At 46.1% G+C, this 144,179-nt stretch overlaps 2 protein-coding genes and 1 pseudogene across 2 annotated transcripts; 1 reads left to right on the top strand and 2 right to left on the bottom strand.

Annotated features, from left to right (window-relative positions):
• Window positions 1–2,515: 2,515 nt before the first annotated feature.
• LOC129326323 (autocrine proliferation repressor protein A-like) lies at window positions 2,516–28,561 on the top strand (annotated as a pseudogene).
• Window positions 28,562–43,585: 15,024 nt separating this feature from the next.
• LOC129326322 (autocrine proliferation repressor protein A-like) lies at window positions 43,586–60,407 on the bottom strand. The gene is made up of 11 exons (XM_054974477.1): window positions 60,393–60,407; window positions 57,845–57,964; window positions 55,515–55,607; window positions 55,236–55,325; window positions 53,551–53,680; window positions 53,197–53,317; window positions 51,098–51,218; window positions 48,041–48,129; window positions 47,852–47,936; window positions 45,140–45,205; window positions 43,586–44,798 (listed from the first exon to the last, which is right to left on the bottom strand). The coding sequence occupies exons 1-11, from the start codon at window positions 60,405–60,407 to the stop codon at window positions 44,676–44,678; spliced, it is 1,053 nt and encodes a 350-aa protein (XP_054830452.1). The 3' UTR covers window positions 43,586–44,675.
• Window positions 60,408–73,422: 13,015 nt separating this feature from the next.
• On the bottom strand, window positions 73,423–126,603 carry LOC129326099 (autocrine proliferation repressor protein A-like). Its single transcript, XM_054974226.1, has 13 exons — window positions 126,336–126,603; window positions 124,589–124,763; window positions 120,198–120,246; window positions 119,797–119,916; window positions 105,008–105,100; window positions 104,737–104,826; window positions 99,369–99,498; window positions 99,014–99,134; window positions 91,352–91,472; window positions 83,660–83,748; window positions 83,471–83,555; window positions 75,516–75,581; window positions 73,423–75,179 (listed from the first exon to the last, which is right to left on the bottom strand). Exons 1-13 carry the CDS (start codon window positions 126,532–126,534, stop codon window positions 75,057–75,059), a joined length of 1,461 nt encoding a protein of 486 aa, XP_054830201.1. The 5' UTR covers window positions 126,535–126,603; the 3' UTR covers window positions 73,423–75,056.
• Between the last annotated feature and the right edge of the window lie 17,576 nt (window positions 126,604–144,179).

The raw sequence follows: 144,179 nt of genomic DNA, 5'->3' as shown, positions 1-144,179 counted from the left end.
CTTAGCTTCTGAGATATAGTGAGATCAGGCTATATCACACTGCCTTCTCTTCAGGAACAGACATAGGTGCCTGTATATTTTGCTAAGAGGGGTATTCTGCAGAGCAAAAACCACTTAAGTTGGAGGAACTTTCCTTAGGCTGCAGGAAAGTTTCAGCCTTTGCCCAGTGATGGAATGATTTTGCTTGCCAACTTCAAGTTGGGGCCTGAAGATCTCCCAGAATTACAATAAGTGTCCAGACTACAGAGATCAGTTCCCCTGGAGGAAATGGCTTCCTTGGATAGTGGACTCCATATTGCATTACAGCCTACTGAGGTCTCTGCAGTTCCCAGACCCTGGCTTCTCCAGGCTCTATCCCCAAACCTCCAGGAATTTCTCAATGCAGATTTGGGAATCCTAGGAGTGGTACAGTGCTGTCCAGCTATGTGAAATTCTGGAGGATTTCTGAAATTATCTTACAATGACTAGGATTCACGGGCTCAGCAGAAAGAAAAGCCACATACATAACCACAAACTGTACAAGAACTTTCTGCAGGACTGCTCCCTCCTAGTGTTGAGGGATGGCAGGTCTTTGCTGCTTTAAGAGAAACAAAACTGCATAAGGCCCGTCTTGTGCTTTTCTGAAGCTGCACTGGCATTCTCAGCTTCGGCTGCTCCATTTCCTCCCCTCTGCACAGGCCAGCCAGAGTTAGGGTTAAAGTGCTCTCCTGCCTTCTCCACTCCAGATTTTGATCTTTGAGAAATCCTTCTTTGTGGTCCTCTTGCTTGATACAAAAGGATCTCTGGGGCAGGAAGATGTAGTTAGAGGGAATACTGAGGAGCCATGTCCTGAATACAGAATTCTGTGTTTCCCTTCCTAGAATCTGAAATAGATCAACCAGTTTGGTTTCATAGACTGACCATTATTGCGCCTCGAAGGGTGAACATTAAGGATTCATGCCTCCTCGTAATCACCCCAGGACAAAACGATGCATCCTCATCAAGTATTCGTTTGTTAGAAATGGAACTGATGTTTTTAGCAACTGCATCTAAATCGTGAGTAAAATGGGTTGCTTAGTGACATAAGCTACACCTTTCTATCTTAGGGCTGGTACACTTTTCCAAGGATGGAGCTAGACTCCAGCTGTGTGTGCATTAAGAACCATGAGAGGCATGTGGCTAAGAAGGATATATCTATCTATTGATTTATTGCATTTTCATCCCTCCCTTCCTCCTCCTTTCGGGATGGCCTACATGACTGTCTCCTCTTATCCATTTTAACCTCTCAGCAACCCATCATCAGTGGTGGATTGGGTCTCCTGTCTCACAGGGCAATGCTAAATCAAGTTATACCCTCAATGGCTTTAAGGGTGTGACTGCTTAGGATTTCAATGGGATGCTCTGGGCAATGAGGCAACACTGTTACATAATCCAGAATCAAGAGTAACGAAGGGTTGTAAAGGGCGGGGCAGTAGAAGAGCCTCTGCTTGACATGTAGAAGGTCCCAGGGGCAACCCCTGCCCTCTGTTTCTTTTTAAGGACCAGGCAGTAGGTGGTGTGAAAGACCTCGGCCTGAGACCCTGGAGAGCCACTGCCAATGCTGACCCTGATGGGCCAACAGTTTGAATGGGTATAAGACAGTGAATTCCTGAGTGTGTTGTGACCCAAAGCAAAGGCTTTGTTAACAGCTTCTCAATATGACTGGGAAATGTATTTAAAGGAAATTAGATATTAGGGAGTCGGTAAGGGTTATTAGCAATCGCCACTGGATGTATTATGATTTGAAAACTCTGTAGTCTCTGAAGCCCATCATTTTAAAAAACAGAAAACAGCGTACAAAATATATGTTGTCTTGACAATCATATTCACACAGAGAGACAGACAGTCAGACAGAGACACACCTGCACTCATAACAACTGGGGGATACATAGACAGAGACAGACAGACAGACAACTATGCTCATAACAACTGGGGGATATTTTCATTTTAAAAATAAATTTCAATACGCTGTTCCTAATTGTATGATTTAAGGGCAGACCCCTTTGAAATGAAAGAAACTAAAAAAACCCTAAGGATTTGGCCAGGTATTCCATTGTACCATCCAAAGTTAGGGTGAACTTTATGATTTTTGTTTTGTCACCTATGTGCTATGTCAGACTGTGTTGAGGCTAATAATCACACCAGACATTTGCTTGGGTTAGAAATGACCACAGCTTTATTGATTACAGCTGGATGGAGCATTGGCCTGGCATCTGGGTACGGATCCCCATTGGCATCATAGGCCTGGCTGCCGACCAATGCATCACCCACCAGTCTCCCACCGGCACCTTGGTGTTCCATCGCCAGCCCTGCCTGGCAACCCTTGCTTCCAGGTCCATAGGGGTGAGCAGTCCCAACGGCCCACTCACCCTGTTGGGATCCAGCCCAATGCCTCAAAAACCGCCAACCCATAAAGTTGTGACAGTTCCCCCCATCAGTCCATAATCAGCGGAGGGTGGGAGGGTGACTTGCTGCTCCTGTGGATGCTTGGATGTAAATGGCGCTGACCATGAGGCTGGCCCAGTGCAGGAAGGATGCTCCTCCTCCTTCAACTCATTCTGCCTCCAATCCGTCTTGCACCACGTGCCAACCCAGCTTGCCAGTAAGTTGTCCGCTTCCTTTAAAAAAAGTTCTATGAATATTTAGGGGCTTTCCCTCTTTGGTCAGGAGCCTTGTGGCGCAGAGTGGTAAGCTGCAGTACTGCAGCCCAAGCTCTGCTCACAACCTGAGTTTGATCCCAGCGGAAGCTGGGTTCAGGTAGCCGGCTCAAGGTTGACTCAGCCTTCCATCCTTCTGAGATCTGTAAAGTGAGTACCCAGGTTCCTGGGGGTAAAGTATAGATGACTGGGGAAGGCAATGGCAAACCACCCCGTAAAAAGTCTGCCAAGAAAACGTCATGATGCAACGTCCCCCCCCCGCCCCCATGGATCAGCAATGACTTGGTGCTTGCACAGGGGACTACCTTGACCTTGACCTTTTCCCTCTTTGGTGTTGGAGTGCACAATCTGTCTTTTTTAAAAAAGGCTTCTAAAGACAACAGGCTAAGAGCTCATTTGTACTCACAAGAGAAGTGACTACTGTCTCTCTGTAGGATTGTAGCAGTGCTGAGGCCAGTTCCTGTTGAGCCACTCACCTTCTATGTAAGTACTGAAGGGCTTTTCTTTGTGGAACTTCTCTTTGACAACCAAACCAGTCACTAGGATTTTCCAGTATGCTGTGCCATGCTACTGCACCAGAATCCACCTTTCAACAGCATTTCAGAGTCTCTCTACACAAGACGCGTTACACGAGGACGCTCAAGGGAAGGGAGATGCAATGGTTGCTTCCACATGCTCCTTTTTTTTTTTTTAGGCTTTCTCTGTTCCAAAGCCAATTCTTCCCAACCTGCTTTCATAACTCACCTTCCATAGGCAGTGTCCTCATGCATTTCTTGTATGTGTTTGTAGTGGAAGGGGAGGAAAAAGGTCCCAAAACAGAAAGAGCGTTCTTTCTGCATCTCATCACAAATGACATTGGTGCATTCCCACCCAACTCACCTTTCTGTTTTGTTTTGAGCACATGCGGGATTGCACTATATTGTAGCAGGGTTCAAAGAAATTGCTTTATACTATATTGATTATTAACTAATAAGTGCTATAATGTTCTGATTAATGACTGATTGCTAACATTTAAGAATGATTAAATAAAATCCATGCTTGAGTAAAATCTAGCTATGTCAAGTTAGCTAAGACACTGTTGAAACAGGAAATCTATTGCCTGAGAAAAGAGGAAGTATACTACATTGTGTATCTCACAATCTCAGAATAGACTGCTTCAAGGTTAATGAAACTGCTGATTTAAAAGAAATGTCTGCAGTTATGCTGTGTTAAGAAAGGTCGTGTCTGGAGCAAATGATCTTGATGATGAAGCTGAAATGCTGTAAAATTGTAATCAAGTTGTACCACATGCTATGTGATGTAATCAAGCTTAACTATTTTAGCATCTGAGCTGTTTTGAACGGGGCTCAGAATTTTAGTGATTTCTTATATCACAGCTGAGCCAGCCGGCTTAATAAAATCTTTCCTTCTTAAGATTCTGTTTGGTTTCAAGCCCTTGGGAAATCCCTAGTCCTGCTACAATTTCATTGTCCTGTCTTTCAGTTTCTGTAGAAACTGGGCATGCGTATTACTCTACTGCTGATTTCCCAAAGATTTAAATGCAAAAGTGTTTAATAAATATGCGAACAGTAGCGCAATTGCATGATTTCATATCCTATATATAAAAGGTAAACCATGTTCCCTAGCACTCACTTCTTATCCCCGTGGAGGGGCAATATGCAGGGATAAGAAGTGAGTGAGGGGCAAAACGATGTGCCTTTCTGCTGCCTCCTTGGGGTTTCCAGAGGCCTGGAAGAGCTCAGTACAGGCTGGGGGAAGGCTCAGTGTGGCGATAAGGCCCTCCCAATGTCCCACAGTAGCAGGGGTGGTGTTCCCTGCCGCCTCCATGGGACTTGGGAAGGCTGTGCACAAGCCAAGCGGCAGCTGAGGGATCAGAGGAGGAGGGAGCTCCTGATCTCTTCCCCATTCCCCTCTTGACTGATGCTATGGGGAGAGGTGCAAGGCAGGGTTGAAGCTCTGCTAGAGGCTGTTGTATTTTCCAAAACAACAGGCTTTAATGCTAGTTTGAAATAAAATCAGAAACAGCATTCTGTTCCCAATGTTGTTCCTAAACTGATCGATTGCTGAGTGATCCAGTGTAGCAAGCACTGCATCATAATAGCGTAAGGACTATTTTAAAAAGTAAAAACAAAAAGGGGGAGGAATTATACGATCACGCATGCGAGCCAGACACTTGTGTGGGAGGGGTAATGGCAAGAGGAGGGGTTGGAGATTTGTGGGAGGGCACTACAAAAGGGCAAAAAAGCCCCCAGATGCATTGATATGGTAGATAATCATGCGAAAAAAGAGACATAAAAACGAAAATGGAACATAACAAGTTTCACAAAAAACGCTCAAAACCCGGGTTCGTCATGACCTGCTTGCACATGGGAAACGGTGATATATGTATTGAATGAGATAACCCACCAAAATCCTGTTAGCAGGCCATGTCATTAAGGACATGTGGAAGTGACCAGGGCTTTTTTTCAGCTGGAACGCGGTGGAATGGCATTCTGGAACCTCTTGAAAATGGTCACATGGCTGGTGGCCCCGCCCCCTGATCTCCAGACAGAGGGGAGCTTAGATCTAAACTCCCTTCTGTCTGGAGATCAGGGGGCGGGGAGTTTAGATCTAAACTCTCCTCTGTCTGGAGATCAGGGGGCGGGGCCACCAGCCATGTGACCATTTTCTCCAAGGGCAACCCACTGAGTTCCACCACCTCTTTTCCCAGAAAAAAAGCCCTGGAAGTGTTGTCCAATGTTAACCTGGAAGTCGAGTTTTAAAAGACAGATGGAAAGGCTTTGTCAATTTCCCCTCTCTTCAGAGCCTGCAAAGTTAACTTCTGAGAGGATTTATTTCCTGTTTGCCTCTCCGAAGTCTCTGTTGGTTTCCCCTCCAAACCACGAAGTGATGCAAGGGGACAGAAAACAGCCCCTAGGGAAAGTCCCTGTGTGTCAACCTCATATGGGGAGGATTCACTCTGCCCAGGAATTGTGGTTTTAGAGCACCTTTTATCCCCCAGCCCTTTCAGCACTCCTGGTAGTATTATTCACTAGCATCATCCAATCCAGCGAAATGTTCATTCAAAGCGGGGGGGGGGGGCGCTTTTATGTGACTGAAAGACAGTCTGTTTTGGCTAGGCTCATCACTAGCCGGTTAAGTAAGCATGCACTTTACTGAAGTTTATTTTGTTCAAAGATAAGGAGACAAGAGAGTCAGAAATGGGGTGTGTGTGTGTGTGTGTGTTGTTTTTGAATTGGCAGCAGCAGGTGCTGGCTTGTGCAAATTTTTATGCAGGAAATTGCTTCCATGTCCAGTTACAGAAAAGATGGGAAGAAGCAACCTTTGTGGCACCCAGAGTGTTCTTTCTGTTACCGGAATGGATCTCCTTGTGAGTAGGGGAATTAGCGGCAAGGAGAAGGCTATGCAAGAGGGGTAACAAGTGAGATATTCCACCAATACTTACAGCTCCCCCCCCCCCCCCCCCGGGAAACTGAGGAGACAGGTGTTTTCCAAAACAAGGAGTACCTTTATTTAAAGGAGAAAACTCACACATACAAGAAGTAACCCTCAAGCACTCAAGATTCCTAGGAAAGCAGTGGTGAAAATTGGAATAGATTTCAGGGATTTTTGAGTGACAATTACCTAGAGTAGTCCACAGAGGACGAGGGTTTCAAACAGCTGGCATTCTCAACCAGGAGAAGCTCAGAGAGGGGGACTCCGAAGGTACAGCACTTGGATTCAAAAAAGCACACAAAATTTGAGTGGTGCAAAACCCATATTTTTATAGGAAAAATGAACCCTGAGGCTGGAGAGTGACTTCTGCTGTAAGGACAAAGGACCTTAAAGGTCATCTCCTGGGAATGACAAAGGTTTGAGTACCTTTGATTGGTGCTACTGGAGTGTAGCAAAGGAATTAGATCGGTTCCACTTGGTATCTTACAAAGAAACGGGAATTCATTAAGCAGTCTTGGGATTTAGCTAATGAGTTTAGAGATTTGATTAAACGTCCCCAGGATGAATTTTAAATTTATCAGAGCCTGATTGCAGGATAGGATTTAATCAATGGGAAGAGGGGAGATTGGAATGTACCAGGGGATGACTTACAAGCACCTTTATTGTCAAGGATAGCACATTCCACAGCGTGGCGAGGCAGGGGCCAATCACACCCAGTCACGTGGCTTTTACTAACATTCCATTCATGACTCATTCTACCGGGCGGGATCCAACAACGTTTTGCTCAGCTGGCTGGCATCCTAATGCAAATTAAGGCGCATCAGGTTCAATGGCTTACGAGTTTGATCATAAGCAGTTATTAAAAATGGCGGAGGCTGGACAGACTGCTCACATTTCTTGCCTGCAAAGACTGCTCCTCAGAGGGTTTGTTTATTTCCTCTTTGCCTCCCAGAAGGTGGCTCTGTAGAGTGGTGAAACTGACAGTGCCTTCCGATCTGTCTTTTGTATGTTTGTGTGTGATATAGAAAATTTATTTTAAAAGAAAAGAGATAATAGCAGGAAGTGCACAAAAAAACTTAGACAAGAACTACATTTGAAATTCGATTAAACTGATAAAAAAAATACAAGCAGAATATATAATAACACAACTTAATTATACAATAACTCTCCTTCCTTCTCCTTGGTTACTTATACCCAAACTTTGATTTCAACTATTTTAATTAATCATTTCCCTATGTTTTATCTTCTTATCTTTGCTTCGAGTTACCTTAATTAATCTTAATTTTAGCCTAAGTAGTCAAGGAAATCCTTCCATTTCCCCCAAAATTCAGCTATTGGTCTACCGATCTGTCTTTTAAAACTCAGCTTCATGGCTCACATTGTGTCTCCTTTCACTTGAGTATCCTTGTGTCAGAGGTCTCGTATAGAGAGATTTTCAGTGGGGCAGGCTTTGAATAAGAAGGTGGGGTTTGCTGGCAAGTGCATTTCTGATAAATTCCACTAGACGGACCAATATCATTTTACATATTCAGATAGGAAAAGCCCATTTCTTTTGAGAAAAGTGATGTAACCTCTATGTTCATCTCATTTCTTTTGTTCCAGAAACACCCTTTAGGACATGACAATATTACAGAATATGATATATTGGCATATTCCTGGTGGAGATTTATGAATGACTCTGCTACGCCCCCACATTGGCTTGTGCAATTTCCAATGGTCAAGGTAACCTTCACAGTTGTGTCCTCCAAGGATGGCTACAGATCCCAGAGAATCCACTCTGTCTCTTTCCCAAATACTTTTTCTGTCTCCCTAAGTTGGCTGTGTGTTCAGGGTTGGACTAAAAAGTTCAGGGGTGGATTAGGTTGTTAAAAATTACTTTGATCCCATGTAACATGGGTAGACAACATGTCCAGATGTATCACACGATCAGCTCATGCCACATGATGCACTGGGAGGCTCTGAGGAACCCTTGGGCGGCTACCACTACCTTCTTATCTGCCACTGTATCCTCCGGAGAGAGAAGTGAGGAGGCAAAGGCTACTGTGCTTGCATTTGAACTGTCCTCATAATGAAGAAGAGGGGGAAGCAACTGCTCCCACTCACCAACAGGGTCTGAGTGCAAGTGCTGCCTCCTGCTCTCCTCTCTGCAGATGTGGCAGCATTGATTTAGATTAACCTGTTACCTCTTCTTCTACCACTGGCAACTTAGGGTCAAGCCAAGTATAAGAAGCCCTGAAGACCATGGCCATGCCCTTTAGTGGCTGCAGTGGCCAGTGGCCCATCTGAGTAGTGGCCCACCAAGATGTTTCCTAGTTAGTTAAATGGCCAATCTGCCCCACTGTACCCCATGGTGCGAGGAACAATTGAACCATTTGTAATCCTTAATTCTTAATATGTTGTATTACTGGCAGGAATGGATAAGCATAAGATAAAAAGTGAAAATGTCCAGGTATTTCAGGAGGATCATGTACTGGAGTCATGTTATTAGCAGACCTTCCCAAGACTCGTGTTCAATCATTGACACCTGCAAAGAATTAAACCCCCCGCATTTCAACAGAAATAGTTTTGTCCATCTGAAATTCTGTGTCACAATTATTAGCTTTGCAGATTCTATGGGAGGTTATATAACACAGAGCCCTAACATGCAAACAGTTTTGGGATGGTGTTTTTCTTACATCTAGGCAAGCTCTTCATTTGAAATGTGGTGCTGGAGGAGAGTTTTCAGATACCAGGGACAGCCAAAAAGTCAAATAAGTGGGTACTAGATCAAATCAAGCCTGAATTCTCCCTAGAAACTAAAATGAGAAAACTAAGGCTATCGTACTTTGGTCACATAATGAGAAGATAAGATTCTCTAGAAAAGTCAGAAAAGAGGAAGACCTTAATCAAGAGGGCTTGACTCAATAAAAAAAACCACATCCTCCAGCTTGCAGGATCTGAGCAAGTCTGTTAATGATAGGACGTTTTGGAGGTCTTTCCTTCATAGGTTCAGCATAGGTTGGAGGCGACTTGACGGCACATAACACACAGGTGATCTCTGTGTAAGCATCTCCTGATCCTCATGAGGAGGCCCATCTCTTGTTTTGTCTCTGCAGGCCACTGTGAGAGCCATGGACACCATCACAGATTACCTGATGAAAACATATAATGGAAGCATCACACAGTTCACATTGATAGGTAGATCAATGGTACGTATGAGTGGCCTGACTAAGCACATTGTTCATTGTCTCTTGGCGGCATTGCTGCTTATATATGCATCATCCGACCTGAGTGCTGTTCTGTGACACTCCAATAGTTGTTGAGTTGACTGTGTGTCTTTCCTCCCACAACCTTTAAGCTTTTAGTCAGTCTGCTTTCTTCTTCCTGCAGAATGCATGGACCGCTTGGCTGACTGCAGCAGTTGACAGGAGGGTTGCTGCAATTATTCCCATTGGCATGGATTATCTCAACTTTACTGAGGTGAGACTCAAATTGCACAAGTAACCCAAGGAAGATGTCCATATAAATTGCAGGTTGGTTACAAACTGTAAGCAGCAAGCCTGAATATTTCATAAAATTATTTGTGTTCTTTTGAAAACTGTATAGCAAATATTTGGTTGCAAGCATACTCTCAAACTGTTTTCCCATGGCTGTCCCATGGTCTCTCTCCCCAGAATTTGATTTAAAAAATGTTTTCCTTCTTCATTTCCATGGCAATGCAGAACTGAGGAACATTATAAATCCATTGAAGTCAACTGCCTTAGAAGGGACTAAATCTGCTTAATATGCATAGTCAATTGTCTTGGGTTGGCTGGGGTGGGTTGAGAGGAAGCTGAATGGCTGGTCACACTAGTATTTCCCCCTTGCACATTCTATATGCCAAAGCTGAGAATGTTGGTGTTAACTGAGTTTTTTAAATGTGATCACTGTTGTTTTTCTCATACTGTTTTTTTTTCTCAAGAGTAGTACTCTTGAGAGGGTAACAGGAAAAGGAGGGTCAGGTACCTCAGGATTTGGAGGAGGAGGAAAAAGTATCTCCGGATTTGGAGGAGCACCCAATACAGGAGGTGGGGCATGGAAGGAAGTAACCCACAGGAGCAGGAAAATCAGGAGACATTCTGAGCCTCTGATGCTAAGCAATCTGCTCCAAGATCTCCCAATAGATATTCATTCTGGACCACTGGATCAAGGACTACTTTCCCGGCCTCCTCAGATTCCTTAGGCCCCCATGGATGAGAAGACTCATGCTTCTTCTCCCCAATATAGGAGAAGGCACAAGCTGGTAATTGGGGATTCTCTACTGTGAAAGGTAGAGTGTAAAGTGTGCTGCTGACTAGACTTGTTGTCTCGAGAGGTATGCTGTCTACCAGGTGCACTCATCCAGGATGTAACAGAAAGAGTAGGAAGACTCATCAAGCCCACAGATTACTATCCTTTTTTGCTCATTCATATGAGAACAAATGATACTGCCCAGCATAGCCCAGAATGCATTAAAAGAGACTATGTGGCTCTGGGTAAAAAAGTTAAAGACCTGGGAGCACAGGTTGTGTTTTTGACAGTTCTTCCTGTCAAAGGCCATGGTTTAGGAAGGGAAAGAAGAATACTGCAAATAAATGACTGGCTACATAGAGGGTGCATCAGGAAAGGTTTGGTTTTTTGGACCATGGCTTAGGGTTTTGAGATGAAGCTCTTCAATCAAGAGAAGGTTTGCACCTCATAAGGGTAAAAAGGGGTTTTGATCAGTGCCTTGCAAACCTGATAAGGAGGATTTTGAACTAAGTCCTATGGGGGAGAATGACAAAAATTCAAAGCCTGTAACCAGAGATGAGAACACTAAAGATTTGCATGAAGTGGCACATATGCTGGGAAACATTCACTCGCAGGTAGGTACAGAAACAAAAAACTCAGGGCATATAACACACGGCTTCCGATGCTGCCAGGCCCTGGGGCCAAGCTCAGTGGTCACCTCGGCTGAGGGCTCACACTGATTATTACTAACATTGTCTGATCTGGTCAGGTATCTGGGAGTGCTGGGCTAGGGTTCTAGCGCCTCCCTCTGGTTCCAGGGCTGCTGCCAGGCCCTGGGGTCAAGCCCAGTTGACACCTTGGCTGAGGGCTCACAGTGTTCTCTCCTTTTCTCTCTTCCTTAATTTTTGTTTGCTGGCACAATGAGGCTTTGGCCGGGGGCTAAGGGTGGTCGTGGGAGGAGTGCAAAGATTGTCCTGGTTGCCCCATGGGAAGCAGTGTGGGGCAGAGCTCTGGGGCAGCAGAGACTCCTGCTCCCCCCAAATTATCTGTGGGGGCTGCGGAGGAGGCTGAAGAGCTCTTGCCGCAGGGGGAAGAAGAACTCTTTAAACTGTTTGAGGAGGGGGGGGTGAGGGATCCATGGAGGAATAGTTGGGGTTTGACCAAACGTCCATCCCATCCCCATCCCAAACTCCTGGTGCTGTCCCTGCCTGCAGTCCATCCCTCACTCGGTATTTCATTGTCAGCTCCACGGTGCAGGCAGTAACCCTTTGTAATTCCTCTCCTGGAACAGTTAGTGGGCCATTATTCAAACTCTCTGTATGGAGGCACTTTCGGGCCCTTCCAAACAACCCCCGTGTGGTGGGGTGCCATGTCTGTAATGGCCTGGTGTGCAGGGGCAATGACCCGAAGTACCTGTCATCGACAGTCCTGACCAGGCACCTGAAGACGCACCACCCAAGACTGTGGTCTCCGTCCTCGGACAGTGAAACATTTGGCGGCGGGGGGGGGGGGGAGACAGAGGGCCACCAGTTCCTCTGAGCTGGGATCAGTGGGAGGGTCACCAGAATCTACCCCAAGCAAGAAGCCTTGCCCCGAGGGTGCTACTGGTGGGAGCGGAATGGTCAGGCAGGCCACCCTTGGGGAGGTTGTTCCATCGGGGTCAGGGATAGTGCTGTTGAAAAGGGTGAGGTCAAGGGCTCAGGAAGTAGGCATTCGTGTTGTGGCAGAGATGATTGCTCTGAAAGGATTCCCCCTATCTGTCGTGGAGGGTGTGGGCTTCCAAAGGCTTCTCCAGCACTTTGCCCCATGGTTCTCCATGCCGTCATGGTGCACCGTGGGATGTCAAATCCTGCTTGCCCTCTACCAGTCAGTGCAAGACATGGTCGCAGGGAGCTGTCGGTTGCCAAAGGCTGTGCAGTACTCTTCACGGCAGACCTCTGGAGCAGCTGCCATCACAGCCCCCACGAACTACGAACACCAAACATGTTTGTCAATGGGACATGTTCATTACTGTTTGTCTGTTCATGTTCGTGGGTGGCAACAAACCAAGAACAGTGTGTTCGGGTTTTTTCCCCATTCGTGCCCATGTGTAATCTTGACAGGCTGGAAAACTGGGCTAAACCAAAATGAATTTCAGCAGAGATAAGTGTAAATTTCTGTATTTAGGTAGGAAAAATCAAATGCATAATCATAGGATGGGGAGACTTGTCTTGGCAGTAGTATGTGAGAGAAGGATCTAGGGGGTCTCAGAAGACCACACACTGAATATGAGTCAGCAGCTTGATGTAGTAGCTAAATAGGCAAGTGCATTGGATGTCTCTCCATTATTTTGTGCTGTATCAATAGTGGCATAGTGTCCAGATCATACAACGTGATGGTATCACTCTACTCTGCTCTGGTTAGACATCTCCTACAGTATTGTGTTCAGTTTTGGACACCACATTTAAGAAGGATATAGACAAGTGATGAAGATGGTGGGGGGTCTGGAGACCAAGTCCTATGAGGAAATGTTGAACAAGCTCAGTATATTTAGTCTGGATAGGTGATGACTGAGAGATGATATGATAACCATCTTCAAGTACTCGAAGGGCTATCATATAGATGGGACAGAGTTGTTTTGCATTGCCACAGAAGGTTGAACCAGAACCAATGGGTTGAAATTATATCCAAAAAGTTTTTGGCAAAACATTGGGAAGTACTTCCTGACAGTTAGAGTGGTCCTTCAGTGGAACAGGCTTCCTTGGGAGGTGAAGGTTTTTAAGAAGAGACTGGATGGCCTTCTATCTGACAGCACTGCTGATTCCATGATCCTAGACAGATCATGAAAGGGAGGACAGGAAGAGTTACACCAGTGCTTAATTCTCGTGGCCCCTTCTTACATGTCTAGGGGTAGTGCTGATGGCCACTTTGGGCCAGGAAGCACTTTTCTCCAAGCCAGTTTGGCTAGGTGTCCTGGCAGTGTTCTGTCATCTTCTGGGGTCACAGGGCATGTGTTTGTGGGGGAGGTTGTTGTGATTTTACTGCATTGTGCAAGTGGTTGGACTAGATGACCCTTGAGATCCCTTCCAACCCTATGATTCTGTTTGGAGCTTGTGCAATCTTAATGAGTGGCCCCTTGTTAGTTAATGCCACTGTGGGTTCTTGTGAAATTGCAGCACATGAAATATAGGTGAATTCAATTTTTTTTTCCCTTCGCAGTCGTGACTCTGAAATGCTGTAATTTTGTAGAAGCTGTCATTTTGTGACTGGTATTGACATCTCAGCCACTATTTTGTGACCATCTCCACCATTCAGGCTGCCATTTTGTGACTGGTAGCTCCTCATAGGTGTTAAAAAAGATTATGTAGCTCCCAAAAATTCTGAGTCTGTTTTCCTCTTCAACACTCACTCAAGTCTCATGATTTTAATTTTGTGCAGAGTTTCCGCCACCAATTCCGAGCATATTGTGGCTGGTCTTATATGTTGAAACCATTGTACGAGATGAATATAACTCAAGAGTTGGACAACCCCCGTTTCAGTGATCTGGCTTCGCATGTGGACCCACTGGGTGAGCAAATGCTATCCTTGTCGATACAGACTGAACTTCTAGAGATAAAAAACCAGGAGTGGGAGGGAGAGTATCAGAAGGGCTGATTGACATTTGTCCATGATTGAAACAGCTGCTCTTCTCCTATATTCTGTGGTGGCTTTTCTTCCATTGTGGAGTCAGGATAGAAGTGGGACTTGCATGCACTTGCCATGTCAGTAAGCTTTGGATTTTCCCTTTCCAGCATACAAAGAGTGATACAGAAATGTATCCAAGTTCATCATCATTGAACCGGGGGATGAAGTCTCCATGCCTGACAACACACATTATTACTTTTCCAGCCTTGAAGGAGAGAAGATTCTCCGGTGAGTTTATACTCCAAAAGTATACTCCTTTCTGAAGGCCAACTTTTTTTTCTTATTCCTAATGGAGAAAGTGGCGGTAATGGCAAATTTCTCAAGAAAGCAGAAACATTGTCACTAGTTTAATTTTTAAAGAAGCAAGATATTTTAAGATGGTGCATGGCAATTAAATTAATTATGTCAATGTTTCCACCCATGTTCAAAGAGCACCTCTGGTGTGCTTAAGTTGTATATTGACAGTTTTCAGCACAAGAGTCACTCAGTTTTTATAACCAGCAGTCTGATTAAAACCTTTCCGTTTCTGTGTAGAATGTGTGCTGGGAGTTCTGTGCTTGGAAACAAATCCTTGGGCACGTGGAGGCCCAATTTAGATTAGAAATGGAAGGAGAGCTTTTTAATTTCTGCTGCATATAATTTTCCATAGAAATATGCCTAGGGAATTCTTATTTGTCCCCCATTTGTGTACTCCTCTATTCTGAAAAGACCACGAACACTGGTAAAAGTGTGTGGGTTTATTTTTAATTCTAGTATATACACACTTCCATTCTGTCCTCAGTTCTTTACATGTCGAAAAGCACTTCCCTTTTTCAAAGCTGCCTTGGGAGGGGTTTCTAACTTTATGTTGTTATGCAATTGTGTTGCTAAGTATTCCATTCTTGATAGAAAATATGGTTTTTGGCATACAAATTGTAAATTTGTGATTTTAAAAGTATTTCTTTCTGTTGTGACATATAGTGTACTTTTGCAAGGATTCATGCTTATCAACATTATGAGAATTTCAGCTCCCCATATCCTTGTTTTCTAAGGGGGGGGCGCTTTTTATCTGAATCTCAGCAATTGGGGTGTTTTCTTCTGGTTCCTTTTCAGCGTCATCCAAAACCCTAATTACAGACCCGATAATCTGTGGATACTGTTAGATGCCGTACTCCTTTTCCACACTAAAATCACAAATAATGAGTGACGTCTCTTAGTCACTTGGCAGATAACAATGGTAAGAAAAGTACATATACTCTGAAAGTCATCCCCTGAAAGGCATAGACAGGGAACTGCTACTTGTTTCCTAGTTTACTTTCTATGCCCCTGTTGTAGTGCTGCTGGGAACTGATGTTTGAGGTTCTGTTAAGGGTGACAGCTGAGCTTCCAAAGTAAATGCTTCATTTTGTAACCAAAATAGCAGATTTGTTGTGCAGCCACAGGGTCCTGGCATTGTACTGGTCACCCTTCTAACTTATCCATTCCCTGAAAAGAACCCAACCTCTCAGAGTGGAACTACAAGTGACGAAAGGCACAGGTTGGACACTTGTCAGCTTCCCTCAAGTTGTGATGGGAAATGTAGGCAGCTTGGCGGAATGTTGGACAAGTGACAGTTGAAAAGTCCATTGGACAACAGTCGGAGAGCCAAGCTGCAAGACCAGGATGCCTACATTTCCCATCAAAACTTGAGGGAAGCTGACAAGTGTCCAACCTGTGCCTTTTGTCACTTGTAGTTCTGCTCTGAGTCTCTGTATAGATACTTCTTATGTGAGGACACTCAAGTGAAGGGAAATGCAATGGAGCCAGAAGTAGTAGTTTAAAAGTCAAAGGCTCTGTCAATTTCCCCTCTCCACAGGTGAGTAGTTTGAAAAAACAGGGTCCCATCTTTCCTCAAAGGGTTTGTTAATTGCATCTAATTAACAAACTCTCTGAGGAGCATCTCTGCTAGCTGTCTTTTTAAAGTACCCTCTTGTAGAGAGAAGAAATTGGCAGCGCCTTCCCTTCGGTCTTTTTAAACAACAAGTCCCAGCTAACATTGCTCTCCTTACACGTGAGTGTCCTCGTGTAATAAAGTATTGTGTAGAGACAGTCGCAGGGTAAAATTACAAGTTACCATTATCTGACACACTCTTGAGTTGTGAACATGTCAGCAAAGCATACAGGGCTAACAGCTGTTTGTTTACACTCTACTGAGTATTAAAATAGGTCTCAGCACAAAAAATTCAATGATACTGGATTGTACAGATATGACCAACATGGCAACAGACACTGGTAGAGAGAAGATAAAGAGACCCAGTGTCTACTCCTAATGGAGAAGAAGGAATTAGAGGTTTCTCACTGCAATTCGGAGCTAGATTTCATCGCCCCTTCCTTTAGATTGTGATGAACCTGTTCATGCTAGCTATTAAGGAAAGAACAAAAGCTCTTTCAGGGTGCCATATGTATCCATCACTGGCCTAGCAGTAGGTAAGAATCAGTCTTTAATTACCCTTGGCTGTAATTGTGCAGTTCATTTATATAGTATTTCTTAATTCTGGAAATCTTTATGCTGCCTCTCCAGAATCCTGCTCGAGGTGATTAACAAATAAAAATAATACTACAGAATCATTATAAAAGATCATTATAAAAGCAAAATAAGCCATTAAAACAGCATAAAATATCCATAAAAGTTACCTAAAACCTGAAGCAGACCACAAATCATCATAAAAATTAGATAAAAGTCAAGTAAAAAGATAAAACCTTTTCTTAAAAGCCTGGGTAAAAATAAACCTATAAGGTGATCTGCTAAGCACTAGAAGAGTCTTAAGGGAACAAAGAAGAGGTGTCACCACTAAAAAGTCTGTCTGTGGTCACCAGCTGCTAGTCCTACTGTAGGTGGGGGCATGAAGAGAAGGGCTTGGGAGGCAGACATTTACAAGTAGATTGCATTATGGGAAGAGGTGGTCCTTCAATTCCCTTGGCCCAAGACATTTATAACCTTAAAGCTAAGAATATTCACTTTGAACTGTGCCTGGAAAGAGATGGAAAGCCGGGGTTGATGATTCAATGAGAGGAAAGAAATTAAATACTGAAATCACATAAATGTATTTCTTACTGGCACTTATAGTGAATTGTTCTAATAAATAACATTATATATGAAATTATCACAATTTTGTGAAACAGTATTTTCTAATAATCCATACATACATAAATAAGCATTCCAAACAATGACGGTGTGAAAACTTACGACCATATACCCCCAGTCCAGTTGCTCAGTCCTGTGGTGCAAAAAGTCCTTAGTAAGCGTTCCACACACTGAAGACGCCGCTGGAAACGGAACTAGACGAGGTGGTAATAATCCTGGTATGGTAAATTTCAAGGTGGAAAATGGAGGAAACTGGGGGACCCAGTTGCCCCCACCCCCCCGCCCTACAAGCGTCCGGTAATTCAACTTGTTTCAAGCACTCTTCCTCAGGGGACAGCTCACAATCCACCTCTACAATAATCTCATCTACAACAAATAAAAAGTACATTCTTATATCAATACTCCCACCACAATTGTGGCTTTAAATTCCTGCAAGCAATCATGCTTACCCAACTCTCAATGAAGAAAAATTCTCATGCATAGATTCAGCGCATATACAGGAGCGGTCATGGTAAATTCACCCCCACATTCAAGAGGATTATATAGTCACATACTGCTTACAATGTAAAAGTAACTCTCTCAATCGCAACTCCCTGAGTCATTGTTAAAGAGACCATGCCAATTGCAATTCCCTGAGTCATTGTTAAAGAGACCATGCCAAAATCACACCCTGGTGGATTAATTGATTTACAGTTATTTTTTGAATTACTCCTTCTGGCTTGTTGATTTTTTGCCGTGACTTTTAGTGGATCTTATAATTTGGTTTTTTCAAAGAAAAAAAGTACACACCAAAGATGGCCTAAGAGGATCTCCTTACTGAAAACTGATTAGCTGCTGCCACCTGCTGAAAAGTTGAAGAATTTTCTCTCTCTCTCTTTCCCCCCCTCCCTCCCCCTCTGGTTCACACATGATGTCATCACACGTGATGTCATCACACAGATTGGTGAGCACGTGTGCCTGGTTGGCTGCAGGCACCGGAAACCCTGGTGCCGCTCCTGACAGGGGCAAAGGTGGGGGAGGGTCTGTAGTGACAAAGGGCAGAAATAATCTTTATCTTTCCCTGGCAAAATATGACCATAGGATTCTGTCCTGTTTTTTTTGTGCTATCTAGTGCATTTTTATCCTGCCCTTCCTCCAAGGAGCTGAGAATAATGTAAATGGTTCCCAATCAGCTTTAGCAATACCAGATGAAGCAATAGCAAGAACAATCATCTTTTTTTATGAAATGAAGCGAAAATTAAATGTATAACGAACATTTCCCTGCCTTTCTCCCCAGTGGTAACCCAAAACAGCTTACATCATTCCCCTCTCTTCCATTTTATCTTCACAACTACTCTGTAAAATAGAATTACTCAGTAAGATAGGTTAGACTAAGAATGTGTGGGTGGCCCAAGTTCACTTGGCAAGCTTCCACTGCAGAGGTGGAATTAAAATCTGGGTCTCCTACATCCTAGTCCAGTATTCTACCCACTACAGTACATTGGCTCTAATAGCTCTGGGAAGTTCTTAAATCCCTTTTGCTTTGTAAAAGAGGGGATATTTTTGATCCTCCCTCTCTGTGCTTCTGTTGTTCCCAATAGGAACTCGTAGCAGCTGACATCATTCTCCTGTCCACCATTTTATTCTCATCATAATAATCCTTGATGGAAGAGATTGGAATATTCTGGCTGGCATTGTCTCAAGTAATTCTACACTCCCAAGATATTTGCAACAGAAACTAAATTTTTTTGCGGCAAGTATTAGACATCACAAAATAAAAAAAAGGCGTTTGAAAATTGGCCATCAACTTCAGGATGATAGTGATTTTCACATTTAAAAAAGAAAAAAAGAATTTCCCCTCCCCACATTAATGCTATTTGCCCACCAGCAACAAAATGAACTTCATAACTGAATAAGGTTTTGAATCTGGGCCTCTGTAAGTTGAGTACTGAAAGCATCACATTACATAGGCATAAGTCTCAGCTTCTGAGAAGCAGAAGCATCTTAATTTCATTTTTCCTCACAAACATCTTTTGCTCTTTCTAGACAAATACCTCTGCAATCATATATTTGAAGACACCCTTAGAACCCAATCTCGTTTACTCTTACCATGCTGACACTGTTGGTGGTACCAGGTAGGGTTCTTCTCACCAGATTGCAGTAAAGACTTGGTCTCAGACAGAGTTTTTTATTGGCAGATAACAAACATCCCATTCTGCCTTTAACATTCCCAGGCGAGACTTCAGGACAAAGATAGCAGCTGGCAATTCATCTCAAAACAACCCTGTAAAATGGATTAAGAGTGATGTTGAGCATGTGGTGAGTATTTGTTTCTTAACATAGTTTAATGATTGAGGAATATATAATTGCAATATAAAATATAATGTGATGATGAAGGCTGACGCTCCCAGAAAGGGACTGTGTCCACTTAATTCTTCCCAACCTTTTCTTCTAGTTGTTCCCACACTTGAGTTTATTAGATTGACCACTTCTCAGTTGTTTTATTTTTAAAGCCATGCCTGTTCTCTTCTGGAACACTTCCTTATGGAGTTGCCAGGCAGTGCTTGCTAACCAGCGGTAGGTGCATGGACGGAGCCACAGAATTGACTATGATACTACGTCACTTCTCATAATATCCTGGATGAGACAGAGTTGCTCTAGGAATCACTGGAAACTCTATGGTATAATCATAGTGTTGTTACTAGAGCTACTCGATGTCACTTCTTGGTATTTACTGTAAGTGATGTAGCACTATACATAGTTTGCATTGTTTTTTTTTAAAAAAAAATTCTCCCACTCCTGTTCAGAGCTGCAACAGGAAACAGCACCTGGCACAGGGGATAACCAGCCTCCAGTGGGGGCTTGGCAGCATGCCTCTATGAGGAGGTCTGGAGGACACCCACTTTGGCTTCATTTTAGAGGGACTGCAAAATAGAATGGTTTAAGATGGCCATAAGTGGATATAGATAGTGTTTCCTGCTGCTGTCTTTTATGGAATAGGGATTTTTTCTTTTCTTTTCTTTCAGTTTATACATCCTAGATGCTGATTATGGCACATTGCTCAATTGTGGACCTAGCCTTACAAAGCTGTCCACTGTTGATTGGTTTAGATCAGTAAGTAATGTTTCAAACAGCATTATTTATTTATTTAACATTTTTAACCCTGCTTTTCTGCCCTCATGAGGCCACCAAGAAGCTAACAAATAAAAAACATACCAATTAAAATATTATCTTAAACGTAATTTAAAGCCACACATAAATACATAATTAAAATATTTTAAAACCAGAATTAAAATAAATACAAAAGATGAAAACAGCAATTAAAACATCATGGAGAGAGTAGGAATCACTAGGGAAATTCCAAGTGAAACAAAACAGACTTCACCTGCTTGTGGACGACAGCAATGGAGACAAGCAAATTCCCCTGGAGAAAGAGTTCCACTACTGACAAGACCCTCTTCCAAGTTGCCACCCACCCAAGCTCAGGAGGTGGGGGCATCTGGAACAGAACCTTTCAAGAGGACTGCAGGGATCAGGTAGGATCATGAGGGAACAGGGGTCCTTCAGGTATCTTGGTGCCAAACTATATAAGGCTTTGAATGTCAGCACCAGCACCTTGAATTGTACCTGAAGAAAATTGGGTACCGCTGCAGATGAGCCAAGAGCAGAATGATATGTTCCCTTCACCCACTCAGGTCAACATCTGGGCTGCATCATTCTGCACCAATTAAAATTTCTGAACATTTCCCAATTTCTAAACATTTCCCAAATAGATGTAACCACAGCATACCCCATAGTGGCTAGATCCTTTCTGCCTAGGAAAGGCTGCAGCTGGTTAGTCAGTCAAAGCTTGTAAAAGCCACCCCCCCTCCAACTGCAGCTGCCACCTACTTATCCAGCATTAGCTGGATCCAGCAAGAGCACCCCCAAACTATGGACCTGCGTCTTCAAGGGCAGCGCAGGTGACATCTTAAATCCTGGGTCAGACTTTCTGCTCACCAGTAGCACTTCCATCTTGTCAGGATTAAGTGTCAGTCTGTTAGTCATCCTCTGATCTCCGCAAACATATGTAAAGGCTCCACCTGAGCATCTTGCTTCTGCTGCTACGCAAACTACCTAGTGGGTGGGTGAGGAGTCCAGAGCAGAGAGAAAGAGGGGGGGAACAGGAGTTGATGGCCAGCAAGAAGACTTGCCCTGAGGGTGCTACATGTGGGAGTGAATCGCCCAGGCAGGCCACTCTGCTGGAGGTAGTCCACTCCGGGTCTGTGACACTGCCCAATATAAAAGTCAGGGGGAGAGCTCAGGCAGCAGGCACTAGAGCAGTGGCGGAGATGATTGCTCTGGATGGACTCCTGTTATCTATCATGGAGGGTGTGGGCTTTCGGAGGCTGCTGCATCATTTTGCAACCTGGTTCTCAATGCCAAAACAGAGGACCATTGGCTGGCAAGTCTTGCCAGCCCTCTACCAGGATGTGAAAGTGAGGGTCATGAATAGAGGTGGGCACGATCCCAAAAAAAATTACTGATCAAGCTGATTGGGGATCGGCGCTGGCAACGACCCCAAATCACTGATCCACACCTATCATCTCCCGTTTCTGATCCAGGGATCGGGGATCGGGGAGGCCAAAGTGGAGGGGTGCCCCACTGTTCCCAGCTATGTGGGAAGGTGGGGGGGTGGCTCATCACCGGGCCCAGCGGGCACGGGGAGGCGACGTTCACACACACTTAGACCAGAGGGGGGAAAAAGATTTTAACCTGGCGACGAGCCACCTCCCCTCAGGGAGCGGACATTCACACACACACACACACACACACACTTAGAGCAGGGGGGGAGTTTTTAACCCGGCAACGAGCCGCCTCCCCTCAGGGAGGGGACGTACACACACACACACACTTAGAGCAGAGGGGGGGGAGTTTTAACCCATCCCTGCCTTTCCAAATAGAGAGAGAGACCCCGTTAACATGTTTTAGCCAGCTTTTTTAAAAAAGCAGGGACAGAATCCTCCATTCCTCCCCACCCGATTTTAAAAGCAGCCAGTCTTCCAAAAGCATATTTTAAACACACACAGAGCCATAAATGAGGTTTTCCCACAAAATACAGTGTTTTAAAAGCAGGTAAAAAACAGAGAGTGACAGACAGAAAAACAGCCATTCCTCCTACAAAGCCCCTTTTTTTAAAAAAGCAAAAAATGTTTGGAGTGCCCATGGCTACAGAACACCCCCTTCCCCCTCCCTCCCCTGGGTCTCTTCTCCCAACTGGTGAGTGAGTTGCTGCTCCGTGGTTGGAAGGAAACCCTGCTAATCAAGGAAAACTGGGCTTCCATTCGGGTTTCCAGGACAACAGAAGGAGGGCAAACACAGCTCAGGCATTCCCCTGGTTCCGTTGCCCGGGAATAGATTACTGGTACCTGATTGTCTGGATCCCCAATCAGATACTGATCGCCCTGATCAAGTCCCGATGAAGGCCCCCCCCAAACGCTGGATCGGTCGCCATGGACAGCACCGATCCACCAGGTCTCGATCGCATGAACGCCATTATCGTGGGTATTTTTCTATCGTAATGCTGATTGTTCCCATCTCTAGTCATGAAGAAACTGAAGGGTGCCAAAGGATGGACCGTCTACTTCATGGCAGACCTCTGGAGTGGCCATCATCATGGCTACCACAGCTCAGTGGTGGCAAATCCCCATAATGCATTTAGATTATCCCCCACAACATACACCCTGTGAGGTGGGTGGGGCTGAGAGACCTCCAGAGAATGGTGACTAGGGAATTGGGGGAATTGTTTTGTGCACCTGTCCTGCCTGCTATCACTCCCTGACGGGGTGGGTGGGTTCCGTCAGTGCTACCATGGCCAGCCAGCAGGTTGGTCATGTGATCAGCCACGTCTTCTAGGGCAGGGGCAGAACCATTTCTGAGCATGTTCTGTTGCCCCTCCTTAGCGGTACTGAAAGAGGCATCAATTGAGGGCCCTTTTTGCCTGATGCCTATAAGCTGCACCTGATCATGCTGGGATGTGCACCATGAAGGGCGGTGGGACTTAGAACAGCCTCCCTCCAAGGAGAGGGAGGCATCCTTCTCATTTGCCACAACCGGCAGTTGGGTGATGTCTGTGGCCACCGCTCCTCAGCACAAGGGACAGTGTTACACATACGGCTGTGTGGGACCATGAGAGAGTCCCCTGTCATGGTACTTGGTGTATCCCTCACCCCCCGACCTAGAAGGAATGAGTTCCATTGTTGCCACCATGACTGGCAGGTGGGTGAGTGATGTCTGTGTCCACCACTCCTTGCCAAGAGGGATGGCTTTGCACATGAAATTGTACAAGATGGTGGGAGGGCCCCTGGTCTATGGGACCTGTGGTCTCCTCCACACCGGGGGGAAGGAGTTCCATCCTTGCTGCCACAGCCAGCAAGTGGGTGAAGTCTGCGGCTGCCACATCTTATCCTAGGGACTTAGAATGGCCTCCTCAAAAGATGTTGAAGGTATCCATGACTCCCAGCTCATCTCAGAGGTGTCTTAGAAAAAAATTCATGTACTCAGACAATGTTCTAATATGTCATAAGATGAGAATATGCAGCAATGAAATACTGTCATAATGTGCGAATATGCAACAATGATATGAAATACTACGATAATTGTGTGATGCAGAGATTTTGGGTGGGTTTGGTTTGATCGACAGGCATGTCTTCTGGGGAAGAGGGGCCTCGCACTGTTGAGATAATAAGCTGTGGGAGGATAATAGGACCCCCCGAACCCTGCTTGCAGGACTTAGAATAGCCTCATCCCAAGAAGGGGGGGGGGTGTCTGTCAGTGCCACTACGTCCAGGAGGTGAATTTTGTTGGCAGCCAGTCACTCACCACTTCTCGGCTCGAGGGATGGGTATCAGTCAGTCTGTTTCCCATCCAGAGGGGTACCCCGCATACCATCCATGGAACTTGCGCTCTATTTGAAGGAGTTACTCTTACCTTCCCAACCATGGGGAGGAGGGGGTGGCCACCGACATGACCCATACGCTGGACGTGACAGTGATCACCCTTTGAGGTGTGCGGGCAGGCATGGGGGGTGCCAGATGGCAGCCAAACCCACCACCCTTGAGTTGTGAGGTGGCCGATTGCCTCCCCCAGCCTGCGAGGAGGGGGCGGTCACCTACATGACCCATACACTGGACCCGATGGTGATTGCTCCTGGGGACATGAGGTTGGGCACAGGGAATGCCGCCAGGTGGCAGCCAAACCCCCCACCCCCAAGATGGGAGGTAGCTGACCACCTCCCCCAGCCTACAAGGAGGGAGCAGTCACCGACATGACCCAGGTCTGGGGGTACATCACCTCAAATGGAGGCATAAGGCAATTGACATTGATTGTTCCAGTTCTATCGAATGGGACTTTCCTGGGGGCACCAGCTTTGGGGCTCTATAATTCAGAGATCCATATTTCAATCTTTACCAAACTTGGAGGGTGGCTAGAGGAGAGCCTGCTGAAAACTCCCTGTGAGTTTGGGCTCTCTGAGTCTGAAGTGGGGGTGTTCTCTGCTCTGACAAACCATGAACCATGAACCAGTTTGTGAACCAGGTCAAATTCGGCAAAGTTCGTGGTTCATGGTTCATTAAATGGAATTAATCATGAAACACGCAGGTTTTTTTTTTCCAGTCATGCCCATGTCTAATAATGAGCATATTTTGTAATTTATAGGTAATGGATATGTACAATGAGGAAATTTTTGTAATGCTTTATTCAGAATTAATATTAAATTTTGTTACATTGTTGGCTATAGTGTTGCTCTAGTCAGCTATCACGGTGGTTTATTTCTGATTCAGAAATAGGCATGCACTTAAGAGGCCCTTGGATTGTGGTATGCATCAGATCATTTATTTCCTTGAAAAAGTTACACCTCAATAATGTTTTAGGTTCATTATGGCGACAGTACACAAGTGATACTGTTACAGAATTTTTGTTTCCAATTTAATCCTCTATTGCAGCTTAACCATCTTGCATATTTGTCTAACTCAACAGAAAATTATGCCATCCATTAATGCTACATAGATAATTAAAGGAGAACAATTATACGAGTCCATTAAATATATATTTTGGCCATCATCCAATACACCCCATCTTTGAACTACACTCATGTGAAGTTGGATAGTTTAACCATTCTCAGACACTTTTGCAGCTGTGCCTCAGCACATAATGTCCATTGATGTGGGTTAGATGGCCATATTATTTGTTTCTTTGTGCAGAAAAAAAATCTTTACAAGAAGGAACTGGAAATTCCAGGAGAGGGATGGAGGGCCTTCTACATTCAGGTAGGTTCCTAGTTTCAGTAGCTCTTCCCTTCTCCTTGCACTGTCCAGATGCAAGATTTACTCCTAACAGGTACATACATAAATGGTTATGTCCTCAAATGATCATAAATATCCTAAGGCATAACCAAAAACAGGACTTTGCATCTGTATAACCATAGACTACTGTCTGCTTACCTAATTCCATCTCTCTTATGTGTCTAATACCCAGGATTCCCATCAAGTCCAAAGGCCTTTAAGCCTTTGATAATCCAAAATGACTCCTATACTTGAAAGCTGCTTGGTTAAATCTAGTTTCTGAGCCCTTAGTACATTTCTCCATAGACCTACTAGACTATCAAAGGCATCATTTTGAACGGAACTGCAATTTTTTCACAGGTTGTCTTCACCAAAGACATGTTTGAACAGGACTGGGTACTAACATCAGAAATCTACATCATCCCGCAGACTTTCCCATGTCCTGATTGCAACGGTGATGGATGTCATGGAAGCTTGGTCTGAAAACCTGCAAGAAAAGTAGTTAGTGATTCATAAAAGGATTTTGGTGGGGGTTGTAGATTAGCTCAGTCTCTTATGCGGTGTAACAAGGAAAAAGGTACAATATGGAAATGTGTTGATATTGTAGCTCTTGTGGTTTTAAAATGTAAACAGGTTTGTTCTCAGTGTCAGAATATTGGACTAGGATTGGAGAGCTCTGAGTTCCAGTCTCCACTGGGCCATGAATCTCATCACCTCAGCTTGGAGAAGTTACTCTGTCTCGGTTTATCTACCTTAGTGTGTTGTCATAAGGCTAAAAATTGGAGGCTGGACCAGCATACATGGTGCAGTTTGAAAATAGGTGGGAGAAAAGTCACAGAATAAGAGCAAAGACACTACTGATATCAGTCTAGGCATAGATAATGTAAGTCTGAGAGAATCAGAGAGTGGGAAAACCTCCCTGAAGACCACTAAGCATCATGGCTGAGCAGGAATTTTCACCTGGACGTCTCAGTCCATCTCTCTAGTCAGTGCTCTTCACTGAGGCCATTTTCTGTCTTCTCTTGTTCCCACATTTTCTAAGAGCAATACTAGATGAGATGCTGATCTAACATCTTTGATTTGCAAAAAGCATTCATGCAAGGAGGAGGAGTTTAGCACTTACCTCACTGCCATTTTCTTTATCTCAATTCTACTTTCTCCAAAGCTGCAGTTTACCACGCTGGGGAAAACATATAAGATGAAGTAATGGAAATTGCTAAAAAGGCTTGCTGAAAACAATCTTTCTTGTAATGTGGGTCCATTCTGAAATGGGCCACACACAGACTCAATTTATAGTCAATTGTGGGTACTTCAGGGTACCACAGTGGAGTCCCCATCAGTTTGGTCATTGGTTGCTTTGAGTGACATGGTCCACCAGGCTGCAGAGCAAAGAATTTCAATCCAATTTGCATAAATGGGTCGAAGTTCAAATTCCAGCTCAGCCACAGATGCCCTAGGAAATCTGTGCAACGATACCACAGGGCCATAGCACCACTTTGGTAAAGTGCACCATATATCTTATAGACTCATTACAGAAATGACTAGCAAAAATTCCTTTCATATCATGTTATCATGTTATCATTTCCACTCTTTTCAATTCTTCTACTTAATAAATACTTTCTTTGAATGAAATTTGAATGATTGCAGTTTATGGTTTGCCTAGAAGAAAGTTATGGAGCCTGGACAGCTGTCGCAGCAGGCAGACGACCAGGGAACCAGGGAAGCTCTCTGTAGACTGTCATTACTCTGTAGACTGTCAGTACAGGTTCCCTCGGAAGGGCCCAAAGCACCCAACTGACCCCTTTTGTTTACTCCTTCCTTGTAGGTTTTAACCTATATGTGACCAAATGAGACATGAGGACTCATGCAGAATAATAAACAACTTTATTTAACAGGTTTAGTAATAACTGGTGTTCAAAACTTTGTAAAATAAAGGGAATGGTAAAGGTAGGTGAGCAACAAAATAAAATACCCTAATGTGTCTAACTAGACTGTTTCTAGCTGTCTCCTGGTGACTGGCTTCAAACTGACTCGCCCTTTTTGGATGAGGGATCCCTCCATCTGCAGCAGCCACTCCTCAGCTCTGCTCCCTAGGAGTGAACGCCCTCCCATTGTGGTTAGGCCTTTTATCCCTTCTCTCAGGCACCATCCCTCTACTTCTCTGTGGTGCAATTTTCCCTCCAAATCCCATTAACCAATCATAGGGTCCAAAGGGGATCTGGGAAATGTAGACCCTGTAGTCACTCTAATACAGGCTTCTCAGGAGTCACTAGGCTTCACTACATAGGAGCAGGTTCATAACAGCAGTATGGCAACACTTTGGCTGGCTTGACCAGGATAAAGGTGGCCAGGCCGGGGAAGCACCAGGACACTGCTGTAAGACTTGCTCCAGGTACCCGGGGCATTTAAAAACAGCTGTAGGCTGGGAGAAAGGAGGCTGGAAGTGGAGGATGCAGGAAGATAATGAAGCAGAGAAGAAAGCGCAGAACAAATGCCAGTGAAGGTGTGGCAGCTGAGGATACAGCTGCCAGACCAAAGCCTCACAGGCCAATGATGTAGGTGGTGTGGGTGGTCTGAGAAGGCAGTCAGTCAGGGCTCCCAGCCAGAAGACAGCTGGAGCTGCTGAGATAGCGTACCAAGAGGAGGTGGAGACAGAAAGGGAGCCAGCAGCCAAGGGCCACTGATAGGGCATAAGAGCTAGAGAGAGAGAAGAGACCATGGGGAAGAGTAACTGGGAAGACATGGAGGTTTAAGGGGAGCACCAGAGAAGGAAGTGAGAGAGGAAGCTACTCATCAAAAGGGGAAAATCCACATCTACTCCTATGGACCCAGCCTCTCATGTAGTAGCCTGGGACCTGCTCTGATGCCAGGGACACCTGTCACACAATTCATGTCACTGGATATGGTTGAAGAGGGCAAAAAAAGGAGGCAGAAAAGAAGTGGGTTGGACAGCAGGAGTAAAGGGCTTCCTCCACATGTCCCACATCCCCAAGCTTGGAAAAATCACCCTTCTAGTCATTATTGTGTGCTCAGCCAGAGCCATTGGGGTCCACTGAAGGGAAACACACCGTCCTTAAAAACCATACTCGCTTAAGTTTGCTGCTGAACCCATACTTTGCAGGTTTGACTACCACTACTGCTATGAACTCTCCGGGTAGCTTTTGGTAAGCTACTCCTCTCGGCCCCAGCTGTGTTGTGGGAATAATAATAATCTTTTGTTAACTGCTCTGAGTATGGCACTAATGTGTCCAGATTATAGATATTTCCTTAATGTAATTGAATACTCAAGAAGGAAGGGAGGAAAAATGGCATTTATGTTCCTGGATGCCGAAAAAGCATTTGATAACGTTTCTTCGAAATTCCTTATGAAAGCACTACAAAGAATGAACTGTGAGACTGAGTTATTAAATTGGATCCAAAGTATTTATATCAGCCAGCAAGCCAGAAGCTTGCTGCCCCTTTGCCCAAATAAGTTGAAAGCTGCATGGGAGGGACCCCATTTAAGTGTGGATAAACCGGACGATATTACATATGCAGTAGCTACGGAGAGGTCTGGACACAAAACTAAAGTGGGCTAACCTGGCCCCATAACTGGACAAAGACTGTCTAGAGGCCTAGAATAAAACAACCTTGGAGAGGGGTCATAAAGCAATAGAGTTACACAGTTGTATTGCCATGTGTAGATTAGAAGTGCCATCTAACTCATACTAGTGCATACAATGTATCAAGCCACAGGTGCTGGGAATATCTGAGAATGGCAGGGATTTTTAACTTCATAGAGGCTGGTGGAGGGCCAAAAAGTATTCAGATGTATGAGAAACTTGTAATCACTAATTCCACATAGATTTTGTTAACACAGAAAGGAGCAAAAATGAACGATTGTTATATTTTTTCCAAGAAGATGTTTCAAATATGATAACTTTGCGGGGGAGGGTATAAAATTATAAGATAATAATTTACTCAAGAATTTGAGTCTTTGAAGCAGCTTTTGTTAAGAGAAGGTTCTGAAACCATAAAATATGACAAGGTAAACTGATAGAGAACTTCTTGAAAGAGGAATTATACTTTTTTGGACACATGTAATTGCTCTCCTTAATGGTCTTTGTATTTGTTATAATGGGCGGTATGATTTTCTGTCGGTTGAGTTGTTATTAATGATCACCCTACACGATCCTTCTTTTACGAGTTCTCCACAGAGACAACTTGTGCTCTGCACAAACACATGTCAACTTGGGGAATGGCTTTTATTTTAAAAAATGAGAGTGCAAATGAGCTTGGAAAGCTGCCACCAGGGGAGGGAGAGTTTCTGCCTTTCTCCTAAGCTTTTTTTTTCTGTGCAAAGCAGTGCAAGGAAGGAGAGGTTTCTCCTTTCTCCTGATCCCAACTGGTACAAAGGGGGGGCAGGCGTTGCCACCTGCTCTGCTCCTAATACCAGCTGGGTTAAAGTCAGGGATGGGCATTGCCATCTGCTCCGCTTCTAATACCTAACATGTAACAAACAAGGAGGGTCTTGAGTAGAATTAACAAGGAAAGATTACAAGACTGTCTAACGAAATCACCACTTCAAAAGTATTTCATCGTATCAATTGCCATTCAATTGTAGTTTCTGTTTAAATACATATATGATTTTATACAGTCCTCTTCTCATAGACCCATGTGCTGGTGCAATGCAAAGACGTAAACAATGTCCACAGCCAATACTATTCAGTACGACTCCACAATATACAGTTGGTTGGTCATATGGTTGTGGATTCAAGATTGATCCAGTAGCATGCAGATGAAAACAACCATCTGACGGGATGACCGGTTGGGGTCCTGTTTCCAGTCTTTTTCAAAGATGGAAGATGATCCAGTGTGATTTTCAATATTTATAGACCTTGTGCAAAAAACAAACAGTTCAAACAAATACAGTACATCATATTCCCATACTCATTATTGCACATAGTCCCCAGCATCACTTACTTCCATTCAGTTCACCAATAACATAACGCCGGGTGCTGCTACAAGAGAAGGCTGCATAACAGAACGACTCAGCTAATCCCATTCTATCATTAAACACAGCTGGCAGTGATACATACACAGTGCTTTTTAAAGAGATACAGCCGGGAAGCATACTATTGTAGGGAACTCATATTTAAAGAAAGCATGAGTAATCAGTTGCAACATTCAACCCCTTTGGTGTACCAGTATCCAACTTATAGATCCTAGATGTTACCATCTACCGTGGGCTGGACCATTCATTAGCAGTCCGTCCCTTTAAGAAGGGGATGGACAGAAATTAATATTTACATTATCATTCTTACCATCCATCACATATTAAGAACAATATCCCTTTTGGGCAGTTTTTACGATTGAAGAGAAATTCCACCAGGAGTAGTGACTTTAGAGTTCAGGGTAAGACCTTAGAGGAGGAATTTATAGCACGGAATTATCCAACACAAATTGTGGAAAGGGCGTGGCAGAAGGCAGAACTACATTCCAGGGAACAACTGTTAAATGTAGGTCAAAAGAACACACAGACTAGGTTGGTTTGTGCCTTGGATTATACACCACTTGCCCCAGCTATTAAAAAAGTGGTCCTAAAATTCTGGAATTTATAATACTGTTCCTTTATAAATCGTAATCATGGTCTTGCACTTCACGTGCATCAAAAAAATGGAAGACGGATGCTAAAGGCGAGAAATTGATTGACCAGTGGAAGAGTATATGTGAGTATATTTGCATTTATTGCTGAAAATTTTGGTAAATGTATATACAATTGACTATATGATGGACTCCTTAGACTTGGATTGTGTGAGATAACGACTGCCAGGATGAAGAGATGAAACAGGCAGATTGCTGGCTTCCCGTCACAGTTGTTTATCATTACTTCTTTGCTGCCTCTCTTATTTCCATCACACCCATGATATGAGACCATGTACACCATTTTGTCTGTAGAAGAATTACTACTGGGAGACTGATATTGAGATCTTTCTCGCATCATCACATTAAAAAAAACTTACCTGTACTTATGGTGGTTACTTGATAGACTTTTGTCAATTTCAGGCACAAGCACTTTAATACTGTATAGGAATTCTTGTTAATCAATAATTTGTATGATGCCTTGCTCTGTATATATGTAATCACCTTCATTGTATAATTTCTTCTTGACTTAAGTTGTATGAACTGTTGCTATAAATTTAGTTGAATTATAACGCAAGTATTTATTAGTTAGGTTTCACGGCTAGTTTGTTTATTTCCTTCGTGTATTACTGTGATAATCTCTGTTTGCTTGTCACCCATGGTATTAGGACTGAAGCAGGTGGCAATGACCCACCCCCCTCCAGCCAGCTGGGATCAAGAGAGGAGCAGGTGGCAATGCCTGCCCCCTGCCTTAACCCAGCTGGTATTAGGAGCAGAGCAGATGGCAATGCCAATTCCCCACCTTAACCCAGCTGGTATTAAGATTGGAGCAAGTGGCAATGCCTTTCCCTCCCTTAACCCAGCTGGTATTAGTGGCAGAGCAGGTGGCAATGCCCACCCACCCCACCTTAATCAAACTGGTATGAGGAGTGGAGTAGGTGGCAATGCCATCCCGTACCTCAATCCAGCTGGTATAAGGAGCGGAGCAGATGGCAATGCCCACCCCCCGCCTTAACCCAGCTGGTAATAGGAACAGAGCAGGTGACAATATACACCCTCCTTCACCCAGCTAGGATCAGGAGCAGATCACAAGGCAATCAGCCACCATATTTGATTCTTTGACTTTTAACTGGTTACCTTACGGCAATTTAAGAGACAACAGAGAATTCACGGCATTAATTTGGTGGATCTGTAGCCACCACAGAAGAGATCTTCAGATGAAACAACAGGTGCAGCTGCCAGCCCTGATTGTTGCAGCAACAAAACACAATTTCCCGTGCAATAACAATGTCTCCCTATTTTATTTACAGTAGTTGCATAATTTAACAGAAAACTATACCACATGTAACCAGTCCTAGGAAAAATTATTTTGCAGGCGTCATATATGCTCCAAAGTCAATACATAAAGTGTCCAGTGCTTCAAGTGCTCTATTAATATTGCAACAGGTATTAAAGTGCAAATGCTTCCTAGCACCATGTACACACTAATTCTTTCATTCAAGCTCGCCTTATGTTCCAACTGGAATTGGGTATAGTCCAAGATTTAGTTCCAATAAACTGTGTAGTTCACAGATTACAAGTAGACCTTTGCGTGTATTCTTTAGGTGTACATTGATAATTCTGTGACATCAGTATTCTAACGGAAGGTCCAGATCACCATTGTATCCGTTTCCAAGCTCTTTCTCAAAGAACACAGTTGCTGGAAAAACATGCAATAACACATATTACACACCATCTAACAATAATTTACATTTACAATACAGTAATAAATATTGCATATACAATCAATATCACATGTACTCACTCAAAGGTTCATGCAGCTACCACTCCATACTAGTCATCAATTTTCCAATTTTCACCATTTGCAATCCATTATCTCCTAATCATCTTATCTACAGCAGCCCATCCACGCCCAATTAGTACACTATCCTTTCTTAAAGTGATCTACAATCTGAGGGTCACTAACCCAAAAAACAGGTAAAGTCATTAGTTATATTCAAACCATTAGGTATGAGACTATTCAGTTTATGAATCCAAAGGGTCTCCTTTTGACGAAGCTCTCTTGTTGCTGCCTCATGACCCCTTTTATGGGTCTTAAACAGCACAGCCCCAAATTCTTAGAAGCCCCATTGGTTCCACACTATCAGGAAAAGAAGCACAGTGAGATGGATATGCTGTTTAAGACCCTCTGGAATTGAGCTGGCCCTAAACCCCAATAACAGGTGACAAAGCCTTAGACACTCACACACTAGTATGCCCGGGCCGGCCTGGCACCACCACGGGTGCCAGAGATGGGCAGTGGAACCCTAGTTATGGGGGCACTAATGGGAAGCCTATTGACAGCTATTCCATATATATATCCCATAGAATTCCCATAGAATTCAAACCTAACGCTCACTCACTACTGCTTTTCCTGCTGAGTCCCTATTTAGTTTTTTGAAAAAAACTAGGCTTGGTCTCCCTAACGATTATGTTGAGGGCAATTAGCCACTGAATACCTACCAACTGGCCTACCTACCTAAGACACTATTTAGCGGGAAAAATGTTTCTGTGGTGTGTCGGTGTGGGGTGTGGATGTGGTGGTCTGAAGATGAGCCTCCCCCCTCCCAAGCTAGCAAGAACCCACCCCTAAGCCCACCCAAATATAAACCTGGACTCACACAACACCACCAGTCCTGCAGTCCAGCGATGTTCAGGCGGTCTTGCAGCTGGTCCTCCTCTCCTCCGCGATGCTGTCAAGAAAGTTGGAATGTTAACAGAATCAATAACGCACGCCGCACACACAACCCCCAATACTCAAGGCCCCGTTGGACAAGTCAAGTCAAGCCCCCCCCCCACCCGAAAGGCTAGGGCCAACCAGTGGTAAAATAAAACACATCCACCCAGCAGAGCTTCTGGCCTGTGTAGGCCCAAAGCAGACACACTCATTTTTTAGTCCCGTGAAACATTAGATCAAACCCACCCCGCACTCAAACATGACAAAGGAAACATCCAAGAAAGCAGGCACAGCAATCAATGCTGGCCCCCCAACCCCCAAACAATGTCCTCTTGCCCAACTAGAAAATGTCCCCCCTTGACCAAGCCATAAAGACCAAGCTAAAGCATATGCTAGCAGATTGCCACAGCAGCAGACATAACCTCAAAAAACAAATTTTTCAACAACCCTACCAGTCCTCCACTACAGATGTCCAGCAATGTTGATCCTCTACGCAGAGATGTGCAGGCCGATGTCCACCAAGTGCAGTCCAGTCCAGAAGAGGTCCACCAACGATAAACAACCTGTTTGTGAAGCATAAATGTGAGTGCCAGGCCAGCTACCAGAAGGGTTACCAAAGCCGGAGCAGCAGGCAAATGTGTGTGGGCCACAGGCTGGCACAGTTGTTCAGGAGCCTGTTGGGAAGCCTTGGAAGCAGGGAAGCAGACACAGAAAAACAAGGCCACACACACACCATTCCAGTTTGTGAAGCAAAACTGTGAGTGCCGGGCCAGGTACCAGAAGGGTAACCCAAGCCGGAGCAGCAGGCCTGTGTGTGGGCCACAGGCTGGCACAGTTGTTCAGGAGCCTGTTGGGAAGCCTTGGAAGCAGGGAAGCAGACACAGAAAAACAAGGCCACACACACACCATTCCAGTTTGTGAAGCAAAACTGTGAGAGCCAGCCAGAAGAAAGGCAACAAAGACACCCAGCAGAGTTTCTGGCCTGTGTAGGCCCAAAGCCTTGGAAGCAGGGAAGCAGACACAGAAAAACAAGGCCACACACACACCATTCCAGTTTGTGAAGCAAAACTGTGAGTGCCGGGCCAGGTACCAGAAGGGTAACCCAAGCCGGAGCAGCAGGCCTGTGTGTAGGCCACAGGCTGGCACAGTTGTTCAGGAGCCTGTTGGGAAGCCTTGGAAGCAGGGAAGCAGACACAGAAAAACAAGGCCACACACACACCATTCCAGTTTGTGAAGCAAAACTGTGAGTGCCGGGCCAGGTACCAGAAGGGTAACCCAAGCCGGAGCAGCAGGCCTGTGTGTGGGCCACAGGCTGGCACAGTTGTTCAGGAGCCTGTTGGGAAGCCTTGGAAGCAGGGAAGCAGACACAGAAAAACAAGGCCACACACACACCATTCCAGTTTGTGAAGCAAAACTGTGAGAGCCAGCCAGAAGAAAGGCAACAAAGACACCCAGCAGAGTTTCTGGCCTGTGTAGGCCCAAAGCTAGCACACTCATTTTTTAATGTTAAACAAGATCAAGCTTAAAGAAGGCAAGCACAACAACCAATGCTGAACCCCCCCACCACCAAACATTGTCTGCCCAACCTGTCCCCCCAGGCCATGCCAAGACTAAACTTAAACACCTTTTTGCAGAGGCAGGCCACAGCAGCACATTGCCCAGCATCAAAAAAATTTACAAAAATTTTAAAAAGGCCTACCAGGTCTCCTCTCAGGACGTCCAGCACAGATGATCCTCCAGGCAGATGTCCTCCAGATGCAGTCTCTCTCCTCCTCTCTCAGGCAGCAGCAGCAACAGAAGTGTTCCAGACCAGTCTTGCTCCAAATTTAAATCCCCTGCTGCAGCCTTAGCCAAAGATTTAAATCTATTGGCTGGCATAAGAATGCAGCAGTGGGATTGGTGACTCCTAAAGTCCCCCCTCCCCTGCCTTTCCCCACCCACACTCCAAGAGTCACCCTCCTCCTGCTCCCCCTCCCCTACCTGTTAATTTTGGCGGGAATCTCTGCTGCTTTGCAAATGCAAAGTGCAATGCAATGCTTGCACCTTGCATTTGCAAGGCAAAGCAGGATTCCCTATCTTCCTTTGCAAGAGGGGTGGGGGGTGACAGAAGGAGTGAGTGATTCACTCCTTCTCCCCCCCTCCCCTCTTCTAAGAGCCTGCAGGAAGCCTTTGCTTCCAGCAGGATTTTGCTAGACGCTTGCTAAGGCAAACGGCTAGCAAAACAAAATGGCGATTCTCGAATGCCGAAAGAAAGCCGAAAGAAGCCGAAATGTTTCGGCTTTTTTTCTTTCGGCTAAGCCGAAACGTTTCGGCTTTCTCCGAAACGTTTCGGCTAACCCGAAAGAAGCCGAAACACTTTTGTTTCAGCTTTCTTTCGGCATTCAGAATGCCGAAACGCACATCCCTAGTCGCGAATTGTGACTGATTATTAAGACTGTGTATTGTGAGACCTGTAAGTATGAGAATATGTTTTGATTGTATATATTTTTGAAATAATGAAACGCTGCAACGTTATAATTCATTTATTATATCATTAAGACCTGCCCGTGAGGAAGTGTTGACCGCGAAATGGAAATTGAGAAACGACCGGCATAGGCCCGTTGGCTACTCTGCAGGGATGGTTTGCAGTGGCTGTTTTACAAGGACTTTTGACTGAGAATTGGTCTGCACACAGAAAAAGAATTATATTTGTATCTATACACCAGTTGGTTTATTCATATGCATTACGGATGGTTCTAAATTTGTTGTAAACTGCTATTTATTTTGTGAACTGCTATTCATTTTGTATCAATTTAAATTGTACTCACATTGGATACATTGCTATTTACAAATCATTGAATAACACTCAGTTTGTATAATATTGCTTTAAAAGTTTTCCTTCATTGTACATTGCCTTCCTTATATTGGTGGTTTGTCAGGTTGTTAAGTGGAGGCACCCCTGTGGTTTTGTTTATTCCCCCAGAAAAGGCTACTCAGCACTGAAGGTTCCTTTGTAACCTCTTTCTCACATACGACAGGCTACCTATGGGACCGCCTCTCACCATATGTGCCCCCAGAGAGTGCTGAGATCAGCCAACAAGCATGTACTGGTAGTCTAGCCCCAGGAAGGCTAGACTGGCCTCTACCAGAGCCAGGGCATTTTGGTCCTGGCTCCAACCTGGTGGAACTCTCTATCACGGGATACGGCAGGCCTGCAAGACTGAGATGTTCTGCCAGGCATATTGTTGACGCCGGTCCAATAGTCATCCGGAAAGGCTCCCAACTGGCCTCCTGTTGGGGGGACTGTGTGATCATTTGGCCCCCCATATGAGTCACAGCTTGACTCAAAGGCCTGTTCTCCCTCCTTTTTGGCCACCTCTTTGTGTATTATTGGTAGAGATGGGGTGTAAGGTCATTGTCTAGGGGTGGTGTTAACGGGAATTCTGTGGTTTTATTGAAGTTTTACTGTAAAGTATATTGTACTGTTGCGACCCATTCTGAGCCCACTTGCAGAGAGGGCAGGTTAAATAACAACAACAACAATAATAGGTTGACAGGCTGCTATGCAAGTGCTAGGCCACTCTTTTAACCCTCCAGAGAACCTGGCCTCAGTACCAATACCAAAAAAGTCAGATTTGGGGCAGACCCTTCACAGGGTGCTTGTTTACTTCCTTAAACAAGTTTCCCACCCTACCCTGACCCTCAAATCCTTACTTGAAAGCCCAAAAGAAAAAACCTAACTCAGCTTATGCACTTCTCTATGGCTGCAATATCCCTGTCCAAAGAGAAATGTATCACTTCTCTCAGTGTCACTGAGAGATCTCTGTCTTTTGGTGCTACACCTCTGAAGATGCCAGCCACAGCTGCTGGCGAAACGTCAGGAACTACAATGCCAAGACCACGGCAATACAGTCCGGAAAACCCACAACAACCATCGTTCTCCGGCCGTGAAAGCCTTCAACAAGACATTATTATTATTATTATTATTATTATTATTATTATTATTATTATTATTATTATTATTATTATACTAACACACCTGTTGCCATGGACCCCCCCTCCCTGTTATGGATATGGAGCCCACCCTGAACTGTGCCAGTTTCCTGCCTTGCTGTTTTGAAGCTCTGCCAAAGACTCTGTCAGGGGCAGCAATGCCCATGCCTGCTTCCTGCCTCTCTGCTGTTATGGACTGTGTTACCTATGCCTGTTTCCTGCCCCCTTGGACACCTACCTCACCTGGGCCCAGAGCCATGCCACTAGCAAGACAGTGCCAGCCGGAGGGACCCTCCATGAGCCTGGCCAGACACCCCCTGGTCAGTTCCCATGGAGAGCCTCCTGCAGATCAGTCACTGGGTCTGCCCTTGCCACTGGGCAGCCTGCTAGCCAGCCCACGAAGTGTGCCAAGGAAGAAGCTATGTTCTCAGGCAGCAAAGAACCACCAAGGATAGTTGACTCTGAAGCTGCCACTTCAAGACCAGGCTCCTGTCACATCCACGGAGCCCAGCTTCACCCTGATATGCAGATCGCTGGCCACAGCCCTGGGACGGAAGAGATGTGCTGGCTGAACAAAACAGACAATGGATTCATATTGATGTGCCCATCAAGCACCGATATTCCAAGCTGATCCCATCAAGACAACTCCAGCTTCCTGACAGATCCAATCAGCCCGCTCTGCACTCCCTCCCCTCCTTTGTCCCCTCTTCCCAAGGTATCACTATCACACAATTAGACTCTAAAGTGGCCCATTAGCAATAGCTATAGAGCCATCAAGCTTTTGTTCCCCCTCCTGAGAACCACATGGAAGGCCCCCACCCCAGGGTACATTTTTGGCTATTTAAGCAGGCTCTGCCTGACACTAGGTGCTCGGTGCTGGGCACCGTGCCCAGTGCCTGGTGCCATGCTCAGCCAGGTGCTGTGTGCCATCCCTGACCCAGATGGACCCCCTACATCGCCCCCCCCCCCCAACCTTGCTGCTGGAATCTCTGCTTCTCACCATGATCAGGTAATGTATTGCCTTTCTCTGCCATCGATCTCAAGTGGGAACCTGCTAATGCAAATCTCTCTAACTCTTTCCAACCTTTATTTCTGAGTTCTTGTATGTCTGCTGTATGTAAGTGCTATGTCAAGCATATGCCACATTTTTAGTAAACATTATTTATTTGAATATATGCCTCCTCTTTCTTGTCTGAGTAATCTGATAGACTGACTCTGGTATAGTTGGTTAAAGATCCACAATAGCTCAAGCCGAACTGCTTACTAATTTCCCCATAAAATAGCAGTTCTGGTAACACACCTCCCCAAACTCCTCCTTCCCCAGGTATTGCTCCTCAAGATTCATGTTCGTGTAACGAACTGTTGCTATTATTGCACTATAAAAGTTTGCAGAAAAGCTTAAAGTCAGGTTTTTGCCCCAAGAGCTTCCTCAGAAAAGTTGTTCCCGTCTACAACCAGGAATCCTGCAAGCCTCTGCAGAGTCTGGACTCATGTCAAAAGTTTCCCCGCAACCTTTTTTTAAAAAAGGAACCTATTACATTTCCCGTATAAAGCAATTTAGATCCTAGAACTGAGGGGCCATGAAACAGAAAGGAGAAAGCTGGCAGCTGGAGGCAAAACACACACACCCTCCCTCTTTTTAACAATGTGTCTGGTGATTTTAATGGAGAACAAGGGAGGGACAAGCTTAGAGCTTGCAATTTTGGCATACAAAAAAAATGGATTCTTAATTTATGGCTTGGTTTTAATTAGGCTGATTCATCAGATTTCTCCTGAACAAAAAAGGGGGGGAGGGGAGAACCGCTCACTTAAGATTTTTCCTCCTCTAGCCTACCGCTGTTTCAAAATAGTGTTTATGACAAAGAATAGTGAACAATCCTTCCTTCCACCTCCCTCCGTCGATTTGCCTTCAAACTGGGCAGGCAGGGAGGTGAAGCAACTGGGGCAGGCAGCCTTTGTATGGCTCCACCACTCAACCAAAGGGGGTGTCAAGGGTAGAGGGAGAGAGACAAGAAACACAGCTCCCAAGCTAACCAATAGCAGGAGAGCAGAGGAAAGTGGAGATCTTGATGAGCAATTTAAATGAAATTGGCAGGCAAAATAGCAGGTTATCACAGGCTTCTTTGGGCAGAGCTGGTTCCAAGCATACATATCAAAACAGCGATATAATACAAATCTGAACAGGTTTAAAAAAATCAGAAATGGGCATGAATGTGCTTTCATCAGCTGTGACACATGGTCATTCATCGTCCATTATAGTGGTAGTATAATATAACTAGCAACAAAGCCCGTTGTAGGAAAAAATACGATGGGCTCTAGGAAGGGGAGGGCGGGCAGGCAGGCATTTGCTCCTCCTCCGTCACTGATTCCAGCTGGTGAAGGAGGGGGGTGGGCATTGTCATCTGCTCCACGTCTGATCTGACTGATCTCAGCCATGTGAACGTGTGGTGGGCTTTGGTACCTGCTCCATACCTGATACATCCTGGGTAAACGGGGGGGGGGGGGCATTGCCTCCTGTTCTGCATCTGATTACAGCTGGGTGAAGGGGAGCAGGCATTCCTGCTTGCTCCAAGCCTGATACAAGCTGGGTGAAGGGGGGTGGGCATTGCCACCTGCTCCCCACTGGATGAAGGGAGGAACAGGCATTGCCTCCTGCTCCACGCCTGATCCTGGCAGGTGAAGGTGGGTGGCGGGCTTTAGTACTTGCTCTGCAGGTATTGTCACCTGCTCTGCTCCTGATCCCAGATGGGTTGTGGTTGGGGTGGGCATTGCCACCTGCTCTGCTCCTAATAACAGCTATGATAAGGTGGAAGGGGGAATTCCACCTGGTCGACTCCTAATACCTGCTGGGTTAAGATGGGGTGAGGGCATTGCCTCTTGTTCTGCTACTAATAACAGCTGGGTTAAGGCGGGCATGAGCATTGCCACCTGCTCCATTTCTGACACCAGCTAGGTGAAGGGGGTGGGCATTGCTATCTGATCTGCTCCTAATACCTGCTGAGTTAAGGCAGTGAGAGGGGAAATTCCACCTACTTTGCTCCTAATACCAGCTGGGTTAAGACGGGCAGTGGGCTCTGCCATCTGTTCTGCCCCTTATACCAGCTGGATTAAGGCAGGAGGATGGCATTGCCACCTACTCTTCTCCCTGTACCAGCTGGGTTAAGGTGAGGGGTGGGCATTGCCACCTGCTCTGCTCCTAATACCTAGTACTACTAAAAGGAGGGATGCCACGGGGTACCAAACCAGGAGGATAAGAACACAAAACTCCCGTGGTAAGAATTTAAAGTATTTAAAGTACACCGTGCAAATAAGCAATTTCAATATATGATATAAACCCTACTTACAATTCAATCCAGTACAAGATAAACAATGCAATAAATCTTACATAAAGTGCAAATGCAAGAGGAATAAACAATTTTTACAAGGTGCAACCATACAATGGTTTTTAATCCTCTGTTCTTGTTGTATCTGGGAACTCATTGTGCATGTTGATTGTGGAGAAAGGAATACACTGGAAGACCAGATATGTGAGTATTTAATATCAGAGCATTAACTGGCAGTACGATAATCATAATACTTATGAGGATTGTATATTTTAGGGCAAATTGGCTGAATTTGACCCCTCTTGATAAAGCCCTGCAAAACAGGAGAATTGCTAGTGCCTGTTGAGTCGTTCTCAGCAGCTTTTGGACCCCGTCTACACCTACGTTGGTGGCCCTCATCTACAGTGTTGCCTCATCAATTCTTATTGAGAAGAACAGAGGATTAAAAACCATCCTGCAGAATTTCTGAGGACTGTGCCCACACCACAGTAGGGTAGTGGAAGGACACTCCCTACTCTCTTCTATTAAGCGTACCTTACATATTATATATGAGTTGTCTGAAATATGCTTACTCAGTTATATAGTAAGATTATATATTATCCTATGAATATTCAGAGTTTTAGATAAGGATCTTTAATTTAAACTTGAGAAGCAACCATGGACGCTTTTCCTCGGAAGAGGCTACCTGGGGAGGGAAAGTGAGTGAGGGGGTACAGGGGAAGAGAGGACCTCAGCAAATCCTTGCAGGTCCCCTGACTGTTCATTCTACTCCAAGGGACTATCATTCCACTCATGGGGCTGCCATTCCTGTCCTAGGACTGCCAAGATTGCAGCCTCAATCATTAGTTTTCCATGAGCGTTCCTTGTTTAATTTGCACCTGCGCAGTACTTCAATGGAATTCAATGATGTTCATTCAAGTTAATTGGTATCCGTGGCTCCCATAGTATCAAGTGGACCTTCAAAGAGTTCTCATTCTTTCCCAAGTTACACGTCTGTTTCTGAAAGCAAAACACATGACCCTCGACAACCTATCCTTCCATCTTCTAAAACATGAACTCAACCAACCCATCGCTCTTTGTCAACTTTAGCTGCTGCACTATCACAAAGAACTTCTGGAGCTGCTGGTGGAACTCTATTGACGGTCTTCTGTTTCGTCAAGGAAACTCTGGGGAATCTTTGCCATTTTATTGAAAATACTGGATTCAAGAAGCAATCAGTGTATCATTTGTTATTAACATTAAACATATGCTAACTTCTGGAGAAATCATGAGAGGGACGAAGAAATTGCCAGATGAAATTACAATTATACAGAAAACTCTCCATTAACTTTTCTGAACTCTCAACATCAGCTCTTCTTTTTGAAAGTCGGGAGGTCACTGTTACCCTTGGCACATGGAAGTATTAACTCCCTCTTGCTGTCCCTGAAATCTGGGGAGGAAGTGGCTGGCAGAGAAAAGTGAAGATCCAAAGTGTGTCAATCCAAGTTCAGCTTCCCACTCTGCTATGGAATCCCTCAGGGTGATCTTGGGTCAGTCACTCTCACAGATTTTTTTGTTGTGAGGACAACAATAGGGACAGGAAAGCTCTCTACCCCCTAGAGCTCCTCTGTGGTAATGTAGAATAGAATACAGATAAGGCATATCTATGAAAAAGAGAAGCTGAACTTTCCTTTTTAGTGTAAAAACTATGCTATGAAGAGACAGTACAATAAAAAAATACATGAAAAGTCACCTCAGTAGAAACATTCAAATATAATGTGGCTGGAAAGGCTGTTTTGCGAATCAATTTCTATTCTTTCCAGCTTTCTTTCAGCTCTCTCCCACACTGTCTGCACTTAGACTGTAAGGTCCTTGGAGCAGAGACCTGACTTTAAGCTTTTCTGCAGACTTTTACACAGTTTTTGTGGTGGGGTAATAACAACCGTTTTTCAGCTGCACATGAATTCTAAGCTTTTTAAAAGAAAGATCTTGCTCCCTCACTTCCTTTCCTGCTGCTCCCCTTATACCTCTTACCTCAGTCACGCTTCCCTGTTACTCCTATGAGTAACCCACCACTTTTCTCTACACTCTTACTTGCCCCTGTGTCCTATTGGTGACACTTGACTACTGGCTCCCTTTCTGTCACCAGCTCTTGTTGGTTCATTCTCCTGGCAGTAACTGGTGTTGCCTGGTTGGGCACCCCTGACTCAGTACCAACTTTGGACCACCTGCACCGGAATGTGTGGCTTGGATCTGGCAGCTGTAGCCTCAGTGACTGCACCTCCACTAGTGTTGGTCTGTCATTTCTTCTCCATCTTGTCTTCCTACCTCCTCTACCTCCACCCTCCTTTCTCTTAGCCCACAGCTACTTGTAAACATCCTGAGCAGTTGCAGAGAGTCCTGCCCCTCCGGCAGTGTCCTGGCACATCCCCCTATCCAGCTGTCTTCAGTTCCAGCTGAGCCAGCCAAAGTGCCTGGATGCTGCCCAGCAGAACCAGCAGGGAAGCCACAAACAGCAATTAAACAAATGGCATTCAAAGAATGTCTTTATTAATTATAAGAATGGAAAAGAGGAAAGTAGTTTGTATAGTGAAAATGACAGCAGAAGCACTCATATAAAGGGAATTTGGGCCAGTTATTCCCATAACATGTTTATAAGATAAGTCATGCATTTCACCAAAGTGGTGCTATGGTGCTAAGATGGCAAGTTGCACAGATTTCCTAGAATATCCTAGAATGTTTGAACTTTCACACATTTGAGCAGCTTGGGATGGGAAGCCTCTGCTCTGCTGCTTGCTGGATCATGTCACTAGACGTAACTGAGGACCAAATGGGAGGGGGACTTTCCTGGGGTACCCTCAATTGACTGCTAATTGTAGCTGTGTGTGGCCAACTTCAGAATGGAGCCACATTATGAGAGAGTGTTTTCAGTCTGGGTGTTCGGTAATTTCCATTGTCCGTATACGATTTCCCTGCATTGTGTATGAAATTAGCTGTGGGATGGAAGTTGAACTCTTTCTCCTTGCATGAATAATATTTGCAAATAAAAGATGCTAGAGCAGCATCTCATCTAGTTTGGTTCTTAGTAGACATGGGAGCCAGAAAAGATAGAAAAAGGTATCAGTGAAAAGCACTGACCAGGGACATCGATTGACAGGTGAGAAATGCAGATCCATCAGCCACGATGTTTAGTGGTCTTGGGGAAAGTTTTCCTACTCTCTGACTCTCTCAAACTTTTGATTATTTATGCCTAGAAAAATGTCCGCAGTTTCTTTGCTCTTACTGTATGATTTTGACCCCACCCATTCTCCCATGAACTCTGAACAGTATACATGGTGCAACCTCCAATTTTTTTCCTTATGACAACCATCTACAATCAATAAACTGAGATAGAGTAAGTTCCGCAAGACAAGGCACAGAGCTTCATGGCTCAGTGGGGATTTGAACTCAGGGCTCCCCAATCCTAGTTCAATATTCTAACATTAAGAACTTGTTGACATTTTAAAACCAAATTGGCTACCTAGTACCACCAGAGCTACAATGTTAACAGACCTCCATCTAGTACCCTTTTGCTTAAGTTATTGAGCTGATATAATAAAAACTACCACCAAAATTCCATTATGAAATGTGAATCGCTTTGTTGATGTTTCTTGGAGGTTTTCAGACCAACGTTCCATGGCATCCATCACCACTGCAATCAGGACACGGGAAATTGTCCGGGATGATGTGAATGTCTGATGTCAATACCACGAAATAAGGAGTTCTCTCTTTTGGGAAGATAGCCTGTGAGGAAATTGCAGTTCTGTTCATAATGTTGTTTTGAACATATTTGATAGGCTGACAGGGCTATGGAGGAATCAATTAATGGCTCAGAACCCAGAACCCAGAAGTATAGAAGACATGTTGGATTGAGACTTGAAGGGAATTTTGGGTGTCTCATGGAAGAGAGATGGAATGCGGTATACAGAAGTACTCTGTGGTTACACATATGCAAAGTTATGTTTTTCTGTGCCCTTAGAAGCTTTGTGATCATTCAAGGACATAAATGTATGCATCTGTTAGGAGTAAGTCCTGTATCTAGACAGTGGAAGGAGAATGGACAGCAAATGAAACCAGGAACCTACCTGAATGAAGAAGGCCCTCCAGCCCTTTGCTGGAATTTTGAATTCCTTCTTATAATGACTGCTTCTCTGCACAAAGATCAAAGAAGAGAGGACAGAAAATATTTTTGTAGGGTCTAGTAGTCAACATCTATAACCTGTAAAATTACAGCAATGTGCTTATATATAAAGCAGCAACCTGCTGCTGTGTGAAGTGCCACTCAGACATGTATAATTCCCACTTGTATTTTTCATGAATAGCTGAATCAAGTGCAACTGTAAAAATCTTTAAAAGGTGCCTGGAAAATGTACCAGGATGGATGAAGTCCAAGGAACAGAAGGCCAGTTAAGGCAAGAAATTGGCACTTTCCACCCAAACAAGGTCCTTCGAGAGTCGAATATAGAGTAATAAATGTTGGAGTAATATTTTGAATAGATTTTGTTAAAATAAATTTAGTTAAACCAAAGTAATATTTTTGTATATTTAAATACATCATCATCATCATTATCATCATTATTATTATTTTTATAGTCCACCTTTCTTACATAGGTCCAAGGCAGATTACATATTTCAAGTGAATACAAAATAATCAATATCTGGGACAGTCACAGAGCAAAAATACAATATGATCAATAGTTGGAACATTCAATGAAAACAGATACAATAGGGTATGATAGCCACAGATTTGAAAATGCATAAAGCTTAACACATAGATTAAACTTTTATAAATTAAAGCTTAAGTAAGACAATAGACAGTAATCAACAATGTAGTCTACAGTCCCTGTACCTTACCCTTCTATCTCTTTAAGCTATTCCTCATGACAGAGCCATATAATCTGAGGAGAAATTCCTCCTGATCTTGAATAACTCACTCTTTCATAGTTTGTGGAACGCCAATTAGATGGGAGTTCTTTTAGGGCATTCTTGAAGGTTGTGGCTACCACGGAGAAAGTGCAATAGTCAATTTTACTCAGCTGCAGGGTGGTATCTGCAGAAGACCCTGTTCAAATGGGCAAAGCTATCCTGGTAGAACATTGGGAGAGAAGTGGATGAGCAGATATGAGGGGGCCTAGGCCATGAAAGACATTAAATGTAATAGTTATTATTACCTTGAGCCTAGTAACTGATTGGTAGCCAATGGAGTGACTGCAGAATGGGAATAAAACGGCACTCCCCATGCGCATGTAGTGTTCTCACCCGGGTGCCTCCATTTGCCCTCCTACACGGAAGAAGAGATGGCTGGTTCCCGGGCATCCGGGCACTCTATGGGGGAGTGGCCTGGCCTATATAGGCCAGCCCCACCTCCATCCTCCATGCAGTCACCATTGCAAGCTCGACCCACCCTCCTCTCCCTAGTTTATTGCAGTAGTGGAATAGCCAGTCGCTGGTTTACAGGGCCAGGTAGGAATTTTTCCGCCCCTTGCCTGATTGGCCATTGGTGAGGGGTGTTTTTCACCTACCTTGTACTGCATGTTAGTAGGTTGTTGTTTGTTCTGTTCTTCAAGTTCTGGCAGGTTAGTTTGGGTAGGCAGAGCGGGCCGGTGAGCACCCGGTGGCACCTCCCCATTGGTGGGGAACGGGGGGTCTGTCCCGGATCGGCTGGTGGGCTTTACAGCTTCCAGCTGAGAGGGCAGACCGCCCTTGGGACTCCCTGTACAAGGCCTTCCCTCGGGCTTTACGGCTTGGGGTGTATGGCGCTTTAAGGGGGGAACCATTCGCCTGGCCGGCTGGGTTACAGCCATGCACCGAATGGCTGGCACCTGGGGCAGGGGGTGCTTGCCCAAACAGGTGAGGAGCATGTCCAGTTGACCCCTTGTCTTGACCTGTACCACTAGTTATACCTTTGCCATGATTAAGTTCGTAGTTAAGTTCTGAGTTATTGTCGGTCAATAAATGGCCCTGTTTTCACCCAAGCCTTGCGTACGTGTCTTCATTCTGAATAGGGGGGCAATATGCATTTCGCTCATGAAAATAAATGATCTGCAGCATTTGCACTAACTGGAGTCTCCAAGTTGACTTTGAGGGGAGACCTGTGCAGAGGGAATTACAGTAGTCTGTCTCGATATTACTGGGCCATGAATCCAGGTGGCCAGATCGGCCGGGACAAGGGAAGGGGCCATCTTCTAGGCTAGTCTGAGTTGTGAAAGAAGGCCCTTTTTAGCTGAGTGAGGTCATTGGGAGATCTTGGCTGGGTTGTCATGAATATGTGGGTGACACTTAACTGCAACTTGCTTTTCCAGCTGATCCCATGGCTGGAAACTGAAGCTGTAGAAACCCAGAACTGATGACTGGAGGGAATTTTGGAGTGGGTGCAAACTGATAACCTAAAGCTTGATCCCGAAAAGGTGGAAGTGCTACTGAGCAGAAAGTCTAACCAGGGATTTAAGGTGTCTCCTATTCTGGATGGATTTGCACTGCCCTTGAAGACATAGGTCCATAGTTTGAGGGTGCTCTTGCTCAGACATACTGCAATACTAATAGGGAGACTGTTCCAGAAGAAAGCAGCCATGAGAAGAAAACACAAAAACATGATTGAACTGTAGTTAATCTAATAAGTTTGGATGTAGGAAGACCCAACAGAAATTGCTGGGAAGATCTAAGTGGGCACAGAGACTGTCCTTTAAGAATTCATATCTCCACATAGTCTTTTATATTCCCATCTCCATATTTTCTTTTATATTCCAGTCATATAATTCCTAAATCACTAAGCCGTATCAAGAAAAAAAGATCCTTACCACACGCTCTACATCTGTCTTAATCCATTTTACAGGATTGTCTTGAGAAGAATTGCCAGCTGCTATTTTCATTCTGAAGTCTTGCCTAGGAATGTTAAAGGCAGAATGGGAGGCGTGTTATCTGCCGAGAAAAGCCTTTGTTAGACAGCAAGTGTCTACAGCACTTCAATGTGGTGGGAAGAACCCTACCTGGTACCACCAACAGTGTCAGCATGGTAAGAGAAAATGCGATTAGGGTCCGGGGATGCATAAAAATAGATGATTTCAACGGTATTTGTCTACAAAAAGTAAAAGACATTAATGAGCTAAAATGAAACCATAGGATCTTTTTTAAATTGGGGAAAACAATTTACACTTCTTTAGGTTATCATTGGGGGAAAAGGAAGGGACAGGTTCGTTAGGCATCTAACATTGTCTTAAATTCACAAAAAAATGATGATCTGTCTTGCTTTTGCTTCATCTGGTATTGCTGGAGTCTTTTTACAGGAGGCAGAACTGCACATTCAGTATTCAAACTACTATTGAATATTGTAAGTCAGGGACCTAAAGGATGGGTAAGCAGAGCGAGTGGGCACTCCTCTACTAAACTAACTAAATAAGCCTGGAGTTAGGAGCCCTGCTTGAAGCTTACTGGCTAACCTTGAGCCAGACATATATTCTCAACCTAATCTTCCTCGGAGTATAGAGGACAGGACAATGCTGCCCGTTATTCTAAAGTGCTTGTAGGAATGGCAGGATAAAAATACACGAGAAAGCACAGAAGATACAGGTCAGAAACCAACAGTCATATTCCTGCAGTGAAAAGGTGGAGATGATGTTTGCCAGTTCCCCCTTCCTACTGCAAACCATGCCCCACTTGGCCCCTATGCTGGCCTTAGGGCCTGCTGTCCTCTGGAAGCAGCAGTTCAGAAGCGCTAAATTGGCTAAGAGATGAGAATCTTCTGATCAGTTGATAGAAGTGCCTTCTGTAAGCAAAAAAACAATCTTTGCATTCTTTGTACTATGCTCAAGTAATAATGAAACTGCATGTAATAATGAACAACAGCATGGCTCAAAAGAAATCTGCATGGTAAACTGTGACAGCATGCGAGCGCTGCTGAATTCAGGATTATGGATGGAGGATTCACTCTCAGCTGTGGAATGCAATGCTTTTTATCAAGTGGCTGATATGCAATGTGCAGCCCTTCCTCAGAAAGTATGATCTGCCCATAGTGATCCATCCCTTAGCACTCCCAGGTTAGATGACTGTAATGAAATCTATATAGGTCAACCTTATATACAGTCCAGAAACCTCTATTGGTCCAAAATGTGGTGGCCAGGCTCACAGGCCTCATTTTGTCCCTGAGATAAAAGATTTGCCCTGCCCATCCATTTAGTTCTGGGGCAAAATTCAAATAGGTGGTTTTTATCTTTCATGTTCTAAATGGGTACCTGAAGGACCACCACCTCCCATACAGTCCAGCCTGCCAGCTAAGATCTGCCTCTCAAGCCCTGTTCTTCATACCTCCACCTTTAGTAATAACTTTTTTATTCAAAAAATTTAGCATAATTATAAAACATACATTTGAAAGAGGAAATGAAAGAAAACAAAACTAAATAGCAGTATACAAGTCAAAAAAAGGAACAGAAAAAACCAAGAATAAAGGGGAAGGTAAGAGAAGGGGAAAGTAGTTAGTAGGAATATATTCCAATTTTCCATTTGAAGCAATCAAAAGCAAATACTTACTCTAAACTAAATTTAACTTTAACACTTAACTATCTCTCCTTTCTTCCTAATCTTCAAAAGTGCATATCATTAATTCTTCTCATTCTATTTCAAACATAAAGTCAGTCAACAAGAGGTTTTCCACCTTTAGTGATGAGGCAGCTGGTGACCAGAGACAGAGCATTTTCAGCGGTGGCACCTCTTCTTTGAAATGTGCTGCCCTTTGAGACTCATCTAAAGCTTACCCTATCATCTTCTAGGTTTCTTTTAACCTAAGATTTTAACAAAGGGGGTTTATCTTTTTAGCCTGTTGGTGGTCTGCTTCAAGTTTAAGGACAGTTTTATGGATACTTTTATGCTGTTTTTAATTGTTTAGCTTTTATCTTTATCTTTTATAACTATTACTTGGTTTTATTTTTATTTGTTAACCACCTTAATCAGGAACCTTGAGAGGCAGCACAAACATTTCAAGAACTAATACATGACCTATAAATGAACTGTACAATTATAGCCAAAGTTTCTCACCTACTGCAGGCCATATGCAACCCTAGAAGGGATTTTGTTATTTCCTTCATAGCTTGCAAAAACATGGTCCTCACAAGAAAAGAAAGGAAGATAGTATCTAACTCTGAACTCCTACAAAGAAGCTGCCAGCTATGTGTTTTCCAGGTGCTCTAGGTCTTTCCTTCATACAAGAGTAGACATTGGGTCCTGTGCTGTTAGCCACAGCTTAGAAGCTTGTATTAGCTCTATCAGAAATGTGTGTTGCCTCTTTAAGGCTTTGAATAATGGGAATTGTCATTTACACTGCCACCAACAAGACAAGGGATATTTGAATCCTTAATTACCTTGTTCCTGTTTTTAGTGTGATGTTTTACAACCCCTCTTCCTCTCTTTGTCTGTACTGAGCATCTCCCACGAGGAAAGGGGAAAGATGACCGCTTTTACCACACGTTAAAATAAACTACTGCTATAATACACAGGAAGCATCCTTCTCTTGGCTGAACTGTAAGTTGGTTCTGGGTCATATGGAATGGAATCCCTTGGGTCAGCAGGTAGCTAAAGAGGAGTGGTAACCTGGAACTCCAGGATAGGTCCCTTTATCTCCTCTACCAGTTTTCCATTCCCATGCTGGGCAGATCAAACAGCATTGAATGTTTTGCTCCAAGACTCATTGTAATAACTCAGCTGAGCGTACACAAAACAGCTTGTAGCCTAGAATACATCTTCATATCTCAGAGTGTCTCAGATAAGAACTTGTAATCTTACCCAGCCCCTGAGAAGTAGAATTCTTTGAATGGTACTCAGAAGTAAGGAAGATGATTGGAATAATATCAGGAGCCTGTGTTGGCACAATGAACCTGCCAGTTTGATTATGAAGCATTTGTTTTGGAAGCTCAGCTTTCTCCTTTAACATAAACTCAAGCATCCCTTTCCAGCAACAGCATATTGGAGGCAGCAAAAGGAAACTATGAGGCAAATAGCAGATTCCTGTCTGCATCTCTGAGAGGCTGTCTTTCAGGTATATGCACTTTTCTTACCATTGTTCTCTGCCAAGAAACAAAAGGACGCCGAAAATTGTTTATGATGCTACTGTAGAAAACGAGAACTGGATTAAATTTTATCAAACTCTTAAATCTGTAGTCATCATTTGGGATGATGCTAGAAAGAAAAAGGAAGAAATTTTTGAAACATCTTGATTGCTGAGATTCACAGGGAAAAATTGGTCTTTGAGGCCAATATTTAAAGAATAATCCACAAGCGCAACCGCTTGCTTCCGTGTCTTGACAGAAATGAGATAATTTTCCTGTGACATGGGAGCGCATGGCCAAATTTTGACCATGTGCTTTCCAGGTGGAATGCACGTACTGGTTGGTTACTTGAACCTTCGTTGTAAGCAGTTGGCCCAGCCTCTGCCATGTTTAATAGCTATTTCATATAGCTGCCTGTGATATAAAATCACAAGGCCCCTGGATTAAAAATGGCAGCTTGGCCTGCAAACAGTGGAATTTCAGCTAGCAGTTGCTGAGTCATGCCTGGGAGATCCAGGCATGAATGGAATGCTGCATGTAAATGCAGAGAGACTAGTGGTGATTAGTTTTTCAGTCTCCTCAGCCCCTAAAGGAATCCAGAGCAACAAAGGTCTAGCAGAGTCCTATGTATTTGTAATTCATTCCTGGGAAGGTATATTCCCCAACTAAATTCATCAACTTAGCTCTGGTGGACTCCATTAACAAACTGCCTCTTTTGTGCAGTTCCAGAAGAGACTTTGCATTCTCTTTCACACACCTTGGCAGCTAGCAATCAAGGTAATCAAACCTTTATTATTCCCAGGAACTGACCATTGGAGTCTTTGTTCCAACAGCTAGGTGGGCTCTCCTGCCTCAGGGCATGTTTTACCCTATAAGAGGAATGCCCTGGCTCCATTCAAATTGTACACACTTCCAGGCTGCTCCCTTAGGGCCACTTCCCTAAGCTTCTCTCTCTCTGTGCACATTTATTGGATCCAAAGTGCTGCTCCCTTGAGGTTACTCTAAGCCTCCTGCTCTCCTGGCAGAGGACGCTGCTCTCTCTTTCCCTCCATGGACTGGACTCTCTTCAGGAGAGGTAGATATACTGTGCCTTCCCTCTAATCTATTCCAACTTCTGATTAGCTTCCTAGGACTTTGTGTGTGTGTAACCATTTTTACTATTTACTCCTTTGTGTGTGTATGCATTTTCCTCTTTTAATAAAATATTTCCCGTTGAACTTAAAGCACCAGCCCTGTCTGCTATCTGGGAAGGGACTCCGTAAAAATTGGTGGAAAAGATCCCATAGTTATTGCCTCTTGCATAGCTGTCTTCTTTGCTGCTAATTCCCCCACTAATCTCTTATTTGCAAGGAGCCCAATTCAGGTAACATTGTGCCCCAGTCAGGCAGGTCGGAGGTTGCAGGGGGCAGTGGCTAGTGGTGGCTGGGGATTCCCCCACCCCCAGCAGGCAACTGGCAATCTGAAGGGAAAAGGACCACTTAGCACAGCTAAAGGAAGCCCCTGGGAACTCTTGGCCAAGGAAAGGGTAGATAACCCTGTTTAAGGCCAGCAAATGAGTGACACCAAGGAAAAGTTGGGGAGGGGGCAAATCTCCAATTTGGACTGCTCATTTGGATGTCCATTCCTCATATTTCTGTCTCAAACACAATGGGAACAAGGGGCATGGGAGAAAGATTAAAAAGGAAATCCAATCTAGAATGATACTTGAACATTTTCTCATTCTTCCTCTCTCCACGTTTCAGCATGTATATTTCTGGCCAACTGATACAACTGTTCCACATGTTGCAAAGTCCACCTGGATTGTCAATAAGTCTGTCCTCAAAGTTTCCTATTTAGGACAATTCCTAGGTATGTATGGGCCATGCTTGAATCAGGACTGCGGTGCATGGAATTTAAGCCTCATGCACAAGTAATTTCTCCAACCTAATATGGCCCAAGAAGATTCTGTTTTGGAAAATTATACATCTGGTCCATCAATAGACATACATTTCTCCAACAGGGCAACTCCCAGCAACATTTCTACTTTTCTGCAAAATTTGCAATTCCAACCCCATCCTCCATTAGGAATAATAATAAAAAGTTGGCCTTCAGAAGGTGTAAAAACTCACAGCAAATTCTTTTCGCCTTCTAGCTGAGAAAAGTAATAACGTGAGCTGTCGGATGGGAGAAACTCATCCCCTGAAGCAATGACTATGTGCTTGGATATGTTTGTGTATCGCTCATTATATTCTGGAAAGGGAAAATACAATGATTATTGTCATGGCAGGTGAATGAAATTTCCACCCTGATCCTGACATGGTTGAACAGAATGGGAGAAGAGCCCTTGCTCAACACAGAAGGAGAAGTGCTGCTCTTTCCCCTATGGATAGACTTCAGCCAGCCCTTCTGATAATCCTCCTCTCACTTCAGCTATGTTTTCTCCAGACATTCAATGAATCTCTACAAATAATATATTTACTCACCCATCGGGTCCACGTGCGAAGCCAAAAGTCTGAAACGGGGATTGTCCAACTCCTGAGTTATATTCATCTCATAGAAGGGTCTCAACATGTAAGACCAGCCGCAATATGCTCGGAATTGGTGGTGGAAGTTCTGCACAAAATTAGAACCATGAGACTTGGATGCAAGCTCAGCAGGGCCAGATTGCACAGTCCAGCATTTTAAGAAATTGAGGTTCCAGAATCAGGTTGGCCAATACAGCAAGCGCAGGCTACCACTATAACTTTTCAGATCACTGTTCAAAAGCCTGATCAATGTTAAGGATTATCAAAGCAGAAGGGAGAACTAATATTTCTGGGAACTATGTAATTTTTTTTCCCAACAACCTGCAGAGGTACCCTTCACAAAATGGCAGCTTAGTTGGTGAAGCAAATGACAAAATTGTGGTCCAATGATTGGTCACAAATTGTGGACACGATGGCATGTGCAAAAATGACAGCATTTCAGAACAGATGTGAATTGCTTGGGTGGAAAATCCTTCCTTCACTGTTTCTTCAAAGTAAACCGCCACTACCCCAAACAGTAGCTTCCTTGCAGGGGAAAAATATACAGTTGCCTCTGTATTTCCCCTGGCAGAGGAAAATACCAGAGGAAAAAGTCTTAACACATTCCTTTCCCATATGCTCGGAATTGGTGATGGAAGTTCTACACAAAATTAGAACTATGAGACTTGGATGCACACCCAGCAGGGCTGGATTGTGCAGTCCAACATTTTATGAAACTGAGGTTCTATAATCAGTTTGGCCCATACAGCAAGCGCAGGCCATCGCTGTAAATCTTCAGATCACTGTTCAAAAGCCTGATAAATGTTAAGGATTATCGAAGCAGAAGGCAAAACCAATAGTTCTGGGAACTATGTAATTTCTTCCCCCAACAACCTGAGGAGGTACCCTTCACAAAATGGCAGCTTAGTTGGTGAAGCAAATGACAAAATCGTGGTCCAGTAGATGGAGCCAGTCAAAATTGGTAGCGTGTGCAAAACTTAAAGCATTTTAGAATTGCTTGGGTTGAAAATCCTTCCTCCACTGTTCCTTCAAATTAAACCACCACCCCAAACAGTAACTGCCCTGCAGGGGAAAAATATAATTTCCTTTGTTTTCCCTGGAAGAGGCAAACAACCGGGGGAAAGAGTAGTAACACATTCCTTTTTCTTCCAGAGCAAGGGGAGTGCAATCATGCATGAAAGCAGAGGAGAAGGAAATTGAGAGGGTGATGGTGTTTTTGTTTTCCCAGCCTTCAAAGGTCCATGTGTTTGTCTATTTCTTCTTCACAAAAGAGGAAGAGTAGAGGAGCTGCTGTGTTATGTTAAAAGGGAAAATATAAGAACGTGACCTTAGCAGCACTGGAGGTGGGTGGAGAGATCATTTTAATTGCTTTGAAATTGATTGGTGAGTCCCAGTGACCTTCTGCCTGCTCACGGGTTAGCCTTTACCTAAAAGTGTAAGTGCAGTTCACGTATGATGTTTATGGCTGGCTTGTGAATAGAGATGGGCACAAACAGCAATACGAACTAAAAAAAAGCTATGAACAGCCCAATCAACTGTTCAAATTTATGGCGGATTCAAGGCTTCTGCTTGCTATTTTCCATCAACCTGCAATTGGTCTACACATGTTCCATTGGGATACTTGACTGCGACACGAATCTCACCTCAGTGAAGTTCAGAAGATCCATGCCAATGGGAATTATCCCAGCAACCCTACTGTCAACGGCTGCAGTCAGCCAAGCAGCCCAGCCACTCTGCAGGCAGGAGAAAAGAAATAGAGTAAAAAGTTAAAGTGGGCAGGAGAGAAGAGCACACAGCAGTTCACACAGCAACTATTTCAGAGTCAGAGAACAGCATGCAACAGGGCTGATGACTCGCATGCAAGCAGCAATGCTGCCAAGAGACAATGAATAAAAATGCTCAGTAATGCCCCTCACACGTACCATTGAAATACCTGTCAATATGAACTGTGTGATCTTAATATTATACGTTTTCTTCATGAAGTCTGTGACTGTGTCCATGGCTCTCACAGTAGCCTGCAAAGAGAGAACAAGAGAATAGCCTCCTACTGGAGATTGGAGATCGCTGGACAGAGGTTGCCTACATGGCAAGGTAAACACCATGAATCTTCCCATGTTACCAATCTACCAAGATAATAATGACGGAACAAACATTCAGAAGCCAAACCGTTTTTGTTTGTTCATTAGTAAAACTGTTTGGCATTTTCTGTTGAAATGCAGGCAGCATTTATTCTTTGCAGGTTTCGATGATTGAATATGATTCTTGTGAAAACCTGCTGGTAACATGACTCCAGTACATGCTCCTCCTGGAATATCTAGACATGTTCACTTTTTATCTTGCCTTATCCTTTTCTGACAATAATATAACATGTTTTAGAGAGCCAGTTTGGTGTAGTAGTTAAGGCGGGTAGGACCCTAACCTTGGAGAGCCAGGTTTGCTTCCCCTCTCCTCCACTTGAAGCCAGCTGGGTGAACTTGGATCACAGCTCTCTCAGCCCCATCTACCTCAAAGGGTGATTGTTGTGAGAATAATAACATACTTTGTGAACTGCTCTGAGTGGGCATTAAGTTGTTCTGAAGGGTGGCATATAAATTGAATGTTGTTGTTACTACTATTAATAAAGAGCAGGTGGTTCAATTTTTCATCACATTCTGGGGCAGATTGGCCATTTAACTTACCAGGAAACACCTTTGTGGGCCACTGCACAGATGGGTCACTCACTGCAATTACTAAAGCACATGACTCAAGACTTCTGGGACTTGAGTTGCCCCTAGTTGGCAGTGACACAAGAGGAGGAAACAGGGCAACCAAAATCATTGCTTCCAATTGCATCTGAGGAGAAGGAGGGATGCCACGTCTGCAGAGAGGATTGCCAGTTCCACTCTTACCTTATTGATGAAGGCTTATGGAAGGCTTGGACAGATAAGGGAATTTTTACTTTAAATCAATTGATTGGTAATGATAATGAGTTCTTGTCATTTTTCCAACTAAGCTCTAGGTACGATTTGCCAACTTCTGCTGAATGGAAATATTTATAATGGCAGCTTTTGTTGGTGTCCAAATATGGTCCGACAGCTTCAGAATCTCCCCCATTTTTGGAGATTCTTATTGAATCAATACAGAAAGCGAAACCTACTCTCTCTCTCTCTCTCTCTCTCTCTCTCTCTCTCTCTCTCTCTCTCTCTCTCTCTCTCTCTCTCTCTCTCTCTCTCGTGTATATATTTGAGGTCTTAGAAATGTATGGAAAATCAATCGAGCGTCAAATTTTGCTGAAGCAATGTGATAAGGCTTTAAGCCATATTCCTGTTGCTACTTATTCAGCCAAAAAAATATGTTTAGGGGATACTGGACATCTCAGTATCTTTTTACTAAAAGTTTAAATACAGTGTCCAACTTTTAGTGTTGTGATTTACAAGGTGCATCTCTTAAGAATGTGCTTTGGACATGTTTAGTCATTCAGCTCTTTTGGGAGGAAGTTATTAGTCTTAATAATTTTGTGTTACAAAACTAATTTATTTTTGAGGATGTTAATATACAGTTACAGTATTTGTCAGTCTCTTGGAATCTAACTGATGGTCAACAGAAATGGATTCTCTGTGCCCTTACAACTGCTAAAAGATGTATAATTCAACACTGGAAAGAGAAAATCCCACCTCCTGTAAATCACTGGATTGAAAACCTTATAAATTTATCAACATTTCAGTATATTTCATCCAGAAGGCAATAGTTATGAACTTATTTTTAAATATTTGGAAATCTTTTATAGATACCTATATACAGTTTTGCTAATAGTGTTTTTGTAGCCAGTACTGTTTTATTTTTTTATTTGTTTTTCATTCTTTTTCTGTTTTGCACTAATAAAATAATAATTTTAAAAGATGATTGGGAGTTAGTGGCTTCCGCCTCTTCTTCACTGTGAGGAGTAGTGTCCGAGTGAAAACACAGTGGTCTCTTTCTGAGGAGGAAATGGTGGCTGGTAAGAAGGTAGAGACTGCAGCCATGTGACGGGTTCCTCCATACCTCCTGGAGCATCATATTATATGGACTGATCATGTGAAACATCTGGACACATGCTCTACCCACATCACATGGGATCCAAGCATTTTTTGACTTTCTATTACACCCCTCAAACAGGAACATGTTAGAGGGACAAACAAAGATAAGATACTTGAGAAAGAGACAGAGTGGATTCTCTGTGCTCTGTAGCCAGCCTTTGAGGAAATAAACACAAATAAATAAACACAAAGGTTACCTTGACCATTGGGAATTGCACAAGCCAGTGTGGGGGTGCAGCTGAGTCGTTCATAAACCTCCACCAGGAATATGCTAATATATCATATCCTGTAACATTCTTATGTCCTAAAGGGTGTTTCTGGAAAATAAAAGGAACATAGAGGCCAGATCACCTTTTATAAAGTAAATGGGCCTTCCTAACTGAATATTTAAAAATATTATGTTTTCTCTAGTGACCAGCCAAGACCTTGTGTCCTTTTGGCGGGCCTGCAAGACAGAGATGTTCCGCCAGGCATTTGGTTGAGGCCAGTATTCAGATCCACCGATTGGCCTCCCTGCCTGTCTCCTATTAGTGGGGGCTATATGAGTAATCTGCCCCATGTAGGAACGGTGGCAAATTGCGCACCAGCTCACACCTCCACCCCTCTCTTCCCCTTATGGTTGACAAGGAAAGGTGAAGTGAATCCTGCCCTAGAATATTAGGAACATGGTACAGAGTTTGTTTTTATACCCCTAAATCTGGCTTTTATCATTATACTGTTCTATCAATATGTTTTTATCTGTATGTTGTGATCCACCCTGAGCCTGTTTGCGAGGAGGGCAGACTATAAATCTAAATAATAATGATGATGATGATGATGATGATGATATTTCATCAGAAATGCTGTTGCCCACAAACCCCACCTCCTGATGCTAAGCCTGCCCCATTGAAACACTGTGGTTGAGGGGTCTATACCACAGTGAGAATAGATGTGCGTCATGAAATCTCCTGACTGACTTGGGGATTAGGGGGAAGTTTAATCAAAGAGACACCCTTGATTACTTACATAGAAGGTGAGTGGCTGGGCAGGGACCGGGCTCAGCACTGCTACAACACTGCAAAGAGACAACAGTCACTTCCCTTGTGAGTACAAAATTAGTTCTCACCCAGTTGACTTTAGAAGCTTTTTAAATAAAAGACAGCTGGGGACAAGAAAACTTGAAATGGCATGAAACAGTGTCAATTGCTCTCTAAATCCATATCAGTTTAATGCTATCAGATACCGTGTTTTAATTACAATTACTATTTCACTGCAGTACAGTGTTTGGGACTGGATAAAATTGCTCATCTTATGGCTTATTTATATTCATGAAACACACATTTTGAATGTAGAATAATAATAATAATAACATTCAATTTATATACCACTCTTCAGGACAACTTAACATGTACTCAACACTTTACAAAGCATGTTATTTTTATCCCCACAACAATCACCCTGTGAGATGGGTGGGGCTGAGAGAGCTCTGAGAGAGCTGTGACTGATACAAGGTCACCCAGCTGGTTTCAAGTGGAGGAGTAGGGAATCAAACCTGGTTCTCCAGATTATAGTCCTGCCACTTTTAATCACTACACCAAACTTCAGGGCAATCTTGGCGCAAATGTAAAGTTTTTTGCCATCTAAGTAGCTAGAGACTCTATGCAGCTTGGGAGTTCTCCTGTAAGGCATGGACCTTTGGTTAAACTAATGTGAGGCCAATTTTAGTTCTCTAAAAATAAACTTTTGGTCCTTCTGGAAGGATAAAACAGGGGCAATTCTCTCTGTAAGAGGCCTGGTCCAGTTCATTGGTAAGAGAATACAAAGCACTGGTCCATCCACTTCAGCAACCTGTTTTCCCTAACGTCCAACCAGATACTGATCAAAATCCTACAAGAAGGGTACACACAATTCAGAAAAGAATTTCAGGGGGCTCAGTGGATGGCAGAAGGAGGGGGAAGCAGGAAAGTCCAGTGAATAGTTGAAGACAGAGGATAAGCTCCAGTACTGGAAGGGGAATACACTCCAGTTCTTTGAAAGAGGAATCACAGCCAAATCACTTTAGCATTCCTGGGTACTAGTGCCTGGGGCGGTTCTTCCACCTTTCTTCCCCCACTGTCCAGGTGAGTAGAGCCAGGTGGCAGAGGGTGGGACCAAGGGATCCCCCATCTCCAGCGGGGGACTGGCATTGCTACTATGGACATGGTTCTGTGTCAGTCAGTCTTTCACTTTTTATGTCTATCTGTGAATATGTTTGTAAACTGAAAAAACACGATGATATATGCTTTTTTAAAAAAAAGAATATTGGCTTGCAGAGTAGACATAGAAGTTTCAAATTATATTGCTCTCAGTGGTGACTGATAAGAACCCTTTGCAGCTCTTACTCTCAACTTTACTTTTGATACATTCTTCAGTCATATTTAGAAATTCTTGCGGAGGCCTTTGACTTGGATCGAAACCCTTGATTTTCCTGAACTCTATATTAAGTACCTGTGTGGCCTAGTGATTAGAAAATTCAATGAAAACCTAAGCAGTCATACCCTTCTAAGTCCATTAAGGGTATAACACTGCTTAGCATTGCGCTGTTAGACTGTGAGACCCACGTTCAAATCTCAATTAATGGTAGGTTGTTGAGAGGTTAAAATGGATGAGAGCAGAAAGTCAAGTACAGCATTCTGATTTCTTCAGTGAAAGGGAGGGCTAAAAAAGGAATAAGTAGATAGAAGTATTTTTCTTAGCTACATGCATTTTATGGTTCAAAATTTTCACACTGCTGGCATTCATCCCCCCTTTAGGCACAGAATACAAGGCCTAAGATAGGGTGTGCAAGTTTCAGTCACTTGCTGGCCCATTTTACATACGATTGAGTTATAGCTGATGAATAAGCTTGGAACAATTTTGTGGATAGGAAACTTGAAGCAGGTGTGTTGTTCTGTCCAGAGATGATTATGAGGAGGCATGACTCCTTAATTTTCCCTAGTTTTGGCACAGCGGTCATCAGTTTATGCGACCAGACTGGTTTATCCACTTCAGATTCTGGGGAAAGAATCACAACATTTTGCATTTAGGACGTGGCTCCTCAGTATTCTCTCTATTCACATCCTCCTGCAGATGATATCCCTTTACATAGGGTTCCCAAACTATTTGGATTTCCCCCCTCATCCACTGATCACTCAGTGATTGGTGGGATGGAACAAATTTCTGGTGCTTACCTGCCACCAGCAGGCACCTTAGGAGCACATGCTGTGTGCACGCTCCCACTTGGCATGTCACCGTCACTTACGTAAGTGGTATTGTTGTGCTGGCTGCAGGAGTATCCCCATACTTTGTTTGGGGCCGATTTGGGCCCCAACCTGGCCAAATTGGAACCATGTGGAGTGCAGGTGTGCTCTTGCAGCCAGTGTGATCATGTTACATATGGAAGTGATGTTACCATATGCCCAGACCTGCAAAAGTTTAGTGCCAGGTCCCCAACCCTCCCACCAGGAGGATAGAGTGACTTGGCAACCTTATGTTTACATCATGAAGCAAGGCCATAATGAACCGTTTATCAAGGAGGAAAATGTGTGGTGGAGAAGGTAGGGGGGCATCTTAACCCTAAACCTGACTGGCCTGTACCAGAGGGAGGAGATGGAGGGAGCATCCCTGCAGCAAGGCTATGGACATTTTGCTGTTGCTTCAAGGTGTCTTGTTTGGGAAATTCCTGGAGATCTGTTGGTGGAGGCTATGGAGGCCAGGGTTTAGGGAGAGAAGGGACCTCAGAGGGCTCTAATGCTATATAGAGTCCACCCTCCAAAGCACCCTTTTCCTCCAGGGGAACTGATCTCTGTAGTCAGAAGACCAATTATAATTCTAGGAGATCTCCAAGCCCCAGTTGGAGGCTGGTGGGCCTAAACATTCCACTAACCAAAGGCTGAAACTTTCCAGCAGCCTAAGGAAACTTCTTCCAACTTAAGTGTCTCTTCCTCTGGCAGAATGCCTCCCTTAGCCATAAAATACAGGCACCTACATCCATTTCCCATTATAGACAAAGGTTTCAAGTAGCTACATTGCTGGGCCACAGCAAAAGCCAGAAACAAAAGCCTGGGACCACCTTCTTGTAAGATTTTTGGAAAGCAGCCTATATCGACTGCACCTTTCGCCTCCTGGAAAGAAGCAGCAAAACACAGAAGGATCAAACTGAACATATAAACGCCTGTAGTTGTATATGAGGATCGTTTTTGGAATGACTGATTTTATATTTTCAAGTGAATACTTTTATTTTTTCTTCTTCTTCTACTTCCCGAAAAATTTAAGTTGCAATGTGACACTGGTTTCTTCTTGCTCCGTTTTATTGATTCAGAGTTGCTTAATGTTCTATACAGGATGTTTACAAAAATTCTCAAATATCATGAACAGAAAGATCCCATCTACGTTGTTTTTTTTTTTTACTCTAGACTCTGGAGGCCGATCACTATCCCATTCTATAAGGGGAAAAATAATGACTCAAAGCCCTCCCATTTATTTCAGAAGAACAGTCTATGTGGCAAAATACTACCTCTACTTGCCATAGTCTTTGTGTGTGCATTGAAGGAAGGATTTTAGATCTTTTAAAGGGCAATTTTGTATGTCCATAAATTGCTATCACTCTTGGCAAGACTGGGGGTTAGATGGGATGCAGCGTTCCACTCACCTTCCTTCACAGCAAGAGAATTGTGGTGGCAGGTGGGAAGATTTAATTTCCTTCCTCCTACACTCCCATTTTACAAAACCTGGCTCCTGGGCAGGAGGTGAAAGTGGGGAAGATCTGCCTATACCAATGCTTGCTCTTGGTGTGGTATAAGATCCAAGCCAAAATCTCTTCATTTTTCACTGCTCATCCTTTCACGACCACTATTTCAATTTCTTTCTCACCAAGTTCTACATGCTCTCTTCCCTTCCAATCCAAGAGCAGTAAGAATACCTTACTCCACATATGCTACTTACCATCCAGCCACCTCTGGGAGGTCATATTGATGGTATGAAAGATGAGTGTACGGTAATTGATGTAATATTCCTCTTTCTTAAGGAAGTTATATTTATAGTAAGGATCAGGGAGGTTAACGTATTCATCCAGTGCCTTCCATTCCATCAGCCAAACAGAGGACAAGCAGGCTGCAAAGAGGAAAAGGGTCAGAGGATGCATGTCCAAGCATCAGGTTGGAGTCTTTGCCGCTTCTCTCCTTGGAAGTGTCGCCTGCCAATGGCGAGAGATTTGCTGCCTATTTCTAGTGACGGGAAGGAATAGATCTTTGCTGGCGTGGCTTTCTAAAGGAATGCCACGCCGAACACTCCCATTGCCTTCAAACACCCAAATTCCTTGGGCTGAATCACGCACACAGGTGGTGGCAGAATCATCCCATCCACCAGAAGAGAAGCCTGCCAAGAGCATTGGGCTTCTTTGCAGGATCTAAACATTCAGCAATGTCTAAAGGGGACTAGAAAACTTCTGCTGGGCATTTTTGAAGCTCAGCCAACAGCCAAGGACAAATCAATTTTCATTCCTCATAATGGCTGAGTAGACAGAACTCAGTCACTCTCCAGATGCCCATTTGTTATCTCATGGGATTGTGCTGCATGTTGTGAAATTTGATTTTCCATATGAATTAGATAGGCTGCCAAAGGATACTTGTAGCCATGCTGTCTCTCCGTAGATTAAAAAGGGCTTCATAAAATGGTCCATCTACATATCAGCTATGGCCTTTAATTTCTTTCTTTCTCTCTCTCACATCAACCATTTCTGATTCAGGTGTTGTGTTATGATTTGCGTCTGTCCAGGTTGATCAACACTGAATTATTCTCTACTAAATCTCTTTGATCTCATATCTGGGAATTTCTACATTGCAGTAGGTGAGAGAAAGTACTTAAAATAACATGTAACAAAGATAATTTCAAGTGTCCCTAACATCACTGACCTGACATTATTAATACAGGGATGTACTTGTCCATGTATACCTACAAACATCCATCTCTGGCAGGTATAATTCATCAGGAAATGAAGCCAGAAGTGTCAAAATTGGTCACTGGATTGAGGATGCTGATGGGAGTTGCAGTGCCAAAAATGACAGCAATTGAAAAATCCTGGCACAGGCAGCTCCAGAGTATCACTCTGTTATTGGCAAGGGAAGCAAAAGTTTACTCACAAGAAGACAGAAAGGTGTAGGTGGCATAGACAGGAAGGGTGGACAATATCCCCTCTAAGGGCCAAGCTACACATGACGAATGACACTTGAATGGCAAGTGTATTTCTCCCTCCACTTGCCCTCCACTCAATCCACTTGCCGTTCAAGTGTCATTCGTCATGTGTAGCTTGGCCCTTACAAAACAAAGTTGGTTTAAGGATTTTCCTGACCTGTCACAGATAAAAAGGGAGAATTAAGTGAGGGAGACCTCTAAGGAAAAGTGCCTCTTTATACTGAATGCAATCTTATTACTCCCATACTCTGGCCCCTCCCTTCCTTTTATGTACCACAGTTGCTACAATATCAATAAAAAAGGGGATACGGGCTTTTATTTACTGGATGGTAGCATGTAGCTTTAGGTTCCCTAAAAGGCTTCTATTTGTAACACTAATAATATGGTACTGAAGAATGAGGTGATTAGAAATTCCTTTCCCACACCTATTTTGGCTGGGGAAACAGAAAACAGTTGGAACAGAACTACCAAAGATTTGTGTACAGAAAATAAGTTTTGGAATCAGTAAAAGATATAGATTGGAATGAATTATAAGCACAAATGTACATCTGGCTCAAAACTTTTTTCCCTAGAGGTTATGTTTACCCTCACTTGGTAGATTACTGATCCTAAGCTCGCTCTCTCACACACACATACATACACCAAAAATAAGGGGAGGAAATAATTTCTTTTCCTCCAGGTGGGGCTCCTCAGCCAGTAATCACTTATGATTGCCTTTGGCGAAGGTTCCAGGCAACTCTTATGAAACCTGGCTTCTGAACAAGTATGAAAATGTTTGATTTGGGTGGTTCTTCAAAAAAGGGCTTGTTTTCTTTATTGAAACAAGAATCCTGATTCCCCAAACCCTAACTAAACCCAAAAGAAAAGCCTGTCACTGCTTATGCCTTTATCCAAGGGCAAATCTCTGTATCCAAAGGAAAATGGATATTTTAAAGCTAAACTGGCTCATATCCTCCTATCCTACTAAGTACCAGGAACTGTGATTGGCTGGCCAGTCTCTATGGCTTGCTTGAAGGCAGGTTACCCAGGATTAGTTCAGAGCCCAGGTACGGCCAAGCCCCTTGCTGCTTTCCTCAACCTTTGGGAAAAGAAATTCTTGGCCAAGCAGGTCAGGAAGTTGCGTGACCCTGGACATGTAGCAGAAATGGTCTCCCAGCACACATCAGGGAAGTTGAAGTCTCCCATAACTACAAGGTCATGTTTCTTGGATATTCTATTAAGCTGCTCACAAAGGGCAGAACCCACCTCATCTCCTTGGTCAGGCAGTCTGTTTTAGACCCCAGCCAGAATACAACTTGTCCTTGCCTCTCTTATCTTCACCCAGATACTTTCAACTGGGTTGTCTCTCTCCTCTTACAGTATTTCCTGACAATCAAGCCATTCCAAGCACCACTCCACCTCCTCCACAACAGGAGCCTAAGTTGACAACATAGATGCTAAGGAGAGAAGTTAATGTTATTCCCCCAGACAGGGCTCCTCAGCACTGAAGGTTCCTTTGTAACCTCTTTCTCACAGATGACAGGCTACGGGACCGCCTCTCACCATGTGTGCCCTGGAGAGTGCTGAGATCAGCCAACAAACAGCTACTGGTAGTACTGGGCCCGAGGAAGGCTAGACTAGCCTCTACCAGAGCCAGGGCTTTTTGGTTCTGGCTCCAACCTGGTGGAACTCTCTATCACAGGATACGGCAGGCCTGCAAGACTGAAATGTTCTGCCAGGCATATTGTTGACGCCGGTCCAATAGTCATCCAGAAAGGCTCCCAACTGGCCTCCTGTTGGGGGGACCGTGTGATCATCTGGCCCCCCATATGAGTTGCAGCTTGACTTAAAGGCCTGTTCCTCCTCCTTTTTGCCCACCCCTTTGTGTACTATTGGCAGAGATGGGGTGTAAGGTGGTATTAACAGAAATTCTGTGGTTTTATTGAAGTTTTACTGTAAATTATATTTTACTGTTGTAACCCACTCTGTCCTTTGTAATCCCGTTGTATTTTTTCCCACAATGAGCTTTTTTGCTAGTTAATGATAAGAATGTAAAAGAAGAAATTAGTTTGTGTAGTAAAAATGATAACAGGAGTATTCATATGAAAGTAATTTTGGCTAGTTAGTGACACAACATGTCTATAAGGTAGATCATGAATTTCACCGAAGTGGTTCTAGGGCCCTAAGATGGAAAGTTGTAGATTTTCTAGCACATATGTGGCTGAGTAGGGACTTGAACTTTGATGCATTTGAGCAGTTTGGGATGGGAAACCACTGCTCTGCTGCTTGCTGGACCATATCACTAGAGTCAATTGAGGACCAAACTTGGGGTGGAGGGACTCCACTGAAGTACCTTCAATAGACTGAAAATTGTAGCTGCATATAGCCCACTTCAGAATGTAGACACATTATGAGAAAGACAGTTTTCAGCAAGGCTTTATGGTAATTTCCATTTATACACAATTCCACTATATCATGTAAGAAATTAGCTGTGAGATAGAAGTTGAATTCCTTCTCCTTGCATGGTTAATAATTGCAAAACAAAGATGCTAGAGCTCCCTTTCTGTCACCAGCTCTTCTTGGCTCATTCTGCTGGCAGCTACTGGTGTTGCCTGGTTGGGTACCCCAACTCACTGCCAAATTTGGACTGAGAGTCTTGCCCCGGAATATGTCCAGGAGCTATGGCAGCGCCGGGAAGCCACCCGCACCCTGGTGGGGCAAAACCTGACCGCGGCACAAGAGGTTCAGAAAACATGCTATGACCAAGGGGCCTGCTTATGCACTTTTCAACAAGGCGACAAGTTGCTTGTTGGCAGTCTTTGGGCCCCTACAGAAGGGAGATCCCTGGCAGGGACCTTTCGAAGTGGTGAAGGTGCTCAGTCTCCAAAAGTACTGGGTCCATTGCAGGCCATCCTGACAAGTTAAGCACCTACATGTCAATGACTTAAAAGAATGGTGGGAACTGGTGGAGGATCCCCTGGACTTGTCAGAAGGCAGCCTCCCCTGGACAGCTGCTGAGCTGACAGAAGATGTCCCCCTGCTAGATGAGTTCCTTTCACACCAGCAGAGACAGCAACTCAAGAATGTGATAAAGAACCTGCCTGGGTGTTTTTCGAACCAACTGGGATGGACATCATTGATCACACACACCATCCCCACCCCACCAAGGCAGGTGGCCCGGGCAGCCTGGAGGCCTCTGCCATGGAAGCAATGGGAAGTGGTGGCCCGAAAGATAGAGGAAATGTTGTGACTGAGAGTGATTCAGCCTTCCCTCAGTGAGTGGTGCAGCCCAATAGTTCTTGTCCCAAAGCCAGATAGGTCATTATGATTCTGCATGGATTATCAGGAAGTAAATAATTTGGCAAAGTTTGACGCCTATCCCATGCCCTGGGCTGAAATGTTGGGAGCCGCTCGCTACCTATCCGCATTAGAACTTACAAAGGGGTATTGGCAGGTACCCATGGCCATGGGCGACCAGGAGAAAACAGCCTTTGCCACCACTCAGGGCATCTTCAAGTTCAAGGTTATGACCTTTGGGTTGCACAGCGCAGTGGCGACTTTCCAGAGGTTGGTTGATCGGGCCCTTGCCCCCTGCCAGAGTTTCACTACCGTGTATATGGATGATATTATCATCTACAGCCCTGATTGGGACTTGCACCTGCAACACGTGAAACAGGTACTCCAAGCCTTACAGCAAGCTGGACTGAAGATCAACCCAAAGAAAAACAAGCTCAAGTTTCAGGAATTGAAGTACCTACGTTTCCTGATCGAAAAAGGACAAGTGCAGCTGTTGCCTGACAAAATAGCGACCCTAGAAAATTGCCCTCAACCAACAACCAAAAACAACTGCGGATTTTTCTAGGACTCGTCGGATATTGCAGCAAATTCATACTCGGATTTGCCAGCCGGGCCAGTACCTTCACCGATAGTCTATGGAAGGATCAACCCACCCGGATTTGCTGTACACCGGAGCATCTTCGAGCATTTCTGGACCTCTGGAACACCCTCTCCATGGCACCTGTCCTTTGTAATCCCGACTTTTCCAGGCCCTTTATACTACAGACGGATGCCTCGGCCACCGGCCTAGGGGCCGTCCTGTTGCAGGAGGTTGAGGGGAGTGAGCATCTGATCCTCTTCTTGAGCCAGAATCTGCAGCCAGCCGAACAGAAGTACGCTACTATTGAAAAAGAAGCACTGGCCGTTAAATGGGCCATTGGGGCCTTTTACTATTACCTTGCTGACAACCCCTTTACTTTGGTGAACGACAATGCTCCTCTCCTCTGGATGGCCTGAGTGAAATATCACAATGCACAGGCGCTGAGATGGTACCTATCCCTTCTACCTTTCAGTTTTTCAATCCGCAACTGACCGGGCCATGACCGTGCCATTGCCAACTATATGTCCAGGGCCCTCACCGACAGCCCAGCAGTCGACAGCCTCTTAAGAGGGTGTGTGAGTCTGGGGACGGCTCCCCAGTCAGCCCCAGACTTCCTGACCCCACCCTCCAGCAGGCACAGGAACGCTCAAGAGCCCACTCAGGAGCCAACTCACCTCGACGAGGGCAAGGCCGCCCCAGGCTGGGAGGAGAAGGGCCACGCCGGGAGAAGACAGGCCAGCCGGTGGGAGACACATCCCAAGGAGGCCAGCATACAGGCAAGAGCCAGTAGATGCATCCGAACACTGGCCCGGCACCAGCACATGCAGCAACTAAGAAAAATGAGCAATCCTCCCTCCCACCTCCCTCCATCAAATCACAAGTAAACCAGGCAGGTGAGTGGGGGAAGCCACTGCTACAACCTTCAACCTTCTTTAAAGGAAGCTTTGAACCGTGTTTTTTCCCCTTTGTCTGGATTATCGTCATTGTTTAAAAAATCGCATTTCTCTGTGTAAAGGAACTGTGAACTGCATTTTACTTTTCCTCTTTAGATGAATAACATCCGGTGAGGTGGTAGAAAGTCCTGCAGAACCTCTACCAGAGGGGTGGTTTTGTTTTGCATTAACATCATCTTAGTATAGAGTTCTGGGGTCATAGTCCACAATGGGTCTATAGGTCCCACTGCCATTGGGCCGAGCCCATGTGCATCTGCGGGGTTCTCATGAACAGGCTCTGTAGACGATAAGGCTCCACGTTCCATAGCCCTCTTTGGATCAGTGGGGGCTCCCTGGTTGTTGGGGACCCCAAATTCAAAGTATTACCCTAGATCAATGGACTAGTGGGGGAAATCACCTCCCCACTCTGTAACTGGTTCATCATTGTGTTTTGAGTCACCAACCTGCGGGGTGTTCAAACTCGGGGGGCAGTCAAGGGCCAGCTCCTTTTATATTTCTCCCCATGTCCTTCATATATCAGGGCAAGATTTGCCACCCCGAGCCCACGCATTTCTGTGGGGTCTTGGTTCACCTGGCCCCCCTCTTCATATTGGGGCCTGGGTGCCATTTCATTAGCAGGGTCTCCAGCCGATCCAAGGTCAGCACTGACTGAGAGCCAAAAAGAAGGTATAGTCCCTCTAGCTCCATCATCTTGGGGTCCGCCTCATACGACATTATGTCGGTAGCCGGGTTCCAGAGTTTTGGGTCCAGAGGGAAAAGAAAGTCACTTCTGCCAAAATGTCAGATCCTGGAAGTTAGCTCCCTCGATCCCTCCACAGGTAACACTCAGATGTTCCAGTTGAAGTAGCTTTATTGAGATCCATTCAGTACAGGTTTTCACCTGAAGGTGGCAATTGGCAGAAGTAACCATTCAAATCAAGGTATCTCTGGTTATAGTGAATTTTCCTGCCCTCTAGTATCCATTGACATTCTGGCGCAAAACCTCCACAGAAGTTGCATGGGAACAAGTTAGACTACATGAAATACACAGGGAAGTATCTCAGAGCGGGACCACAAGTGATGCCTGACACAGGTTGGACACTAGTCAGCTTCCCTCAAGTTTTGATGGGAAATGTAGGCAGTTTGGCAGAATGTTGGACAAGTGACAGTTGAAACGTCCATTGGACAGCAGTCAGAGAGTCAAGCTGCAAGACCAGGATGCCTACATTTCCCATCAAAACTTAAGGGAAGCTGACTAGTGTCCAACCTGTGTCAGGCGTCACTTGTAGTCCCGCTCTCAGTTCCTGAGAAATACATAGTGGGAGCTGCAAGCAGCTGCTTGAAGGACACTTGCTGTAAGAACTGAAAGTACATATTTCTACCAGATAACAGAGAGGCCCCTTTGGGTCTCTGGTCCTTAACAGTGAATACATTCTCAAATGACTTACCCAGAATACAGTAAATGACTTACCTAGAATACAGTAAAACATTTGTCAAACATCAGTGACCAATATAAAATGTCAAAAGCAGAATACATGACATGCGCATATACAATTATGGAATGGATGCTGGCATGCATGACAAGGAAACCCTAGGTAATCTTTGCCATTTTGTCAAATTGCCCCTTTCCATTATCATAATAGTTTGAGAATTTTCAGATTAAAGATATTGTGGATTTTGAAAAAAGGGAACAGGCCAGACCTCAGTTGTATTTCAGTTGCACATCAAGCACCAATCCATATGCAAAAGAACCTCCTCAGGATACAGTGAAGCCTCCTGCCATTAGCATTCCACACCCTGGGAAATTCTTACAGGATGACTCAGCTCAACCCCACCCCTCCTGAGTAGATACAAATGACCTGCCAACATCTTTTCCACACTGTTACACTGAGAGATCTCTGTCTTTTGGTGCTACACCTCTGAAGATGCCAGCCACAGCTGCTGGCGAAACGTCAGGAACTACAATGCCAAGACCACGGCAATACAGCCCAGAAAACCCACAACAACCATCGTTCTCCGGCCGTGAAAGCCTTTGACAATACATTGAACACCTCTACGGGGAGGAAACATTCCAACAGACCCGGAGATTGGAAACACTTCGAAACAAGAAAGCACATCTACTCTGTTCTTTAACCTTTCTCCTACGCTGCAGGGACACAAGAACCATTCCATCTTTTCTCACAACAAAAAGAATCTTCAAAACCACACAGGCGAACCGCATTTATGACCGTCTAGAACAGGCCCTCTTACGTGAGAGAATCCACACTACCCGCAGAAAACTTGCTGCCACAGACAAGGAGCTATTTTGCTTGCATATCAACACCAGCCATAAAATGAGAAGTCAGGATTGGGACAAGGTCGATAATCTCACCTACAAGAAGATGGAACAAGTGTTTACCAACCACACATCCAGACAGAAGCAGAAGTTTAACAAACTACAGGAAAAAAGACAGACAACCCCAATGCTCGACAATGCATGCATTGTCATCAATCTGACAGACGGTCAACTCTCACCAGAAGAAACCTCCATCCTGGCAAAGGGAGGAAACTTTGCAGTCACCCCCACCAGAATTCCTGTGGAAGACATCATTGCAAATGTAGAAGCTGCCATTCGGCATCTACCTGAAGAGGAAGCTGAGGAAATAAGAGGAGAGACAGCCAGGATTCTACGAAAGGCAAAGCTTCCCACCAGCAATACAACACGCAAGGAGAGAAATGCCATCAAGACCCTCAATGCAGATCCAGACATCATCATTCTACCAGCTGATAAAGGCAATGCTACAGTGATCATGAAAACAGAGGAATACAAAAAGAAGATTAAGGAACTCCTGGACCCCTCCACCTACAAAAAACTAAAATGAGATCCCACCTGCAAAATCACCAGGCTAACAAATGCGCTGATCAAGAATTCCTCACTACATCCCGACACGCACAGAAAACTATGCAAGACAGAAGCACAGCCACCCAGACTATACGGACTCCCTAAAATACATAAGGATTCAGTCCCACTCCGACCCATTGTGAGTGCCATTGGTTCACCGACATATGAATTAGCTAGACATCTGGTCGATCTCCTGCAGGACCACATCGGGAAAACTTCATCTTACATCAAATATTCAGCAGATTTCATCAACAAAATCAGTTCTCTGAAACTCAATCCACAAGACATACTTGTCAGTTTTGATGTTGTATCCCTGTTTACCAAGGTTCCAGTAAAAGACACTATTGCAATTATTAATCAGATTTTCCCAGAGGATGTAACAGCCTTATTCCATCATTGTCTGACAACCAGTTACTTCCAATGGGATAACGAATTCTATGAACAGATGGATGGGGTGGCCATGGGGAGCCCTCTCAGCCCAGTTATAGCAAACTTCTACATGGAACATTTTGAAAAAACAGCTCTAGAATCAGCACCCCACAAACCTAGTGTATGGTTCCGGTTTGTAGATGATACATTTATCATTTGGAGCCATGGGGAGGAAGAATTGATGGGGTTTTTGAATCATCTCAACAACATCCACCGGAACATACAATTCACAATGGAGAAAGAAATTGAGGGAAAACTCCCATTTCTGGATACCTTGGTCATCCGCAAAGCAAACTTTCAGTTAGGTCACAAGGTCTACAGGAAACCAACTCACACTGGTCGGTACTTACACAAAAACTCCAATCACCACCCCCGACAGAAAAGAGGCATAATGAAAATATTAGTGGATCGCGCAAGACGGATATGTGAACCGCACTTTCTCAATGAGGAAATTAATCATCTAAACCACGCACTTCAGGCAAATGGCTACTCCAGAAATGAAATCCGAAGAGCAATCAAACCCAGGATTAATCAAACAACCAAGGAAAAACAGTCTCCTACAGGAAAAGTGTTTTTGCCATATATCAAAGGAATTACTGATCAGATGGGAAAGCTTATGAAAAAGCATAACCTTCAAGCAGTATTCAGACCCACCCGAAAAATACAACAGATGCTACGATCAGCAAAAGACAGTAGAGACCCCCTCACCTCTGCAGGAGTATACCGTATACCCTGCAGCTGTGGACAAGTTTACATCGGGACCACAAAGCGTAGCATCCAGACAAGAATAAAAGAACATGAAAGACACTGCAGACTTGGACAACCGGAAAAATCAGCAGTGGCTGAACATAGCGTAACTCAAACAGGGCACAGTATCTTATTCCAGGACACCAAAATACTGGACAACACTTCCAACTCCTTTGTCAGACTGCACAGGGAAGCCATTGAAATTCACAAGCATAAGCAAAACTTCAACAGGAAAGAAGAAACCTTAAGAATGAACAGAGCATGGTTTCCTGTTCTGAAAAACACCAGGCTAACAAAACACTCTATACTCGACAATAGCCCTGCAGAGAAGATTAGCACATCAAGCACCAATCCATATGCAAAAGAACCTCCTCAGGATACAGTGAAGCGTCCCGCCATTAGCATTCCACACCCTGGGAAACTCTTACAGGATGACTCAGCTCAGCCCCACCCCTCCTGAGTAGATACAAATGACCTGCCAACATCTTTTCCACACTGTGACACTGAGAGATCTCTGTCTTTTGGTGCTACACCTCTGAAGATGCCAGCCACAGCTGCTGGTGAAACGTCAGGAACTACAATGCCAAGACCATGGCAATACAGCCCGGAAAACCCACAACAACCATTGTATTTCAAATGCTTTGCATATAAGAATGGTCCTCAGCTTCTCCATTTGAAAGATCATAAGCAGCGGGGCTGGAAGATCTGTGAAGAAATGACTGCATGGATATTATGGTCCACCTTAGCATAATGCATTTTTATTGAAAATACTGGATTGAAGAATCATAGATCTAGAGGAGTTAGCCATTTTAGTGTTGAGGCAATCAGTGTACCATTTGTTATTAACAGTGAACATGTCCTAATGTCTTGAGAAATCATGAGAGAGAGAGAGGTGGAAATTACCAGATAAATTATGCATGTAATGATACAGAAAACTCTCCATTAACATTTCTGAAGTCCCAACACCGGCTCTTCATTTTGACTGTGGGGACAGCATTGATAGCCATGAAATATTTGCTCTCTCTGGCTGTCCCTCATGGTGTTGCCCTGAAAAGCTTTGGGAGGGAGTGACTGGCATAGCTAAGCCAAGATCCAAAGTGTGTCGATCCAAGTTCAACTTCCCTCTCTGCTATGGAAGCCCTCGGGGTGATTTTGGGCCAGCCACTCTCTCAGCTACTTCACAGATTTTTTGTTTTTGTTTTGAGGACAACAATTGGGACGGGAAAGCTCTCTATACCAGCCCGAGCTTGTCTGGGGTAATGTAGGATAAAATATATATATATAAGGTATATCTGTGAAAAAGAGAAGCTAAACCTTGCTGTTTAGTGTAAAGAAAATAATTTTATGATCAGAAAAGCCAGTACAATAAAAGAATAAAAGATACATGTAAAGACGCCTCAGCAGAAACATTCAACCAGTGTGAGGCTGGAAAGGCTGTTTTATGAATGAATTTCTATTATTCTAGCTTTCCTTCTTCCTCTCTCTGTCTATACTTCCATTGTAAAGCCCCTGGGACAGAAAGCTGACTTTAAGCTTTTCCGCAGACTTTTACACTATGTTTATTGTAGGGTAACAACATTTTGTCATGAATTCTAAGCTTCTTTTTTTAAAAAAAATTGCTCCCTCAATTCCTCTTAAACCTCTGTGCCTTCCCAGTCACTCTTCCCGGTTGCCCCTTTGAATGCCCCACCACTTCTCTCTTCAGTCTTCACTCTTGGTGGCCCTTGGTTGCTAGCTCCATGTCCTTCACTGGCTACTCTTGGTTCATTATGCTGGCAGCTACAGGTGTTGCCTGGTTGGGCACCCCCTGACTCACTGCCTCCATTGACCACCTCTATGTCTTACAGTGCTAGAATGTGTGGCATAGGTCTGGCAGCTATAACTTCAGCTTCTGTACCTCCATTGATATTGGTCTGCAATTTCTTGTCCACCTTATGGCAATCTATGCCCAGACAAATGTCTTTAGTGTGTTTGCCTTTATTGTGTAATTTTTTTGTGATTCCTCCCACCCATTCTCCAAAGAACTTGAAGCAGTATACATGTTGCAACCTCCAAGTTTTTTTCCTTATGAAACCCCTCTAAGATTAAAAAAAAATGATATAAAGTAAGTTCCCCAAGCTGAGGCAAAGAGTTTTATGGCCCAGTGGGGATTTGAACTCAGGGCTCCCCAATCCAGGTCCAATATTCTAATAATCAGAAGATATCTGTTTACATTTTAAAACCAAGTGGCTATCTACTATCACCAGAGCTACAGTCTTCCATCTAGTACCCCTTTCCTGGTTACACCATTTAAGATATTGAGCTGATGCAATATAACCACCACCAAAATTCTATTATGAAACATGAATCATTTTGTTGATGTCTCTTGGAGGTTTTCAGACCAACGTTCCATGGCATCCATCACCATTGCAATCAGGACACGGGAAAGTGTCTGGGATGATGTGGATTTCTGATGTCAATACATCCCAATTAGTAGTTCCGGTACTTTGGTACATGGCCTGTGAGGTAATTAAGAGTTTTATTCAAAATATTGCCTTAAAAATATTTGATAGCTAGTAGAGCTATGGAGGAATGGACTAAGGCTCTCATAAATCCGATTTGACCAGCTTGAAGGTCTTGGGGTTTGATGGGAATTTTAGGTGTCGCATGGAAGGGAGATGGAATGAGGTAAACAGATAGTACTCTGTGGTTATACACATTCAAAGTTTTCTTTTTGCTATGCTCTCAGGAGTTTTGTGATCACTCAAGGACATAAATGTAAGCATTTGTTAGGAGTAAGTCCTGCATCTGAACAGTGGAAGGATTGTGGACAGTAAAGGAAACTAGGAACCAACCTGAATGAAGAAGGCCCTCCATCCCTCGGCTGGAATTTTCATTTCCTTCTTATAAACACCCTTTCCCTACACAAAGATTGAAGAAGGGAAACAGAAAACATTTTTTAGGGTCAAGTAAACTTCTACAACCTGTAAAATTACAGCAATATGCGTAAAAATAAAAAAGAAACCTGCCGCTGTGTGGATAAAATGCTACCCAGACATGTATAATGTCCAGTTATATTTCTCTTTAACACTAGAGATGGGCATGAACCTAAATATGACCCAAAAACACTCATGAACCATGTCGGCTTGGGGTTTGCGAACCAGCATTCGTGGAACTTCCACCAACTGTATACTGGTCCATTGGGTCATATTTACAGGGGCAGTTTAAATGACCATTTCCCCAGGGAAATGGCCATTTGAACTGCCCCTTTAAGGGATTTGCAAGGGCAGGTTGCTTTAAACTATCAGCTAATAGGAGGCAGGGAGGATCCCCCCATCACCTGCCCGCTGACAGCTTAAAGGGACCTGCCATGGCAGATCCCTTTAAACTGCCCAAACCCCATCACCACCTACCCTCTATCCCCCCACCTCCTACCAACAGCCCCAGCCCCACACTTACCTTCCCCTGCAGTGCAATGTCCTTTGTCTCCTCCCAGGAGAGGCGAGAAGGCCGTTTTCAGCCTCCTCTGCTGCCCTGGGGGCCTGCAGGGTGATGGATGAGGCCAAAAATGGCCTTATTGCCCCTCAAATGACCACCAGAATATTCCTTTAAACTATCAGCTGGCAGGTGGTGAGGGGGGATCCCCCCTGCTGCCTGCTAGCTCATAGTTTAAAGGGACTTGCCGCTTGCAAGGTAGTAAAGGGCCCTTTAAACTGTTAAATGCCCCTTTCCCTGCCACTGTTAAGGCCGGAAAGGGACATTTAAACCCCACGGATCACGAACTGGTTCATAACTGGTCCAGTTCCGTGGTTCATGGTTCATGAAACCCACGAACCTCCTGGATCGTTTTTTTCCCCCCATGCCCATCTCTACTTAACACCTGAATGAAGTGTGGTTGTGGAAGTACTAAAATGGTGCCTATAAGATGTACTGGAATGGATGAGGTCCAAAGAACAGAAGCTCAGTTCAGACAAGATGAGGTCCTGTTACTCCATGGAAATTATTGTAGAGGAATACAGAGTTAGCCCATCCTAGAGGGAGCTACATTCCCCATGAAGGAACAGGTTCATAGTTTGTGAATGTTGTGAGTTTTGTGACGGATATGGTTATGAATGTTTTAATTATTAATTTTATTTAAAATATTTCTATGCCACCTTTCCATCCAAACAAGGTACTTTGAAGAGTCAAATATGGGGTAACAGGTGTTGTACTTGAGGATGTTTCTCCTCACCAAAGAGGCCTAGCCTCTTAGCTGAAGCTGAAAACAATGTTTAGAGGTGGATATTCTTAGTGAGGGGCAAGAAACAAAAACAGTGACATAAGAATATGGCCTTTTGTGGGTTAGAAACCATCTAACCCATATCACTGGATACTATGTATTGAGTCCCTGGTGCAAAAGTGTATGAGAGTGGCAAAAATATCCAACTTCACAGAAATGAAGATGTGATTCAAAGATGGAGTATATTGGCTGAGGTCCAAAAGATATTTATGCATATGAGAAACTTGTAATCACCACTTTTAAATAGGTAGGTAGAAATTTTGTAGCATATGGCTATTGGCTTTTACAAGTTAAAATACACTTGCAAACAAAAATTTAAAATACAGGGATTAGAGACATCTTTAAATTATTTCTACTCACAATCAATTCCAAAATTTGCCATTCCATTCTATTAAAGGCTTTCTTGGAGACCACACTTGCTTTAATTTTCCTGGCGGCAAAGTCAAAAAATGCCATTTTACAGGAAACAGAGGAATCTATACCAGATAGTATGTAAACTAGTTTATCAAAATGGGAAAGGAAGTGGAGTAAAGATCCTGGCCAGGAATTTATTCCTGCGTTCCAAATATGAAGGGCATGTCCAAAAGATATTCATATGTGTACACACTATGCAAGAGTGAATTATTCAGGAGGGCTTTCTACTCAGATTATAGGGCTCTGTCATTAGAATTAGCTCAAAGAGATATATGTATAAAGTACAGGGACTATAGACTAGGCTATTGGGTACTTTCTACTGTATTTAATTCATAAAGGTTTCATCAATGTCTTCAGCTTTATGCTAGTTTTAAAATTTTGTGGCTACCATACTGTATTGTACCTGTTTCTTCAAATGTCCCAGCTGTTGATCATATAGTATTTTGCTCTGTGAATGTCGTAGCCATTGATTATATTATATTCACTTGCGGGATGTTATCTGCCTTGAATCTCAGTGAGAAAGGTAGACTATAAGAAAACAGTGATGATGATATCTTTAAATATACAAAAAATTAATATTAGTTGTTTTAGATTTTCCAGGCTGTATTGTTGTGGTCTTGGCGTCATAGTACCGGATGTTTCGCCAGCAGCTGTGACTGGCATCTTCAGAGGTGTAGCACCAAAAGGCAGAGATCTATCAGTTCTGGAAGCCTCACTTCAAAAAGAATGTGGACAAAATTGAGAGGGTACAGAAGAGAGCAATGAGAATGACCAGGGGGCTGGAGACTGAGACCTATGAGGAAAGCCTAAGGGCTTTGGGAATGTTTAGTTTGGAAAAGAGGAAATTGCGGGGGGACATGATTGCTCTCTTTAAATATTTAAAAAGCTGTCATTTGGAGGAGAGCAAGGTGCTGTTCCAGTTGGAAGCAGAGGATAGGATTTGAAGCAATGGGCTTAAATTACATGCAGAAAGGTACCAGCTGGATATTAGGAAAAACCTTTTCATGGTCAAGAGTAGTTCAAAGGTGGAATCAGCTGCCTAGGGAGGTGGTGAGCTCCCCTTCACTGGCAGTTTTCAAGAAGAGGCTGGAGGAATATTTGTCAGGGATGATTTAGGCTCATCCTGCATTGGGCAGGGGATTGGACTAAAAGGTATGTATGGACCCTTCCAACTCTGTGATTCTGTGGTTCTGTGAGTCCTTTTTAATTTAAGGACGATTCTTTTGCATGGAGAGATTTGCTGAGATGGATCCACAGATTACGTACAGTAGAACCTGATGGACTTAACATCAATTGTGATTTAACAGCTTATTTATGAGGATTTTTTGTGCAAGTACTGGCCCTTTAAATTTATTTTCTGGGTTAGTGTTATTTAAGAGATGCCTTGAATTATGCTGTGCAGATGCCATTTAGCAAGCGGCCATTGTGCATGGAAATTCTGTGTGACTTACTTTGATTGATCTTTGTGAGTATACTTTGAGAAACAGTGGTTCTTTTCATTTATTTTTTGTTGAAATATTCACACAATGTATATTTTCCACAGTTGTTAACTGCCAGGAAGGAGATACCAGAAACAGGATTTCCCGCTAGCAAACCCGTTGCAGTTACTACTCATTGGATTATGTTATGCAAGCTTGTAGCTGCTATGATTATACAGTTTTGGTCTGTCACCTCCAAAAAATTATGTATTTGATGTTTTAACTTTTTTTTTTTTGTAAGCTTGTAGCTATTACTGACTTTGTACTTTCCTTTTTTGTACTCTGTGGTATATGTAGTTACTATTGTTTTGTTGCGAGCACTTGCACTTGCACTTCAAAATGGATTATTTAGCATTTTGCGCCTTGTACACTGTGAACTCACCTTTGCACTGTACCTTTTCTGAATTGACTGTTGCCAGCTTTATAACCACTTAGAGTTTTTCTTGAATTACTATTTAACTTTTCGATAAAAGTGTCTTTGAATTTGTTTATGATACTGTATCTTTAAATTACTTTAGTTAGTCGGTCACGGTTAGAACTCTGTTGGTCATTTGGAGGAGGGCAGGGAGCTGTTCCGGTTGGCAGCAGAGGACAGGATTTGAAGCAATGGGCTTAAATTACACGCACAAAGGTACCAGCTGGATATTAGGAAAAACTTCTTAACTATCAGAGTAGTTCAAAGGTAGAATCAGCTGCCTAGGGAGGTGGTGAGCTCCCCTTCACTGGCAGTTTTCAAGAAGAGGCTGGAGGGATATTTGTCATGGATGCTTTAGGCTCATCCTGCATTGGGCAGGGGGTTGGACTAAAAGGTATGTATGGACCCTTCCAACGCTGTGATTCTGTGGTTCTGAGTCCTTTTTAATTTTAGCAACTGCAATCAGGATGGGATAGAGGAGAGACGATGGAGTCTATTCTAATCCACACCAGCTAGGATGCTGGTGGATCCAGGAGGCAAGTCCTGCATGATTGCAAGATGGAGAGAAAGTGTGTGTACAAGTAAGGGAGAAGGCAGACAGAAGGAAGTCCCTGACAGTAGCAATCTACAAATCAAAGGGTTAGCCTGTGTAAGAAGATGGAATGCACCCCTCTCCCTCTCTGTCTCTAGTATGTCCCCCTCTGTAACCCGAGAAAAGAAGCAGCGTCAAGTCCTTCGCTTTTTACAGTCAGGAGCTGGATACAGGTATTCTATCTCTCCTGGGCTTAAAAATATGCAATGGCTGCCCATTTGGTTCCATGCAGAATTCAAAATTCCGTTTCATATTTAAGGACATAAATGGCTTCATTCACTATTGCCTAGCTTGACATTTAACATCCTATTCCACAGACCACTTCCTTCAGCTATGAAGAGATTAGGGAGCACAGAATGGACTTTATCACTGATGGTTTCTTGTCCCTTGAATACCCTCCCCTTGAGTAGAGCAAGGGGAGGCATGTTGGGCACATACTTTACTGTCATTTAGACACCAGGCCAAACATTTTATTTTATCCAGGCTTTTCCCTGAGGGGTTGCTATCATTTCAGATATTTTGATGAACTGCCTGAGGAGACTGTTGTTTTGCTCTGTTTCATGCCTTGTCTTCTTTTTATACTGTTGATTTTACAGCTTGTTTTTATGCTGATTTTTCCATCCCTTTTGTTGTTATCTTCTGCAGTGAGTGAAGATATTTTTCTTTCATTTGGCAGTCAATACCTTATGCCCTCCTGCTTATATATTTTAATTGTTGAGTATATATTGTTTATTAACCTGGTAATTAATGTTTTCATCATTGCGCAAGGGCATTGTGCTGCTTCTGGGAGTGCTCCTGCACTCCACAGCAGGCTAAGTTTGGCCAATTTTTGGCCTAAATTGTCCCACTGTGAAGTGCAAGAGTTCTCCAGGGCCCTGCACGATAGTGTTGCACTGCCCCGGCAGTGCTACTATGCTGTGCAATGGCCCGTTTTCAGCTCAAAATGGGGCCAATTTGGCCCATTGTGGAGCATGGGGACTCCTCAGGGCCTTCCCAGCAGGTGCATTCCCCTGCCAACCAGGGGTGAGCAGTGGCAGGGGGGTAGAGGGTGGTAATGGGGGATCCACAGTGGTGGATTGGTTACCTTGCATAATGTCACACATTGCTGTCCCTTACTCTCAAAAGCTCATAGGGTTTGCTAGCCCACTCTAGCCACTATGCATGTAACATTGAGCCTGTTGGGTACAAGTAGAACTAGTAGCCAAAGTGTGTGCCTTTGTCCTCTGGGATGGCACAAGGTTCCATCCTGTTTCCCATGCTTTTTAACATCTACTTGAAACCTCTGAATGAGGTCATTTGGAGATCTGCGCTGGGTTGTCATGAATTTGTTGGTGACATTCAACTACATCTTGCTTTTCCAGCTGATCACAAGGAGGCTGTAGAAACCCTGAACTGATAACTGGAGGCAGTTTTGGAGGTTTAATCCCCAAAAGGTGGAAGTGCTACTGATGACCCAGGATTTAAGGGATCACCCATTCTGGATGGGTTTGCATTGCCCTTGAAAACACAGGTCCATAGTTTGGGGGTGCTCTTGGACCCAGACCTACTTCTGGATAAGCAGATGGCAGCTGTGGCCAGGGATGTCTTTTATCAGTTTCACCTAGTTAGCCTGCTGCAGCCTTTCCTGTGCAGAAAAGATTTGCCAACAGTGTGGTCAATTCAAGGTGGTGGAGCTGACCTTTAAAGCCCTATATGGTTTGGGACCAACATACCTTAAGGACTGTATAATCCCAACCACTGTGGTCATCTTCATAGGCTAGGGTTGCTAAATCCCCCAGGCATTAAAGTGGGGGCATGGGAACCTGATCTGGAACACTTCCACATCACACTGGGAATGACATGATTTCCAGCACAATGCAGAAGTGACTGTTCACGCCAGGGGCCAATTGGGTAAAAATTGCCCCCCTAATCTAGAGTTTGGTGACAATTTTTCTCCAATTGTCCACTGGCATAAGCTCATGCTTCTGTGTCAAACTGGGAATGAGGTCACCCTTGGTGAAATGTGTTCAAGCATCTTTCTTCCTGCCAACCAAATGAAAGGTGGTGAGGCAGAGACTGAGGGTAGGGGATCTCCACCCCCACTGGGTGAATGGTGTACCTTTCTTCTGAGAATAAGGAGAAGGACTTCTAAGTAGTAGCATGAAAACTCTGGAACTTTCTCTTCAGGGAGAATCATCTGTCCCCTTCTGTTGACATCTTCTGCCAGTGTGTGAAGACTTTTTTTTCTTTTGTCTGGAGTTCCCTCAGTAATCTCTCCTTTTTGCCCAATATTTTAACTGTTGTTTTTACTTTTTGTTTTTAGGTTGGTTTGGAATTTAGATTAAAAGACTTCGGCTGATTCAGTGAAATCCAAGCATTCTAAATCCAAAAAAGTATTCAGAATTTTTACTGAATTAATTTGGTAAAATTCTGTAAAATCTGGCCATTGTTTCCAATAGGAAAATATATATCTGGAGACAATAGGAAAATATTTTTTTTCCTATTTCCAATAGGAAAATATATATCTGGAGACAATCTATGGGTTTGAGGGGGGTGTCATTTTTCAACCAAACATTACCAAATTAGGAGGGAATCTACTCCTGACTATCTTCTAAAGACCTCCCAAGTTTCAAGGATATTGGATCCCTGTAGGCCATTTGTATGTCCCTCCCCCACATGTGCCAACTTCATTATTCTGCATGGGGAAAATATTGGGGGGGAGGGGTCTTCAGGAGGCTGGGGGTGGCATGTTTTAAAAAACTCCACCAAAATTTAAACCAAACCTGCTCCTGACTGTAATCAAAAGATCATCCAACTTTCTGGAATATTGGACTCCAGAGTCCAATTCTATGGGCCCCTAAACAAGAAGCCCCCAGGCACTCCATTGTTTCCTAAGGGGAAAAAGTCAAAGCTGACTCCTACTGCAAAAGCACACTGGGGCAAGGCTGCCATGGCCAAGGCACACTCCCAAATGCAAACTGAGCTCATCCCAAAGAAAGAGCAGTTGAACCAAAATGAAGGACAGGAATGGAATCCTCCCAGGACCAAAGTGAAGCAAGGAGACCAATATCACATCAGATAATCAAATCCGTTCCGCCCCAAACAAACTGAAGCAAGAAAAACTCTTGCAACTTAGGGCCAAGCTACAAGTGATGAATGGCACTTGAACGGCAAGTGTATTTCTCCCTGTTCACTTGTGCTCCGCTCAATCCACTTGCCGTTCAAGTGTCAATCGTCACTTGTAGCTTGGCCCTCAGACTCCCCAGGGAAGATGGCTGCCATGATGCCAATGAGGGCTGGGAATCTCCCATGCCAAGTCCTGTTCCCTGCAACGACATGGAATGGCATTGGGGAAAGATTTTGTTTTTTTAACTTCCAGTAAAAACCCAGAAGTGATATAGGGTAGAAGTTGCTTGAAACTGTGGTTTAACTGCAGAATTTCAGGTTATCTCTATATCTATCCTTTTTCATGCCCAGGTTTTTACTGGAAGTAACAGAGAAGATATAAGTGGGCACAGAGACCCATACCGAAAGATACAGTACTACATAATCATATCCCCAAATACTTTTATATTCTCATCTCTGTAGTATCTTTTATATTCCAATCATATAATTCCTAAATCATTAAGTCATATCAAGAAAAAGATCTTTACCATATGCTTAACACCTGTCCTAATCCATTTTACAGGATCGTCTTGAGAAGAATTCCCAGTTGTTATCTTCATCCTGAAGTCTCTCCTAAGAATGTTAAAGGCAGAATGGGAGGTGTGTTATCTGCGGAGAAAAGCCTTTGTTAGACAGCAAGTGTCTACTGCACTTCAATGTGGTGGGAAGAACCCTACCTGGTACCATCAACAGTGTCAGCATGGTAGGAGTAAATGTCTCCGGGTTTGATGTCAGAGGTGAAATGGATGATTCCAGTGGTATTTGTCTAGAAAGAGTAATTAATGTTAGTAAGGAAAAATGAAACCAAAGACTCTTCCACTTCTTAGAAGCGGAGTCTGGTGCCTGTGTAGTGTAATGCTTCGAGTACTCTTCTCAATGAGGCCAAGGTTCAAAAGCTTACTCAGCCATGAAGTTTATTTGGGTGCCATCAGGCAAGTAACATTGTTATGGAAGAGAAATGGCTTTTTCTTAAAAACACTATCGTCATGAAGATGGTGGGCAATTTTCCAGCACCTACTTTTATTTTCTGCGGAGTTATGCTTGCCCCAGAAAACCTTAGCTTCTATGGCAACTACCTAGAGTTTGGAGTTTCTCGAGATAATGCCACCAGGATGTTCCAATTCCCTGCTTCATAACGTTGTGATCACGAGGATAAAATGGCAGACAGGAGAATGATGTGAGCTGCCCTGAGTCCATATTGGGGACAACAGCAGCACACAGAAGGAGGATTGAAAATATCTCATCTATACAAAACAAAGAGAATTTAAGAACATCCCTGAGCTACCAAAGCTAGTGTGGTGTAGTAGTTAGAGCTGGACTAGTATGAAGGAGATGTAAATTTGAATCCCACCTCTGCAATCAAAGCTTGCTGAGTGATCTTGGCTACCCGCACATTCTCAAAATCTCACAGGGTTATTGTGAAGATAAATTGGAAGAGAGGAGAATGATGTAAGCTGCTTTGGGTCACCATTGGGGAGAAAGGAAGGGACATGTCCTTTATGCATCTAATATTGTCTTGAGTTCACAAAAAAATGATGATCAATTTTGCTTCATCTGTTATTGCTGGAGCCTTTTTGGCAGGAGGCAGAATTGCACATTCAAACTATCTTACTATATAATTGAGTGTGTTTCAGACAACTTACTTTATACCCTGGTGCACCACCAGAGGGTGGTGCTGCAGAGGAAAGCCCAGGTAACTCACCATATCACTCCAGAAAACATGCCATGGTGGGAAGCCCAGGCTGGGAACAGGAGCAGAGCAGGTGGAAATGCCCTCCCCACGCCTTAACCCAGCTGATATTAGGTGTGGAGCAGGTGGCAATGCCCGCCCACCCCCACTTAACCCAGCAGATATTAGGAACAGAGCAAGTGGCAATGCTCGCCCCCACCTTCAGCCAGCTGGTATTAGGAGTGGAACAGGTGGAAATACCCATCCTCCACCTTAACCCAGCTGGTATTAGGAGCAGAGCAGGTGGCAATGCTCACCCCCACCTTGAGCCAGCTGCTATTAGGAGTGGAACAGGTGGCAATGCCTGTTCTCCACCTTAACCCAGCTGGTATTAGTAGTGGAGCAGGTGGCAATACCCATCCCCCTTCAGCCAACTAGGATCAGGAGTGGAGCAGATGGCAATGCTCACTCTCTGCCTTAAGCCAGCTGTTATTAGAAGCAGAGAAAGTGGCAATGCCCTTCCCCCCCCCTTTCACCAAGCTGGGATCAGGAGTAGAGCAGGTGGCTATGCCCACTGTCTGCCTTAACCCAGCCGCTATTAGGAGCAGAGCAGGTGGCAAAGCCCATCTCCTGCCTTAACACAGCTGGTAATAGGAGCGGACCAACCAACTGGGGCTCCTCCGGTACTCTCTCAGCTAACCAAAACACCTTGGAGGTACTAGTCCTTATTAAGTATAATTTTGTAGAATTTAATAAAGTGCTCAGTGCAAGGGATAATTTGTGCAAGTCAATATCATAAGCAATTAATAAAAACTTAAGTGAGAAGAGAGTTACATAACCAGAAACTATACATCAATCAGTCCCCAGAGCAGGTGGCAATGCCCACCTACCCCTCCTTCACCGGCTGGGATAAGAACATAAACATAAGAACATAAGCAAAGCCATGTTGGATCAGGCCAGTGGCCCATCCAGTCCAACATTCTGTCACACACAGTGGCTAGAAATCCAGTGCCATCTAAAGGACTGTCAGTGAGGCCAGGACACCAGAAGCCCTCCCACTGCCTTCCTTCCAGCACCAAGACAACAGAGCACCACCTCCCCACAAAGAGAATACCATCTATCTCCTGTGGCTAATAGCCACTGATGGACCTCTGCTCCATATATTTGTCCAGTCCCCTCTTGAAGCTGGCAATGCTTGTAGCTGCCACCACCTCCTGTGGCAACGAATTCCATGTGTTTATCACCCTTTGTGTAAAGTAGTATTTTCTTCTATCTGTTCTAACCCGACTGCTCAATAATTTCATAGAGTGCCCACGAGTTCTTGTATTGTGAGAAAGGGAGAAAAACACATCTTTCTCGACCTTCTCTAACCCGTGCATTATCTTGTAAACCTCTATCATGTCTCCCCTCAGTCGTCTTTTCTCCAGGCTAAAGAGCCCCAAGCGCCTCAATCTTTCCTCATAGGGAAAGTGTTCCAACCCTTTAATCATTTTAGTTGCCCTTCTCTGTACTTTTTCCAGTGCTATGATATCTTTTTTAAGGTGTGGCGACCAGAACTGTACACAGTACTCCAAATGAGGCCTCACCATCGATTTATACAGAGGCATTATGATACCGGCTGATTTGTTTTCAATCCCTTTCCTAATAACCCCTAGCATAGCATTAGCTTTTTTTATGGCAGTCGCACACTGTGCTGACGTTTTTAGTGAGTTATCTATCATGACTCCAAGATCTCTCTCTTGGTCAGTCTCCGCCAGTTCAGACCCCATCAACTTGTATTTATATTTTGGATTTTTGGTTCCAATGTGCATTACTTTGCACTTGGCTACATTGAACCTCATTTGCCACATGGATGCCCACTCTTCTAGCCTCGACAGATCCCTTTGGAGTGCCTCACAATCCTCTCTGGCTTTCACCACCCTGAACAATTTCGTGTCATCTGCAAATTTAGCCACTTCACTGCTTAATCCCAATTCCAAATCATTAATAAACAAGTTAAAAAGCATTGGACCCAATACCGACCCCTGTGGCACCCCACTGCTCACCACCCTCCACTGTGAGAAGTGCCCGTTTATGCTCACTCTCTGTTTCCTATTAATTAGCCAGTTTTCGATCCACAAGAGGACTTGGCCCTTTATCCCATAGCTACTGAGCTTACTTAGGAGCCTTTGATGAGGAACTTTGTCAAAAGCTTTCTGGAAGTCAAGATAAACAATATCTATCGGGTCTCCCTTGTCCACTTGTTTGTTCACTCCCTCAAAGAACTCTAACAGATTGGTGAGACAAGATCTTCCCTTACAGAACCCATGCTGAGTTTTCCTCATCAGCTTTTGGTCATCAATGTGCCCACTAATTTTATTTTTGATAATAGTTTCCACCAACTTACCCGGTATTGACGTCAGGCTGACTGGCCTGTAATTTCCCGGATCTCCCCTGGAACCTTTTTTAAAGATGGGGACAACATTAGCTACCTTCCAGTCCTCAGGAACAGATGCAGAGTTTAATGACAGATTACATATTTTTGTGAGGAGATCTACAAGTTCACACTTGAGTTCTTTCAGAACTCTTGGATGTATGCCATCTGGGCCCGGTGATTTATCAGTTTTTAAATTATCTAGCAGTCGCATAACCTCCTCTCTCGTCACCTCAATGTGACTCAGGTCTTTCAAAACCCCTCCCAAAGTCAGTGCTTCCGGAGTGGGCATGCACTTCTTATCTTCCACAGTGAAGACAGAAGCAAAGAACGCATTCAGCTTCTCGGCCATTTCCCTATCACCCTTTAGTAATCCTTTTACGCCTTGGTCATCCAAGGGCCCCACGGCCTCCCTAGCTGGTTTCCTACTTCTAATATATTTAAAGAATTGTTTATTGTTTTTCTTTATGTTCTTTGCAATATGCTCCTCATATTCCCTTTTTGCCTGTCTGATCACAGACTTGCACTTTTTTTGCCACAGCTTATGCTCCTTTTTATCAACCTCACTCCGACTAGTTTTCCACTGCCTAAAAGAATCCTTTTTACCTTTTACAGCTTCTATTACATTGCTTGTTAACCATGCTGGCCTTTTCCTAAACCTATTTGTGCCTTTCCTAACCAGCGGTATATATTTAATTTGAGCTTCCAGGATTGTAGTTTTAAATAGTCTCCAAGATTCCCCAAGTGTTTTGACCTTTTTTACTTTCCCTTTCAGTTTCTTCTTCACGTACCCCCTCATCTCAGAAAAGTTACCCCTTTTGAAGTTAAACATGGCTGTGTTGGTCTTATTTGGCAATTTCCTATTTATACATATGTTGTACTCAATAACATTATGGTCACTGTTCCCAAGTGGTGCAATCACATTTACATCTCTCACCAGGTCTTCAGCATTACTGAGGACCAAATCCAGGATCACCTCTCCCCTAGTAGGTTCTGTAACCATCTGTTCCATAGCACAGTCATTGAGACAGTCTAGAAACTCACTTTCTCTCCCCCGATTCGAACACCCATTGGCCCAGTCAATGTGTGGGTAGTTAAAATCACCCATTACAACACAGTTTTTTTGTTTAGCAGCCATCTTTAATCCTGTCATCATTTTATAATCCTCCTCTATTTTCTGATCTGGAGGGCGATAACAAACTCCCACAGTTAAGTTTCCATTTGGGCCCGTAATTTCAACCCATAGCATTTCCAGAAGCGAATCTAATTCAGTTACCTTCTCAATCTTACTGGAATGTATACCTTCTCTGACATATAGAGCCACCCCACCACCAACCCTTCCCTCCCTATCCTTCCGATATAATTTATATCCAGGAATCACCGTGTCCCACTGATTTTCCTCATCCCACCAAGTTTCTGATATGCCCACAATGTCTATGGATTCGCCCAACACTAAACATTCCAGCTCCCCAATTTTACCTCGGACACTTCTAGCATTTGTATATAAACACCTGTAACTTCCCCGGCACACTTTGCCTCGAGACGTAGTTAGGTCATCTGCACTGTTTGTCTCCATCTCAGTTGACAACTCTAATCTATCTCCCTGTAGAAGTGTTATACCTAGCCCTTCATCTCTCTGAGATGAACCATCCTGAACCAGAGACACTTTATCTCTTGTCGGCTTTCCCCTAGCATTTAGTTTAAAAACTGCTCTGCCACCTTTTTGATTTTAAGTGCCAGCAGCTGGGTTCCTTCTCGGGACAAGTGGAGACCGTCTCTCTTGTACAGCTCCCGCTTGTCCCAAAAAGAATCCCAGTGCCTAACAAACTTGAACCCTTCCTCCCTACACCATCGTCTCATCCACGCATTGAGACTCCTGATCTGCGTTTGTCTCTCTGGCCCTGCGCGTGGAACAGGTAGCACTTCTGAGAAGGCTACCTTGGAGGTCCTGGCCTTGAGTCTCCTGCCTAACAGCCTAAATTTTTGTTCCAAGACCTCACGACTGCATTTCCCAACATCGTTGGTTCCAACATGGACCACGACCGCTGACTCTTCCCCAGCACTATCTACCAGCCTATCTATAACACGCGTAATGTCCGCTACCTTCGCACCAGGCAGGCAAGTCACCATACGGTCAGAACGCGGTTGTGCCACCCAGCTATCTACTTGTCTAAGGATCTACTTGTCTACTTGTCTAAGGATCGAATCACCAACTACCAAGAGCCTCCCTCCCGCCCCACCCAGGGATGGATCAGTGACGGAAGAGGAGGGAATGCTTGCCTGCCCACTCTCCCCTTTCTAGAGCCCGTTGTATTTTTTCTCACAATGGGCTTTGTTTCTAGTGATTGAATATTTTGAGTGCAGAGGGCTGGCAAGCAGAGTGACCAGGCCCACCTCTCTAGTAAACCTGAATTTGGCATTGCAACTTTAGGTTTACTGGCTGCCCTTGAGCCAGGCATTGATTCTCAACCAAATCTTCCTTGCAAGACTGAGGACAGGTGAACCTTGTCCTATTATATTGTGCTGCTTGTAAGAAGGGCAGGGGAAAATACACTAGACAGCACAGAGGACACTGGCTGGAATCTCAACACTCCTATTCTTCCAGTGAAATGTGGAGATGATGTTTGCAGATTCCCCCTTCCTACTGCAGACCCTGCCCCACTTGGCCCCTATGCTGGTCCTGAGGGCCTGCTGTCCTTGGGAAGCAACAGGTCAGAAGAGCTAAGGGGGCTACTGCAGAAATTCACAGATGGGAATCTTCTGAATGGTAATGGAAGTGCCTTCCAACAGTGGAAAACGATCTTTGCACTCTTCATATTATTCCCAGTAATAATGAAACCATGTAAATACAGAACAACAGCATGGCTTCAAGGAAATCTCCACGGCAAACAGTGACAGCATGCAAGTACTGTTGAATTCAGGCCTACAGACAGAGGAGCCGGTCTCCACTGTGGTATGTAATGTTTTTATCAGATGGCTGATATACAATGTACAGCCCTTCCTCAGAAAGTATGATCTGGCTTCAAGTTAAAGGACTGTAATGTGATCTTTATGAGTCATCCCTATTTAGAGTCTGGAAAGTTCTACGGGTTCGAAATGTGGTGGCCAGGCTACTAACAGGGATTGGTTACAGGACCCATATCACCCCTGTGATGAAAGCTTTGCCCTAACTACCCATTTGTTTCTGGGCATGATTCAAATTTCTGGGTCCCCCCCCCTTTTAGGTTTTAAATGGGTACCTGAAGGACCACCTCCTCCCATACAGTCTACCTCCCATGCCCTGTTCTTCATGCCTTCTCCTTCCATGGTGAGGCAGGTGGTGAACACAGACAGAGCATTTTCAGTGGTGGCGCCTCTTCTCTACAGTATCCTGCCCCTTGAGACTCACCTACAACTTACCCTATCATCTTTTAGGTTTTTTTTAACCCAGGATTTTAATGGAGCTTTATACTTTTAGCTGGTTTTTGGTCTTCTTCAGCTTTATGGACAGTTTTACAGATATGTTTAAGCTATTTTAAATGGTTTTGCTTTTATATTGATCTTTTATGATTATTCTGTGGTATTATTTTTATTTGGTAACCACCTCAAGCAATATCCTGGAGAGGCAGCACAAACATTTCCAGAATTAATAAACAACATATAAACGAATTTCACAATTGCAGCCAAGGTTTCTCACCTACTGCGAGGCCCAAGGTGGATCTGTAAGCTACCCCAGAAGGGATTTTGTTCTTTCCTTCATAGCTTGGAAAAACATGTTTCTCACAAGCAAAGAAAGGAAGATGATTTTGAACTCTGAATGCCTACAAAGAAGCTCTAGGTCTTTCCTCCAGACATTGGGTCCCTTTATATCCCCTCTACCAGTCTTCCATTCCCATGCTGAGCAGATCCAGTAGCACTGAATGTTTTAATCTAAGATTTATTGTAATACTCAGCAGAGGGTAAACTAAAGAGCTCATAGCCTAGAATGCTTTCCTGGCATCTTCACAAGTAGCAGGAAGTAACTTGTAATTTTACCCAGCCCCTGAGAGGTAGAATTCTTTGAAGGATACTCAGAAGTAAGGAAGATGACTGGTATAATATCAGGAGCCTTTGCTGGCCCAATGAACCTGCTAGTTTGATTATGAAGCATTTGTTCTGGAAGCTCAGCTCTCTCCCTTAACACAACCTCAAATTTCCATTTCCAGCAGCAGCATGTTGGGAGCATCAAAAGGAAACTATGAAGCAAACAGAAGATTCCGGTCTGCATCTTTGAGAGGATGACTTTCAGGGTATATATACTTTTCTTACCATTGTCCTCTGCCAAGAAATGGAAGGACGCTGAGAAATACTGAAGATGCTAATGAAGAAAACCATACGTGGATCAAAATTCAGCAAACTGTTAAATCTGGAATCATCATTTGGGATGATGCTGGAAAGGAAAAGGAAGAAATTTGTGAATCATCTTGATTGCTGAGATATACGCTGTACGTTTAGAAACCCGCTGTCAGTCACAGGATGGTTACAAGATACCTTATTGGGGTTCTATAGAGATGCGTTATTTATGTATGTTTATTTGTCTATTTGATAACTGATGCTGCTTAATTGGTGTGTTTCTTTAATGTTGGATCTAGGGTACTGTGTGTAAGTAGTATTACTTTTTGTGCTGCCATTTAATTGTTGTAATTGTGCTAATTATCCAATTTGTGTAACTGTGATTAAGGGAGCCTTTCCTCTGTATGATTCTTGTCCGTTGTGTTATGATTCATGCTCGTTATGTACTGAAGTTGGGAAGAGAATGTGTAAGCAGCTATATTTGAGTTACCAGTGAATTGGGGACCGGTGAGTAGATGGAATATACATATAGAATTGAATCCTCTATGCACGTTACATTAATTTGATTATGTTATACTTTTGTTTACAGTCCACGATTAACTGTGCCCAGGAAGAAGTATGCTTTATACGAAACGGGAATTGTATAACATGCATGCATAATCCCGTCGGCACATTTGGAATAGTTTTCAGTTTGGACTGGAGTCACCCATTATGTACATTGGGACTCTCTGTTTGCAATTTTGCACGCTGCTAAGTTTCCATCATATACATCTTATGGATACTTTCATTGATATTCAAAAATTTTTTCCATAATGACTTGGACACAAAATTAGTAATTTTCATTGTATTTATTGCATGTTAGGACAGAGTAATCAGAAACTTTTATTGTATTTATTGTATATTTATCTGTATATTTATGTAATTGCACTTTGCACTTTGCACCATTGCACTGAAGATAAAGAACTGTTAATTTAATACATATTCCTGGAATTGTTGGTTGCAGCTTTCCTTGATTGGCAGGTCTTCCTTCCAACTACGGAGCTGCAAAGTAGTTATAAGTTGGGAGAAAACACCCAGGGGAGAGAGGGAGAAGGGGGTGTTCTGTAGACACGGGCAAACCAATCTCATCCCTGCAAATCCTGATAGGCAGCTCTGACGGCCAAACATAGACCTCATTCCTTGCTCAATGGGACCCATGCTTATAAATAGCCGTGGTCTCCCAGGCTGGGTTTCACTTTCTGCAAGCAGTGGAGTGGGACAGAGCTCTTGCTTGCCACTTGCTAGCCTTTGGGAAGAGAGACTGAGAGTACAATTGAGCTTGGTTTTAGGGGATAGAGATCTATCTCCTCTGGTTCCAGGGCTACTGCCTGGCTCTGGGGCCAAGCTCAAGGGGCACCTCAGCTGAGGGCTCACATTGATTATTGATCAGAGCCTGATCAGGTCAGGTCTGTGGGAGTGGTGGGCTAGGGCTCTAGTCCCTCCCTCCCTCTGGTGCCAGGGCTGCGGCCAGGCCCTGGGGCCAAGCTTGGTGGGCACCTTGTCTTAGGGCTCACAGTGTCATCTCCTTCTCCTCAATTGTTGTTTGCTGGCACTATGAGGCTCCAGGTGGGGGACAAGTGTGGTCGTGGGGGGAAGTGCAAAGATTGTCCTGGTTGCAGCATGGGAAGCAGTGCTGTGCAGGGCTCTGGAGCAGCAGAGACTCCCGCTCCCCCGAAATCACCAGTTGAGGCTGTGGAGGAGGCCGAAGAGCTCTTGCCGGTGGTGGAAGAGGAACTCCTAAAAATTTGGGGGAGGAGGAGGCCGAGGGATCCTTGGAGAAATGGTTTAGATTCGAGGAAACCTCCAGCCCGTCCCCATCCCAAATTACCAGTGGTGCTGTCCCTACCTGCAGTCCACCCATCACTCCATCTTCCATTGCCAGCTCCATGGCACAGCCAGCAGCAATCCTTTGTCCTCCCTCCCCTGGAACCGTTAGTGGGCCCCAGTTCAACCTCAATGTTTGGAGGCACTTTTGGGCCCTTCCTACTGACTCCCATGTGGTGCGGTGCTGTGTGTGTGAGGGCCTGGTGTGCAGGTGCAATGACCCGCAGCACCTGTCATCTTCGGCCCTGACTTGGCACCTGAAGAGGCACCACCTGAGCCTTTGTTCTCTGTCCTCGGGCAGTGAAACATGTCAGGGGGAGACCGAGGGCCGCCAGCTCGTCTGATCTGGGATCAGTGGGATCAGTGGGAGGGTCTCCGGAATGCAACCCAAGCAAGAAGCTTGCCCCAAGGGTGTGGCTGGTGGGAGTGGAAGGCTCAGGCAGGCCTCCCTGGGGGAAGTTGATCCATTGGGGTCGGGGGTGGCTCCGCTGAAAAGTGTGAGGTCAAGGGCTCAGGAGGCGGGCGTTCGTGTGGTGGTGCAGACAATCACCCTGCAAGGCTTCCCTCTATTGGTAGTGGAGGGCATGGGCTTCCAACTGCTGCTCCAGCACTTTGCCCCATGGTTCTCCATGCCGTCACCGTTGGGCGTCGAGTCGTGCCTGCCCTGTACGAGGCAGTGTGAGACATGGTGCGCAGAGACCTGTCGGCCTGCCAAGGCAGAACAGTGCACTTCACAGCCGACCTGTGGAGCGGCTGCCATCACGGGCACCTTGCCATCACTGCCCACTGGTGGTGACCAGAGGACCTCCGCCTCCCCAGGCCAAGATCTGGCAGCCGTAAAAAGATGCCCAGCTTGAGCCCGGGCTACAGGGCAGTTCTTCTTCAGGCCCAGGGGATGGACGAGGTCCACACAGGGAAGAACATCACCACCCCCATAAAGGCGGCTCTGAGGGAGTGGACGTCAACAGTGGAAGGGATTCTCTGTGGCTTCATGGTCATGGACGCGGGAGCAAGCCTGTTGGCAGCCCTGAGAGAGGCATCCCTTCCGGGCCTGGTGTGCATGGCGCACAAGTTGCACCCCATCATGCGGGATGTGCTCGGGCTGCGGAACAAGCCAAGGGACAGCTGGGATGAGGGAACTTTGCGGATGTGCAATCTGCTGGACAGCTGCTGTCGCATCACTTCCCACTTCTCCCGCAGCATAAACTCTTCCCGCGAGCTGTTCCAGTTGCAAGTGGAGGGAGGGGAACACCAACTCTTCCAGGACCTGCCCACCCGCTGGAACTCCACCTATGACATGATATGTCATTGGGTGGAGCAGAAGGAGGCGTTGCAAGACATCCTGTCCTCTTCGGATGTGCTGAGGAGGGGAGAGGAGTTGGGCCTCAGCTCTGTGGACTGGAGAGTCCTTGCCCAGATGTCCCAGATACTGAAACCCTTCAAGGATGCCACTGAGCTCTTGTGCTCCTACCAGGCCAGCCTGGGTCAGGTCCTTCCTCTGACCCACGGCCTTGATCAGTTTCTGGCCCAGGAGCTCCAGCAAGGTTAAGAGCTGCTCCCCAGGGTCTGGAACTTTGTCTGGAGGATCCAGGTCTGCCTTGCTGAATGCCTGCATCCTCCACACCATGAGGCGCCCTACCAACTTGCCTCCCTCTGTGACCCCCGCATCAAGGGCAGCATCACCACGCAGGCGCGTCAGGTGCAGCACCAGAAAAAGGAGCTCTGCAGAGCGGTGCTCCATTTCCATAGACAGAGGGCAGGAGACAAGGAACCGGGCAGCGGCGAGGCACAGGTGGTGGAGGAGGAGGTGAGGGGCAGGAGGTGGGAAGAGAGCCACTCCAGGGAAGAGCCACCCCAATGGACACATTTGATCTCTGGGCTTCGTTGGTGGGTAGCATGGTTGGCTGCTGCACGGCGGGCGCGTCCCACTCAGTGGAGGACTCAGCAGGGGCCATGGTGCACAAGTACCTCTCTGAGCCCACAGAGCCCCCCCCCCCGCATGCCAACCCGTTGCAGTATTGGGCAAGGAAATCTGACCGATGGCCAGAACTGTTGATCATCGTCACCAACATCCTGTCCTACCCTCCCGCCAGCATGCAGAGCAAGCAGGTGTTCTCCCACCTGGGAGACCTCCTCCATCTCTGCCATGCATGTCTGCACCCGGATCTGGTGGACATGTTGACATTCATCAAGGTGAACCTCAACCTACTGGGGCACCCTCTGAGCAACCCTGGGTTAGTAGCCAGCCCAGCTCGTCCACAGCGGGCTCAAGCCTCCCTCAGTTTTCGGGGCTGCTTTCATGTCTGGTGACCCTTTGCCCTCCTCTCCCTGTCAAGTTCCTGTTCACTCTTCACACCTCTCCCTCTCCGTATCTACTCAGATGCCTCCCAACCAATCCTTTCTTTCCCATCCCGTCCTTTCCGCAAAGGCTGGAAGGTGTGGTTTTGCCAGCTAATGCTTTTTCTGGTCACGAGAACAGCTCTGACGCTGTTGCCAATGTAAGAGTGGCACTGTGCAGAACCTCCCCCTTTCCATGGGCACCTGGTGTCCCCTCTGACCAGGGGGGAATGTGTCTCTCCCACCCTTTCCATGAGGGCAACAAGGTGGGTGTTGTCTGCTGCCACCACTTTGGACCCTGAGGGGAAGCTCAGCAGCTCGCTCTGAGCTTGACAGTTTTGAGCTGCACGGTGCACACCTATCCATGTGCACCTGCTGACCTCTATGTGCATGGGGGGAATGGGAGCCACGACCAGTTACATAACCTTTCCGCGAAGGCAGAGGGGTGGTTGAGGTCTGCTGCTGCTGCTTTTGGGCATGAGGGGCAGCTCAGGAAATGTTGCCAATGTGAGAGTGGCACTGTGCGTTATCCCCCCTTTCCATGGGCACCTGCTGTCCACTCTGGGCAGGGTTGAATGAGTAATGCCACTACGACCAATCATGCCCTTCCTGCTGATGCAGGAAGGTGTGGTGCTGTGAGCTGATGCCACTTTCTGCCACAAGGAGCAGCTCTGCTGCCATTGCCGATGTGAGAGTGGCACTGTACGGTACCCCCACTTTGCATGGGCAGCTGCTGTCCCCTCTGGGCAGGGGGGAATGGGTAATGCCACCACGACCAGTCATGTCCTTTCTGCAAAGGCAAAAGGTGGTTTATGCTGGCTGCTGCCGCGGAGTTCCTTGGTGGAATCCTCGGAGACCTCGCAGCTGTTGGTGGACCTTCACACTCCCCCTCCTAATGACACGTCCTCTCCCTCCCATCCTTTCTGGCAAGGCAGGAAGCCGGGTGCTGTCGGTTGCTGCCACACTGTTCCTCAGTGGGACACTCAGGTGAGAAACCACAGTGGCTGGGGGATCAGGTCCCCAGCATGAATGACACGTCCTCTCCCTCCCACACCAGGAATACCAGCGTGCTCCTCTATGGACTGGCGGTTGCAGGGTGATCTTCCCACTTACCCCCCACATGACAGGTCTTCCCTTCCCACCCTTTCTGGCAAAGCAGGAAGATGGGTGATGCTGATGGCAGCCTACTTTGGGTGCTTGCACAGCAGCTTAGGAACTGTTTCACATATAGTTAAGCTGCACGGTTCCCCTATCCATTGCCAACACTGAGCCCTCTGAGCAGGGGGGAATTGGTCCCCTGACTCATGTCCGTCCCACAAAGGCAGGAAGTTGGCCAATGTCTGCTGCTGCTGCTGCTCTCATGTTTCTGTCTCCCCCTCTCAGGGACCACTCTGACCCATCCAAGCAATGTCTCCTGCCCTGCCCATCGCCGACTTTCCACAAAGGCAGGACAGCGGATCAGTTCAGCCCCCACTTCATGAGGGACGATCCTGTTAATGCTCCCTCCTTGGTTACACAGCTTGGTTGCAATCGTGCAGCCAATTGTACAATATAGGGGTAGAGCTGGTTGACAACATGGCAGCTCCCCTGTCAATGTGACTGACGGGACCCCTTTCTGCTGGGTGGGAATATGTCCCGCAACTCCAGACATTTAAGTCAAGGTAGGAAGGTGGATGCTGTCAGCTGCTGTCGGGATTTTACTCGGTGGGAGCCTCAGGTGAGGACATGCAGTTGTTGGGGGATCAGGCTGCCCCCGTCCGAATGTTGCATCCTCTCCCCCCCACGCTGGGAATACCAGGGTGCTCCACTTTGGCCTGGCGGTTGCGGGGGGACCGTCCCACTTTCCTTGTGTGTCACATGTCCTCTCCCTCCCATCCTTTCTGGTGAGGCAGGAAGGTGGGTGCTGTCAGCTGCTATCAAGTATTTCTAAGTTGGAGCCTCAGGTGAGGACACCCAGTTGCTAGGGGATCAGGCTGCCCTCGTGCAAATGTCGCGTCATCTCCCCCTGATGCCGGGAATACCAGCTGCTCCACTTTGGCCTGGTGGTTGCGAGGAGACCTTCCCACTTTCCTTGTGTATCACACGTCCTCTCCCTCCCATCCTTTCTGGTGAGGCAGGAAAGTGGGTGCTGTCGGCTGCTGTCGAGTATTTCCTAATTTGGAGCCTCAGGTGAGGACACCCAGTTGTTGGGGGATCAGGCCACGGTCAGAATGTTATTTCCCACTAATGCCGGGAATACCAGCACATTCCACTTTGGCCTGGTGGGTGGGCACATGGGGGGTGCTGGCAGCAACCGGCCAGACCCCCCACTCCCTAAAGGGGAGGCGGCTCTCCACTGCCTCCCTGTGCCCACTAGGCTCGGTGGCTGCAGGCAGCACCCACTGTTCATGAATTGCTGGGAATACCAGCCCACTCCACTTTGGCCTGGTGGGCGGGCACATAGGGGGTGCTGCTGGCAAGCGGCCAGACCCCCCATCCCCTAAAGGGGAGGCAGCTCACCACCATCTCCCCATGCCCCCCAGGCCCAGCAGCCACCAGCAGCACCCACCGTTCCTGCCTGCACAGGGAATACCAGCATGCTCCACTTTGGCCTGGCAGCGGGCATATGGGGGGGTGCCACTGGCAATTGGCCAGACCCCCTGCTCCCTAAAGGGGAGGCAGCTCTCTGCTGCCCCCCATGCCCGCCAGGCTTGCTGCCTGCTGGCAACACCCACTGTTCATGAATCGCTGGGAATACCAGCGTGCTCCACTTTGGCCTAGCAGGCGGGCACATGGAGGGTGCTGCCAGCAAATGGTCAGACCCCCCGCCCCCTAAAGGGGAGGCAGATCATCACCACCTCCCCGTGCGTGCCAGTCCTGGCAACCGCCGTCAGAACCCACCTTCTGTACACTGGGCTTATGTCAACCGGTGGCTCTAATTGAATTGAGTGGGAGTTTCCTGGAGGCCTTAGATTGGAGAGGGTATTACTCCAAGAACCCTTTTGGACTGTTGTCCAAACTTGGATGATGGCTGTAGGAGAGTCTGCTACACCCTCACTGTGAATATGGGCTGTCTCTTAAGTGCCAGGGGGGCCGTTCCTCCCCCCACAAACCATGAACCAGTTTGGCAACAGAAAATGTTCATTGTGGTTCGCAACTTCGGGATCGTCATCGGAACCGAACCACGATCCGCTGGTTCGTTAAATCTTTTTGGTTCGTGCCCAAGTCTAGTAACAGCTCCCCAGGCATGTTTTCAGTTAGAAAACTGCATTGGGGGGAGGGAAACTTAATTCCCTCTTCCGTCAATCCCAGTCTCAAATGGGGCCCACATAACCAAGGATATATTCCTAAGCACAGATTTCCCAACATTTCTCCTTTTCTGGAAAATTTGCCATCTCATCGCCTCTTCCATTAGGAATAAGAAGATAATGTTGGGATTCAGAAGGAGTAAAAACTCACCGCAAATGCTTCTCGCCTTCTAGCTGAGCGAAGTAATAATGTGGGCTGTCGGGCTGGAGAAACTGATCCCCTGAAGCAATGACTATGTACTTCACTATGTTAGCGTATCGCTCATTGTATGCTGGAAAGGGAAAATCCAATGGTTATTGTCATCACAGGTGGATGAAAGTCCCAGTCTGATCCTAACTCTGGTTGAGCAGAATAGGAGAAAAGCCATTTCCCAATGCAGAAGGAGAAGTGCTGCTCTTTCCACCACAGATGGACTTCAGCCAGCCCTTCTGATACTCCCTCTCCCACTGCAGCTACTTTTTCTCCAAACATTCAGTGAATCTCTACAAATAATATATTTGCTCACCCATTGGGTCCACATGTGAAGCCAAAAGTCTGAAACGGGGGTTGTCCAACTCTTGAGTTATATTCATCTCATGTAACGGTCTCAACATGTAAGACCAGCCACAATATGCTCGGAATTGGTGGTGGAGATTCTGCAAAAAATTAGAATCATGAGATTTGGATGCAAGCTCAGCAGGGCCAGATTGCGCAGTCCAGCATTTTAAGAAATTGAGGTTCCAGAATCAGGTTGGCCAATACAACAGGTGCAGGCCATCGCTGAAACTCTTCAGATCGCTGTCCAAAAGCCTGATCAATGTTAAAGATTATCCAAGCAGAAAGGAAAACCAATATTTCTGGGAGCTATATGAGGGGCTACCCAACACAAAATGGAAGCTTATTTTGTGAAGCAAATAACAAAATTGTGGTCCAATGATTGGACCCAGTCACAAATTGGTGGCATGCGCAAAAATGGCAACATTTCAGAGCAGATGTGAATTGCTGGGTGGAAAATCCTTCCTTCACAGTTTCTTCAAAGTAAACCACCACTATTCCAAACAGTAACTTCCCTCCAGGGGAAAAATATACAGTTACCTCTGTATTTCCCCTGGCAGAGTAAAATACCAGGGGGGAAAGTCTTAACACATTCCTTTCCCATCCAGAGCAAGGAAGAGTGCATGCATGCATGAAGGAGAAGGAGAGGTGAATGGAGAGGGTGCTGCTGATGTTGTTTTCCCACCCTTTTAAGGTCCATGTGTTTGTCTATTTCTTCTTCACCCCAAAGGAGAAAGAAGACAGGAGCTGATGTGTTATGTTAAATAGGGAAATATAAGAATGTGATCTTGGTAGCCCTGGAGGTGGGCGGAGAGATCATTTTAATTGCTTAGAAAGTGATTGTTGAATCCCAAATGACTTTCTACCGGCTCCGAGGTTAGTCTACACCTAAAAAGGTATGCACAGTTCACATAGGATGTTTATGGCTGCCTTGTGAAAGGTGCCTTTAGAAGAGTGTTCAGAAGTAGCTCAGAATTTCTAAATGATATCAGACAAAAAAATGCTTTTTAAGAATAAGAAATATGATACATGATCAAAATTCTTCGGTTTTTAACATTTATCTGAAATTTAAACCATGAATGTGTTATTTATTTACTTTACTTATAGCCCACTTTTCTTCCTGTAACTTAAAGTGGGTTACAAAATTTTAAAATTGCAAAAAACAAACAGTACATAAAACAATGCAATAAAACTGCCTACAATTTTTCACCCACACCAAAAAGCATATATTTCTGTTTCTAAACCAGGTCCACGAAGTGCGGTTCAAAACCCAACAGAATGGGCAGGTACAGACTAGGTGAATTTTCTGGCTTTCTGTGAACCCAAAGGAAAACACAGAACTTGCAGAAATATCAAAAAGGGGTTAAAAATAGACATGGGAACGATTAAAAAAAAATACCGATCAAGCTGTTTGTGGATCCGCGCTGGTGACGACCCCAGATCACCGATTCACTCGGATCAAGTCCCGTTTCCAATCTGTGATTGGAGGGGCGCCCCCCCCACACTTAGAGCAGATGGGGAAAAAAGTTTTTAACCCGGCGACAAGCTGCCTCCCCTCAGGGAGGGGACGTTCACATACACACACACACACACACACACACACACACACACTTAGAGCAGAGGGGGGGAGTTTTTAACCCGGTGACGAGCCGCCTCCCCTCAGGGAGGGGACGTTTTCTCTCTCTCACACACACACACATGCACTTAGAGCAGGGGGGGGGAGTTTTTAACCCATCCCTGCCTCTCCAAATAGAGAGAGAGAGAGAGAGAGAGAGAGAGAGAGAGAGAGAGACCCCGTCAACAAGTTTCAGCCAGCTTTTTAAAAAAAGCAGGGATAGAATTCTCCATTCCTCCCCACCCGATTTTAAAAGCAAATAGCCAGTCTTCCAAAAGCATATTTTAAACAGGAAGAAAGTAAAACCAGGATCCACACAGATCCTCGCGGATCCTATGTTTTTTTAAATAGGAAAAACATGAATGAAACATCAAATCACATATCACAGCCAGGTCCACAGACTGAAATATAAAAAACACAGGGGATGTACTAAAACGAATGACAGGATTGCCCATTGAAAATAATGGGAGAGGCTTGAATGCCCATTGGAAATAATGGGAACCTGGAATGCCCATTGACTTGCATGGGCTCCATTGAAACACATTAGGGCAAAAAAAAGGTGCAAAGAAAAAGTGGAATGGATTTTGAAGGAAACTCTCTGGGCCCAGGTAGACTGTTCTGGGACTGGATTGGCAGGCCCCTGAGTGCAATGACGGCCCCTGGGTGTGACAGAAGGGGTCTGGGACTGGAATGACAGGCCCCACGCTGGAATGACGGCCCCCTAGGTGTGACAGAAGGGCTCAGGGACTGGAATGACAGACTCCTGACTGGAATGACGGTCCCTGGGTGTGACAGAAGGGCTCTGGGACTGGAATGACAGGCCCCACGCTGGAATTACGACCCCTGGGTCTGCCAGAAGGGCTCTGGGACTGGAATGGCAGGCCCCTGGCTGGAATGATGGCCCCTGGGTGTGACAGAAGGGATCTGGGACTGGAATGACAGGCCCTTGACTGGAATGATGGTCCCTGGGTGACAGTCAGGGGCCTGTCATTCCAGTCCCAGAGCCCTTCTGGCAGACCCAGGGGCCATCATTCCAGTCAGGGGCCTGTCATTCCAGTCCCAAAGCCCTTCTGTCACACTTAGGGGCTGTCATTCCCGTCAGGCCCATTTCCAATGGGCCACCTTTTCACTCACAACTGTTTGCTTTTCCTCGCTAGGGGAAATAATATCAAGTTTCAAACAGAGCTCAGGCATTCCCCTGCCTCCGTTGCCAGGGGAATAGATTGTTGGTGCCTGAATGTCTAGCTTCCCGGTCCTATCACGATTGCCCAGTCCAGCCCCAGTCCAGCTCCCTCCCGACCGCTGGATCATTTGCCATGGAAGACAATGATCCACCAGGTCCCAACTGTGTGAATGCCATTATCGTGGGGTTTTTTAATTGTAATGCAGATCGTGCCCATCTCTATTTAAAAATACTCCAAGCCAGCATAGAGAAATGAATTTTAGCTGGTCAGAATCAAGGCTGCTTCTAGTGGAAGATGGGTAGAGGGCAAAGAAGAAACTAAATGGGCAAGTGGAGTTATGACATGAAAGAAGCTGCATGGTGGTACAAGCCAAGCAGAGGCAGCCAGTAAAAGGAGGCAGCATTGGTCTGTAGCTGCTTTCTCCTTTCTTCCTTCTACAGCTGTTGACCCCACCCTATCCCAGCCATCCAGAGAAGCCTTGCGGTTACTGTGGCATGAATCCACATGGCTCCATTGTTCAGTTTCTGGGCAATACTCCAATGGAGTTGATATGGAATGTAGATATGAATCTTCAAATAAGCACATGAGGAACTTTAGGTGATTCTAGTTCTCAACCTTGTGCACACTTGTGTTCTGTACTAGCCATCCACTGAACTCAGAGCATTTATTCCCACCACCAGCTTTCCCACTGAACTTGTCCTGATATTTGAGGCAAGGAAGCACAGAGTGCCCAAAATGAGGAAATATGGACTGACTAGCAACAAGCTGGGTTAAGGCAGAGGAGGGCATTGCCACCTGTTCCACTCTTAATACCAGCTGGGTTAAGGTGGGGGATGGGCATTGCAAGCTGCTCTGCTCCTAATATCAGCTGGGTTAAAGCAAGGGCATTGTCACCTGCTCCACTCCTGCTCCCAGTCAGGAGAAGGAGGTGGGCATTGCCATCTGATCTCCTCCTGATCCCAGATGGGTTAAGGTCAGGGGTGGGCATTGCCACCTACTCCACTCCTAATAACAGCTGTGATAAGTTGGGAGGGGAAATTCCACCTGCTCTGTCTCTAATACCAGCTGCGTTAAGGCAAAGGTGGGCATTGCCATCTGATCCACTCCTGATCCCAGCTGGATGAACAGGGGTGGGCATTGCCACCTTCTCTACTCCTAATAACAGCTATGTTATGTGGTGGTGGGCATTGCTACCTGCTCCACCACTAATACCAGCTGGGTTAAGTCAGGGATCAACATTGCAACCTGCTCCGCTTCTAATACCAGCTGGGATAAGCCCGGGGCGGGTATTGCCAACTGCTGCACTCCTGATTCCAACTGGTACAAAGGGGGGGGGGTGGACATTGTCACCTGTGCCACTGCTGATACCAGCTGGGTTGAGGCAGGGAGAGGGCATTGCCACCTGCTCATTTCCTAATACCAACTGGGTTAAGGCTAGAGGTGGGCACTGCCACCTGCTCTGCCACTAATACCAGCTGAGTTAAGAGAGAGAGAAGGCATTGCCACCTGCTCCGCTCCTAATACCAACTGGGTTAAGGCAGGGGCTGGGCATTGTGATCTGCTCTGCTCCTAAAACCTGCTAGGTGAAGGGAGGGGGTGGGTATTGCCACCTGCTCTACTTCTAATATCAGCAGGGTTAAGTTCGATGGTGGGCATTACCCCTTGTCTCACTCCTAATACCAGCTGAGTGAAGGCAGGAGGTGGGCATTGACACCTGCTCCCATCTTGGTCCTGGCCTGGGCTTCCCACCATGGAACATTTTTTGAAGGGACATGGTGCCTTGCCTAGGCTTTCCTCAATGGCAGCACCTTCTGGTGGTGCACCAGGTTATAAAGTGAGTTGTGTGAAATAGACTTACTCAATTATAAAGTAAGATTACAGATCTAACAAAGAAGAAGAAAACAAGAATAGGATTTTTGTCGCTCTTGTTTTTGCAAGGCTCTTTCATTATAGTGGCTGGCCAGGTGACCATGGTTGACACATACTAAGCACTTATTGGCCAATGTCTAAAGTCAATAATGGGCAAGTGAAACGCTTTTTGAATTCATCTACTTTTGACGTGCTGTCTTTGCAAAGAAGCCATGAAGATGAACACTCCATTGACACAAACATGCTCAGCTATGGCATGAAAAGTGTGCAAGGGGGAAATCCTAGTAAGATCAGCCATGCAATTTCCCCTTGTGCCATCCCAGCTGACGCAAGACAATGAACCATGCAATGCTAATCAAAGCATCCCTTCATTGACTTCCATGGACTTGGAAGGTATAACTTTCCGCAGGACTGTATTGTTACACAACCAAAGACAGTTAATGCTATTTTGTTCATATTTTTTTGAGCAGATAGTGGTGAGGGAGCCCAGGGACAATGGGTGTAAAATTGTGCGAGAACATGCATGCAACCAAACATTTGCTATACAGTTTTTTAAAAGAACACCAAATTTTTTTTTGACGGATTCAAGGCTGCTACTTGCTATTTGCCATCAACCTGCAATTTGTATAGACATGTTCCATGGGGATATTTGACTGCAACTTGAATCTCACCTCAGTGAAGTTCAGAAAATTCATGCCAACGGGAATTATCCCAGCAACCCTACTGTCAACGGCTGCAGTCAGCCAAGCGGCCCAGCTGCTCTGCAGGAAGAAGAAAAGAGACGGAGTAAAAAGTAAAACTGTGTGGGAGAGAAAAGAGCCAGTTCACACAGCAACTATTTCAGAGTTAGAGAATGGCATGCAGCAGGAATGAAGCATGTGCAAGCAGCAATACAGCCAAGAGGGGATGAACAATGTTCACAGTAATGCCATGTACACGTACCATGGAAACACCCGTCAATACGAACTGTGTGGTGTTTTTTTGATATGTTTTCATCATGAAGTCTGTGACTGTGTCCATGGCTCTCACTGTGGCCTGCAGAGAGAGAACAAGAGAATAGCCTCCTACTGGAGATTGGAGATCACTGCACAGAGGTATCCTACAGGGCACAACTCTTAAGATATAAAGAAGACATCATGAATCCCCCCATGTTACCTATCTTCCAAGATAATAACGAAAAAATAAACATTCAGAAGGCAAACAATTGTTGTTTGTTAATTAGTAAAAATGTTTCACATTTTCTTTTGACAATGCAGGTGAATTTAATTCTTAACAGGCATATGAATAGCGTGAAAACCTGCTGGTAACGTGAATCTAGTACATGTTTTTGCTGAAAGATCTAGACATGTATCTTTTCATGGTAATAAGTTTTTGAGAAATAAGAGCTGCAGGTGGTTCAATTTTTCATCACACTCTTGGGTGGACTGGCCATTTAACTTACCAGGAAACATCTTTGTGGGACACTGCTCAGAAGGGTCACTGGCCACTGCAACCAGTAAAACACATGGCCATGGTCTTCAAGGCTTCTGGGGCTTGGGTTGCCTCTAGTTGGAAGTGGCACAAGAGGAGGAAAGGGCAACCCAAATCATTGCTACCAATTGGATCTGAGGAGGAGAGATGCCACATCTGCAGAGAGGATTGCCAGTTCCACTCTTACCTTCTTGAGGAAGGCTTGGGGAAGGCTTGGACAAATATTGGAATTTTTTACATTAGATCAATTGATAGGTAATGATAATGAGTTCCTGTCATTTTTCCAACTGAGATCTAAAAACGATTTGTCAACTTCTGCTGAATGGTAATTTTTACAATTGCAACAATTGTTGGTGTCCAAATATGGTCAGACAGCTTCAAGTGCTTCAGAATTTCCCCCACTTTTGGAGATTCTTATTGAATCAAAACAGAAAGCAAAACATGCAATGAAAATGAAATCCGGCCCTCAAGTCATAGTTGACTTATGGCGAGAACTCAAATATTTATATACAAAACCTACAATATTTGTATATAAATATTTGCAGTCTTAGAAATGAATGGAATAATGATCAGAGCATCCAGTTTTGCTAAAGCAATAGAATAAATCTTTAAGCCATATACATGTTGCTATTACGGATCTTAAGTTGCAACTTATTCAACACAAAATTATGTTTAGGGTACATTGGATACTTTACTGACTTTTTACTAAAGGTTTAAACACAATGTCTATTGGTGGGGAATTTCCAAGATGCATCTCTTAAACATATGCTTTGGACATGTTTAGTCATTCAGCCCTTTTGGGAGGAAATTATTAGTCATATTAATTTTGTATTAGAAAACTCATCTATTTTTGAGGATAATATACTGTTAAACAGTTTTTTGGTCTCTTAGAAACTAACTGATGGTCAACAGAAATAGACTACCTGTGCCCATAATGTTTGCTAAAAGACCTATACATCAACACTGGAAAGAGAAAATTCCATCTCCTGTCAATCACTGGATTGAAGACCTTATAAATAGACATGGGCACGAACTGCATTATGAATGTAAAAAACTCATGAACTGCCCGATCGTCCATTCGTGATCTGGCAGTTCGTGAGCGTTCATGGCCAACGAACCAGCATTCGTAAGAGGCCTGGTTCAGTGAGTTCTTCCACAGTTCATGAAGCCAGACAGTCAGGCACCATCAATCAATTCCCTTGGAAACAGAGCTGGGGGGATGTCTGAATTCTGTCTGCCCTCCTTCTGTCACCCTGGAAACCCAAATGGAAGCCCAGCTTACCTTGATCGGCAGGTCTTCCTTCCAACCATGGAGCTGCAAAGAAGATACAACTTGGGAGAAGACACCTGGGGGAGGGAGGGGGAGGGGGTGTTCTGTAGCCATGGGCACTCCAATCACACCCCTGCAAACCCTGATAGGCAGCTCTGACGGCCAACCACGGACCTCCTGTGTTGCTCTATGGGACCTTTGCGTATAAATAGCAGTGGGCTCACAGGCTGGGTTTCACTTTCAGTGAGCAGTGGAGTATGACAGAGCTGTTGCTTGCTACTTGCTAGCCTTTGGGCAGAGAGACAGAGAGAGTATAACTGAGCTTGGATTTTGGGGATAGGGATCTATCTCCTCTGGTTCCAGGGCTGCTGCCAGGCCCTGGGGCCAAGCTCACTGGGCTCCTTGGCTGAGGGCTCATATTATTACCAGTGTCTGATCTGCTGGTCAGGCTTGTAGGTGTGCTGGGGTAGGGCTCTAGCCCCAGCCTCTGGTTTCAGGGCTGCTGCCAGGCTGTGGAGCCAAGCTCAGTGGGCACCTGGGCTGAGGGCTCATATTATTACCAGTGCCTGATCTGGTTAGGTCTGTGGGATTGGTGGGCTAGGGTTGTAGTCTCTCCCTCCCTCTGGTTCCAGGGCTGCTGCCAGGCCCTGGGGCCAAGCTCAGTAGGCACCGCAGCTGAGGGCTCACAGTATTATCAGTGCCTGATCTGGTCAGGTCTGTGGGAGTGGTGGGCTAGGGCTCTAGTCCCTCTCTCCCTCCCTCTGGTTCCAGGGCTGCTGCCAGGCCCTGAGGCCAAGCTCAGTAGGCACCGCGGCTGAGGGCTCACAGTATTATCACTGCCTGATCTGGTCAGGTCTGTGGGAGTAGTGGTCTAGGGCTCTAGTCCCTCCCTCCCTCTGGTGCCAGGGCTGCTGCCAGGCCCTGGGGCCAAGCTCAGTGGGCACCTTGGCTGAGGGCTTACAGAGTCATCTTTTCTGTTCTCCTTAATTCTAGTTTGGTGGCACAATGAGTATTTCTGTTGTGTTGGTCGCCAAGGGTGATCACGGGGTGAAGTGCGATGGCAGTCCTCCTGGTTTACTTGTGGAAAGAAGTATTGGGTGTGGTTCAGGGGCAGCAGAGAGTCCTCCTGCTCCCCCCAATGCACCAGTTGTGGCTGTGGAGAAGGCCAAAGAGGTGTCTCCACAGGGGCGAAAGAATCTCATCATTTTGAGGAGGGGTGGGTGACAGATCCCTGGAGGAATGGTTTGTGTTTTATGAAAGATCCCTCCTGTCCCCATCCCAAACTCTCGGTGGTGTCCCTGCCTGCAGTCCACCCCTCACCCCATTGTCCGTGGCCAGCTCCGTAGCTTAGCCTGTAATCGTTGATCCTCCTTCCCCTGGGACAGTTAGCTGCCCACGTTTCAACGCCTCTGTATGGAGGCACTTTTGGTTCCTTCCTAATGACCACCATGTGGTGCGGTGCCATGCCTGTGATGTCCTGGTGTGCAGGGGGCAAAAACCCAAAGCACCTGTCTTCAACGGGCCTGACTAGGCACCTAAAGAAGCACCACCTGAGCCTGTGGTCTCCATCCTCAACCAGTGAAACATCCATTGGGGGAGAAAGGGGGTGACCAGCTCTTCTGAGTGGGGATCAGTGGGAGGGTCACATTGCCCTGAGGGTGATGCTGGTGGGAGCAGAGCACTCTGGCAGGCCACACTCACAGAGGTTGTCCCTTCGGGGTCTGGAACAGTGCCACTTAGAACCTCAAAGTTGTTGGCTGAGGAAGTGGGCCTTTACATCTTGGCTGAGACGATTGCCCTACATGGCTTGTTCCTATCCATCGTGGAGTGCATGGGGTTCTGCAGGCTACTAAAACATTTTGCCCCTTGGTTCTCCATGCCGTCGCCACGCACCCTTGCCTGTTGAGTCCTGTGGGTATCTCAAATGAGGGCTGGTATATTTGGGTCAGGTTTAGCCAGGCACACTCCCACTGCTAACAGGCTTCTGAGATCTTGCTAGGCCTTCCTGGCACAGCCAGATCATCATGGCACCTCCTTTCTGCTAAGACAGGAAAGTGTGTGATGCTGGCTGCCACCAGCGAAATCGCCAGGGGGACCCTCGGGTGAAGCCCCACAGTTGCTGGGGGATCTTGCCACTTCCCCTCCAAATGACATGCAAATACTACAAATAGATTCAGAGTCAGACAGAACAAGATAGACAGATAGAAAGATGGATTGAAAAACAAAAACATTAGAAAAAGATTGACACACAAGCATACATATAGATGAATATAGAGAAAGGTATGTAGAAAACAATATAGTTATAGAAAGAGAGAAAAAGACAGTTAGAGATAGAAAGAAATAGGAAAGGGCAGATATACCTAGAAAGATATAGATTCAGATAGATACTGGTGGAAACATATAGGAAGAAACAGATAGATATAGAAAGTTGTGAATAGACAGCGAGAGGAAGATACAGAGAAACAGATAGAAAGGGGTACACAGATATCAGCTGTTCTAGAACACATCCATGGATAAAAGGATTGAAAATCAAAAACAGAGAAAGATACAAACATTTGAGAATGTATAAGTATAATGAACATACACTAGAATGTATGTACATACATTAGAGAATGTATGTTAACAGTTACAGAATTGTATATTGTATATACAGTTACAGAACTGTAACAGTTAACAGTTATAGAATTGTATATAGTCAGAGAATTGTATGTAGAAAACTATAGAGATAGAGATAGAAATAGAAAGAGAGGGGACATCGCTCTCCCATCACCCCTCGCCGGGAATAAATGTGCTCTCCTGTGAGGCCAGGCGGTTGCTGGGGGATCTTCCCACTTCTCCTCCACATGACATGTCCTCTCCCTCTCGTCCTTTCCGGCAAGGCAGGAAGGTGGCTTCCGCCATATTATTCCTCAGGGGGAGCCTCGGGTGAGGCCCTGTGGTTGCTGGGGGATCTTGCCACTTCTCCTCCACATGACATGTCCTCTCCCTCCCGTCCTTTCCGGCAAGGCAGAAAGGTGGCTTCTGCCATATTATTCCTCAGGGGGAGCCTCGGGTGAGGCCCTGTGGTTGCTGGGGGATCTTGCCACTCCCACGCCACATGACATGTCCTCTCCCCAACATCCTTTCTGGGAAGGCAGGAAGGTGGGTGATGTTGGCTGCCACTGTATTATTCCTCAGGGGGATCCTCTGGTGAGGCCTCGCGCTTGCTGGGGGATCTTGCCACTTCCTCTCCAAATAACATGTGTACACTACAAATAGACTCAGAGTCGGACAGAACAAGATAGATAGAAAGATGGATTGAAAAACAAAAACATTGGAAAAAGATCGATACACAAGCATACATATAGATGAAGATAAAGATACTGGTGGAAACACATAGGAAGAAACAGATAGAGATAGAAAGTAATGAAAAGACAGTGAGAGAGAGATACAGAGAAATAGATAGAAAAGGGTACACAGATATCAACTGTTCTAGAACTACAAACAGAATGCGAAAGCAAGAAAGAGATATTGAATCAAACAGAACACGACACATTCCGGCCATTCACGGCAGCCACATGTGGCTTTCACCGTGTGGCCGAAGTTTGCCTCCTCAGATGGAGGAGGAGAGAGGCCGTGTTCCCGGCCATCCGGGTCTTCACAGTTGGGGGCGGAGTTGGAGCCATTTGGCATCTCCACCCCCTTCTGTTTCAGTTGCTCCGAGTGATCGGTCGGAGCAGAACACATCTGTTGTGCCTGCTCTGCCGATGCTTGGAGGAAGCGGCAAGCGTTCATGCTGAGCCTTTCCTGGGCAGAAGCCTGTGTCTTGCTCGCTGCTCCAGTCAGCTCCAGTGTGGCAGCGCGGCGGCGTTTCTCCTGGCCAGTTTCTGTTGGCCTTCTATCGGTCAGGGGTGGCTTTGCGGCCCATAGGGCGGCTCTTCGTGTCGGTCAGCCCTGGGAAACGGTTTGGGCGCTCAGCGCCACTCTCCTTTTTGGGGCGTATTGGGGTGGTGGAGGAACATAGTGGTCTCCCCTTATTAATTGTCTTGGCCGGGGTAGTATATTTTTTGCAGTCTCCCCCAGGGAAGGTGTATACTGTGGCTTTGCCCCGAGTTGCCAGTGTTCCTGGCTTAGGGGCCTTTGGCCCCTGCTCTGCTTTGTAGCCGCCATTTTAGGAACATTCTGCCGGTCGCCATTTTGTGACCGGTTTGTTCTAGGCTACTTCATTAGGGCCATACGGTTTACTGTGTGACACAGTTTTAGCATTATACTGTTCACTTCTATTTTATTGTTCACCTGGTTTCCAGGCAGATAACCAGTTTGGTGTAGTGGTTAAGAGTGCAGGACTTTTATCTGGTGAACCAGGTTTGATTCCTCACTCCTCCACTTGAAACCTGCTGGGTGGCCATGATCAGTCACAGCTTCTAAGTGCTTTCTCAGCCTCACCACCCTCACAAGTGTGTTTGTTTAGGATGGCTTCTAGGAAGGGCAAAGGTGTGGCCAAGGGCAAGCAGCCTGCTAAAAAGCAGCCCTCTAAACAGCCTCCCCCTGCAGTGTCTTCCTCGGAGGATGAGAGTGATAGTGGTTTTAACTTGGCAATTTTAAAATGCCTGGAGGCTTTGGAGTGGGGCAAGGGAACATCTGCCCCGGCAGGTGAAGCCAGTGAGCGCAGTAGACCAGTTAGAGTTGCCTCAAAAGCAGCATTTAGGCAGGAGATTTTAACATGATTATCTGCCCTTGAATCTGCTACAGGATCGTTGGAAGCTGGACCTTCGGCTGTAAGGGAGCTCCCTGCGGAGGAGGAAGTCGTGGCTGGCGATGCAGAACCGGAAGGACAGGCGGAAGGTTACCAAGTGGCAGTGGCTGTGGGTCCTAGTGGGCATGATGGTAAGTCTTCCTTGCCACAGCAGGCATGCACCTGGCCATGGGGACCCTGGGGTCAGGCCGCTGCCTCCGGGTCCTCAGGCCCCACCACTCCATCTACTTCATTTAACACTGCTTGGCAATTGCCTGGGCACCTTGGTTTGGCTGACATAGCCCCTGGTTCAGCCAGTGCTTCTCCTGCTCTGGGGACCACTTCAGGTTCGTGGGGGGCTTCTGATAGCCAGGCTCCAGGCATACCTTCCTTTGGCTGGCAATACGGCGTATACCTGCCTTGGAGCTTTATGCCTTATGGCGTTTATGGGCAGGTCCCCTATAGGGCACTCCCATTTGGGGACATAGCTCTTCCCCTTGGAGATCATCTTACCCAGGCTACTAGGGATAAGATAGTGAGCGGGGAGCACGTGGACGTGTTCACCCTTCTTTTCCGCGAATTGGAAAAGAAAGACAAGGAGGATCTGGATGAGCGTGATAAGGAGAAAATTAAGCATCACAAGGTGGATCGCACGTGGCATAATTGGCTCCCAGGGTTCTTAATATATGTAGGTGTTTTGGGTAGGGCACAGCCTTTATGGGCAGTGTCCCTATTTCAATACCTCAATATTATCTATGGGGGGTACACTGACTTTGTTGGCACTGCATGGTTTCAGTATGACGAAGAGTTTAGGATGAGGGCGGCATTGAACCCTCAGCTTCCCTGGGATCAAATTCACCAGCAGCTGATGATGCAGGTGATGTCCCCTGCAAAACCTAATACTGGCGATAGGGCTGATAGTGGCCATCTGATCCACCGCCCACAGGCAGCTGTCCGCGCCCGCTCCCAGGCAGGGCAGCAGGTTCAACCCCGGCTGCTCTGTTGGGACTTCACTTCAAAGGGTGTCTGCAACAGGAGGGCCTGTAAATATAAACATGAATGTCCGTCCTGTTCTGGACCACACCCCTATACAGCCTGCCCCAGATCCAAGTCAGGTGGAGGTGGCAGGCGTTCGGGCGGGGGCGGGGGTCAACAATTGGCTGGAAAAGGGTCCCAGCCCGGTAAGTCTGAGAGTGCTTGAGCACTTGTTGCCTTACTATCCCAAGCGGCATGACACATTGTTCCTGTTGAATGGTTTTAAGTTTGGTTTTAGGATACCATTTCAGGGCCCGCGGGTTTCTTTCATGTCTAAAAACTTACGTTCTGTTGTTGGCATGGAAGCTGTTGTGCGGGATAAGATTTTGAAGGAGTGTGCAGAAGGCAGGGTATGGGGCCCGTTCTCTACACCTCCTATTCCGTGCCTGCACATTTCTCCCTTGGGGGTTGTTCCTAAGAAGGCCCCTGGGGAATATCGTTTGATTCACCACCTTTCCTTTCCGAAAGGAAAGGAACTGAGGAACTTTGTTCGGTGCGCTATACTTCCTTCAACCAGGCGGTTAAGGTAGTGCACAGATGTGGGATCGGGGCCTTGATGGCTAAGCGCGACATTAAGTCGGCATTTCGTCTGCTCCAAGTACACCCGGACGATGTTGATCTCCTGGGTTTTTTCTTTGAGGGTCAATAATATATGGATAGGGCCCTTCCTATGGAGTGCCCGATATCATGTGCTGCCTTCGAGTGTTTTAGCTCCTTTTTAGAGTGGGAGCTGCGGCGAAGGTCCAAATGTCGGGACACCTGTCATTACCTTGATGATTTTATGTTTGTTGGGCCCGCGGGTACGGCACAATGTGCTAGCCTGTTGGCTGGCTTTGTGTCATTGGCAGGGGAACTTGGTGTTCCCCTGGCACATGAGAAAACTGAGGGCCCATCACAGGTAATGACTTTTCTGGGCAACAAGCTTGACACGGTGCACCAGTCTCTTCGCCTTCCGGCTGACAAGGTGGGCAAGCTGAAGGAGCGGTTGGCTGCATTCAGGGTTAAGCAGAAGGTGTCTCTCCTTGAGTTACAGCAGCTAGTGGGTTATCTTAATTTTGCATGCAAGGCCCCTGGCAGGCCGTTCTTGTGCCGGCTATGTGATGCAATGGCAGCTCTTCATGCCCCCCACCATAAGATTCACATTGATAGGGGTATGCGTGCTGACATGGAGGTTTGGGAAGAGTTTTTAGGTACCTTCAATGGGGTTACCTTTTGGCACGAGGAATTGCTAATTGGTTCCCAGTTACAGGTAGCGTCTGACGCATCTGGGTCCACGGGTTTTGGGGTGTTCCTTTGGGGGCACTGGTGTGCTGAACAGTGGTTTAAGGAATGGGCTGACAGCGAGATGGTTAGGGATTTAATCTTCTTAGAGTTTTTTTCCCATTCTGGTAGCGGTTTTTGTGTGGGGCCATGAGCTTGCTAACCATGTGGTGCGCTTCTGGTGCGACAACATGGCAGTAGTTCAGGTAGTTAATTCCCTTACATCCAAGTCAGTTAGGGTCATGTCATTGGTTCGGGCATTCACTTTGAAGTGCCTTCAGCTTAATATATTGTTTAAAGCCAGGCACGTGCCGGGTGTCGACAATGGGGTGGAGGACGCTTTGTCTCGCCGACAGATGAACCGCTTCCGGCGTCTTGCTCCCGGGGCCGACAGCCTTCCCACCAGGATGCCCCCGGAACTGTGGCGGCTTGGCAAGTTGAAGTGAACAGAGCTATTCAGATGGCCATTGCTCCCAGCACTCGTCAGGCGTATGAGCGTGCGGTAGGACTGTTCTAGGAATTTAGGGATGGGGTTGGGCTGAGGCAGATGTGGCCCATCCCCACTGAACACCTTTGGCAGTTCTGCGTGGCTCAGCGGTCATGTGGTTTGGCGGTCAAGTCCCTTAAAGGCCAGATGGCTGTGTTGGCATTCACCAGTAAGGCTCGTGGCTTGCCAGAATTTACGGGTGATTTCCAGCTCCGGAAGATGTTTGAGGGTTGGTCTCGGGAGTTAGGGGTTATTAAGGATCTGAGACAGCTGATTTCCCCTGCTATTCTTAGAGGCCTAGGAGCTCTATGGGGGGAAATATGTAGTTCCAGTTTTGAATGCCAGCTGTTCCATGCCGCATCCCTTACGGCATTAATTGGTGCCTTGCGGGTAAGTGAGCTGGTGGTTCAGTCGCAGAGGGACAATTCGGGGCGGGCTTTATCGGCCTGTGATGTTCAGTTTACGGGGGACAAGGTTTCGATTTGGATTAAGAGGTCTAAAACTGATCAGAAGCAAGCTGTGTCCGTATTGACTTTGGGCCCCTGTGATGATGACGCTTTGTGCCCAGTCAGAGCTCTTCATCGTTACTTGGAGGTTAGGGGTGATGATGAGGGAGTTTTGTTTCACCATTCTGATCAGTCTCCCTTAACTCGCTACCAATTTTGGGCAGTAACGGATAAAGCTTTGCGCCAGCTGGGTTTGGTGGGGGCCAAATATGGCACTCATTCATTCCAAATCGGAGCTGCATCCACTGCGGCTGCCATGGGGTATACTGACAAGACCATTCAGAAGGTAGGCAGATGGAAGTCATCTGCTTATCGGTCTTACATTCGTCCTCTACCATTGTTTAAGTCTCACTCAGTTTGATTTTTTCCAGATGCGGTGGCTGACTTTGGGAGGAAACAGATCCTCATAGCTGGCCACAGTATGATGTTCTGGGCTGCAGTGCAGGCCAGACGGACGCCAATTGGAGCTCAGTTCGGGTTGAGTGAAGATGCTTCAGTAGAATGGTTAGGCCGGCGCGGCCTTTGGTGGTCTGGGTTGCTTCCTCTCCTGTTTGGAGGACAGATGGGTCCTCCTCCGCATATTTTGGTCTTACATGTGGGTGGTAATGACCTGGGTTTATTAAAAGGCAGAGTCCTGTCCTTACAAGTGATCGCCGATCTGAGGGTGATTAAGAGCCGGTGGCCCAGAGTTTATATTTTTTGGTCAGAGATGCTCCCCCGGCGCAAGTGGAGGGAGTCACTTGACCCTAAGGGTATGGCTCATGCTAGGCGCAGGGCCAATAGGACCATACAGAAGGCCTTGGCCACGGGACTAGGCATTTATCTCCCTCACCCTCGGATTAAGGCCGCAATTGCCACCCTATACAGGGATGATGGGGTTCACTTGTCCCCGTCTGGCAACGACATCTTCTTAGATGACCTGCAGCTTGGGCTCAGGTTGGCATTAGGCCACCTGTGGGGCACGAGGGCCTAAGCAGAGGCTTGGCCTGTCGCGTTGGCAGGAGAAAGTTGGGAAATAGGGAGCGGGCCAGTGAGCACCCCTTTGGCAATTCCCCATCGGTGGGGAAATGGGGTCTCTCAGGAGGGATGGTATGCTTCATGGCTACCACCACCTGTGCAGACTGCCTCCAGGGAGCCCCAGGTGCAAGTCCTTCCCTCATGCAATACGGCTGAGGCTTTAGGAGATTGAGGGGGAACCCTTTGCCTGGCCAGCCGGGCCGAGGCCATTCCATGAATGGATCACACCCGGGGCAGCGGGGCTCGCCCATACAGGTCAAGGTGGAGGTCAGAGGTGACCCCGTGGCTTGACCTGTACCGCTTAGTTTGCCCTTGCCACAGTTTAGTGTTGATGTTGTGTTTAATAAAGCGGCCATTTATACCAAATGCTCTGTGTCTGTCTCATTCTTCCAACTGGGGAGGCAACCATAGATAAAAGGACTGAAAATCAAAAACAGAGAAAGATACAAACAGTAGACAAAGTATAAGTATAATGAACAATACACTAGAATATATTGTCGAAGGCTTTCATGGCCGGAGAACGATGGTTGTTGTGGATTTTCCGGGCTGTATAGCCATGGTCTTAGCATTGTAGTTCCTGACATTTTACCAGCAGCTGTGGCTGGCATCTTCAGAGGTGTAGCACCAAAAGACAGAGATCTCTCAGTGTCACAGTGTGGAAAAGATGTTGGCAGGTCATTTATATCTACTCAGGAGGGGTGGGATTGAGCTGAGTAATCCTGTAAGAGTTTCCCAGGGTGTGGAATGCTTATGGAGCGAGGCTTCACTGTAACTTGAGGAGGTTCTTTTGCATATGGATTGGTGCTTGATGTGCTAATCTTCTCTGCAGGGCTATTGTCGGGTATAGAGTGTTTTGTTAGCCTGGTGCTTTTCAAGACTGGAAACCATGCTCTATTCATTCTTAAAGTCTCTCTTCTTTCCTGTTGAAGTTTTGCTTGTGCTTGTGAATTTCAATGGCTTCCCTGTGCAGTCTGACAAAGTAGTTAGAAGTGTTGTCCAGTATTTTAGTGTCCTGGAATAGGATACTGTGTCCTGTTTGAGTTAGGCTATGTTCAGCCACTGCTGATTTTTCAGGATGGCCAAGTCTGCAATGTCTTTCATGTTCTTTTATTCTTGTCTGAATGCTACACTTTGTGGTCCCGATGTAAACTTGTCCACGGCTGCAAGGTATACAGTATACGCCTGCAGAGGTGAGGGGGTCTCTACTGTCTTTAGCTGAACGTAGCATCTGTTGTATTTTTCTGGTGGGTCTGAATACAGTTTGTAAGCTGTGCTTTTTCATAAGCTTTCCCATCTGATCAGTGATTCCTTTGATATATGGCAAAAACACTTTTCCTGTAGGAGACTGTTTTTCCTTAGTTGTTTGATTTATCCTTGGTTTACTCACTCTTCTGATTTCATTTCTGGAGTAGCCATTTGCTTGAAGTGCGTGGTTTAGATGATTAATTTCCTCATTGAGAAATTGCAGTTCACATATCCGTCTTGCACGGTCTACTAATGTTTTCATTATGCCTCTTTTCTGTCGAGGGTGGTGATTGGAGTTTTTGTGTAAGTACTGATCCGTGTGAGTTGGTTTCCTGTAGACCTTGTGACCTAACTGAAAGTTTGCTTTGCGGATGACCAAGGTATCCAGGAATGGAAGTTTACCCTCAGTTTCTTTCTCCATGATGAATTGTATGTTCAGGTGGATATTGTTGGGGTGGTTTAAAAACTGCATCAATTCTTCCTCACCATGGCTCCAAATGATATCATCCATGAACCAGAACCAGACTGTAGGTTTGTGGGGTGCTGATACTAGAGTTGTTTTTTCAAAATGTTCCTTGTAGAAGTTTGCTATAACTGGGCTGAGAGGGCTTCCCATGGCCACCCCAACCATCTGTTCATAGAATTCGTTATCCCATTGGAAGTAACTGGTTGTCAGACAATGGTGGAATAAGGCTGTTACATCCTCTGGAAAAATCTGATTAATAAGTGCGATTGTGTCTTTTACCAGAACCTTGGTAAATAGGGATACAACATCAAAACTGACGAGTATGTCCTGTGGATTGAGTTTCAGAGAACTGATTTTGTTGATGAAATGTGCTGAATCTTTGATGTAAGATGTGGTTTTCCCAATGTGGTGCTGTAGAAGATTGGCCAGATGTTTCGCTAATTCATATGTTGGTGAACCAATGGCACTCACGATGAAGTGAGGAATTCTTGATCAGCGCATTAGTTAGCCTGGTGATTTTGCAGGTTGGATCTCATTTTAGTTTTTTGTAGGTGGAATACACTACACTAGAATGTATGTACATACATTAAAAAACGTGTTAACAGTTACAGAATGGTATATAGTTGGAGAATTGTATGTAGAAAACGATATAGAAATAGAGAGGGGGCATCACCCGCCTTCCAGTCCTCCCTGGGAATAAATGCGTGATCCTGTGAGGCCAGGCAGGCAGGCACATAAGGGGTGTCACCGGCAAGCAGCCAGACCCTCCGCCCTCTGAGGGGAGGTGGCTCGTTGCCGCCTCCCCGTGCCCACCAGGCCTGGCGGCTGCCATCATCACCCACCTTCCAGTCTGCGCTGGGAATAAGTGTGTGCTCCTCTGAGGCCTGGTGGGCAGGCACATGGGGGTGCCGCTGGTGAGTGGCCAGACTCCCCGCTGCCTCCGTTTGCCCACCAGGACTGGCAGCTGCCGTCATCACCCACCTTCTGGACTGCACTGGGAATAAGAGCATGCTCCTCTGAGGCCTGGCAGGCAGGCACCTGGAGGTGCTGCTGACAAGCAGCCAGACCCCCTGCCCCAGAGATGGGAGGCAACTTGTCGCTGCCTCCCTGTGCCCACCAGGCCCAGAGACTGCCATCATCACCCACCCTCCGGCCTGTGCCGGGAATAAGTGCACGCTCCTCTGAGGCCTTGTGGGCGGGCACATGGGGTGCTTCCGGCAAGCAGCCAGATCCCCTGCACCCTGAGGGGAGGCAGCACGCCACTGTCTCCCCATGCCCGCCAGACCTGGCAGCCACCATCAACACCCACTTTCTGGCCTGCACCGGGAATAAACGTGTGCTCCTCCGAGGCCTGGCGGGTGGGCACATGGGGGGTGCCACCAGCAAGTGGCCATACCTCCCATCCCCTAGAGGGGAGGTAGCCCACCTTCAAGTACACCCCTTGTACACTGGGCCAACGTCAACTGGTGGCTCTAATTGTATCGAGTGGGAGTTTCCTGGGGGCCTCGGATTGGAGAGGGTATAACTCCAAGATCCCTAGATGACCAGACTTGGGTGCTGGCTGGAGGAGAGCCTGCAAAACACTCCTCGGGAATATGTGCTCTGTAAGTCCAACGGGGGCCGTTTTGACACCCACAAACCACGAACCTCGAATCGGTTCATTAGCAGGACATGTTCGTTGCAGTTCACAACCTTGGGTTCATCGGCAGCACTGAACCACAAACTGCGGGTTTGTTAAATTCTTTTGATTCATGCCCATGTCTACTTATAAACTTACCAACATTTGAATGTGTTACATATAGAAGGCAATTGCTCATCAACTTAATTTTATGTAGGTAGGTTGGTAGGTAGGTACTTATTTCGACTTATACCCCATCCTTCCCATAAGTCAGCTTCCAACAAAATATACTGTTAAAATACAATAAAACATTATTGACACATTAATCCAAATAGCATAAAATTCCAGGTGCCACCAAGCAAATCTGGCTACTACAAACTCGCCATACCATGGGCACCACCATGATGTAACTCCAGGGTGGCTGCAATAGGAAGGTATGGTGGTCAGAAGTGTGACAAAATAAATAAAAATAAATAAATAAATAAATGTCACTCGGGATCCAAGTAGTTTTTGACTTTCTAGTTCACCTCTCTACACAGGAACAAGTTAGAGGGGCAGACAAATAAAAGATACTTGTGAAAGAGACAGAGTGGATTCTCTGGGATCAGTAGCCAGCCTTCGAGGACATAAACGTGAAGGTTACCTTGACCATTGGGAACTGCACAAGCCAATGCGGGGGTGCATCAGGGTCATTCAGAAACCTCCACCAGGAATATGCCCATATATCACGTTCTTTAATATTCTTACGTCCTAAAGGGTGTTTCTGGAACAAAAGAAATAAAAGGTATACAAAGGCTAGATCACGTTTAACAAAAGAAATGGGCCTTCCTAACAATATTTACAAATATTGTCTTCCCTCTCATGGAATTTCATCAGAAATGCAGTTGCCAGAAAAATCTGCCTTCTGATGCCACACCCGCCCCATTGAAGCATTGCTGTCGTGGGGTCTCTGCCACAGTGGGAATAGATGCATGTCAGGAAATCTCCTGACTGCCTTGGGGGTCAGAGGGAAGTTTCGGCAAAGTGACACTCTTGATTACTTACATAGAAGGTGAGCGGCTGGGCAGGAACTTGTTCCAGCACTGCTACAACACTGCAAAGAGACAACAGTCACTTCCCTTGTGAGTACAAAATGAGCTCTCACCCAGTTGACTTTAGAAGGCCTTTTAATAAAAGATAGCTGGGGACAAGAAAACTTGAAGTGGGATGAAGCAATGTCAATTAATCCCTTGGATCATTTTATTGCAATCAGATACCTAGTTTTAAATTAATTACGATTACTATTATGCTGCAGTACATTGTTTGGGACTGCATAAAATTGCTCACCCATGGCTTATTTAACGACACAAAACACACATTTTTAATGCAGGTATAACATAATAACATTCGATTTATATACCATCCTTCAGGACAACTTAATACGCTCTCAGAACAGTTTACAAAGTATGTTATTATCATCGCCTCAACAATCAACCTGTGAGGTGGCTGGGGATGAGAGAGCTCTAAGAGAGCTCTCCCAGCCCAAGGTCACCCAGCTGGCTGCAAGTGGAGGAATGTCATCTAAGTAGCTAGAGAGTCTATGCAGTGTATGAGTTTTCCTGGAAGTCATGGCCTTTTGTTAAGCTAATGTGGGGTCAATTTTTGTTCTCTGAAAATAACCTTCGGTAAAATATCTTTTTTTAAAAAAGTCCAAAGTCTGTCCCCACAGAAAAGGTGTTTCAACCCATCTTCACAATATCATGTGACGTGGAGTCACAGGCATGTACCACGTGGGGAAGTGTGGAGGGTTGTCTCCTCTGAGGCAGAACCCTGTATTAGAGATTTCAAAAAATATGAAGGGACACGTGAGCCTCTATTTAAGAACACAGTTACTGTGACACAACAGAGTTTCCACTTCAAGAAGAAGCAAGATATTTTCTGCCAACTCCACACTCCTATTCCACTTTATCCTTTACCAGTAATAAAGCCCATTGCGGGGAAAAAAACAACGAACTCTAGAAAGGGGAGGGTGGGCAGGCGGGCATTCCCTCCTCCTCCGTCACTGATCCCGGTGGGATGATGCTGGGGGGCGGGCATGGCCATGTCCTCCATGCCTGATATGGGTTAAGTGATGCGGGGGTGGGGATTGCCTCCTCTTCTGCACCTGATCCTGGCCTGGTGAAAGGGAAGTGGGCATTACCTCCTCCTCTGCACTTGATCCCGGCAGGGTGAACGGGCAGACATTGCCACCTACTCTGTGAATCATCACAGTTGGGCAAAGCAGGAGTGGGAATTGCATCCTCATCTGCACCTGACCCCAGCTGGGTGAATAGGCAGACATTGCTGCCTACTCTGCGCCTGATCTCGGCAGGATGAAGGCTGGGGGGGGGGGGCGGCATTGCCACCTGCTGCACTCTTGATCACTGCTGGGCAAAGCGGGGCTGGCATGACCTCCTGCTCTGCACCTGATTCAGGCCAGGTGAAGGGAGGTGGGCATTGCCTCATGCTCCTCTCCTGATCCCAACCATGTGACGGGGATCCTATCTACATGAAGGGGGGATGGTCATTGTCACCTATGCCGCACATGATCCTGGGTGGGTCAAGGTGGGGAGGATATTGCTACCTGCTTTGGTCCTGATCCCAAATGGGTAAAGGGGGGCAGGCATTTACTCCTGTTCCATGCCTGATTCCAGCCAGATGAATAGAGGAAGGAATTGCCACCTGCCTTATGCCTGATCCTGGCATGTTGGGGGGGGGCCTTGCCATATACTTTGCTCCTGATCTTGGCTTGGTGTAAGGGGGAGAGGGCATTGCCACTGGCTCCACTCCTGATACCAGCAGGGTGAAGTTGGGGTGCAGGTATTACCACCTGCTCCGCTGCTGGTCTCGGCTAGGTGAAGGGGGCATCAGGCATTGCCATATGCTTTCCTCTTGATCTGATCTGGGTGAAGGGGGGATGGGCAGTTCCACCTGTTCCGCTCCTGATTCCAGCTGTGTGGTGGTTGGTGTTGGACATTGCTACCTACTTTACACCTGACCCCAGCTGGGTTAAGGCAGGGTGTACATTGCCACCTACTCTGCTCCTGATCCCACCTGGCTGAAGGCGGGGTGTGGGCATTGCCACTTGCTCTACTGCTGATCTCAGCCAAGTGAGAGAGCGAGCAGGCATTGCCACCTACTTTGCTCTGGATCCGAGCTGGGTGAAAGGAAGGTGGGCATTTTCATTTGATCCGCTCCTGATCCCAGCTGGGTAATGGTGGAGGTGGACATTGTCACCTACTCCACTCCTAATCCCACTTGGGTGAAGTCAGAGGGCAGAAGTCCAGATGAAGTCGGGGGCAGGCATGGCCACCTCCTGTGCACCTGATTCTATCTGAGTGAAGGGGTGGCAAGCATCGCCACCTTCTCTACACACAATACTGCCTGGGTGAAGATGGGGTGGGTATTGCTACCTGCTCCACTCTTGATCCTGACCAAGTAAAGGAACGGGCATTTCCTCCTACTCCACAACTGGTCCCAGCTGGGTGAAGGTGGTGGTGGGCATTGCCACCTGCTCCTCTCCTGATCTCAGCTGGGTGAATGGGTGAGTGGGCATTGATACCTGCTTTACTCCTTATCCAAGTTGGGTGAAGAGGGGATGGGCATTTCCACTTGCTCCACTCCTGATCCCAGCTGGGTGAAGGCAGAGGGCAGGTATTGCCCCTTGCTCCATGCCTGATCCCAGCTGGGTAAAGGGTGGGAGGGCAGTGCCCCCTGCTCTGTGCCTGATCTCAGCTGAGTGAGGGTGGCAGGTGGGCATTGCCACTTGCTCTGCTCCTGAACCCAGCTGGGTGAAGGGCAGGCAGCCATTGCAACCTCCTCCACTCCTGATCCTAGCTGAGTGAAGGTGGGGGATGGGCATTTCCACCTGTTCCCCTCCTGCTCCCAGCTGAGTGAAGACAGGGAGTGGGCATTGCTGCCTGATCCTGACCTGGGCTTTCTGCCATTATGTGCTCTCTGGAAGTCTGGCTTCCTCATCTGGGCTTCCCTCTGCAGCAGCACCCTCTGGTGGCACACCAGGGCAGGAAGTGAGTTGTCCTGAATATGCTTAGCCTTTTATATAGTGGGATGCTGTTACTGAAGATTTGCTAACACACAATTCAGAACAAATTTTTAGTGGTCCCTATGGGCAGCAGCAGAAGAGGAAGCAGAAAAGTCCCGCAAATTGTTGCAACCAGACCAAGAGCTCCATCACTGGAAGTGAAATGCTGTCAAATAACCTTTTTGAAAGAGAAATTACAAAGTTCACAAATCACTGCTTGGTACAATGGCAGACTTCAGAGAATCCTTCATTTTCGTAGTTTGTTTCATTTCAAAGAGCCTGCCCTTAAACTATAGAATCAGCATTGTAAAATTTTCAACAAATGAAAATATCCCTCATTTGTTATGGGCAAGGGATTCCAGGTCCCCTGACCCTCCCAGCGGGAGTGTGGGGAACCCTCCAATTACCCCTTAGATGTCCCTAGGTACTCACTTGTGTCCTCCCACAGCTATGCAATGATGCTATTCTGGGAAGTGACATCATTGTGTGGGCATGGGAACACATGCATGCTTTTCAACTGGCTGAAACAGGAACGTTTGGGACCGAACATGGGCTTGCTGAGATGAGCAGGAGAGCTCTCAGGGGTGGGGCAATGATGTCAGTCTCAGAGGTGATGTCAATCCGCTGCCCAGGAATGTGCTTGGGGCGGCATTCCCCCACTTTTCCTCCCCCACCAGCCAGGTAAGTAGAGCCAGGTGGCAGAGGGTGGGGGTGGGGGATAACATCTCTATTATGGTCATGGCTTTGTATCAGTGTTTCACTTTTTCTTTCTTTCTCTCTCTGAATACATTTGTAAACTGAAAAAAACACAATGTGTTCTGCTTTATGTGTGTTTTTTAACATTAGCTTGTTGAGTAGATACCGAGGTTAAAAAGTATATTGCTGATAAGAACCCTTTGCAGCTCTTACTCTCGATTTTACTTGTAATACATTCTTCAGTCATATTTAGAAATTCTTGCTGAGACCTTTGACTTAGATCAAAACCCTTGATTTCTCTGAATTCTATATTAAGAAAATGTGTTGCCTAGTGGTTAGAGCATTCAATGACAACCAAATCAGTCACTCCCTTCTAAGTCCATTGAAGGTGTAATGTTGCTTAGCATTGCTCTATTAGACTGGGAGACCCAGGTTCAAATCCCAATTCATGGTATCTTGTGAAGAGGATAAAATCAATGAAGGGAGTCATTTTTATCATCCTAATTTTCTCAGTGAAAGGGAGGGATAAAAAAATAAGTAGATAGAATTATCTTTCTTAGGTACATGCATTTCATGGTTCATAACTCTCACACTGCTGGCACTCATTCCCACTCTAGGCAATACTAGGCTTAAGATGGGGTGGGCAGGCTTTGGTTACTCACTGGCCCATTTTACTTACGATTTAATTTCTACTGATAAATATCCTTGGTACTGTCGTGTACGTTGCGCACGCGAAGAATGTGTGACTTCCTGGTCAGACATGATTATGAGGAGGCACAACTCATTAATTTCCCCTTCTTTGGGCAGCACAATTGTCAGTTTATGTGACCAGACTGGCTTATCCACTTCAGATTCTGGGAAGACAAACACAACGTTTTGCACTCAAGATGAGGCTCCTCAGTATTCCCCCTAATTACATCCTCCTGCAGATGGCATCCCTTTATATCATGCAGCAAGGTCACATTGAACCATTTCTCAAGGAGCAAAGTGTGAAGTGGAGAAGGTGTGCGGGCACCTTAACCGTAAATCTGAGTGGCCTGTTCCAAGGGGAGGAGATGGAGGAGGTGAAGATGAGATTTAGAGCAAGTTCCTGACTTGCCTTTAAAAGTTTTATTTATACAGACCTGCCACCCTTGAATACTAGTAGGGTGCATCCCTGCAGCAAGTTTATGGACATTTTGCTGTTGCTTTAAAGGGTTTTCTTGCTGCTGAGCTAATGGATCCTTTTTGCTGCAGGAACACTCCAGAAATCCTTCTCAGATCCTTCCTGGAGATCTGGTGGTAGAGGATATGGAGGCCAGTGTTTGGGGAGAGAAGGGAACTCAGAGGGCTGTAATGCTACATAGAGTCCATCCTCCCAAATAGCTATTTCCCCAGGGGAACTCATCTCTGCACTCAGGAGGCCAATTATAATTCTAGGAGATCCCCAGGCCCCAACTGGAGGTTGGCAAGCCTGAACATTCCACTAACCAAAGGCTGAAACTGGCCTGCAGCCTAAGGAAACTTCCTCCAACTTAAGTGGCTTTTCCTCTGGCAGAATACCTCCCTTAGCAATAAGATACAGGCACCTAGATCCATTTCCCCATCATGGACAGAGATTCCAGATAGCCTTTTTGTTGGACCCCAACAAAAGCCAGAAACAAGAGCCTGGGATCACTTTCTTGTAAATTTTTTTCTTAATCTTCCTAGAAAATTAAAGGTGCCATGTGACAATGTTTTTTTTCCCTGTTCTGTTATATTATTTCAGAGTTGCTTAATGTTCGATACAGGATGTTTACAAAGAGTCTCAAAAATCATGACCTGGAAGATCCCATCTGACTCTGGAGGGGAATCATTATCCCATTCTATAAGGGAAGAAAAACTATGACTCAAAGTCCTCCTATCTATTATGTGGCAAAATATTACCTCTACTTGCCATAGTTTTTTGTGTGTGCATTGAAGGAAGAAATTTAAATCTTTTAATGGACAATTTTATATGCCTTTAAATTACTTTTCAAGGCTGGGGGTTAGAGAGGATGCAGCCTCTCCACTCACCTTCTTCCTGAGCAAGAAACTTGGTGGCCGGTGGAAAGATTGGCAGTGCAATCCTATGGAGAGTTACTCCAGTCTAAGCCCATTGACTTCAATGGGCTTAGACTGGTGTAACTCTCCATAGGATTGCACTGTTAGTTTGCTTCTTTCTCCACTCTGCAGACCCCCATTTTATAAAACCTGGTTCCTGGGCAGGAAGTGAAAGTAGAGAAGATTTGCTTATACCAATGCTTGTTCTTGGTCCTGTGTAAAACCCAAGTCCAAAGTCTCTTAAGTTTTCATTGTGCATCCATTGGATGTCACTGTTTCAATATCTTTCTCAGCAAGTTCTACATGCTCTCTTCTCTTCCACTCCAAGAGCAGGGAGAATCCCTTCTCTCACAAATGCTACTTACCATCCAGCCACTTTTGGGAGGTCATATTGATGGTATGAAAGAAGGGTGCACCGGAATGAGTCCTAGTTCCTTCTTTTTTCAGGAAGGTGTATTGATAGTGAGGATCATGGAGGTTCACGAAATCATCCAATGCCTTATGTTCCATCAGCCAAACAGAGGATGAGCAGGCTGCAAAGAGGAAAAGGCTCAGAGGATGCATGTCCCAGCACAGAGTTGAAGGATTTGCAATGTCTCTCCTTGGAAATGTTGCCTGCCAATGGCAAGAGGTTTGCTGCCTATTTCTAATGATGCAAAGGAATAGAGCTTTGCTGGCGTGGCTTTTGAAAGGAATGCCACGTTGCACACTCCCATTGCCTTTAAACAGCCAATTTCCCTGGGCTGAATCACAGGCACAGGTGGTGGCAAAATCAGAAGAGGAGCTCGCCAAGAACATTGAGCCTCTTGGCAGGATCTAGAAATTTACTAACAAAGAGAGGTTCCACAACACGGCAAACAAACAATCAGGGCAAGCCCTAAGGAACCAAAAGTAACACACTACTGAGTGTGATTGCAATGCTCTAATCCCACATTCGATGCAATACATATACAAATTTAATCAATTCATTGGACATATATGATACAAAATACAATCAATTCCTAGAAAATACGTGTATACAGTCCATCACACACACATAAAAGTCACAAATTCCGCAAATGATCGATCAATGTTCCACCAGGGGCAAACCATTATATTCTGGAGTGTATTCGACCTGTTCATCTGCCGGTGTGGTCTATATAATTCGGTGTTCTTGTCCCCTGTATTACATTGGCAGTACTATATGCCCCATCAGGACTAGGATCCAAGAACATCTGTCAAGGATTCGAACTAAATACTTAACAGCATCCCTGGTGGAACATTTTTTGAACCACCATAGAAATGAACGGGAGTTAAAATTTTCCGTTTTGGAAGTGGTGAAATCAACAAACAGCCATAGTAACAATCGACTTTTGAGAGCGGAAGCTCAATGGATATTTCGAATGGATTGCCTAAGCCCTAAAGGTCTTAATAATGAAATCAATTATGCAGTATTTTTGTAAGATTATTTGTGTTTGTAAGTTACATCAGACTCTACTGAGAGCTCGTAATTGATTCCAAATGGGGGGTATAATAAGCGAGTGGAAAAGGAAGTCGGTACCTGAATTGATTGGATATCAGATGGCAGGCGCTAACGTTATGCGTACTAGGAGAAACAGACCTCATTGCTTGTGAGTTTATTTAACAGAAGACTGTATTTTTGAAACATTATATTGGTGTATATTGGTGTATATTGTTTTATTGTTACAGTGGAAATGCTGAGTATGTGGCTATTATTGGCTGTGAAGAAGCGTTGACGAAACGAGCAGAGTTCATTGCTGGCAGGCTCATTGCCAACTTTGGGGAGTTCTCCGTACCAGTGTTGGGGAGACTTCCAGCCTCTTGTAAATATTTGGATTGACAACGGACAACAACCATTTGAAAAATTGATTTATGCAATGACTTGTGCAGCTATTCTTTCACCTAGATGGAAGACGTGACATTGATCGATCATTTGCGGAATCTGTGACTTTTATGTGTGTGTGATGGACTGTATACACGTATTTTCTAGGAATTGATTGTATTTTGTATCATATATGTCCAATGAATTGATTAAATTTGTATATGTATTGCATCGAATGTGGGATTAGAGCATTGCAATCACACCCGGTAGTGTGTTACTTTTGGTTCCTTAGGGCTTGCCCTGATTGTTTGTTTGCCAGGATCTAGAAATTCAGCAAAGTCTAAAGCGGACTAGAAAACTTCCAGCCTCTTAGCAGAATCTCAGCACTCAGTAAAGTTTAATGATGACTTGAATCGATATATTGTCGAAGGCTTTCACGGCCAGAGAACGATGGTTGTTGTGGATTTTCTGGCTGTATAGCCATGGTCTTGGCATTGTAGTTCCTGATGTTTCGCCAGCAGCTGTGGCTGGCATCTTCAGAGGTGTAGCACCAAAAGACAGAGATCTCTCAGTGTCACAGTGTGGAAAAGATGTTGGCAGGTCATTTATATCTATATCTACTCAGGAGGGGTGAGGTTGAGCTGAGTCATCCTGTAAGAGTTTCCCTGGGTGTGGAATGCTAATGGAGGGAGGCTTCACTGTATCCTGAGGAGGTTCTTTTGCATATGGATTGGTGCTTGATGTGCTAATCTTCTCTGCAGGGCTATTGTCGGGTATAGAGTGTTTTGTTAGCCTGGTGTTTTTCAGGACTGGAAACCATGCTCTATTCATTCTTAAAGTCTCTTCTTTCCTGTTGAAGTTTTGCTTATGCTTGTGAATTTCAATGGCTTCCCTGTGCAGTCTGACAAAGTACATCTTTTCCACACTGTGACACTGAGAGATCTCTGTATTTTGGTGCTACACCTCTGAAGATGCCAGTCACAGCTGCTGGCGAAACATCAGGAACTACAATGCCAAGACCACGGCAATATAGCCCGGAAAACCCACAACAAGCATGACTAGAATCCTTCTTCTATCTGAGTATAACCTGCTGAGCATCTTTGAAGCTCAGCCAACAGCCAAGGAAAAATCAATTTTCATTCCTCATAATGGTGGAGGAGACAGAACTCAGTCACTCTCCAGATGCCCATTTGCTATCTCATGGGATTGTGCTGCATGTTATGAAATTTGGTTTCCCACATGGAATCCATAGGCTGCCAATGGATACTTCCAGCCATGCTGTCTCTCCATGAATAAGTAGGCTACAGCTGTTCTTCTACATATCTCCCATATCCTTTATTTTTTTTTTCTTTCTCTCACATGGACCATTTCTGATTCATTTGGTTCTCTCTCCAATGTTCTGGTACCCTTTGCATCTGTCCAGGTTGATCAGCCATTAATTATGCTCTAATAAATCTGTGATTTCATATCTGGGAATTCCTACATTGCAGTAGGTGAGAGAAGGTACTAAAAATAACATGTAACAAAAATAATTCCAAATGTCCCTAGCATCGTTATCCTATTATATAAAAGGCTAAATGTGTTCAGGATGACTCGCTTCCTACCTAGTGCACTTCCAGAGGGTGCTGCTGTGGAAGGAAGCCCAGATGAGGCAGCCAGATCTCCAGAGAGCACATCATGGCGGGAAGCCCAGGCCAGGATCAGGAGGGGAGCTGGTGGCAATGCCTGGCCCCTGCCTTCATCCAGCTGGGAGCAGGAGTGGATCAGGTGGCAATGCCCATCTCCTGCCTTCACCCAGCTGAGAAGCGAAGCAGGTGGCAATGTCCATCTCCTGCCCTTTCCAAGCTAGGATCAGGAGCAAAGCAGGTGGCAATACCCTGCTCTCACCCAGCTGTATCAATTATATTCTCCTTCTGGCTGTCGTGTTGGGGCATGCGAGAAAGTGCATCCACCAGGAAATTTGATTGACTAGGGAGGTACTTCAATGTGAAGTTGAACTTGGAGAAGAATTCCGCCTACCTTAAGTGTTTAGCATTTAGTTTATGCGTAGTGCCTATAAGTTCTTGTGATCAGTCCATACCTCAAAAGGTACTTTAGCCCCTTCTAGCCAATGCCACCAGGTGGTGCCAATTTACCACAAAAGATTCTTTTTCTCATACGCTGCAATTACGTTTGGTTTCAGAATTTTTTTTAGAAATGTATGCACAAGGGTGCAGTTCCTCTTCATCATTGGGTTGTAGGAGTACCCCCCCCCATGGCAGTGTCAGTTGCATCAACTTGGACCACAAATTTTCAGTTCTCATCAGGGTGCTGTAGAACCGGTTCAGAAATAAACAGCTTTTTTAGGTTTTCAAAAGCCTCCTGGCATTCTCTGGTCCAGTTTAACTTGGCACTGGGCTTTTCCCCTTGCCGTCCCATCCCCTTCATTTTTAACAAGTCCGTTAAGGGGAGGGCAATTTGAGCAAAGTTTTTTATGAAGGGTCGTTAAAAGTTAGCAAACGCTGGAAACAACTGCAATTGCCTTCTTGTTTTGGGGGCCTCCCACCCCATTATAGCTTGGACTTTTGCCAGGTCCATTTTCAGCCCTTGGTGAGAGACTCGGTATCCCAAAAAATCCAGCTCTTCTTTATGGAATTCACATTTAGACAATTTTACTGGCAGTTTGTGTTTCTTTAATGTGGTCAGCACCTTTCTGACCAAGTCCACATGGGATTCTTTATCAGCAGAATAAATCGATACGTCATCTAAATAAACAACTACATCTTTGCACAGGTATTCATGCAGCACTTCATTGATTAAGTTCATGTACACACCTGGTGCCCCCTGTAGGCTGAAAGGCATTACAAAGTATTCGAATTGTGCCAACGGGGTGTTGAATGCAGTCTTCCATTCATCCCCCTCCCTTATCCTTACTCGGAAATAAGCATCTTTTATGTCCAGTTTAGAAAAGAGATTGCATTGAGCCACCATGTTGAGCAAGACTCTAATTAAGGGGAGGGGCGTATGCATTTGACATGGATACAGCATTTATTCCCCGATAATCAGTACACAATCTCAGCCCCCCATCTTTCTTTTTGTGGAACTATATGGGTGCAGCATGGGGGGAACTGGCAGGGCGGATGAATCCTCGTTCTAAGTTTTTGTTAATAAAACTCCTCAGTTCCTTTCTTTCAGTTGGCCTCATAGAGTACAATTTTCCCTTAGACAATTTCCCCCCTGGAATGTGTTCAATAGCACAGTCCATGCCTCTATGAGGGGGAAGCTCATCAGCTTTTTTTTCATCAAACCCTTGTTTTAAATCTTGATATTTGGAGGGAATGGCTTTCTCCTCCTCCGCAGTCAATAACACAGTCTCTAATGGGGAGGGTGCCTCCCTGCCCCATACTTTAGTCCATTCATGCTTTGCACAATGATCTCCTTTAAAGACCCCCATCCAAGTAGACCATTTGATGTATGGGTCATGGTCCCATAGCCAACAACTTCCCAGTACCAAGGGATATTTAGCCACATTGCTGACTACATATGTTTGATTTTCCCAATGATCTCCCATGCCCATAGGAGTAAGTTCAGTTTTGTAGGGTGCCAGATGCATGTTAGACCTGTCCATTTGTTCAAATACTATAGGGTCTTTGAGTTCTATTAATTCCAATCCTAGTCCGTTAACCAAGACTGGTGATATTAAGTCTCTGGAGCATCCAGAATATATCAATGCTTGCACCCGCACATAAGTTCCCTTTTTTGGATTCTATAACGTCACAGGCATAAGCCGTATGGCCCCTCTTTCTCTCACCTTTGGTGGTGTAGTGACCTGCCATCGGGACCTTTTCACAGCAGGTCTGTCTCATTTCCCGACGACGGGGTAAAGTCTTCCACTGCTTCTTTTTGTGTGGGTTCCTTAGTATTTCCAGGACTCTCATCAGCATCCAAGTTGGTTTCTGGTCTCCCATGCTTCGGGGCTAGTTTTTGACCTGGTGGTTTGTGAGGGACTGTGTGTTTGGGTGCACTTTGGTATCCCCCCGCCTGTGCCTGCCGTATGGGGTATTGGTCTGCAAAATGTTCAATACCCTCACATGGCAGACATAGTTCTTGTCTCCAACGTACTTCTTTCTCGGTTGCCAAGAGTGGGGTTCTCAGTCCCCTGTCTGCGGTAGTTGGCCTCCTCAACCCCATATGTTGTTGCATTCTTACAAGTTTTACTACTTGGGTTCTATTTTTGACCTTACATTCTAGTTGGATCTAACCCAACAAAGTCTGTGGATCATCTTGCATTAATGCTCGATCTAGTAGGTCCATTTTGGTCCATTCAGTAGTAAGTCCATTCAGTCCATTTTGGAAGAGTTCAATTTTCACACCTTCATGGTAGCCCTGCGCTTTGGTTGCAAATTGCCTGAATTCAGCAGCATATTATTTTACGGGTTTGGACCCCGGTCTTATGGTTCTGAGCTTGGTTTGAGTCCTTTTCCCTTCTATTGGGTCTTCAAATTGGGTTCTTAGCCCATATATATAAAAGCATTTAAGTTGTACAGTTCAGGTACCCCATATTATGCAAAGTTACATACCATTCAGCTGCTGAGCCACTTAGTGCAGAAGAGAATAAAGAATTCTGATCAAAATGTCAGGCTGTGGATGACAGGATATGGTAGACAAGAAGTCTAAGCTTTTGGTTAAATGGTTTTATTCAGAAATCCAAGCATTTTCATATATATATCCATAGAATTATTCAGAGGCAAGAAAGCATCTAAGCAGTACATGTTTCATTGATAGGAATAGAAACTTAAAGAAAGTACAGCTCTAAATACTCAATCATTTCTCCCCTCCTACTTAGATTACAGGTTTGCAAGGGTCTGGGAATTTCTTCTGGAGTTTATACATAAACCTGTTGGCACAGCGTGGTTTGAACTGTAGCTGAGCTATAAATAAGGCTTCCACACACTTATAGTAGTAAAAGTGTATGTACAGTTTATTTTACAGTGACTTATATACAAGACCTTGTTCTCAGTGTCAAAGTGCTTCGCCAAGCACTTACTGGAACAAGCTCCACTCTTACACCAGACACAGCTGGCCTATATACATCTATAGCACCCCCCCCCCCAGTGTCCAATCCCAGCACATCAGGTGAGGTGACTAAGCTGTTTCTTCACTCTTGCATCATCCAAGGACCTGTCAAATAGATCTATTACATCAGTTATGACAGACAGACCTAAACAGCAAGATGCACACATGCTTCTTGGCTCATTATGTCAACAAAACCTAGACAGGACAAAGGGTCATAAGAGTCAATGGCAACATTTCAGACAGTACAAGGTCACTTCTGTGAGCGTCAAAGAAGAGAGATAAGACAGCTGTGTTCTCAGGCTGTTAGAGAAACGAAAGTGATGGTTATAGCATTTGCAAAAAAAATCAAGGTACAGCATTAGCAATAGTTCAACACATAAAACAATGGCATGGATGTATGGGTACAGACATGACTCTGGGGGCGGGTTCATGGGAGGCAGTGGGTGCTTGAAGGGAGGGTTCGTGGGAGGCAGAAGGGAGGGTATTTAAGGAGGACTCCAACCCCAGGCTGGGGAGGAGAGTCGAGGAAGGCTGGAGCCTGATGCTAAGGCCAGCCTTGCCTCAGGTGAGAGGTGCCTCAGAGGTGACACAACTTTGAGGCACACCCACCCTCTCTGAGGCCTCCTGGGGGAACCCCACCCAGACACTGGAAAGAGCACCCAGGGAATTCCTCAGCCAACCAGGTGGCCGCCAATAAGAGGGAGAGACTGACCCACTCAACATGCCTCTGCCAGAGATAGACCCACCGTGAACAGCAGGGGGCGCTGGGGAGCTCAACAAGGTGGTGGAGGATGCACACACCATGCCTGCTGTAATGAGATCCCTTCCATGACTGCCTACCTCTCTGCAGTGGTCACAGAGCCGCCTGTTGCTTCACCCCACAGTTGTCTCAAGACCTGCCCAACAGGAAACCCAGTCCAAAATAAGCTGCAGAAGTGAAAGAATGGATCCCAATGCTGCCCCCGCAACTAGCATGGCTGCAGCCAGCCCAACCAAACCCTCGATGGACTTATCATAGTTTGGACAGTGGATGGTGGAACAACAAGTATGTCTCCTGTGCGATATTACAGCAGCAGGAAACTCAAGCATCCCTCATCCGAGGATTATGCCAGGCCCTAGGTGGGACCCTGACAGGAACAGGGGGTATGGGGGTGGTGCCGAGCCGTCATGCCCCCTTCCAGTTGACAAAGTTGAGCACCAGCAATGACATTGACACATACCTGGAGAAGTTCAAGCGAATGATTGAGGCTGCCTAGTGGCCCAGGGACCAATGGGCTTTCATCTTGGGGCCATACTTAATGGGAGAAGCCCAGGCTGCCCTGAAGGCCCTGCCTAAAGAAGAGGGAACCAGTTATTCCCAGCTCAAGGCCGCCATACTGGACAGATACAAAGTGATGCCCGATACCTACTGGCAAGTTTAGAGCAGTGACCTACCAGAAAGGAGGCCATTCTCAGATGCTGGTGCATACCCTCTGGGTTCCAGCTTAAGCCTCAGACTAAGGGAGAGAAGAAGATTGTGGACACGGTGGTCCTAGAACAGCTACTCCAAGTCATCCCTCCCCTGGCCTGACACTGGGTGGCATGCAGCCAGCCCTCAATGTGGACAGAGACCATGAGCCTGTTTGAAAAAATTTTGGTGGCCACTGAACCTCGGGACCCTGACCCTGAGGCCGGATCATGGAGCAGAGTCAGTGGCCCCAACAGCCTGTCCTAAGAGGCAGTGAAAATGGGATGTGCTCAGGCAATCCCGTGGGAGAGAGGAGACAACTGGGCCAACCCGTTCCAGGGGAAACCGATGGTAGGCCCCAGCAGGGGACTGTGGAGCCGACCCCCAATGGGAGGGGGCCCTGAACCCACAGTAAAGCCAAACAGGGTTCCTGAGGACAAAGGCCCCTGCTTCAAGTGTGGCCAACACACTTCATGTGTGACTGCCCCCTTTTGGAGTGTGACGCCAGATGGGAGGAAGCCCTGCTGGCAACCCAGAGGACACCCAAGCCGCTGCCCCTGCTTTTGACAGTGGAGGTGGCAGGGAGGAGTCTGCCGGCCCTTCTAGACATCAGTAGCTCCATTTCTATGATATGTACTAAGCTGTTGCTGCCGGGGCTTCCTGTTGTGCACTCCGCCATGGTGGCATATTTCCACAGGGTCTCTGAAACCTACCCCGTCATTTGGGTTCTGCTCCGCTGGCAGGGTGGGGTGCAGGAGGTGGAGCTAGTCCAGGTCCCCACGTTACCCCACCCAGTCCTCTCCGACCGTGACACCCCACCCCCCAGAGTCCATCAGCACTTGAAGGCAGCCGGAGAGGCCAGTGAGGCATTGCCCATACAAGACTGTGAGCCGTCAAAAGCCCAACGTTCGAGATATACTACCGTTGCCCCAGATTGGCCCCTTGATCCAGACTTTGTGGATTGCCAAGGAACAGACCCGATATTGGAGTCACTGCAGGATGCTGTGGCAGTGAGTGAGGGGGTCATCCAAGACATGCAGAGGGCGGGACGATTCCCACAAGTAATCCAGGAGAAGGGAGTATGGTACTGGCTCATCCAGATGAAGGGAAAGGAAGAGAGGCAACTCTTGGTCCTCCAAGGGTTCTGGAAGACCGTCATGGAATTAGCCCTTGACCACACCTGGGTGGGACACCAGGGACCTAACAATATGATATCCCGAGTGTTGGCTCGGTTCTTCTGGCCATCAATATCACATGACGTGAAGAACCATTGTTGCACCTGTACCACTTCCTAGAGAATGTCCAGCAGGGCACCACCACGGGTGCCCCTCACCCCACTGCCCATCATATGCACCCCCTTTGAACAAATAGGCATGAACTTTATGGGACCCCTCCCACGGATGGCCGGGGGATACCGATTTATACTAGTTTCAGTTGATTATGCTACTACATACCCAGAGGCTAAACTGCTGAGAATGATGCAGGCTCCAGAGGTAGCCCGGGCCCTCATCAATTTTTTCACCCCTGAGACATGATTGCTAACTGTGGGACACCTTTTACAGCCACAGTGACCCACCAGTTATGCCACACCTTGGGCATCCGTCAAATATTCATGTCAACATACTATCCTCAGACAGACGGATTAATGGAACACTTCGACCAAACCCTGAAGGCAATGTAGAGGAAGTTGGTTCGGGACCATCCAGCCAGATGAGATTTGTTCCTCGATCCCGTACTCTTCACAGTGCAAGACACCCCACAAGCATCCACAGGGTTCACCCTCTTCAAGCTCATCCAAGGGATATCAGAGGTGGTTGAAAGTGACTGGATTCCTCCTTGAGACGCCCCTGAGAGACCCACTCCAGAATACATCCATGAGCTATGGCAGCACCTGGAAGCTGCCCGGAACCTGGCGGGGCAAAACCTGACAGCAGCAAAGAGTTTCAGAAAACACACTATGACCAAGTGTTCCTCTTATGCACTTTTCAACAAGGCACCAAGGTTCTGGTCAGCAGCTGGGTCTTTGGGCCCTTACACAAGGGAGATCCCTGGCAGGGACCTTTCAAAGTGGTAAAGGTCCTTGGTACGCAAATGTACTGGGTCCATTGTGGGCCATCCCTATGACAAGTTAAGCGCCTACACATCAATGACTTAAAAGAATGGAGAGAATGCCCTATGAGATCCTGCCAGCTGGCGGATGATCCCCTGGACTTGTCAGAAGGTGGCCTCCCCTGGACAGCTGCTGAGCCGACAGAAGATGTCCCCCACTGGATGTGGCCCTTTCACCCTAGCAGAAACAGCAACTGGAGAACCTGATAAAGAGCCTGCCTGAGTGTTTCTCGAACCAACCGGGATGGACATCATTGATCACGCATGCCATACCCACCCCACCAGAGCAGGTGGCCCAGGTATTCTGGAGACCCCTGCCACAGAAGCAATGAGAAGTGGTGGCCCGAGAGGTAGAGGAAATGTTGTGACTGGGAGGGATTCAGCCTTCCCTCAGTGAGTGGTGCAGCCCAATAGTCCTCATCCTGAAGCCAGACAGGTCAGTACGATTCTGCATGGATTATTGGGATGTAAATGAATTGGCGAAGTTTGACAGCTATCTCATGCCCCAGGCTGAAATGTTAATAGACCAGTAGGGAGCCGCTTGCTACCTATTGGTATTAAATCTTATGAAGGGGTATTGGCAGGTACCCATGGCCATGGATGACCAGGAGGAAACAGCCTTTGCCACCCCTCCGGGCCTTTTCAAGTTCAAGGTTATGCCCTTTTGGTGGCATGGTGCATCAGCAACTTTCCAGCGGTTGGTCGATCGGGCCCTCATCCCCTGCCAGATTTTCGCTACCACGAATATAGATGATATTATCATCTATATTTCTGATTGGGACTCACCTGCAACATCTGAAACAGGTATTCCAAGCCTTACGGCAAGCTGGACTGTAGATAAACCCAAAGAAAAGCAAGCTCAGGTTTCAGGAATTGAAGTACCTAGGTTTCCTGGTCGGAAAAGGACAACTGCAGCTGTTGCCCAACAAAATAGTGACCATAGAAAATTGCCCTCAGCCTCATCAGATATTACGTCAAATTCATACCCGGCTTCGCCAGCTGGGCCAGTACCCTCACCAATAGTCTGTGGAAAGATCAAGCCACCCAGATTCACTGGACACTGGAGTGTCTTTGAGCATTTCTGGACCTCTGGAACGCCCTCTCCATGGCATTCATCCTCCATAATCCCGATTTTTCCAGGCCCTTTATAATACAGGCAGAAGCCTCAGCCCCGGCCCAGGGGCAATCCTGTTGCAGGAGGTTGAGGGGAGCAAGCATCCAATCCTCTTCTTGAGCCGGAAACTGCAGCCAGCCAAAAAGAAGTATGGCAATCTCAAAAAAGAAGTGTTGACCGTTAAATGGGCCATCGGGGCCTTGCAGTATTACCTTGTCAACAACCACTTTACTTTGGTGACCAACCACGCTCCTCTCCTCTGGATGACCCGAGTGAAAGATCACAATGTGCAGGTGTTCCAATGGTACCTATCCCTTCTACCTTTCAGTTTTTTGATCCGCAACCAAACGGACCGCAACCACGCAAATGCCGGCTATATGTCCAAGGCCCGCACCAGCAGCCCAGCAGTCGATAGCCTCTTAAGAGGGTGTGTGTGTCTGGGGACGGCTCCTCAGCCTGCCCCAGACTCCTCGACCCCACCCTCCAGCAGGCGCAGGAATGCCCAAAAGCCCACTCAGGAGCCAACTCACCTCGGTCAGGGTAAGGCCACCCCAGACGCAGAGGAGAAGGGCCACGCTAGGAGGAGACAGGCCGGCCGGCAGGAGAAGAATCCCAAGGAAGCCGTTGGACAGGCAAGGGCCAGCAGAAGCAGCTGAATGCTGGCCCTGGCACCACTACACACAGCAACTCAAGCCAGGGCCAATGAGGCAGGGCTGAGGCATGGCTCACTGCAGCAGCAGGAGAAGCCGCAGCAAAAGCAAAGAGCCCATGGCAGCAGAGGAAGCCAGGAGGTGGGCTACGCAGTGCCAGCACAGATGCCGCTGCAGGCCCATGGCCCCTGCCCATCCAAGACGTGGGAAGGCCGAGGCGGGGCCTGCCCCACCAGGGAGGGGCTGCTGCTGCTGTCAATCTGCATCAACGAGAGGCAGTATAGGGGGGAGGAAAGATTGCCAGGGTGCAGGAGCCTAACAGGATGGGGCACTTGGGTGTGGCCTCATTTGGCCAAGGTGATGGGGAGCACACTGAAGGTGGGTTCGTGGGAGGCAGGGTGGGGCTGGTAAGGAAGGGTGGGTTTTTAAGGAGGACTCTAGACAGCAGTTGCCTCTAAGGAGGCTGGGGAGGAGAGTCGAGGGAGGCTGGATCCTGATGCTAAGGCCAGCCTCGCCTCAGGTGAGAGGTGCCTCAGTGTCGGGCTGTGGATGACAGGATGCAGCAGATAGATCCCTGGACCATTGCAGCAAGACACAGGTTCTTGGTCAAATGGCTTTTATTCAGAAATCAGATCATTTCCATATATATGTCCATAGGACTACATAGAAGCAAGGTAGACATCTAAGCAGCAAGAGTAGAAGTTAATAGGAATGGCATCATGTGAGAGAGACTTCTCTTTTAACATGCAAGTCTGCTCTCCCCCCCCCCCTCCCAATCCTAAACTAGGTTTGGCGCTCTCCTGGTGTGAGAATGTTCCACATATTTATAACATCAAAGTGAGTCACTAAGAAGCAAGAGATAGCAAAGGCTAAGAGTACAAGGACATAAAACACTGGAAACTGTTAGTCCATCAGATAAATGCCTGTGGAAGCCTGTAAGAGAAATAGTTATAACACTGGTAAAATGACATTGAGTTACAGCAGGATACAGTGGTTCAGCACAGAAAGATCATTCACATTGGCATGGATGGCGCTCAGACATGACACTCAAAGGTGATACAACCTTGAGGCACAGCCACCCTGCCTGAGGCCTGCTGGGGGAGCCCCACCCAGGGACATGGGAAGGAGCATCCAGGGAATACTTTGGCCAACCAGGCGGCTGCCGATAGAAGTGAGAGATGGACCCGCTCAATATGCCTCTGCTGAAGACAGACCCGCCGTGACCAGCAGGTGGTGCCAGGGAGGCCAACAACCTTCCTCCTTTTAAAAATGCCTCCTGTTATTTTAACAGAGACCAAGGGAGGGATAAGCATAGAGCTTGCAATTTGTAGTACAAAAAATGTCTGCAATCCCTCTGTCACCCTGGACACCCCAATCAAAGCCCAACTTAGCTTGATGGGTAGGTCTTACTTCCAAGGGTGGAGCTGCAAATTGGTAACAGTTGGTAACATGGGAGCAGACACCAGGGGGCAGAGAGGGAGGAGGAGGGTGTTCTGTGGCAATGGGAACTCCAATCTCACCCCTGCAAACCCTGTTAGGCAGTTCTGACTGCCAACCACAGACCTCATGCTTTTTTAAATGAGACCTCTGCTTATAAAAGGGAACTGCCCTCCCAGTTCTGGCTTTCAGCAAGTAGTGGAGTGGGACAGAGCTGTTGATAGCCTTTTGGGAGAGAGACAGGGAGAGTGCATTGGAGCTGGGATTTTTTTCTGTGTGTGGTGGGTGGGATAGGGATCTATCCCCTCTGGTTCCAGGGCTGCTGCCAGGCCCTGGGACCAAGCTCAGTGGGCACCTAGGCTGAGAGCTCACCCTGACTATTATTATTATTAGTATCAGTACCTGATCTGGTCAGGCTTCTGGGTGTGCTGGGCTAGGGTTCTAGCCTCAGCCTCTGGTTTCATGGCTGCTGCCCGGCCCTGGGGCCAAGCTCTGTGGTGGGCACCTGTGCTGAGGGCTCACAGTGTTCTCTCCTTTTCTGTCCTCCTTAATTCTAGTTTGGTGGCACAATGAGTCTTCATGTTGTGGTGGCCATGGGTGGTCATGGGGGGAAGTGCAAAGGAAGTCCTGGTTTCCTTATGTCAAACAGTACTGGGTGTGGCTCGGGGGTAGCAGAGAGTACCCCCGCTCCCCCAGATTCACCTGTGGGGGCTGTGGAGGAGACCACCTGATCCTGTGGTCTCTGTCCTCGCCCAGTGAAACATCCATTGGGGGGAGAAAGACCAGGTCTTCTAAGCAAGAATCAGTGGGAAGGTCACTGGAATCCACCCCAAGCAAGAATCCTTGCCCTGAGTGTGATGCTGGTGGGAGTGGAGTGCTCAAGCAGGCCGCGCTCATGGAGGTTGTTCCCTCGGGGTCTGGGACAGTGCTGCTTAGGATGGCAAGGTTGAGGGCTCAGGAGGTGGGCCTTCACATCTTGGCAGAGACGATTGCCCTACATGGCTTGCCGCTATACATCATGGAGGGCATGGGCTTCCACAGAATACTAAAGCATATTCACCCTTGGTTGTCCATGCTGTTGCCTTGCACCATTGCCCGTCAAGTCCAGTGGGTACCTCAAATGAGGGCTGGCACATTTGGGTCAGGTGTGAGTGGCCTGTTCAGGCAGGCCTCCCCTGCAAAGGTTGTTCCATTGGGGTCGGGAACAGTGCTATTTAGAACGGTGAGGTTGAGGGCTCAGGAGGACTCATCAAAATGTGGGCATTTGTACTACCACGGCTTCCCAGGCCAGAGGCCAAGCTGGGCGGGGGGGGGGGGAGGTTGGGTCTTCTCAATCCTTTCTGTTCCACAGGGTAACCCTTTGCCATCCTCCCCCTGAAAAGTTCCACGCCACTCTTTCTACCTCTACCTCTCTGGATGGAACCACTCTGACCCTTCCCTGTGACCTCTCCTGTCCCGCCCATCCCCTCCTTTCTGCGAAGGTAGGAAGGTGGGTGATGCTGGTGGCAGCCTCCTTTGGGCATTTTCTCCTTTGGGCACATGTAGTTGAGCTGCATGGTGCTCCCTATCCATTGCAACTGCTGTGCCCTCTGAGCAGGGGGGGAATGGGTCCCACAACTCTGTCCTTTCCACAAAGGCAGGAAGATGGGTACTGTTGGCTGCTTCCGCTTTGGGCCACAAGGAACAGGTCAACTGCTGTTGCATCATGATGCCCCCTATCCAAGGCACCTGCAGTCCTCTCCAAGCAGTGGGGAATAGTCCCGCAACTCCATCCTTTCTGCAAAAGCAGGAAGGTGGCTGATGTCAGCTGCTGCTGCTACCCCATTTCTTCCTCTCCCTCTCTGGAACCACTCCAACCCATCCCAGTGACCTCTCCTATCCTGTCCATCCCCTCCTTTCTGTGAAGGCAGGAAGATGGGTGATGCGGGTGGCAGCCTACTTTGTGCAACAAGTCAGGAGCTGTTGCACATGTAGTTGAGCCCATGGTGCCGCTATCCATTGCAACCGCTGTGCCAAATGGGTCCTTCGACTTCTGTCCTTTCCGCAAAGGCAGCAAAGGTTCTCAGTAGTGAGTAGTGCCTGCTCAGGTTAGGTGTCTGAGTGGTGGGTAACTGCACTAGCCCCCCTCAGTTCTCAGGGCTGCTTCCAGTCTGACCGTTCCTAGCAACCTCTCCTGTCCTTTCTCTCTCGTCCTTTCCGTGAAGGCAGGAAGGTGGTTCATGTCTGCACATTTCATCACTCACACAGCCCCCATTTCTGCTTCTATGAACCCTTTGGAGACCTCTGCTGTCCATCCCATTCCATCCTTTCTGTGAAGGCAGGAAAGTGGCTGGTGTCTGCCAGTGCTGCCAAAACTGTTATGAGTAGTGTCTGTACTGCCTGCTCAGGTGAGGTGTCTCAGAGTGATGTGGAACTGCTCTGGCCCCCATCAATTCTTGGGGCTGCTGGTCCCTCTCTCTCTGTGGAATCACTCCAACCCTTCCAAATGACCTCTCCTGTCCTGCCCATCCCCTCCTTTCCACAAAGACAGGACGGTGGGTCATGTCAGCCACCGCTTCATGGGGGACTACCATGTTAATGCTGCCTCCTTGGTCATGAGGGACAGCTTGGCTAAGATTGCACATATAATTGTACAGTATAATGGTACAGCACGTTGCACAGTATGGTGGCTCCCCTGTCAACAGGACAGACTTGACCCCTTTGAGCTGGGCAGAAATGTGTCCCATGAGGTTCCACAGAGGCAGGAAGGTGGCTGATGGCAGCTTCTGCCGCTGCCCTGTTTCTTCCTCTCCCTCTTTGGAACCACTCCGAACCCTCCCAACTACCTTTCCTGTCCCGACCATCCCATCATTTCCACTCAAGCAGGTAGGTGGGTGAGGTTAGCCGCCGCCACAGAGTATCTCTGTCAGTTCCACAGACTCACAATGCTTGGGAGCTTTCCAGTTCCCAGTCCATACCTTTCCCTCTCAGGTACTGCCATGACCCTTCCCAAAGACTCGTCCCACCCCATCCCCTCCTTTTTGTGAAGATAGGAAGGTGGGTCATGTCAACAGCCACTGTTGGATTGGGGTCCACCCGTTTCTGTCAATGGGTCTTCCAGGTCCGGCTCCTTACTTCGTCCGGAACCCCTTGGTCCCCTTCTCCCTGAACACCTCATCTTCCATCCTCCCTCCTCTCCCTCTCAGGAACTGCCCTGACCCTTCCCAATGACTTGTCCTGCCCCGTCCCCTCCTTTTCGCGGAGGCAGGAAGGTGGTTGGTGTCTGCCACTGCCGTTTCTCAGCAACTGGTCCAGCTCAGCTGCTGTTGTGGTAACACAACACAGTGCCCCTTGTCCATGCCACCAGCTTTCCCCTCTGACTGGAGGGAATGGGTCCCGCCACAACACACTTTCTTTCCATGAAGGCAAGAAGGTGGTTTATGTCCACATATAATGGGTTCGGGCACCAGGGGCGGCTCAGGAACTGAGGCACATGCAGTTCTCCTGCATGGTGGCCCCAGTCAATGGCACCTACTGTTCCCTCAGAGGAAGGTGGAATGGGTCCCGCAATGCCATCCTTTCCGTGAAGGCAGGATGGCGGTTCATCTTGGAGGCAGCCTCTGTTTTGACACTGGTGGGGCTTCCAGTGCTCCATGCATGTCCAGCAGGTGTGTTTTGTCCAGACTCTACACCATGCGAGGTCTGGACAACACCATCAGACCCAATGCATGTACCCTATTTGGGGAACATACATCGATGTCTGACCCATCAGGTTGTGTATTTTTGTGTACGAGGGCTCCACATACGCCAACTTGTCTTGCTGGAGAAATTTCTTAGCAGATTCTGGCTGGGTCATTTCGGTCTGCAGTGGCCAATGACATCACCCACCTTTTATACCTTCTGGGTACCCTCCAGGAGGCCTGGTGGGCAGGCACATGATGGGTGCCCCCATTCAGTGGCCAGACTCCCTGCCCCCTCCATGGGAGGTAGCCCCACACCACCTCCCCTAGCCTGCCAGGCCTGGTGGCCACCAACATAACCCACCTTCCTTACTTCCATCCAGAAAGTTGCCTCTGGGAGACATGGCAGGCAGGCACATGGGGGTGCTGTCAGAGTGTCAGTTTGCTTGTCAGTTCTCTAGCCAGAGTTATGCCATGTTATTTTTCTATAATCTGTAGTTGTTTAGTTTTTCTCCCTCTAGGCCCAGGTGGTGCCCAGGCCACATATATCCATGGGAGTGAAGTATTCTTATCAGCCCGTTCCAGCCGAAGACCTTGACGTCCTCGTCTTCCCATGCCTTTGCAGACAGGACTAGGGGGGGGGAGGCTGGGAACGGGTGTTTGAAGTGTTGTTACTTTCATTTCATGTATCATTCTCAACAAAGCTTTTGTTCAGCCAAGGGTCTTATGCCTTTGGATTGTGGACACCTGTATCCTGAGCATAATCTTCCAATAAACCTTTTGAAACCAAGGAACTTTGTGCTTCTTGCAGAAGGGGGGAGACAGACTCTAGATAATTGGGATTCCATAGTCTGACATTTTGTTGAGAATCCCCTTACTCCCCTGACCCCTCGCCCTGGAAAGATGGATACCGGAT

Source organism: Eublepharis macularius, chromosome 3, assembly GCF_028583425.1.
Source record: "Eublepharis macularius isolate TG4126 chromosome 3, MPM_Emac_v1.0, whole genome shotgun sequence".
Classification (NCBI taxonomy): Eukaryota; Metazoa; Chordata; class Lepidosauria; order Squamata; family Eublepharidae; genus Eublepharis; species Eublepharis macularius.
Note: the sequence above shows the minus strand (reverse complement) of the source record. Positions and strands in the feature narration are given on the sequence as shown.

Excerpts from the sequence above, each read along its gene's own strand:
- LOC129326322 (XM_054974477.1), bottom strand. Across the intron at positions 53,318-53,550 it reads TTCGCACGTGGACCCGATGG|AATATAATGAGCGATACACA; the intron begins GTGAGTAAATAT and ends TTCCCTTTCCAG. Across the intron at positions 44,799-45,139 it reads GGAGGGCCTTCTTCATTCAG|GCTATCTTCCCAAAAGAGAG; the intron begins GTAGGTTCCTGG and ends ATTTCCTCACAG.
- LOC129326099 (XM_054974226.1), bottom strand. The coding sequence starts at position 126,534 with ATGCATCCTCTGAGCCTTTTCCTCTTTGCAGCCTGCTCATCCTCTGTT. Across the intron at positions 124,764-126,335 it reads CTCCCAAAAGTGGCTGGATG|AATCTGAAGTGGATAAGCCA; the intron begins GTAAGTAGCATT and ends TTGTCTTCCCAG. Across the intron at positions 99,135-99,368 it reads TTCACATGTGGACCCAATGG|CATACAATGAGCGATACGCT; the intron begins GTGAGCAAATAT and ends TTCCCTTTCCAG.